At 42.5% G+C, this 125,748-nt stretch overlaps 1 protein-coding gene across 7 annotated transcripts; it reads left to right on the top strand.

Annotated features, from left to right (window-relative positions):
• Positions 1–42,319: 42,319 nt before the first annotated feature.
• On the top strand, positions 42,320–124,281 carry Nmd3 (NMD3 ribosome export adaptor). Of its 7 annotated transcripts, none has more exons than XM_041659119.1 (17): positions 42,320–42,413; positions 42,683–42,736; positions 44,712–44,846; positions 46,449–46,545; positions 49,111–49,191; positions 51,374–51,502; positions 51,981–52,071; positions 56,481–56,559; positions 57,635–57,731; positions 59,206–59,323; positions 61,051–61,196; positions 63,184–63,296; positions 64,781–64,853; positions 66,171–66,277; positions 67,857–67,927; positions 68,291–68,430; positions 124,183–124,281. In XM_041659119.1, the coding sequence occupies exons 2-16, from the start codon at positions 42,693–42,695 to the stop codon at positions 68,419–68,421; spliced, it is 1,512 nt and encodes a 503-aa protein (XP_041515053.1). In that variant the 5' UTR covers positions 42,320–42,413; positions 42,683–42,692; the 3' UTR covers positions 68,422–68,430; positions 124,183–124,281. The 7 variants fall into 7 exon arrangements, with proteins under 7 accessions (XP_041515053.1, XP_041515052.1, XP_041515051.1 ...); XM_041659118.1 differs by lacking the exon at positions 124,183–124,281 and adding an exon at positions 113,796–113,918; XM_041659117.1 differs by lacking the exon at positions 124,183–124,281 and adding an exon at positions 74,457–75,819.
• Positions 124,282–125,748: the final 1,467 nt, after the last annotated feature.

Raw genomic sequence — 125,748 nt, 5'->3', positions numbered from 1 at the left:
AGAAATCGCCTTTATAGAAAACATTATATTTCAACCTTAGGTTTGTCTGCAGGTGAAAAATCAAAATGGAAGAGAGAATTTGAATCTATGCAGTGTGTGTTCCAGCCAGGGTGGGTTCTGGAGAAGGGTTCTAATCTGCAGTGAATGCTGTTGCTAATTGCTCAGCTGAATTAGTCAACATGGGTTTAATTTTGTTTTGTTTTATTTTGAAATCTCATTGTACCCCCATCTTGCTTCATCTGATGGAAAACTTTGACAGTTTATTGTTCTTTGAAGCAGATGGGATGCACCCTTCATTGATGATTTGCTGCCTTCTCTTTCTTCCTTGACTGGCTCCATCTTTCATTCTCCGGAGCAGTTTCCTCCAGTGCCTCCTGTCTTGCTGGACTAATGGATGGTGGTGTTCCACGCACGCACAGGCTGTGTCTTCCATCTCTCCGCATCCCCCTTCTTATATGCAGGAGTGATGCTAGCGCCAGCCTGACGCGGATCCATCTGCAATGTGTATTTATATGTATGGCATCGGTTGATTATTAACGAACCCACCTGATTTGATAGATATTACCCTCAGCTGCATTTGGTAGATGAAGGCCATTTGCCTTCATTACTGGGGCGTCTCCTGGGAAGAGCACAGCGCTCCTGTGTCAGGAAAGGGCATGGAGATAAACCTCTCTATAGACGATTTCAGGTTTATTGAACACAAGCAACCACTCATAGAGCAGAAGCCGATCAGCTGTGATTGGGTAGCACATTACTTCCAATCGGATAGTGAATGCTGATACCCCCAGGGTGACTATGCAGAAGAATCACATTAAGGAGATGGGGAGGGTGTTGATTTGTCTATAGGCAAGCTGCTGCCATTTCAGAATCCACTGTTCTGACTTCTGGGGCACAGTGTGTCATGCTTCTTATTTAGAAGTGCAGCGTACAAGGTAAAGTGACTGCCAGGTTATGCCTGTATTTTCTCCTATGGACGTTTAGCAGGTCGTCTGAAGATATGCATGCAAAAGCCAGTTTCAGTAGTTTCCCATAAACTTTGATGATTCTCCTGGATCCTCATTTGATTAAAGTAGCATCATTTGTCAGGTATCCATATTTATTCTTTGGTTCATCTTTCTCCTTAACCCAGCATGTCAGGTCAGGGATTCGCAGAGTTGGGGCTGTAGCTATAAATGGTAGGATGCTTGCCTAGCCTGCGTGAAACCCTGGTCTCCATCTCCAGTACCATTAAAATCCAGGTCTGGTGGCACATACCTGTAATCCCAGCACACAGAAGGTAGACAGGAGGATCAGGAACGCAAGGTCCTCCTTGGCTATACTGAAAGTTCCAAGCCAGCCTGGACTCCATGAGTCCCTGCCTTAAAAAACATAACAAAATAAGTAAATATATCCTTCCTCCCTGAGAAAACCACGTCTTACATGTTTCCTGGGGAAATACAATCAAACATCTATGCACCTCAGATAGGATACTTCTGATTGTCCCTCCCAAAATGCTTGCACTGAAGTTTAACTTGGTAGACCAGTGAGTTTATTGGGGTTATTTCCAGGGCCTGTTTGAGGGGTGAGAGGAGCATGGGGGGCTCAGCAGCAGCTGTACCCACTGACACCCTCATCATATCACGAGTGAGAGCTCATGGAAGCTAGATCCCTGGAGTTCACTCTCCAGCTGGTATCCAGTCAGTTCCACGGAAGAGTCTCTTCTCCACAGCAAATGTTTCCTGCTTTCATTGCAATGGTGGGAAAACGACCTCCATTTCAAACTGGGTTTCAGGGGCTGGAGAGATGGCTCAGTGGTTAGAGCACTGCCTGCTCTTCCAAAGGTCCTGAGTTCAATTCCCAGCAACCACATGGTGGCTCACAGCCATCTGTAATGGGGTCTGGTGCCCTCTTCTGGCCTGCAGACATACACACAGACAGAATATTGTATACATAATAAATAAATAAATAAATAAATAAACAAAAAAAAAAACAAAAAAAAACTGGGTTTCAAGCGAAGTTACCTCATTAAGTAATAAATAAACAAATACACCCAGAAGTCAGCAGGACCTTAGTCTTAGCAGAAGAAGTGTTAACCACAGGATGTCTGGACCACAACCCTAAAGTCAGCCTGGTCGGCTGTTGATGATTGACAGCCATCTAAAGAGGAGGCTGATCGCAGAGCCACCTGGCTCTTCCCCCTTACTGTGTGATTGTTATCTAAAATACAGATGCTCACTCTGATTCTATAATCTCATCTTGTTGTGGGTCCGGGCTTGCTCAGAGATTCACCAAGATCATCAATATATTTTAATAAGCATTTTATTTAGATGCTGGCACCAGGCACCCTGGCAGGAGGATTGCACCTGAGAGTGTACCCAAGCTGGGTCCATCATCTGGCCGTACCAACACGGGGCGTATAAAGGAGAAAACAACCACAGTTACCATGCTGGGTCTAGTAGTTGTCTTTCTGAGCAGAGTCTAAGTCTGATTACAAAAGCAGAAATAGTAGCTAGTCTTATGACTTACTTTCTTGGAAGAACAACAAATTTGACAAGATCAGTCCGTTCAAGAATAGTCCACACATCTGGGCCAAAGGGGAAGCAAGCTGACAGGGGAGAGCCCATAGAAACTGGGGATTTACATGCTGGAGACAGTTAAGATATGTATCTGACTATGTCCTTTGCTTTACAGAAGCTTCTCAGTTTAAGTAGGTCCCATTTGTTCAATGTTGCCCTTAATGTCTGTGCTTCTGGGGTTATACATAGGAAGCGATCTCCTGTGCCCAGCTCCTGTAGGGTACTTCCCACTTTCTCTTCTATCAGGTTCAGTGTGTTCGGGCTGATATTGAGGTCTTTAATCCATTTGGACTTGAGTTTTGTGCACGGTGATAGATAAGGGTCTATTTTCATTCTTCTACAAGATGACATCCAGTTGTGCCAGCACCATTTGTTGAAGATGCTTTCTTTCTTCCATTTTATACTTTTAGCTCCTTTATCGAAAATCAGGTGTTCATAGGTTTGTGGGATAAAATTCGGGTCTTCTATACGATTCCATTGGTCGACTTCTCTGTTTTTATGCCAGTACCACACTGTTTTCATTACTGTAGCTCTGTAATAGAGTTTGAAGTCAGGGATGGTAATGCCTCCAGAAGATCCTTTATTGTATAGGATTGTTTTGGCTATCCTGGGTTTTTTGTTTTTCCATGTAAAGTTGATTATTGTCCTCTCCAGATCTGTGAAGAATTTTGATGGGATCTTGATGGGGATTGCATTGAATCTATAAATAGCTTTTGGTAGAATTGCCATTTTTACTATGTTGATCCTCCCAATCCAAGAGCAAGGGAGGTCCATCCATTTTTTGGTATCCTCTTCAATTTCTTTCTTCAATGCCTTAAAGTTCTTGTCAAATAGATCTTTCACTTCCTTGGTTAGATGTACCCCAAGATATTTTATGCTGTTTTTGGCTATTGTGAATGGTGAAGCTTCTCTGATTTCCCTCTCTGCTTCCATATCCTTTGTGTATAAGAGGGCGACTGATTTTTTGGAGTTGATCTTGTATCCTGCCACATTACTAAAGCTGTTTATCAGCTGTAGGAGTTCTTTGGTGGAGTTTTTGGGGTCGCTTATGTACACTATCATATCATCTGCAAATAACGAAAGTTTAACTTCTTCCTTTCCAATTCGAATCCCCTTGATTCCATTATGTTGTCTTATTGCTATTGCTAGAACTTCAAGCACTATATTGAAGAGGTATGGGGAGAGTGGACAGCCTTGTCGTGTTCCTGAGTTAAGTGGGATGGCTTTGAGTTTCTCTCCGTTTAATTTGATGTTAGCTGTCGGCTTGCTGTATATAGCTTTTATTATATTTAGGTATGACCCTTGTATCCCTAATCTCTCCAAGACTTTTAACATAAATGGATGTTGAATTTTGTCAAATGCTTTTTCAGCATCTAATGAAATGATCATATGGTTTTTTTCTTTCAGTTTATTTATATGCTGGATTACATTGATAGATTTTCGTATGTTGAACCAGCCCTGCATCTCAGGAATGAAGCCTACTTGATCATAATGGATAATTTTTCGGATGTGTTCTTGGATTCGATTTGCCAGTATTTTGTTGAGGATTTTTGCGTCGATATTCATGAGTGAGATTGGCCTGTAGTTCTCTTTCCTGGTTGAGTCTTTGAGTGGTTTTGGTATCAGAGTAATTGTGGCTTCATAAAAGGAGTTTGGTAATGACCCTTCTGTTTCTATCTTGTGGAATACATTAAGGAGTATAGGTATTAGATCTTCTTGGAAGATCTGGTAGAATTCCGCATTGAAACCATCTGGTCCTGGGCTTTTTTTTTGTAGTAAAGCAAAGGACATAGTCAATAAGACACAAAGGCAACCTACTGATTGGGAGAAGATCTTCACCAACCCCACAACAGACAAAGGTCTGATCTCCAAAATATATAGAGAACTCAAGAAACTAGACTTTAAAATGCTAATTAACCCAATTAAAAAATGGGGCACTGAACTGAACAGAGAATTCTCAGCAGAGGAAGTTCAAATGGCCAAAAGACACTTAAAGTCGTGCTCAACTTCCTTAGCAATCAGGGAAATGCAAATCAAAACAACTTTGAGATATCATCTTACACCTGTCAGAATGGCTAAAGTCAAAAACACCAAGGATAACCTTTGCTGGAGAGGCTGTGGAGGAACGGGTACCCTCATCCATTGCTGGTGGGAATGCCATCTTGTGCAACCACTGTGGAAGTCAGTGTTTCGGTTTCTCAGGAAATTCGGGATCAACTTACCCCTGGACCCAGCAATACCACTCCTGGGAATATACCCAAGAGATGCTCTATCATATGACAAAAGCATTTGTTCAACTATGTTCATAGCAGTATTATTTGTAATAGCCAGAACCTGGAAACAACCTAGATGCCCTTCAATGGAAGAATGGATGAAGAAAGTATGGAATATATACACGCTAGAGTACTACGCTGCGGTAAAAAACAATGACTTCTCGAATTTTGCAGGCAAATGGATGGAAATAGAAAACACTATCCTGAGTGAGGTGTCCCAGACCCAAAAAGATGAACATGGGATGTACTCGCTCATAATTGGTTTCTAGCCATAAATTAGGGCCACGGAGTCTACAATAGGTGAACCTAAAGAAGCTAAGTAAGAAGGTGAACCCAAGGAAAAACATATAGTTATCCTCTTGGCTAAGGGAAGTAGACCCAATTGCCGGGGAGAAAATTAGGATTTTGGGGGTGGGGTGGGATGGGGGTAAGGGGAGATGGGGAGAGAAAAGGTAGAAGGGAAGGAGGGGGGACTTGGGGAATCAGGAGAATTGGGATAAAGGAAAGGTGGATAGGGGAGCACGGAACCACAATTCTTAGTTAAGGGAACCACTTTAGGGTGAGCAAGAGATTTGACCCTAGAGGGGCTCCCAAGTGCCCAACATGAGGTTCCCAGTTAGTTCCTTGGGTAGCTGAGGATTGGGAACCTGAAATGACCCTATCCGAGAGCAATACTGACGAATATCTTGCATATCATCATAGAACCTTCATCTGGTGATGGATGGAGACAGAGACAGAGACCCACACTGGAGCACTGGACTGAGCTCCCAAGGTCCCAATGAGGAGCAGAAGGAGGGAGAACATGAGCAAAGAAGTCGGGACCACGAGGCGTGCACCCACCCACTGAGACAGTGGAGCTGATCTACTGGGAGCTCACCAAGGCCAGCTGGACCGTGACTGAAAAAGCATGGGATAAAGCCAGACTCTCTGAACATGGCGAACAATGAGGGCTGATGAGACGCCAAGGACAATGGCACGGGGTTTTGATCCTACTTAATGTGCTGGCTTTGTGGAAGCCTAGCCAGTTTGGATGTTCACCTTCCTAGATATGGACGGAGGGGGGAGGATCTAGGACTTGCCACAGGGCAGGGAACCTAGACTGCTCTGTGGACTGGAGAGGGAGGGGGAGAGGAGTGGGGGGAGGGGTAGAAGGGTGGGAGGAGGGGGAGAAGGGTGGGAGGAGGGGGAGGGAGATGGGAGGCTGGGAGGAGGTGGAAACTTGTTTTTTGTTTATGTTTTTTTTTCTTCTTTTCTTAATAAAAAAATTATTAAAAAAAAAAAAAAAAAAAGATATGTATCTGAAGCAGAGTATGAAAACCTTAAATGTGGGGGCTGGAGAGATGGCTCAGTGGTTGAGAGCGCTGCCTGCTCTTCCAAAGGTCCTGAGTTCAATTCCCAGCAACCACATGGTGGCTCACAACCATCTGTAATGAGATCTGGTTCCCTCTTCTGTCATGCAGGGATACATACATAATAAATTAATAAATCTTTAAAAAAAAAAAAGAAAGAAAACCTTAAATGTGGTGTTGAGTGTTGACCGTCACAGTTTATGGCTGCTTGCAAGGCCTCAAGTAGCAAAAGCCCCAGAGTCAAGACAGTTGTGGTCTCGTGGTTTGTCCCTTTAAAAGCTCCAGCCACTGCCTTCCCCTTTTGCTACAGCTGACAGATTAGCAAAGGCAGCTGTCATAACATTGCATAAGTAAAACAAACCTAATTTTTTATATTTTTATTTTGTTTGTAAGTCTTTCCCTGGTGATCTCAAACTCTGCAATATTTTGGAGACCCCAGTGAAATTTCTGGAAGATCCCTGACTTGGGGCCTGAGGTCTAAGTCTCCCTGAGACTTAGGATCCCAGGGAGCCCACAATTGGGAGGCCCCAGTGGACTTAGAAGTCCAGGGGGCCTGAGATCATGGCTGGCACAAATTAACAGCCTGAGATAGGCTCCCATTGGAGCAAGTCCACGGTAGCCTTGAGAGACCCTAGGCAGGGGCCCAGACTCAGACGGCCACACATTTACAGATTGAACGTAAGAATTGCTAGCCAATGTGCATCTAAAACTCAGATTGATTGGTGAGTTCTTTTGTTCTGTTTGGAGTCTATACAATCTGGAGAGGTTGTAGGGTGGATCCAATAACCCCTTCTCTGAGCCATGGGCTAGCAATTATTTAAATTGCCTAAAGACTTGCCTTTGACATGTTTCTTCAAAAGCTTACCAGCCCTGGAACTAAAAGGCTCTATTAAGACACAATGCCTCGTTCCTCTGTAATACACTCTGGCCGAAGAACCCCAGCAAACATGTCCACCAGCCGCCCCTAGACCTTATGTTTTAACTTCCAAATTCAAAAGAAACTCCCATTAATGCAAAGGAATGTGACCTGAAGTTTCCTGTACACCGCTTTCACCTGTTTTTGTTTCTACCCTACTCCACGCTCATAAAGTCCCTCCTGGCACCTCCAGAACACAGTTGCTGCCTCAGGCACTTCCTCCCTAGCCAGACCCAGAGGCAGCCACTCCCCGATGGAATCAGATTAGGAGAGGTAGTCAGAATCTCCAGGAGGCCCCTCTGCCTCTGATAGCTTCTCTGACATTTCCCATTTCTGCCTGCTTTCCTCTCAGACCCACTTCCAGGCCCGGACCAACCTACACCGCCAGGCCTGCCTCTGCCTACACTTTACTTCTTCCCAATTGCTGACTTATTGCTAACCTAAACACAGGAATAAAGAAGTTCCTCATTCCACAGATCTCTGCCCCAGCAGACTAGCCTTCCCAGCCCGTTCCTTTTTTTTTTTTTTTTTTGGCCTTTTTTTGGTTTTTTGAGACTATGTTTCTCGTTGTAACAGCCCCGGCTATTCTGGAGCTCACTCCTACAGACCAACAGGGGCTCAGACTCACAGATATATCTGCCTGCCTCTGCTTCCCAAGTGCTGGAATTAATGGTGTGTGCCACCACTGCCCAGTGCCCAGCTATACTTTTTAACAAGTTAGTCTATAGACTTCCAAACTGCTTTGCCAGCGTTCAAAGATCCCTTGAACATCATGGAAAGTATCATCTGAGGAATGAATGTGATACTTTGCAAAAGTCTTCAACAGAGTTTTACAAGGGAATTAAGTCATTAACTCCAACTGACCCTAACTGACTCAGACAGCAAACAGTAGTATAAGCAACCAATTTCCATAAATGATGCGTTTATGGTAGGTATCCATGTATTGTGTATCTTAGTTAGGGTTTTATTGCTGTGAAGAGATACCATGACCAAGGCAACTCTTTTTTTTTATATTTATTTATTTATTTATTATGTATACAATGTTCTGTCTGTGTGTATGTCTGCAGGCCAGAAGAGGGCACCAGACCTCATTACTGGTGGTTGTGAGCCACCATGTGGTTGCTGGGAATTGAACTCAGGACCTTTGGAAGAGCAGGCAATGCTCTTAACCACTGAGCCATCTCTCCAGCCCCCCAAGGCAACTCTTATAAGAAAAAACATTTAATTGGGGCTAGCTTACAGGCTAGCATTACTGCCTATCATGGCAGGAATCATGGCAGGAAGTGGGCAGACATGGTACTGGAGAAAGAGTTAAGTGTTCTACATCTTGATCCACAGGCAGCAGAAGGAGTCACATGTCACACTGGCCAGATTTGAGCTTAGAAAATCACAAAGCCCACCTCATCAGTGATACCCTTCCTCCAACATCACACCTACTCCAACAAGGCCACACCTCCTAATAGTGCCGCCCCCTATGGCCAAACATTCAAACTCAAGAGTCTATGGGCGTCACACCTATTCAAACCACCACATGGTGGCTATCTATTTCAGGAAAGTGCTCTCAGCTTCCGTATTTGCTGATTTCAGCAACTGATGCACATGCGGAGTTCTTGGTCAGGAGCATGGAAGAGCACAAAATTTAAGATTTTAACTATGCATTATCGTAGGTTGTCAAAGCTGACCACATGGGGAATCCTAGGCAAGTAAGGTTGATTGCCGCCTTGTTCCCTTAGAAGCACGTTAAACAAACAGGGTGAGGACACAGTACGATGGCCGTCTTCAGGGACCTCAAAGGGTATTAGTAAATCTGACTGTGCAAAAGTGCCGTCTCTTAAAGTGTAAGACACATTCTTATCATGATGTAATGCCAGAGGGACAGGCTGCTGAACTACATAGTTTACTGCCTGCTATACAAGATGTCCTCATGCCTGTGGTCCTCGGACCTCTTGAGTGACAGGCAACAGTCACTAATAAACTGTAGGCTTTTCATAGTTGGCCTTTGTCACTGCTCTGGTGGCGGTGGGACTTGGGAGAATGGAGTTATTAAATGAGGCACACAAAATTCTCCTGCAGTAGCCTGCTTTATTCAGCAGCCCTAGACAATTTATACCCTAAGGGTTAAGAAAGGTCACCTAGGTAAAGTTCTCCTGAATTCAAGCTGTAAACAATCACAAGGACAAGCCACACATGGTAAAAGCACGTTTTCCATAGAGACATATAAAGGGAAGTTTTTTTTTGTTTTTTTGTTTTTTTGTTTTTTTGGTTTTTCGAGACAGGGTTTCTCTGTGGTTTTGGAGCCTGTCCTGGAACTAGCTCTTGTAGACCAGGCTGGCCTCGAACTCACAGAGATCCGCCTGCCTCTCCTCCCAAGTGCTGGGATTAAAGGCGTGCGTCACCACCGCCCGGCTTTAAAGGGAAGTTTTAAAAATTAACTGGATAAGAACAGCAAGGAATAATGAGTAATCTAAAGTAAACTCACTCCTGTCCTTTAGCTGGAAGCTTGCTATCTTTCTGGTGGCTGCCTTGGTCTTCTTGCCCTCCACCATTATCCTTGATGGTTCAGGGCCAGAGGAGCCAAAATCAGAACCCATAATTGTTTCAGTGGATCCATCTGGAGCGACAGACGCATACCCTTTCCCAAGGTTCTTCGGACAGTTGGGCTTCCAAGTCTCAAATTGTTTAAACCACACAGACCTTTCTAAAGGCAGTTCAGAATGTTCTGAACTCTTGACCATACATCACCTGAAGGCAAAGTTTAAAAATTAAGAGTAAATAAGGAGACTGCAGTAATATTCCTTGGTGCTCCCCCTTTTCTATACTTTTAATATATACTATTTTGATGTTCTATGTGCTCTTTCAGTTTTGCCCTGGCCTCGAAGACTAAAGGTATACCTATGATTAAGATTTCATTCTTTATAGTGTTTCTTAAATGTTTTACTATAATAGGCTGGTCCATTTCCCATTTTTATGGAAGTAGGCACTTTCTTTTGTTTTTTTTGGTTTTTTTCGAGACGGTTTCTCTGTGGTTTTGGAGCCTGTCCTGGAACTAGCTCTTGTAGACCAGGCTGGTCTCGAACCCACAGAGATCCGCCTGCCTCTGCCTCCCAAGTGCTGGGATTAAAGGCATGAGCCACCACCGCCCGGGGAAGTAGGCACTTTCTTAACTGTTGGGACTGCAGACCCTCAGACCCTTGACTTTCTGTGACCCTCTGCCTGCTGCAGCGAACGGGGTGAATGGCTTGTTTTCCTGTGCCTGCAGCTGCTCTGAGCACGAGACCCTCATGAGTTCCTGATGGCAGGGGAATGGTTTCTGGTGGGTTTACAGCTGGAAATCCCAAGAGCTGGGGCGTGGTTATCAGTTAAGGATCCTTATATACGCTTCCCTGGAGCACAATAAAGTTGACATTCTTGTTTCAAGGATGATCTGTTTCCCGCGTCTCTGCCTTGTGTGTGTATGTTTTTAAATCTCCAGACCCTTTCCTGTAATACAGGCGCTACAGTTAACAGCAAAAGTGTGTATAAGAAAAGAGCATATTGCAGAAGCACTCTCTGAGGATGGAGATACAGCCCAGTGAAATTTAGAATATGTATCAATGCAAATGCGCAAGTGCAGCATCTGAGGAAGAGGAGCAAAGTGAGTAATGTCCATGCGCCATAATCCATCAGTGTATTTACCTCCGGGATTAACCCAGCTATATGACTGTGACAACGTCTCGGAGCACAGATGGGACACTGGGGCACTGTATGTCTCACCTGTCTAAGAGGGATGTGGCATTGTACATGGAACCGATTAGCATTAGCGCATAGGTGTTGTTCTTCCTGTTCTGAAGAAGTGAAAAATAGGGAAGGCTAATGCACCAGCTTGCTTGTTTTCTTCTGCAATAAAACCAGGAATGTTAGAGCGTGCATGAGCGTGAGTAATAAAAAGAGGATGTGTGTTAGCTTTAACCAGATGTTGTAGTTCCTGTAGAAATGGGAATGCAACAGAACACAAAGATGAAATTAAAGCAGTTTCTATTGCTGGAAATGCTCCTGAAACATAAGCAGAGTCTGAAACTGTCAAAATATGGTCCATAGACAAAGTCACGTGAGAGCTTATAAGAAAACTCCAAGGAGCCGGGCGATGGTGGCGCACGCCTTTAATCCCAGCACTCGGGAGGCAGAGGCAGGCGGATCTCTGTGAGTTCCAGCCTGGTCTACAGAGCTAGTTCCAGGACAGGCTCCAAAGCCACAGAGAAACCCTGTCTCGAAAAACCAAAAAAAAAAAAAAAAAAAAAAGAAAAGAAAAAGAAAACTCCAAGGAAACAAGACAGGGTCTTGCAATCCCCGCTCCTCCACAACATGGGTTGTTCTTGGGACGTGCTCTCGTGCCCCTTCCAGGTGTAATACGTAGGAGTGGATTACTTTTAGACCACCCAGCATAGCGTCTTACCCGTTCTTATTCAGGATGATGTTTCCTAGTTCGAGTTGTCCCCAGGACTGCAGATGTCTAAGCTCCTGTAACCTTGCCCTAGGGACTGTGTACAGTTTGAACTCAAAAGAACTTTGCTCGTTTGACTTCGCCTAATCCTCAGAACACAAACTGTCGGATGCCCTGAATATAGCTGGCTATTGCATTGGACTTTAGTCTGCCTCATTTTTAGGCTCCTCTGTCCCAGGTCATGCTGCTAACTAGAGTAATAAAAGAAACGATATTTAAGGATTTATGAGTTAACCATAATAGATGAATCAAAACAGCTAGTTCTACCTGTTGGGCTGAGAAAAAAAAGTAATAATATATTATGGATATCTGGACCATGAATCCCTTCTATACCCTTAGATGAGCTATCAATGACATATATCTGCCTGTGGAATGGGAGAAAGTTGGACAATTTTTGTAATCATGAAATCAGTTCTTTTTTTTTTTTAGATTTATTTATTATGTATGCAGCGTTTTCCCTACATATATGCTGCAGACCAGAAGAGGGCACCAGATCTCATTACAGATGGTTGTGAGCCACCATGTGGTTGCTGGGAATTGAAGTCAGGACCTCTGGAAGAGCAGTCAGTGCTCTTAACCTCTGAGGCATCTCTCCAGCCCCATGAAATCAGTTCTTGATTGTGTTAAGGACTACAAGTAAAAACAGGTAAAAGAGGTAAAAATAATACTAAGACACTATTGTAAAACTGTTTAATCAGACCCCCTGCCTGATCATATTAGTCAATGTTCTCTCAGAGGAACTGAAACTGTCAGGATGAATAAATATGAGAATCTATTATATCATCTTATATTACATAGCTGTGGTGGTTGTTCAGTATTTGAGTCTGCAGCCTCAGCAATGGAATAGTCCCACAGTGTTTGTCTCTCACTGAGGAGGCCGACAACTCAGTAGTGCTCAGCCGGTGAGGCTGGGTGCCTTAGCGGTCCCCAGTCTGGTGCAGAAAACCTAGAAGATTCCTGGAGAGTCACTGCTTCTTAGTCCACGATGGAAGGCTGGAAATGCTGGAAATGACAGCATTGGAATCAGCAGCAGCAGCAGCGGTGTGTAAATCAGCTTAGCAGCAAGAGGGAGCCCTGCTGAGCAAAAGGTGAAACACTTCCCTTCTACCCCGCCCCTCTGAAAAACATTTCTAAAAAATAATTATTTATACCTTTGAATGTGTATGAGTGTTTTGCATGTGCAAGTGAGCATGTATGTGCACTGCATGTATACCTGGTGCCTATGGAGGTTAAAGGGGAATCCGATCCCTAGAACTGGGATTATGGATGGTTGTTAAACCACCATGTGGGTGCTGGAAACCAAACCCGTGTCCTCTGCAAGAGCAACCACTGCGCTGTCTCTCCAGCCCCTTTGCTTCTCTCCTTCTCCATCTGTCTTTGCTTCTTAAAAATACACTATACTTTCCATCATCTTAATATTAAATATAATACATCTATGCTACATCTGTAGCTGAGGTCCCTCCAAGCCCAAGTCCTCCATAAAGATATGATCCTCAACTGATTTAAGAGAAAAAAAAAAGTTAATAGTCATCACCTGAGTGGTTTTAAACAACAAGCAAGAAAGTAGAACCAAAGGTTAAAGTAACTGAGATTGAGAGACAGAGACAGAGAGAGAGACACACACAGAGAGATAGAACTACACTTTAATATGAACAAATGAAGACCTTAAAGGCCTTTCCATTAAATAAACCCCAAGTATGTATGGGCTACTGTATGCCAGGTGTAGGAATTATATCTCTCCAGCTGTAATCAGATTATAGAACTCTCATACTTTTTCTAATTATAGACAAAATACTGTTTGTATATTCCTGATAATTCTTCTGATATCTCTCTTACTAAATAGGTTTCCTATAGCCCCTGATAAAAGGTTTCTCTGTCGATGTGGTAAGCCAGATCAAGCTGAATTGGAAAAGTAAAAGAAGAGGTTTATTTGAGCAAGGCAACTCCCAGGTGATTTCTCCAGTCCCAGAAATGGAGGTGAAAGAAGTCCCATGCCCCGAACTAAAGCAGGAAAGCTATAGAACCTGTAGGCGAGGGGTGATGGCTTGCTTGTCTGCTACAAGCTGGGTCTGGGTATGTCAAAAGCTGAGCACATTAGGCGGGGACTTAGGCTGCTGGCAACTTCAGGGGAGGAGCTGCCATAGCTGCCAGGAATGAGGAACTGGGCTTTGGGGCCTCTTTTCTTGTTGGAGATTCTCTGAGAGGGCAGGGTTTGGAGAGAAAGAGATGGGGCTCTTCATCATGCATGAATGCTGGAGGTTCCAACCAAACACGTCCTTTTGCTGATCTTTGCTCAGCTAATCCTGTGACCATCTAATTCCTTATGTCTAGGTCCCTTGATTGCCCTCCGATGCAGACGAGTCAACAAGAGTGGCAAGCTGAGTCTTGCTGTGCTCCCACTGTAACTGAAAACAGCCACAGAGACTTGATGACTGTCTCCTAAATACTTTTAGATGCAGCTGTTGAACTCACTCATTCTGTGAAGCTCCACCACAATCAGCCATGTGACTGCTTGCTGACCTCCACTACTGAACCAGTGTGCTTTCCTGACCCCTGATTTAAAGGGGTCTTTTAACTGCCTAATCCATTTTGTTTTTCTTTTTAAATATTTATTATGTATACAATATTCTGTCTGTATGCCTGCAGGCCAGAAGAGGGCGCCAGACCTCCCTACAGATGGTTGTGAGCCACCATGTGGTTGCCGGGAATTGAACTCAGGACCTTTGGAAGACCAGGCAATGCTCTTAACCACTGAGCCATCTCTCCAGCCCAGCCTAATCCATTTTGTATACCAGCGGCTAAACTGTTTTAGCCAGGACACCAAGCAAGGCATGTCAACAGGATCCTTTTCTTCCAAAATTTCCAGGACCAGAGGTTGCCCCAGGATCCTGCCTGATAAGGATCCCACACTTATCCAGCAGAGAGAACATCAAGATCCACTGTGCCCCTTTCCCCACTTATGTATGACATTGTTAGCCAGGGCCGTCAGTCAGCGCCACACTCTTTTATAGAGCTCTCCATTTGGGTTAAATGGTGATCATTAAAAAAAAAAGCCAGGTGGTGGTGGGCAGACAGATCCCTGAGTTCAAGGCCAGCCTGCTCTACAGAGTAAGTTCCAGGAGAGCCAGGATTACAAAGAGAAACCCTATAAAAAAAAAAAAGAAAGAAAGAAAGAAAAGAAAAAGAAAGAAAGGAAGAAAGAAATAAATTTGCATTTCCAGAACTAAAACAACTTGTTTTTCTACATTTCTGCCTTCCCTGTCCCATGACCCCAGTAGAGGGTCATAGCAGATGTCTATCATCACCTACCATTCTTTAACACGCCACTCCTGAGGTTCCCCTGGAAGAAAAATGAGTCAGAGAGCAGACTTGACTTCAACAGGCTGAGTATGCTTTATCGAAACATTGAGGGACCTTTCCATGGGATGAAGGGTGAGCACATTTTAGAGGGGCTAGGGAACCAGTACACACACACACACACACACACACACACACACACACACGAGTACCTATCGAGAAGATAGAGCTTTTTGGGAGTTCAACTAGAGACAAGGTGGGTTGCTTTTGTTAGACCGGATACCCAGACATACTTTTTCTGCAAGCGAGGCGGATCTGTTGGGCTGGTGCCAAGCAATTCTTTATGGCTGGGGGTATTGTTCCAGATGCCTGGGCCCATGTTCTCACCTTAATACCTGTTGTAACATTATTTTATCTGAGTCAAGTCTTCATATTTAAAAAGATCCAAGATTTCCACCACCTTCGTCAAAGAATTTTCCCATTATTCAGCGTAAGTTGCGTTCCAAAATTCTTGTTTTTAAACGGGTAAATGGTTATCTTAGATCCTCCACGAGGAGCTTCATTTCTGGGTACATCTACTTTAAATCCAAACTCTTAGAGCTTAAAAGCAAACTTATTCCTACTAAGAAAAAATAACAACTGGGTCCAATCAATTGTGTTATTATTTGACTATAATAATTAAAATGTCAAGAGGCGACAAATGAAAGCCTCGGGGAAACATGGGGAAAGGACTGTCTTCTTGCATATACATTGAGTTCAGCAGGAACAACTTGTCAGCTGTCCTACAGGGAACACTGGTATCAGATATCCAGGGACTTGGTCCCAGCTTGACTCAAGCAAATTCTCCTCCATATAACATTGTCTGCTAGTTCGATTTAATAAGCATTTAATGAGCAAAGCACATGCAAAGTGTATTCTTTTTTTCTTTTTTCTTTTTCTTGGTTTTTTGAGACAGGGTTTCTCTGTGGTTTTGGAGCCTGTCCTGGAACTAGCTCTTGTAGACCAGGCTGGTCTCCAACTCCCAGAGATCCGCCTGCCTCTGCCTCCCGAGTGCTGGGATTAAAGGCGTGCGCCACCACCGCCCGGCTTGCAAAGTGTATTCTTCCGTGATCTCTTAGGTGTAGGGGTTGAGTTCTAACTCCGCTTACGTACACGCAGGACAGTGTGATGCACAGAAGTTGCCCAGCGTCTGGCAAGATGACCACCAGGCCTCGCTGGAGCTGGAATGCAGCAGGTATCTTTTGTGTTGCTGTTTTATGCAACGGTCTCACTCTGCAGCCAAGACTGGCCTGGAATTCACTGTGCCACCCAAGCTGGCCTTGAATACGTGGAGCAGAAGGAAGGAAAGAACCAACTCCCCAAATGTGTCCCCTGACCTCAACACATGCACTGTGATGCACATGCTCACAACAGACGCACACACTTTTCTACAAATGGAGGTGAGAGAAGTCGCATGCCCCAAACTAAAGCAGGGAGGCTATAGAACCTGTAGGCGAGGGCTGACGGCTTGTCCACCACAAGCTGGGTCTGTGTGTGTCAAAAGCTGAGCAGATTAGGCGGGGACTTGGGGACATTTTTATTTAAAAAATAGAAAAGTTAACAACAAAACTAGAAAATGTGTTACTCTCAAATCCAGAATTTCAAACAAAACTCCAGGGCAGCACATGGCACTGTCTACTCTCTCAGACCTAGATGCTGTGCATCCTTTTATTTGATTATGCAAATGAGAAAGACGTTTGCATTCATTTCACTCGGTAATTATCAGTTTCCAGTTCACAGATCACAAATCATTTGTGATTACAAACAGGTAATGTAAAGCCTGTGCAGAAAGATGAATCCTTTCAGAGTAAAAGTGGTCGTGGAGAGACTGAAGGGAGCTTTCTCCTGCCACATTGGCTAGTTCAAATCGCAAATAATTTGAGAATAAAGTATAAGCCTCCAGTGGTTTGAATGAGATGCATCCCCCACCTTCTTAGGCTTCTGACTACTTGGTCCCCAGTTGGTGATGCTAGCTGGGTAGGTGTAGGAGGTCTTGGTGGAGGAACTGTGTGGGGTGGGAGCAATTTGAAGTTAGCGCCCTGATTCCTGCCTGTGATTCGCTGTGGAGTTCTGCCTTCATGGACCCTTACCCGCCCCCTGGAACCTTAAGCCAAAGAAGCCCTTTCCTCCGTAAATTGACTTGGTCAAGGTGTTTTATCTCTGCAGTAGAAAAGTAACTAAGACAAAGCCTGTATTGTTCTCACCCCCTCCCACTGGAGCCTGTACAACTTGTTCCCCATTGACCTGAAGGAGAACAAACGCCCAACCCTTTGTTTCCTGCAAGGAGATTTGCCTGAGACCTAGCCCGCAGCTTATTTCAGCATTGCGTCTTGGAAACAGAGTCATGTGACAGAGGAACTGGAACAGTTCATATCATTTTAGCCACTAATTTAAATTAAACTAAATTATGGTTTAACTTATATCACGAACAGCTATATTTTAAATACTCGTGTATTTAGCGGTTTTAGACCAGTTGAACTGCTTGCGCTCTGGAATGCCCTTTGTCTGCTGTCCACAGACTTCTTTTCACAACATGTTATGAAAGTACATTCTTAGGAAAATGGAAACAATGCTGAGAAGCATACATGCGATATGTCACTTCAATATAAAACAACATTGCTTATTCAGGGCAGGCATCCATCTGTGGGCCATGCATGACCGCACAACCTAACTCTGGTCAATGAAGTACAAATTGAAGTCTGCTGGGAGGGGCTCCTGGGAAAGCTACCTCCTGACAAAAAGACACACAAACACCAGACACACACGGTTTCTGCTTTATGTTCCCTTCTGCTTCCCCTCTTCTTCCTTCTTTCCTTTCTGTTCTCCAAGCTAGGAGATGGTAGTGGTTACCCCTTCTGCGGTAAGTCTCTCTTGTCTCTCTTCCCAATAGAACGCCATTGTGGATTTGATGGCAATGAACATAGCTTATAAACCTGGCTTGGTTAAGCTGGAGGGTGACACAGGACATAGCGCTGGACAGGGAGAGATAAATCTGTTCTATGGGATGTTTAAGGACGCACTCAAGAAAACAACAACAGCCGGGCGATGGTGGCGCACGCCTTTAATCCCAGCACTCGGGAGGCAGAGGCAGGCGGATCTCTGTGAGTTCGAGACCAGCCTGGTCTACAAGAGCTAGTTCCAGGACAGGCTCCAAAGCCACAGAGAAACCCTGTCTCGAAAAAAATAAAATAAAATAAAAGAAAAGAAAAGAAAACAACAACAAACAAAAACCTCGCCAAGTTAGTGTATTCCTTTCATCTCTTTTCCATATTGTTATTCTTCCCTGGAATAGCGAAGCAAGGTAGTAGGAGATCTACCTATTTCGGTAGCCTGAAGTGTTTGTTCATAAAGATGAAATATTTACTTCAGTAATGCAAGAACAGAAAGCTAGCTAATCTTTGATTACTTATGGGAGAATCAAGAGAGATAGTAACGTCAGGTTGTTTAAAACATTGCTGTGAGCCGGGCGGTGGTGGCGCACGCCTTTAATCCCAGCACTCGGGAGGCAGAGGCAGGCGGATCTCTGTGAGTTCGAGACCAGCCTGGTCTACAAGAGCTAGTTCCAGGACAGGCTCCAAAACCACAGAGAGACCCTGTCTTAAAAAACAAACAAACAAAACATTGCTGTAGTTTGAATATGGAATGTGTTTGTGGTGGTTTGAAGGAGAATGACCCCACTCTCCATAGGCTCAAATGTTTGGATGCTTGGTCCCTAGTTAGGTTAGTGGAACTATTTGAGAAGAATTAAGCGTGGCCTTGTTGGAGCACTTTGGGTCTCGTTGGAGTAGGAGTGGCCTTGTTGGCGAGAGGTAGGTCACTGGAGATTGGCTTTGAGGTTTCTAAAGCCCACACCAGGCTCAGTCTCTTGTGGATTAGATGTGAGCTCTCAGCTGCCCCTCCAGCCCATTGCCTGCGTCCATACTCACTGGAGTGAGGATAATGGACTCACCTCTGAAACTATAAGCAAGCCTGAAAGTAAGTGCTTTCTTATGGAAGGGTTGTGTGGTCTTCACAGCAAGAGTTACTAGGTAACTAAGACAGTCCTGAATGTGAATGTCTCCCCACAGGCTCACGCATTTGAACACTTGGTCCCAGGTGGTGATGCAGGTTGGGAAGGCTTTAGAACGTTTAGGACATGAGGAACCCTGGTGGAGGAGATGGGTCACTGAGGGTGGCATAGGAGGCTGTGTATCTCAGTTGCCTCTTCAACCTCTGCTTTCTGACTTCGAAGCAATGTGGCCAGGCAGCCTCTCACTTCTGCTACCGAGCCTTGGCCACCGTGATGGGATGAACGCTTTTGAACTGTGAACCAAAGGAAAAAAAAACAAATTCTATCTTCCTTAAATTGCTTTTTGTTAGGTATTTTGTTGCAGAATCTAGAAATTAACCGATACAATGTAAACAATTATATTGATACGCAAACAATTGAAAATTATTTCTACTGCTATATATCATCCCTTTTATTTTTGGCAGTGAAAATTGTGGAATAATTTGATGGTTTTTGTATTATTTTGGGTTTAGGGTGAAGATGCTCCAGCATTTAAGATTCACTCTACTGGCAGTTTTTCTTGCTGCGGCAAACAGATGGCATGAACACATAAAAGAAAAAAAGAGTTATTTCGTCTCGAAAGTTCCTGTTCGTATTTGCTCTAAGCCCCGTGGAAAGGAAATAAGTATACAGGGTTAGAGGAGCAGGGAGGAGAAGTAGAGCAAGGAAGTGACTGGGGACAAGATACACCTTTCAAGTCACACCCCTTAGTGGCACTGATTCCTCTAACAAGGCCCCACCTCCTGGTTTTTATCACTTCCTAGCAATATCATTAAAGTATGAATCCATATCTGCATAACACATTGATTAGCCAAAGGCCTCCTGCCCTGATACACTCGCTTCCCCACATCCTGACCTCTGAGCATCGCTTTGAGAACCAAAGAGTTTTGAGAGCAGATTTCACGTCTAAACTGTAGCAATGTGTGTGCTTTTGGAAGGAGCGGAAAGGAATGTCTTTTCTTTGATAGTGTATCAGAATTATGGTGTATTCAAAATGAGCAAAACCACATGGGCCAAAACACAGCAAATATTGTCACCTCGGTGATAATTACAAGCGTCTGTGTGGAGAACCACAGGAAGGGGAAAGGGTTGGTGGTTGGCTCGACTCCTCACAAGCAATGAGAACTGGCGCTCTAGTTTGCCTTTCTGGCTTTCAAATTTTTGGTGACGAGATGTTTCAAAAAATTACTTGTGTCCTCTCCTTGTGTCCTAGAATCCAGATTTCGAAATGATATTTCAGCTGCCTCGCTATGCTATGCACATGCTGAGATCACATAATCCATAAGGCGTTGATAAGTCACTCAAGGAAACCGAAAACAGTTCAGCTCAAGACAGAGGACTCCCACCGTATTGGCTCTAGATTAAGAACAGCTCTGCACCTTTTGTTGCTTAATTGGATTAGTGTTGTCTGGTGGCTTTATCCAGCTGTTAATTAAGCACCAAGACAACCACAACCATCGACTCCTTCAAATCCCCAGGACACTGATTTAGTTTTTGTTTCAGTTTACTGAACTAAGCTCTCTGATGGGCAGAGCCTTGGAAATACTCCTCATGTTTCCTTCATCACATGTTTCATCCTCTATATGATTGAATGGAAAAAGCAATTCTACTTGAGTTTCTCATTCATTTCCATTTGAATTAGCAGATGTTTTATGTGTACTACAGCCAACTATTTAATTTGTAATATGGAAGAGCCTATCATAGCAATTTATGTTTTGCTCTATTGTGGTCTTAATTTTCTCCAAAATGTTAGCATAAAAATTGAATGCATTTTATTTTCCAAGAACATGATTGAGCTCATAAAATTGAGATATTATTTTTAAATAGGGCTTTTTTTTTTGTCCCCCTGAAGAGGGATTGAGGGAAAGAAAAAAAGGAAGTAAAGAGAAGAAGGAAGTAATGGAGCAATGAAGCTCTTGGCGTGCCAAAAAACAAGACCCACTGTGAGAAAAGATTGTGATGCATGGGAGAATTAGTTCACATGAAAACATTTTTTTTCTAGAATAATGTTATTCATACCATATATATATTATATTATATTTTAATGCATATATTCATATGGTTTTTGCAGAAGATTTGGATAAATGGCAGGACATACATATATTATAGCATACGTTATATTTATGTATTTAAATTTTGTAATTGAGGCAGTGTACCGGATAATTTCATGTCAACTCAATGGGAGCTAAAGTCATCTGAGAGGAGGGAACTTTAATTAGAAAATGTCTCCATAAGACTGGTCTGTAGGCAAGTCTGTGAGGGCATTTTCTTAGTTATTGATGTAGGAGGACCCAGTCCATTATGGGAGGTGACACCCTTGGGCTGGTCCTCCTGGGTTCCAGAAGGAAGCTGACTGAACAAGCGAGGGGAAACAAGCCAGTAAGCAGCGCTCCTAAACGGCCTCTGCATGAACTCCCTTCTCCAGGTTCCTGTCTGAGTTCCTGTCCTGACTTCCTACAGCGATGGACTGTGATTGTGGAGGAGTAAACCAAATAAACCCTTTCCTCCCCAACTTGCTTTTAGTCATTGTGCTTGAATCACAGCAAGAGTTAACCCTGACTAAGGCAGGCACGATGGGAAAGTTATGGAGGCATGAGAACACCAAGCCTCCCACCGGGAAAATCTAGTTGAAATCTTTAATCAAACGAGAAGCAAGAATCCCAGCACGTTTGCCAACCGTTTAAGGTCTTCTCCCTTTCCAGCTGTAAACATACAATTTCCTAGGCGTCTCACCAGCAACCACGTTTGCATCGGAAGCGCACACTAAACCCCCTGTGCAATCCTAGTGGGACAGTCGTCACAGAGACGGCCGTCGTCACAGAGACGGACCCTGTGTTGACTGAACACGTTGGTGACGAACTCCAAGTTGGCAAGAGTGCATCGGTCTCACACGAAGGAAGGAAATCAAAACTCTTCCCCTTGGAGACATTTAACCAAGTGTGAGTACAGACTTGAGTTCTCGGCTTCATGTGCTCCGTGTCTCGTGTCTTCCCTCCTCTCTCTCCCCATTATGTGAGTCTGAATCTGTGCCTGTTTGAAGGCTGTCTGGAGAAGCTGGCCCTGTGTCTGTCCTGTTCTTGTATGTCTTTATGTGTTATGTGACTGTGTGTGTGTGCGCGACCCTCACAAAAGGCTTCTTTCTGCCTCTATTGAGCAGCATAGAGAGCACAAGGAAGGAATGGTACATTCCTTTATAGAAATCTTTAACAGAGTTTTACAGTGGATTAAGTCACTGACTCCAACTGACCTAGACAACAAATAGCACTCCAAACATCATTGTTGATCAACCAATATCCCTAAAGGGATGTTCATTTTAGAAGATTGCTTTTTAACCTCGGTATTCGCTGCTTTCAGTAAATGATACAAATACCATTTTCTGGGTCAGGGGCATCAAAGAATACATAATTTAAGATTATAGCTATGCATAAGCTTAGGCTGTAAATGTGGATGGGATACCCAAGGCGAGTAAGGTTGATTGCTACATTCTTCCCCCAAAGGCAGGTTAGACAAACTGTCTGAGTACACAGTAGAATAGCAGTCTTAAGTGACCTCAAGGTGTTTTATTAACTTTGATTGTGAGGTCCATCCAAAGTTCCAGTCTCTTAGAATATAAGAGATATTTTCATAATATTGTATTGCCACATTCCCCGTGTCTTATTTACAGCTAATCAGACATGATGTTCCTTGCTTTGAACTATTAAATTTGGGGTAACTCCCTATGAAACAAAAGATAGCTAAATTATAATCCACTCGCAGGATTGCTTGGTGATTAAAATGACAGCTAAATAAAACCTTCATTAGCTTTTGTCCACCAGAACTATAGCCAAAAAGTATATAAATTATTCTGTTACTGCATTACATTTTTGATGTTTTGATCATTTTTGGCTCTTGTTTTTTTTTTCTCTAATTTTCCCCATTATTCCTCACTTGAGAGTTTACATTTCAACTTTCAATTCATGACAGAAGCATCATCAAGAAACGCATGCCTTTAATCCCAGCACTCGGGAGGCAGAGGCAGGAGGATCTGTGTGAGTTCGAGGCCAGTCTGGTCTACAAGAGCTAGTTCCAGGACAGGAACCAAAAGCTATGGAGAAACCCTGTCTCTGGAGTGGGAGCAGGGGAGAAAGAATGGTTTCCTTTATAAGAGTTACCATGATCGTTGTGTCTCCTCACAGTAATAGGAATTCTAACTACGACACTGGGAAATGACAGCTATTCTAATGAGAGAGTCTATCTGTGAGTCTGTGATTCTCACTTCATCAAAAGAAGGCCATCAAGCCTAAACAGTAGGGGTTACAGGTAGCACATCCAGCGTAACAGACATATATATAACCAAAGGACTGAAATGCCCTCTTGCTACAACCCAGGAATATGAGAGCAACGGGCTACTCACGAAGCACCTTGCAAGGGACTTCTCTCCCTGCCTCGGAAACTGAAAAGACCCTCACTCTGCCTAATAGCCCTAAACTCTCTCAGAGGCCCTGCGTTCTACTATCTATGGTGTCAATAATTCTAGTAAACTGCTTACACAAAAGGTAATCTGCAGGGCTGGAGAGATGGCTCAGCGGTTAAGAGCATTGCCTGCTCTTCCAAAGGTCCTGAGTTCAATTCCCAGCAATCACATGGTGGCTCACAACCATCTGAAATGAGGTCTGATGCCCTCTTCTGGCCTTCAGGCATACACACAGAAAGAATATTGTATACATAATAAATAAATAAATATTAAAAAAAAAAGGTAATCTGCATCAGTGTCCCCTTGAACTCTTAACATGAGACCTCAGAGAGCCAGCTGGTTTCCTCAGGAATAGGCGAGTCTACCCCATGAGTCTGGCTGCATAAGCATGCAGCCTAGGCCCTTTCTACTTTACTGCGCTGTGATGCAGCCAGAGGCCCTAACCCGAAGGATGACGTCATTTCCTTAAATCTTAGGAAATAGGAACTAAACCAATCTTATTTCTTTATTAAGCACCCAACCTCAGATAGTTTGCTCCAGCAACAACGAAACAACAATGGCCTGCAAACAGGTAGCTGCAGACAGCTTATCAAGGAAATAATTCTGTTTCTTATTTCTTATTCTGTGGGTTTTATTGCATTCCTGAACAAAATTCCATTTTGCAGCAAGATGAAAGGCTTCTCTTAAAATCATCTGGTGATGGATGGAGATAGAGACAGAGACCCACACTGGAGCACTGGACTGAGCTCCCAAGGTCCCAATGAGGAGCAGAAGGAGGGAGAACATGAGCAAAGAAGTCGGGACCACGAGGGGTGCACCCACCCACTGAGACAGTGGAGCTGATCTATTGGGAGCTCACCAAGGCCAGCTGGACTGTGACTGAAAAAGCATGGGATAAAACTGGACTCTCTGAGCATGGCGAACAATGAGGACTGATGAGAAGCCAAGGACAATGGCACGGGGTTTTGAACCTACGTAATGTGCTGGCTTTGTGGGAGCCTAGCCAGTTTGGATGTTCACCTTCCTAGAAATGGACGGAGAGGGGAGGACCTAGGACTTACCACAGGGCAGGGAACCCTGACTGCTCTTTGGACTGGAGAGGGAGAGGGAGAGGAGTGGGGGGGGAGGGGGAGAAGGGTGGGAGGAGGGGGAGAAGGGTGGGAAGAGGGGGAGGGAAATGGGAGGCTGGGAGGAGGTGGAAACTTGTTTTTTTTTTTTTTCTCCTTTTCTCAATAAAAAAATGGGAAAAAAAATCAACAAGAAGCCTGTGGCAGATGAATTGTTGACGGGCAGTGATAGGGTTCCAGGAGCCATGCGTGAGTCAGAAGCAACCTCTCCTGGCCTTGAACGTTCTATAATCTATTTTTCCAGAGAAGGAAAAAAATCTGATAATTCTGTAGTATTTTGGCAGCATTTCCTGGTAGGTGACAGGCATTCATTTTGTACTTGTCATAACGACAACAAGAAAGACAGCTTTATATATGTGTTTATGTTTGCTGGGGTTAATATTTACTTCATGAAGTACACATGGGCTTTCTCTGCAGTCCTTGGGTACATAACTTTTGGTGATAATGAGGAAATTAGAACCCCATGTTCGGGTTAAAACTCAATCTTGGATGTGCTTATCAACGCCCATTTAAAATGCAGCTAGCTACAGATGGTGTATCTTAAATTCCTCTGGCTACATAGTGCTCAATCCCATGTCAACCTCTAGTGAAACAGTATTCTCACTACTTACTCAAGTCCCAGTTTTTAGGTAAAATAGAAACAAAAATAGATATCCGAGGAAAAGGTTTAAGAAAGGAGAAGAAAAACTCCAAGATAATCCCTACACTGACTGCACCCCATTCAGCTTCCTAAGGGGGAGGTGCAGAAGGGAGGATGGTACAATTCCCATTAGTGACACGGCTGTGTCTCTCTTCCCTCTCCACATACAGTGCTGGGAAGAGAGAGGGGACATTTGGGACTCCGATTCCAAAGCCTCTGCCCATTTTTTTTTTTTTCTTTTTGGGGAAAGAGTGGGATTTGGAATCATGCCAGTATCTCTAGAACAGCTCCGAAAAGTGCCGGGGGATGGCACTGTGTCTTCTGCCCCAGAGCCTGGGGACTGAAACTGCCCTGAACAGTAAGCAGTTCACCAAGCAGTTCACCGGAGGAAGAGTGGGGAGTCTGGAGTCAGAAGCCATAGCAGAGGGGCTGGAGAGATGGCTCAGAGGTTAAGAGCACTGACTGCTCTTCCAGAGGTCCTGAGTTCAATTCCCAGCAACCACATGGTGGCTCACAACCATCTGTAATGAGATCTGGTGCCCTCTTCTGGCCGGCAGGCATGGAGGCTGAACACTGTGTACATAATAAATAAATCTTTAAAAAAAAAAAAAAAGCCATAGCAGAGGACGGAGCCTGAGCGGAGAGCGGTGTCCTGTGGGAAATCCATCCCACGAGTCACAGCTGGACTTTAGCAGCAAGGTTATTGAAGGCTCAGGCTTTGGTTGTTTCAGGCTTTGGTTGTTTGCCAGGTAATGTTATTGGGTAGTCCTGTTCCCCCCTCCCCCGGCTTCATGTACATCACCCCTAAAGCTAGGAAAGTTGGGGCACAAGCTGCCAATGGAGAAAGATTGTTGCAGAGATAGAAAACACCAAGAGACAGCTGGAACTCTATCAAGTCGTGACTTTTATTTTTAGCTGCTACTGTCCTGAGTTCCCAGGGTCTAGTTTGGAACTGAGGCCCAGCTAAAAAGCGAGGGCCACTCTTAAAGGCAAAGGCCACAATTTATTCTTGCTTAAGTGTACTTCTGAAGGTGGGAGAGAACATTCAGATCTTTTGCATTTCTGGGATTCCTGGTATTGTCTTAGCCCTCTCAGGTTGGTCACAGGGCTGGCACCACACCTAAGATGAAGTCCTCAGCTGCTACCAAATGTCTATCCCTTTCCTTCTGAAAGGCCCTTTGAGTCTCCTTTGGATACAGAAGAGCTGACTCCCTGCTCTAGATTCCTGGGATCTAAGTGAATCTCACCAGACACTAGATAAGACCCATTTTCTTCTTCAATTGTTTTCCTTAAAATGCCACAAACATCTTCTACATTGGGCTGTGAGTCTAGTTATGCACCACCATAATGATGGTTCAGTCTACATTGTACATACACCGCTGTGTGTCTAACAGTGGTCCCATAAGATATAATCACCTAACAATGTAGCCATCTTAATCAGATAAGTACAGCCTGCAACTTTCACAACAATGATGAAATAACCTACTTGTTACATGTTTGGGGCCAGAGAAGAAAAGGAGAATTGTAGCCATTTCTCCACCTATAATACACTCAGCTTAACCTAAGTGATTCAGCCTGGGGTAGAGCTGACAGATAATTAATAGAAGCAAAGACAAGGTTTATCTACATGCCTGAAAATGAGCAGTAGACAGTTGAAAGCAAGGCTGACATTTACAGGGCTTCAGAAAGCAAGTCTGGCAAGTTCTAATGGGTTCTTGCAGTGTGATTCAGATGTGTGGTTTCCCATTCTGTCTGGAAACTCCCCTAGAGGTCTACAGCCACTGAATTTGTGCTTCCCTGAAGAAATCAGGAAACACCCTTCAAGGAAGTTGAAAAGAAGCTGCATCATGGGACATTTGGCTTTAGTGACTTAGCTAGTTGCAGTCAGCTGAGGGTCAGATTTGATTTCCTTCTGCATCTCTGTAACTCAGAGCTTGCAGTTTAAAGTACCCCAGTCCCTGAAGTTCTAGTGACTTGAGCCTATAAAAAAAAGAGTACAACACACTGCTTCCCAGGGGAAAAGGCACACAGATTTCGTCCTGTGCAATTGTACAATAGTCGAACAGTGTGAATCTCAAAGATGGCCCAGGCGGCTGAAACTTAAACATACAGGGAAGAGAGAGGTGAGCTTTGTAGGCAATTGGGGAGAATGGCTGATTTTTAAAGGCCGTAAATGGAACTGAAGAATAGGTGATGATCTTAGACCAAGTTCACCTAGGTTCCAGGTAGTGTGTTGTCAACTCCAGTCTCCTTGTAAATTAATCTTGTAGAAAATACATCATTTAAGTAGCTGGGGTGGGCGGGGCAGGGGGGGCGGATCAGAAAATGCACCTTCTAGTGCTTGGGGAAAGGAAAAGAGGCAAGAGATGTGGTCCGGAGAGGAGAAGGTCATGGCAAGCAATTATAGCTCAGGATTCATCCTCTGAGCCCCTCTGTCAGTTTCTTCTGCTGCTTCTCTCCCCCTTCCTCCCTCCCTTTCTCCCTCCCTCCCTCTTTCCCTTTCCCCTTTCTCTCTCTCTCTCTCTCTCTCTCCTCCCTTTCTCCCTCCCTCTCTCTTTCCCCTTCCTCTCTCTCTCTCTCTCTCTCCCTCCCTCCCTCCCTCCCTCTCTCCCTCCCTCCATCTCATGATCTCATGCACCTTTCTTTAATTCAGACCCAACTCTGCTTAGCTTTCAAGATCAGATGAGACAGGATATGGTCTGGGGGGTATATCTAGGCTCTTTATATACCTGGAGAACACACATGTATTTTGTGAGCTGTTTTCTATCCCCACCATATTTATTCCTAATAATTTTAGTTTTATTAAGAACAGGGGTGAGTCTTTCACACAAACACTGTGCTGGTCAACATGAGTAGACTTCCCATTGCTCCCATTCTTTTTTCTCCTCTACCATCCACTTCCAACTTGGTTAATTAGTCCAATAATGTATTCTATTGTTTTGCTCTCCTCCCCTTTCCAGAAGAAGATCCCCACTATGAACAAGTAATATACCATCTTTAGTTATCATGGCTTTTTGTGTCTGAATATGAATTTTTTCCTTGACTTTTATTGACTTCCATGACATAAATTTTTGAGAAATTAACCTTTTTTTTTAAAAAAAAAAGTTAGAACAGCCTTTATTTGTTTGATATCTTCTCAGGATTGCTTTCTGATCATTCATCCTGACCAGAGCAGTCCATGCAGAATGTTGTAGCCCTACAGAATCTCAGCCAGAGGCATGCAACCTGTATGCTGTCTGTTTCTCATTTGTCACTCTGATTGGTTCCCATGGTCAAGGTGATGTCTGGATTGCTCACTCTGTGGTTGCTAGGGTTTTCTTGTTGTTTGTTTCTAATTAGATATCTAGTAATAAGCTTTCTTGTGGAATTTTCATATATCTTTATTTTGTTTGACCCCACCCCCATCTCCCTGCCCTTGGTCCCTGTTTAAGTTCTTCTCCCTTTGTATCCCCTCGCATGTTAATATCGTGTGCATTCTGTTACACTCCTGCTTTACACCTTAAAACTCTTTCCTTTCCTCTCATGGGCCCCTTTCTTGTTTCATGACCTCACTCCTTCCCAATAAACACACACGCACACCTGCACACACACACACACACACACAATACACACATGCACACACGCACACCTGCACACACACACAATACACACATGCACACACACGCGCACATGCACACACATGCACACACACACACGCACACACGCGCACACCCACATACACATGCATGCACACGCATGCAAACGCACACACACACACATACACACACACGAAACCAGGATGTGCATGTGCGAGAGAATATGTGATATTTGTTTTTCTGAGCCCGGGTTACGTCACTGCCTATATTTCTGAGTTCCATCCAGGTGTAGTTAAAAGGTAAAATAACGTTAAAGAAAAAACTGTTTCTCCCGGTGACCAAATGGTGTAAAGATGCCCCCTTGTGGACAGTTCGGTTCTCTTTATAATCGAATTTTTTTTTTTTTTTTTTTTTTTTTTTTTTGGTTTTTCGAGACAGGGTTTCTCTGCGGCTTTGGAGCCAGTCCTGGAACTAGCTCTGTAGACCAGGCTGGTCTCGAACTCACAGAGATCCGCCTGCCTCTGCCTCCCGAGTGCTGGGATTAAAGGCGTGCGCCACCAACGCCCGGCTTTATAATCGAATTTAAAGACGGAATCTGCTGTCTTTAAATTGTTTAATACAGCACTACACATACGCAACTGGGATGTGACGCTGTTGCCCTTGCTGTGAACAACGGAGCCAACAACACAATTAGAAATTAAGTTCCTTACAGATTATTCTCGAAATATCATTTTAGACATATTTATTATTTTATGTGTATAGGTGTTTTGGTTGCATGTATGCAGGTGCTCCACAAGTGTGCCTGGTACTGAGGAAGTCAAAAATGGGTGTCACAATTCCCTGGTACTGGAGTTACAAAGGTTATGAGCCTCAATATGGGTACTGGCTATGAACCTCAGTTATCTGCAGAAGTAACAAGGGCTCTTACCTGCTGAGCCAACTCTCCAGGCCCCCATATTATCTATTCTTAAAAGGACTGTATTGATTTTAATAGCTTCACAGCGTATCTCTAATGTAAAAGTCACAGAAGTGGTCACCTCCTGAGGTCGGGAATGTAGTATCTTGACCACATGTCTTTATTGCTTGAATGGGGCTTGTGGTGTTCCACTTAGAGAAAATTCATCAAAATTCACAAGATCTGTGTGCTCTTTGGTGGGCGTTGAATTTTAATAATTTGCTTTACAACACTCATTCCTTAGGTTTTAAAAGCAATTTGACCCAAATGATGACGCTAAACTAATAACACATTCGTTTCTTTAACTGTTTCTGAAGGGGCTGGGACATAGAAGCCAATAGTTTGGGTAGTACAGGCCCATTACCTCAACCACGGGATCTTGTGTAAGGACTTTTATTTCTTTTGTGAGTCAGTCCTTTCCACTACAGAAGTGCTTTGGGGCTACATAAGTCAGCAGAGTTGAAAGGAAAACCTTATCAAATACCTGTACCAGTCTGAAGAAGCTAAATCTTTCACGAAACTAAATTATGTCAATAGGGTTAGGTCCAAATAGAATTCTATATTGTCCCCATATGACTTAGGAAGAAAGAAGAGGCCCTTTTAAAAGTTTTAAATGGAGAGGGGATAAAGAGAAGGGACAGGGACAGAGGTGAAGGGCACCTGCTGCTCTTACAGAGGACCTGTTTAATTTCCAGCACTCACATGGTGACTTCCCATCCCCTGTGATTCGAATTCAGGGTATCTGGAACCCTCTATTGACCTCCAAGGGTACTGAGCACACATGCAGCGCACTTACGTATGGGTAATGCACTCATGCATGCCAAATGAAAATAGGGTAAAGCAAATTTAAACGTTTCCAAAGACAAAACAACCTTGTCCATTTTGATCTTTTGACCTGGAGCCCTAGGGAAAGGTGCAATCAGTTGCAAGCTAATCGCATGGAGAGGAAAGGAGAGCATCTCAGTAGAAAGAGCTGGATAAATGGAGGAGCGAGTGGCTGAAAGAGTGGGGGACCCGTCACCCGTGCTTGTGTCCGCTGGACGGAAAGGGCAGCGTTTCTGCTGAGTAAACGTTAATTGGACATTATGTGCCGCAGATAAAAATGTTTCCCAGGGATTATTAATTCCCATGCATCTATTCCCACGCCTTCAAATTAGCATGGCATTAGTTTCAAAGGGATTCTCCCTCCACATACAGCATATTAAACTACTTCATCCAAAGGACATTAGATGTTACGGGTACATCGTGAGCCCCCCTTCCCCGAAGCTTTAGTCCTCCAGCACATTCCACATTTCATAAATTTTAATGCCTATTTTGTCCTATCCTTTCCTTCCCTGTGAGTTGCTTCACAGAACTTAAAGAACGTGTGAAAATGGGGCTGAAGAGATGGCTCAGCAGCTAAGATATAATATTACTCTTCCAAAGGACTGAGTTCGATTCCTAACACCCATGCCAGCTGGTACACGACTCCCTGTTTTCCTGTATGTGCATGTGCTGTGGGTGCGTGTGTGTGTGTGTGTGTGTGTGTGTGTGTGTGTGTGTGTGTATGTGTGTGTGTGTGCGTGTGCCTATGTGCCTATGCACGTATGGAGACTAGAAGTCAATGTCAGGTGTCTTTGTCAGTCACTCCACTTCATTTTCTGAGACAGAGTCACTCACTCAATCAGCTCACAAATTAGGATAGACTGATGGGTTAGGAAGCTTCGGTGATCCTCCTAGACAGAACATCAGGAGTGCGTGTATCTATCTAGCTTTTACACGGGTGCTGGGAATGGATCTCAGGTCTTCATGCTTGAACATCAATCACTTTATAGATGGAGCCAGCTTCTCACCATTGGTTACTCACTCTTTTGAAGTTTTTATTATACACTTGTATGTACAATGTATGTATGCTTGTATATATGTATATGTATGGCATGTGTGTTCCGTGGTGTGGGTGTGGAGGAGGTCAGAGGAAACCTGTAAGAATCAGCTCTCTCTTTCTGTCATGCGGGCCCTGGGGACTGAACACAGGGCACCAGGCTAGTGACAAGTGTTTTTACCCACGGAGTCGGTCCTTTGTTTCTTACTCTTAACCACTCGGAGCTAACAGAGCTTGGACCAGACATCATCTTGAATTTTATGTTGTGGAACTAGAGCAAGGATCCATTAGCTCTGAAGGTCACCCTTGGGATAGCTGTAAATTTAATTCTCTATAATTTGGGGATAATCCAGTCCCCATATGAGACTATAATTAAAGATCAAAAAAAGAAAGAAAGAAAGAAAAGAAAAGAAAAAAAAGAAAAGAAAAGAAAAAGAAAAGAGAGAAAAAGGAAAGGGAAGGAAAAGCAGAATCCAGTATGCCACAGTGCAATTTACTGGAGGGAGGGGTCTTGACAGTTGTAAAACAGCTGGATTACCACAATTTGAGTCAGAAGGTAGAAGCTATTATATAATGGTTTCACCTAAACCTCTTGGTTGATCTCAATCTAACATCAAGGATGAAGGTAAAGTTACCAAAGCTGATGATGAAAGTCTATTTATACAGCTCTGTACCACTGGAAGGGCTTTTCATCTGTCTAATGTGATGGGGTCACTATATGGGGGAAACAGACCAAGGTTTCCCCAGAGACTGTTATGAGGCATTGGTAAGTCAAGATGACAGCGCACTAATTAACTCGAATCCCTGTATCCTTAAGCTGGCAAGGGGTGCATGTAGACAGAACAAAAAATGTCTTCCCTAGTCATTGTTTATCCAACTGTACAGTAACAAGGCGACCATTCTCCATGCTGTATTTCAAAAGATGAAGGCTGTCACATTTAAGTGGAGTTGTTACTGATTGAACAGTGACCTGTTTTAAGCACTGTTACATTATCTTAGCCGTTACAGCTACATTATTTTCTTAGCTGCCCTTACCAATGTTACAAATGTTATCTGTGCTGTGCCATTTTATTGATGAGGAAGGCAAAGCTCAGAGTGGATGGGACTTCACAGAGAGAACAGATTTGTGTTCTCAGTGTCTAAAGTATGTTAATGTTCAATAAACATCAGCAGAGTATAAATTTGGAAGATTTAATCTTTTGGAATATAGTATGGGCAAAAATTATTTATGATCTGCAATCCTCCCATCTAAAGCAATGGGTCTTATTTTAGAAGAAGCAGAATACTGAATCTTGGTGATAAATGAATTGCTAAGATTCCGGAATAAGTCAAGCCCGTTCTGCCATGAATAGAGGAAAACAATTCTTGCAGCTAAAAGCATTTCTTTGTATGTGAAATCAAAGCTATGACTGCATGCCAAGCCACTGACAAATACACCTCAAATTCTAGGCTGCCTCTTATCCTCTTAGAAGCTTTCAGAGAAAATTAATGAGTTTATCCGAGAATTGGTTGAGGGAAGTCAATTTTCCCTGAGCTGTTTGATTGCTCACTGCTGCATGGATTAGGGTTACGGGAGAGGGTCACAGTAGGCAGTGTAGCTCTAGGGCCGGCAAACACGGGGACCTCATCATAAAGCAGGGGAGGAAAATCACTCCACACGAGGGATTAAAGTTTTAATTGGCTTTCTCAGGGCACTCGCAGACTCTATTCAGGAGCTAATTTTGAATTTTAAAGAAATATTTGATGAGTGTAGTCATGGTCATTTAGGGTCTATTTTACAGTCATAAATATTTATTAGACACATTACCAGGATCTAAAAGGCAGACTAATAAATATTTACCGAGAACAGCCGGCTATTGGACTTCTTAACTTAGTGCTTCCGACTGTGTTAATTTTGGCTGTGAATGAGGCAATTACTCTGCTTGCTTAGGGACTCTAAACTTGAAAGAGGAAGAATTGCCAGAGTAGTAGGAGTTATTTAAAAACCAACAAGAAAAGGACAGGAAGAAAAGGCAGCCGAGTAGGAACTGGTGACTCAGCCCTCCCTCTTCTGGCTAACATCCTTCCTCCACTCAGATAGTCTCCCCTCGGCAGAATAGATTTGTTTCCCCTGAACTATGGGGAAAAATGATTCAAAGAAGCAGGGGCTGCGGAGAACCTTGGAATAGCTCCATAGCTGAGCAGTAAGGGAAATGAGCGGGTTGCAGCACTGGCTGTTGTCCATAGGAAGCCTCATCACCCACGTATTACACAAGCGTAGTATCTCAGCCGGGTTTCTATTGCTGTGAAGGGACATCAGGAACACAGCAACTGGGGCTCGCTTACAGTTTCCGAGGTTTAGACCATTATCGTCTGGCGTGCCATGGCAGCATTCAGGCACGTGGTGCTGGAGAAGGAACTGAGAGTTCTACATCTTGATCTGCAAGCAGCAGAAGAGACTTGTGTCCCATACTGGGCACAGCTTGAGCATATGAGACCTCAAAGCCCACCCCCACAGTGACATACTTTCTCCAACAAGGCCACACCTCCTAATAGTGCCACTCTCTATGGGTCAAGCATTCAAACACATGAGTCCATGGGGCAATACCCATTCAAACCACCACACATGGTAACTGTGTGAGCTGGGTGTGGTGAGTCACCTAGCTGCATGATTTTGGCTAGAGTTGCTGGTTGCAGGACCCTAAGTCTGGCCTACCACCCCCATTCTTTCTTTGGATTCTGGGATCTACTAAAATTATATTGACAATTTGTTTTTGTTTTGTTTATTTTTCCTACTAAATAAATCAGGGTCCATTTCTATTGCTTGTAAATAAGAGCATTAAGTGATGGAATAACTAATTGAGGTTTTAAGGAGCTTGTTATTTTCATTGGCACGGTGGCTGAACCTTCATCTCCTGCTGTCTAAACCAGCAAGCCCAGCTCCACAGTCACCAGCCTGCTTCTCTAGCAGTGACCTGGCTGTTCAGTCTGCAGCCTGGTGTGAATTCCGTTCCCACAGGCACTGGCCCTATTGTTCCTGCTAAAGGCAGCTTTAACCAAATCTCTATCATTCTATTTATGAATAAGACTTGAGATTCAAAGTTTGGGGTGAAAACCTGAAAGTACAGAGAGGCTTTCTAGGGGCTGAGTAGCAACTATCTAGCTCTCCTTGCTGGCATCCATGGAAAAAGCTATTGAGTAAGTGGGGCTTCCTGCAACACTGTAAACCCCGCCTTACTGCTTCCTGTGTCTCTCTGTCTCTCTTGAACGTCCTCTGATGCTCTATGACTACTTTCTGTCAACTTGCCACGAACACAGCCTCCTGACCCAAGGTTAATTTTATTTAATTAACACATGCAAACTTGGGGTTCATAGTGTGATTGAATATCCCCCAACAAACTGTATTTAGGTCCAACAACAACAAAAAAACCTCACGAACTAGATTTGGTGTGCTGTACACCAATTTGAGAGCTCCGTGATAAATTCATAAAGCTGGAGAAGAGAAATTACAAATGGAGCCCATTAGGGGTAGATCCCTAACCCCTGCTAGTTATTGAAGCAATGTCTTTTTGAAATATCATGTTATTTTTGTCATTATGTTTTACAAAATGCTATATAGTTCAGGGGGGAAAGCAGGGTTAGGGTGGAAAAAACTATTCCATAGATCATATTTAGTTTAAAGTCTTTTCCCTGACTTTAGTTTTAGAACAGGTTGGTGCCAACCTCATTCATTATGTAGCCAAGAATGCCCCTGAATTTCTGATTTCTGGTTCTTTTAACTCATCAAATGCCTTTCTTTTCTTGTTTCCCTTCCTTCCTTCCTTCCTTCCTTCCCTTCCCTTCCCCTTTTCTCTCTTTTCCTTCCTTCCCTCCTTCCTTCCTTCCTTCCTTCTTTTCTTCCTTTTGTTTTGTTTTGCTTTTTGAGACAGGGTTTCTCCATGTAACAGCTCTGGCTGTCCTGGAACTAGCTCTATAGACCAGGCTCCCTTTGAACTCACAGAGATCCACCTGCCTCTACCTCCTGAGTGTTGGGATTAAAGGTGTGTGCCACCACCCAACTCAAGTGCCTTTCTTATATTAAACTCCATTTGTAGTGTGAAATCTGATGCTTGAAGAAGGACAGAGAGTGTCTGACATAAGTACAATTATAACATAAATTTATTCTTTTTAATTAAAAAAGTTGAAATTGTACGTTTTCTTGCATTTGTTTCCTTCTCTCCTTGAGTGTTTTGAATTTTTGTTATATAATCTGAAGAGATGATTCAGTGATTAAGAGCATTGGCTATTTCTGCGGATGGTGTGGGTTTGATTCCCAGCACCCACATGAAGGTTCACAGCTATCAGTAACTCCAGTTCCAGGGCATCTGATCTCTTCCTCTGACGGCTGAGAGCCATAGGTATGTACATAGTACACATAACGTACATACAGACAAAACACATATCTACATCAATAAAATAAAAGCAAGGACATATTTAAGAAGGGAAGGGAAACACAAAATGCTGACTTGAGAGGACCTAAAGGAGAAAGTAGTATTTGAAATCTTGTTTCTGAAAGACACAAAGAATATTGGGCAGTTATAAAGTGATTGATCCCTATTAGGCACAACAGCTCGTCTGAGAGACTCTCATGAGAGTCAGGATCTGTTAGGAATAATTTGGAGGGGGTGGAGTAGAAAAGCTGGCCACAGCGGCTTAAGGCAATGAAATCTTTTATCCCTTAACAGAGAGATGATGTAAATGTGGGGAGCCCCGGATCTATGCCTCGGAACAGTGCCACTGCTGAGACCCCAGTTCTCAGGCCGTGTGCCTTCGCATGCAGGCACTCACCCTCACTACTTCCTGCCTTATCCACATCTCCTGGCTGCCCTTCCTCTGGACATCACATCTGTATTTCAGACTTCAAAAGAGCCAGAAGGACAAGGAGCAGTCTAGGCAAAACTCAGTGATTCTAAGCCTTTTTAATGAGACCGGTAAAGCTACCCTGGAGACCGGCACGATGATTTTCCTCTAGCCATTTTCTGCTGATCACCATGTCTCGATGAGAAAAAGCATCTCAGATTTGTCTTTCTATAACCGGCTCAGTGAGTTTAATACAATTGCCTTCAGGTGCATCCATTTTGTTACAAACGGCTTCATTCTTTATGGCTGAAAAGCATCTCCATTGTACCCATAAATGACCCTTTCATTATGCACTTCTCTGCTGTTGAACATTTGGATCGATTCCATAGCTTAACTACTGTGGCTGGACCTGCACAAAACAGGGGTATGCTATGCAGTGTGGTGTGTTGACTCCAAGCGAATACCAAGGGGTGGCACAGCTCAGTCACGTGACAGATCTAGGTAGCTTAGAACACTGCGTCGCGTAGAAGCTGGAAGGGTTCACATGCTCCCCAGCAGTGTACTTAGGACCCCTTTTGTCTAGGTCCTAGCTAGCATTCGTTGTCTATTTTCTTAATGACTGACATTCTGACTAGGGTGAGATGGAATCTTAATGTAGTTTTGATTCACCTTTCTCTGATTGCTAGTGAGATTGAACTTTTTTTTTTTGCATTGGCCATTTGTATCTCATCTTTTGTGAACTATTTGCTCATCTCATTAGACTATTTCTTGTTTTTATTTCTTGTGTGTTCTAGCTATTAATCTTCTGTCAGATTCATAGCTGGCAAAGATTTTCTCCTATTCTGTAGGCTGCGTGTTGACATGATCAACTGTCTTCTTTGACTATGGAAACTTGACTATTTTGGGGTCCTCCCATTCGTTGACTGCTCACCTTATATTCTGAGCAGTTGGACCCTTACTCCTGAACTCTTTACCCATGCCTGTACCTCCTCATGTACCTGCTATGTTTTCCTCTGTCTCACATTTTACAATAAGGTCTTTGAACCACTTGGAATTGATTTTTGTGCTGGATGCAAAATGGAAATCTCGCTTCATTTTTCTACACATGATAATCAATTTTCTCTAGCACCGTGGTCAAAGAGTTTGTCTTTTTATGGGTGGGTATTTTGGGCATCTCTGTAAAAATATTCGGGCTGCATTTGTGTAGGCTTACATCTGGATCTTCGTGTGAAAGGTCAGGGCTGAGACCATGGACCCTGAAAATGAGGACCAGCAAAGGAATCAGCTTATTCGGAACTCAGAGTGCAGAGCCTTTGTTCTTACCCATATTGTATGGTTGCAGGTCTGGTTACAAAATGCTGAGAGCATAAGAAACCAATCTGTTATGTGGGCATTTTTCTTACTGGACGAAGAGCAGCTTTTTAAATGTTACTAATTGAATCATTTTTCCAGAAGATAAATGTGAAGAACTTGAGGCCCGGCCAAGGGAATACTTGTTGGAGTGTAAAGGCGGTATACTGCCAAAACCATGCGAGCATCCTCTTGTTTTCCAGGGACGCCTGGCAAGTGCATTATTCTGGCCTGACTTCAGTTCAACAAATCTCCTTCATTTCCCCCTTTTTGTTTAGTCATATTTTGTAACGTAATGTTGAATACAGCTCCTCAATGTTGAGTCTTTTCTTGATATTGGGAGGCTTTCTTCCCCAGACCATTAAAAATAGCAATACCAAACAAACAATCAATGTAAACATTACAGCATAGGAGAAGCTTGCCATCTTAGCTTGATTAAATGAATTGAACTTTCCCAAGCCATCAGCAATACCTTCCAATAATCTGTCACCAGATAGTCCATGCAATTGTTCTGCAAATGTATGATTACTATCAGAGAGTAATTTCAATGTTTCTTGAGTCACATTACCATGACTTAATAATTGTTTTCCAACCTTATCCCAAGGGAACAAGGTCTGATTCAAATGTGCTGAGCTGGGTCACATTCTAATTACATCTTAATGATAACTGTGAGATAACAACTTGATCACCTAACATAACCACAGCTGATTCTAAATTTGTGATTCCAATACGCAGCCTTTATCTTTGAGTGTTCGAGTTGTGTCAAGTCTTTGAAAGGAAATAAGTATTGCTGTGCAGAGAACAGGAGGACGAGTAGGAGAGAAGAGAAACACTTCTAATAGTGCCTCCCTTGGGAGGTGTTGTGCAGACCTTGTATATGAAGAGCTATGCGGAATGAGTGACATACATTTTTCTGAATCAGAATTCCATTTTTAAATATTATGTACATGTTGAATGTTTTGATGAAGGGCTACTCCGGGAGTTGCAGCAGTGGCAGTAATAGCAATATTTCCCAACACATTGGCAATAATTAGTCCAATATATATGATAGAACATAGACATGGAAGGAGATTCTGTCCATGCTTAATCCATCTGTCCAGGCATCAAAACACCAATTTGGGCTCAAAGTACATCAGTGCTCTGAGAGTTCAAACAAACAGGCATGACGAACAATTGGAACAAGATACATATCCTTCAGATTGATTCCAAGTAGTTTTTCCAGTCATAAAGAAATAAGGAAGATGAACACATACCATAATATTCTGAGATACTTATTATATAAAAACAGAACAAAGTCTCATTATTAGAAGTATTTTTCTATATATTCCCTCTCCAGGCCCACATATTACCCAATGGTGACAAGAGGAGATGGATGTTGCGGGGTATTTGTCAGCACTGTCCCTCCAAGACTGGCAATCAAGTGAAATCTTGAATAAGAAGGTGGAGTCCATGTTCAGCTGGCCAGAATAAACCACAGAGTTTCAGATGGATCCAGATTTGAATGGGGAGACACCGGGAGGAATAAGAAGGAGCTTAGAAAGATTTTCAGGCCTTTTTGATCTGGGAAGGTGGAGCGGCAGGGTCAGCTGATCGTTTCCCCATCACTCTGTGGATAAGAGAATAATTAATACAAATGTTGCATCTAGCACCCAACACTTGGCATTATTAGACCACACTAAGGTGCTCCTGAAAAGAATACAAAGAGGAGATTCTATTAATTACCTAGGATATAAGATAGATTTACAAAAAAATTCAACCACAGAAGGCAAAAAATCAAGAGAGATCCATTACAAACTTTTTTTTAAATATTTATTTATTATGTATACAATATTCTTTCTATGTGTCTGCCTTCAGTCCAGAAGAGGGCACCAGACCTCATTACAGATGGTTGTGAGCCACCATGTGGTTGCCAGGAATTGAACTCAGGACCTTTGGAAGAGCAGGCAATGCTCTTAACCGCTGAGCCATCTCTCCAGCCCCCATTACAAACTCTTAATCATTTTCAAAACTTGCTGGGAGATATTAACTGGCTACAGCCCACAATTGGATTAACAACTCACAAGTTAAGCAATTTATTTCAAACCTTACAAGGTGATAAGAATTTAAATAGTCCAAGAAGATTATCAGTTGAGGCCGAGCAAGAAGTGGCTTTGGTAGAATAGAAACGGCAGGATGCCCATGTGGATCGCTTGGGTCTGGAGCTGGTTTGTATTCGGGTTATCTGACCTTCTATGCATTCTCCCACAGGAATTCTTATGCAGAGAAAAGATATCTTAGAATGGAAATTTTGCCACACAAACAGAGTAAAAAAAATTAAAGACACAGGAAGGAATATGGAGGGGCTTAGATTCAAGAGCCTCTTCAATCTGGGGAGACAGAGAGGCAGGGCCAGCTGACTGTTTCTCGGTTGCTCTGTGGGACCCCAGTATCTGACTCCTGTGTTTTAACTGATGAAAGAATCACTTATGTAAATGCTTCAGCTGGAGAGGACATTCATCCTACCCCTATGTACTGCTAACCCCTCAGACTCACTATTTAAGGGTGGTGACCCTGTAATTACAGAACTGTCTTAATTCTTTGCCTTTCCATTTGGTGCATGCAGAACCTACAGAGCTCTAATTTATGACCCCACCTTTGAAGAATTATTAAGAACTCGCACCTCTGCTCCTCTACATTTCCCCCAAAGTACCCTTCCACTTAACTCTGAGAAAACGGAGTGTGGCAAGGGGGAAAATGAAGTGGAATGAAAGGCTCATTCGTAATATTTCCTTCAACCCCCTTAGCTATTAAAATAAACAGGTTCTTCTTACCTTCATTTTTGGTTCTATTATGAATAACTGTCCACTAGACACAACTTTAAAACAATGAACTTCACGCCCAATACAAGTAGGAAGTCCTTCTACTCCTATTTAAAAAGTTTAAACCCTCTTCTTTGGGAACTGTCATGGGGTCCTTTAGTATAAAATGGAATAGTGGGATCCCCAGTGCACTACTTCCTTAAGGAATGGTTGGGAATATAAGCCCAGTAAGAAAAACACCTTGCTTCACTTATTTGGCTAACATGGCCAAGAACAAGGTTTCAGGTGCTTTATTTTGCCCCAGACGAAGAACTATCTCTTCTCCTTTGTTGGCTAATATTTGCAGCTGCCCCCAGGTAGGAAAGGAACAATTCACTGTGGAAGGTAATGCTTTCACAAGACTTCTGTTGGAGTCCTTAGGTCTGTTATGTATAGGAGCTTATCATTGCAAATAAGACTGCTTGGATTTCTTTCTTTCTTCTTTGTATTCCTTATATTATGTCTCTTGTTTTTACCATTCTAGCTAAAACTTCCAGTACTATACTGAGAATGGAGAAAATAGACACTTTTGTCTGCTTTAGTAGAAATTAAGCATATCTTTTAAAAAGTAACTATAATTTATGTTGCAGTAAATTTCAGTATTTATTATGAGTATATAAAACATACATAACTTATGGAGCTGAAGAAATGGCCCAGCCATTAAGATCATTACTACTCTTTCAGAGGACCAGAGTTCGATTCTCAGCTCCCATGTTGGGCAGCTTAAAGCCACCTGTAACTCTGGCTCCAGGGGATCTGACACTTTCTTCTGACTTCTTCTTTCATATACATAGACTACACACTTACACAGATGCACATACATACACATACATATACATCTCAGTAATTTTTGTATGTTCCTCTTGTATCTTAGCAGATATCTTGTTGAGTTCACTTACTCGTTCTAGGAACTTTTCTTGGGATTTCCTCTCTCCTGGCAGAGAGTGCACAGAATTTGTGCCTGCTGTTTTTTAAACATGTGGTATTGTTCTCCAGTGAAATGATTTGGACCTGGTGGTTTGGAGGTGGGAATGGGAAGATTTTTCAAGTTTCACATTCCAGGTCCTTCGTAGTGAATGAATGACTCACGTACGTTTACATTAAGAGAGTATTGCTGGTTGGTGGACTTAAGGAAATGGTCTATTGCATCCAAGTTGTTGAATTTATATGTGTAGATTCATTATAGATTTCCCTCATTAGTATGAAATTTTGCCAGTTCCTTATGTATCTCCTTCTGAAGCCGTTCCAAAGCATTACAGATGTTATTTTTGTTTCTTTGTCTCAGCGCCTATGGACTGCTACAAATGGACTGGTGAACTGCTTTTCCTGAACTCTACTGATAATTCCTGGAAACTGTTTCTGGTTTCCCTTTTCTTAGTTTATTTCCTTCTGTAACATCTTCAGAAGGACATGACTTTGAGTCTCTCCTCAGATCCTACAGAACTGGAACCGTAGATGACTGAGCCGTGGGTGCTGGAAACGGAACCCAGGCCTCTGGAAGAACAGCTGCTTTTAAACTGTGAGCCAGCCTTCCAGGCCCTAGATGGAGCATTTTAAGGCTATGTGACGGGGTGAAAGCCTCAGTGACTACATCACCCAAGCTGCACCATTTCCTGCCAGCTCGCCCCGCCTCCCATACCCTCCCCCTCCACAGGCCCCGCCCTTTGCTCACGTGTATTTTTGACCCGCCCACTCGCTCCTTTCACCGGCGTCCTTCTGCACACGGGATTTCCGGTCCTCCTCTCGCGACATCTTCCCAGTGGCGTGGCCAGCTGAGGCAACTGTGAGGGATTCCGGGGCGGGCGGAGCTGACGGCTGACCTTGTGCCTCCGCTCGTCAGGCAGGAGCCGGTTCCTTCTGGGGTCGCGGTGCGGCTCCTGCCGCCGGCCGTGGGCAGAGGAGGGAGCGGGCCGGGAGGTGCAGGCCAGCCGCGAGCGGACCGCGTGGGTGCTGCGGGGCGGGGAGGGGCGGCGGCCGGACCCACGCGCGCGTGGCCGCGGCGGGAGGCCTGGGGTCGTGGGTGCCGGGCCCCTTGGGGTCCTCGGAGCTGCCCGGCCCGGGAGACGCCCCGGGGTGCAAAGCTCACCGGTCCTCCCCTTCCTTTGATAGATCCGGAGCGATGGAGTATATGACAGAACCCGCTGACCGCAGCCCGGGACACATGTGAGTTGCGAGCCCCGGGAAACTTCCTGAGGAAACTTTCAGTGGCAGGAGCCCTTTTCTCAATTGGGGGAAAAAAAAATAAGTTTTAATTTCTTAAGAAATCTAGTTAAGGGGGCTGGAGAGATGGCTCAGGGGTTAAGAGCATTGCCTGCTCTTTCAAAGGTCCTGAGTTCAATTCCCGGCAACCACATGGTGGCTCACAACCATCTGTAATGAGATCTGGTGCCCTCTTCTGGCCTGCAGACATACACACAGGCAGAATATTGTATACATAATAAATAAATAAATATTTAAAAAAAAAAAAAAAAAAAAAAAAAAAGAAATCTAGTTAAGTTATTCAGTTCATTTTAAGTTCGGTCTAGAGAATGCATGCTTCGGGAAGGGCTTTACTAGACGTCTGCCGGAGAGACAGTGCACTGCGCAGTCATTCTCCACACGTGGATATTTTCATTTATAACTCGGAACCTCCGACATACGAGCCGCACGCTAAGTGCTCACATATGGAAGTTCATTATACTTTTTAAAATATATTTTACCCCTGGAAGTTAATTATATTTTTCTTTTGGGCAACAATGTCAGTGGTTAACAACCTTTATTTTTTTTTAATTTTTAATTGCTTCAGATAGAGCCCTACTGTATAGCCCCAGTTGGCAGGAAATTCGCGCTGTAGCCAGGACAGACTTTGAGGACCTGTCCTTCCCGCCTTAGCCTCCCAAATGCTGAAATTACATCGAGCCCAGTTCACAAAATTTTTCTGCGTCCAGTCCACTAGAGTTATACTCCTGTCTAGAGCTTCAGTAGACGTAGGTGCTCTTCCTGTCCTGTAGTTTAGTGTAGTTTTCTTTTTAAAATTAATTTTTAACATAAAAAGTAATGGTTTCATTATGACATTTTGATGTATAGTGTGTGTATATGAGTACACATATATTTAACATTGTTCAGGGCTCATATTTCCCTTACCACTGTGCTTCACCGCCCCCCTCCCTTCCTGTAATAATCTCCTTTCTGTTTTCATGTTATATGTACGTTCTCCTTTACTGTGAGTCCCAGTAACTGAACTGTTTCTAATGTGGAGATCGTGCTCAGAATAAAAACATCTGTGTAGTCCGATGTGTCCTAAACTGGTCAGTGTTTACAAGATTAAAGAGAAACTGCTCTTCCGTGCTCTGTTTGTCTTGTTTCTTTGTTTGCTGTTGAGACTGTCACCACGTTAAGTCCTGGCTGTCCTGGAACTCGGAGATCTGCCTGTTTCTGCCTCCTAGGTGCTGTGACTAAGGTGCTCACCACCACACTGGGATATTGTTCACATGGAATGTGCCTCGGTGTTTGCCACTGATGTTATGCTATTTGCATTGTTAATCTTTTTTATTCTTTTCTGGCTTTGAAGAAGGAATGATGAAGGACAGCATTTCTATCACTGCCTGAAGTTCTATCGCACAGTGCCATGCTTTTGGCATTCTCAGAATTGTAGCTCTCCTTGGTCCAGGGCTCTTCTTCACTCTGTCTTTAAGGTTGCTTTATTTCTGCCTTAGGGTGCCAGCCTTCCATGCCCCACCCCCATTTGAAACAGCGCCTCATTATAGAGTTCTGACTGGCCTGGGACTCACAGATTAGTGTTCCCTGATTCTTGATTGTTAAGATTAAAGGGGGTTCCCACCATGCTCAGTTTGTCTTTTTTGTTTGTTTGTTTTTTAAGTTGTGTTAATGTGCATGAGTGTGTGTATGTGTGTGTACCACGTGCGTGCAGGAGCCCACAGAGATCAGAAGAGGGGTTGAATCTCCTGGAGCTGGAGTTACAGATGGTTGTGAACTACTACTTGGGTGCTAGAAATCGATCTTGGGTCTCTGGTTTGGTAGGGTTTTATACATACATACATACATACATACATATACATATGTGTATATATATATAATTTTATTTAACTGGTGAATTTATAAGATCTAATTGGAAATTTTTTTGCTTTATTTTCTCAAGCTTGTGCTGTGAGTGTGGTGTTCCAATTAGTCCAAATCCTGCCAATGTTTGTGTGGCCTGTTTACGAAGTAAAGTTGACATCAGCCAAGGTGTTCCAAAGCAGGTCTCCATTTCTTTCTGCAAACAGTGCCAAAGGTATAGTATAGTACATTAGTTGTTTAGCTTTCTTAAGTTTTAACTCATGCAGAGAGAGAGAGAGCCCCTGTGCTGAGAATACACCAAAGTACACAGAAGGAAGCATGTGCAATTGGGATTTAACTTCTACTTAGGTTGATGGTACTAAGGATTTAATAATTTGCAACTTTATAGTGTGTGTTCTACGGTCCTACTCATCTGGTAAAGATGATAAAGGTATTTGTATAAATAGCATTTTGAAGTTGACAGTAGAAGATGACTTCTGAGAGCTGATATTTCATTCGTCTTTGGTTTCATTCTCTTAGTTGTTGGTGTAAGCTATTTACATCTGGTGGTCCATTGAGAGACACAAAACTTGCTGGTGAATATGAAAATTATATGCCTGTATTTTCCCAAATAGCAATTGGCTTTGTTTATATGGAGATTGTCTGGACCTTCCCAAGAATTCAAAAATGTGTCTCCCCAGAATAATATCTCTGTGTGCACATATATAAGTCCATGTACTTAGTGTATTATCTCAGGCAGTTTACAGTGTTTAAGCCTGATATGAGGCTGCTGATTTGTTATAAATGTTTAGTATTAGACAAAGAATTGGGACACCTAGTTTATCTTGGATTTCTTACCAACTAGTTTTCTGTACGGCTTAGATATAGTCTCTCTAAGTCTGAACTTCTCATGAGAATGAAGGGATTTTATTAGATGATAGGTAATATTTGAAAGTATTATAAACATGGTTTTTATTGAACCTTGAAATGTGTGCCCCAAGCTTGGCTAACTAAGGCTTATTATGAAAATTTGTTTTTCAGCTTAAAAATTGAAATAGAATTTGGTGTCGAAATGTTGTTGATACACAGTACTATGCTGTACTGTTGCTATTTTTTTGTCTGTGAGAAATTAACATTTCTTAAACATTTTTGAAGTAGAAAATAAACAATTTTAGTGTAGTTTTCTGTTGATTTTTATGTGTCAGTATAGCTTCTAGGAAATTTTGGGCTTTTTGCCGTCCTTATTGGAACTTGTAAAAATTTTATTTTTATTTTATTGGTGTATGTGTGGGCATGTGCATAGGAGTGCAATGCCCTGAAAGCCAGGGGCATCGAATCTCCTTAGAGCTAGACTTGCAGGCATTTGTGAGCTGCCAGTATTGAATGCTGGAAACCCAGCTTGAGTCTTCTTAACTGCTGAGCCATCTCTCCAGCCCTCCTCACTGGAATTTTGTATTTTTTTTTTAACATTTTTGGATTTGTTTTGTATGTATGTGCACTTTGTTGTCAAAGGACAACTTGGACTTGGTTCTCTTCTTCCACTGTGTGAACTCAGATTGTCAGGCCTGGCAGCACGCACTTTGATCTCTGAGCTATCTTCGGTGCCTCCTAACTGCGATTTTACTAATTGAGGTGATAAAACAGATAGTAGATATCTCATATTGGCTTTCTCAGAATTTCAGTTTTGAGCTAAAGACAGTGGTCTTTCATGAGGTTTTTAATCTTTTGGATTAAGGTTTCAGAGTAGCTTTGAGTATTGGTTCTGGTTAATAATCAGTGTAAGTTATGCAGGGCCTAAAGAAATGAATGGCAGACTTAGTGTGTTATCTTCTTTCAGATACTTTCAGCCGCCAGCATCATGGATACAGTGTGCTTTAGAATCCAGGGAGCTTCTTGCTTTGTGCTTGAAAAAAATTAAAGCACCTCTAAGTAAGGTAGGTGGGATGATTAAAACACTCAATTTCAGAAAATCCTTCCGTGTGGAATTTGCTTTGTTTTGGTGACTGCTGTTTTGTTTTGCTCCTATTTTTCTTTTCCTTTCATCTACTTTTTGGTGCTGGAGATTAAACCAAGGACTTTGCCCATATTTGCCAGGTACTCTACCTCTGAGCCATTTTGCTAGTCCCATTACAAATGTTTTGATCACACACACTTAATTTTTATATTGCCCTTTATTCAGCAGTAATATTTTTATTTATTAGAAAAATTTGGGGACTTGTTTGTTTTTATTTTGTGCGTATGGGTGTTTTGCCCGCATGTATGTCTGTGCATTATGTGTGTGCAGTGCTTTTGGAAGCCAGAAGATGTTGTTGGGATCCCCTGGACTGGAGTTCCAGATGCATGGGAGCTGGGAATTGAACTCGGGTCCTCTGGAAGAACACTAAGTGCTCTTAACCACTGAGCCATTGCTTCAGCTCTAGCAGTAATACTTTTAAGGTCTGGAATCTTTCAAGCTCTTGATTTATTTGTCTAGGTTTTTTTTTTAATTGTCTGGAGGGAGACAGTGTAGTTATGAGAACTAGAAGGGAAAGGAAAGAGATGCTCCATTGACTAGAGAACATAGTAAAATGATTTTAGGGTTGGGTAGATGGGGGCAGAAGAGACTGAAGAACCATATGGAAAGGTGACTGACCGTTAGGGTAAAGGACAAAGGACGCGATACCATTGGCAGTGGCCTGTCTAAGGAGAAGTGTGGTGAGCCTTCAGAGTCTCCCCACTCTGCAGGTGGAGGTTAGAGCCTTTCGACAGAGCACAGGCCTCTTTAGTGCTGTGTACATTTCCTCCTCCTAACTTCCACAGAGAGAAATGGGGGGTGGTGGCAGCGGTGGTGTGGAGGACTATAAGATTGCGGGGTGTTGGTTAGGAAGCTGCTCATTTTCTGTTTGACTTGGTTTCTTGACTACTGGGATTTGCTGTAGCCTCCTCAGTCACATTGGGTGGGTTTTCCGCTTTAGTACTGCATCTGCCGTGGCTAGTCTTTTCTCACCAGGCAATATTTGATACAATTTTAATCTGCTTGCTCACACTTTTTAGTCTGTTATTTAACAGATTTCTCCCTGCACCTCCAGACCAGTATCATACTGTGTGTGTCATAGATGTCATGACGCGATCTTTCTCTATTAAACCTGTTGCTTATTTGTGTCAAAAAAAAAATGGTATTATCTAGCTGTCTAAGCAGGATACTTGGACTCTGTGCTGGTGTATGTTCTCTTCTTTCTAATCTATAGATATTAAATCTATAGAATTATCTCCTAAGTAGCTGCTCTTGCTTCTCTTATTTCTGGTTCCTCTTAGTTCAGGTTTCTACTCAGATTATTACAAAGGCTCCATCTTGTTCTCTCAGTCTTTTTGTTCAAAGTTCTCATTCTAGCCTGTTTTATATTCAGTTCATCAAGATTAGCAAACTGTTTTTAGTTCCTTATCTGTCAGTGAGTGTTACAGTTATGTAGTCTATAGTAATACGGGCAGCGGGGCTGCGTCCCCAGCACCCCAGCAGTCCGCACAGCTATCTTTACCCGAAATAACAACACACAAACTGTATTCATTTAATCACTGCTTGGCCCTTTAGCTCTAGCCCTTACAGGCTAATTCTCACATCCCGATCAACCCATCTCTAATAATCTGTGAGCACCGGTCTTACCGGGAAAGATTCAGCATGTCTAACCTGGCGGCTTGCTTCATCGTGTGTGTCTGCCCAGGAGAGGAGAGGATGGCGTCTCTCTGAGGCGTCTGCTCCTGAGGGGAGAGCTGTGGAGTCTGAGCTCACTTCCTCTTCCTCCCAGCGTTCTGTTCTGTTTACTCCTCCCACCTATCTCTAACCAATGAGAGCCAAGCAGTTTCTTTTTATTTAACCAATGACCTTCCTCCATCAGTAGTCAGTACATGAATACTTCTCAAATGAATGTCCATTTTTTTCTTTCTTAACTTATTTTATGTACCTTGGTGTTTTGCCTGCATGTATATCTGTGTGAGGGTGTCAGAAGCCCCAGAACTGGGGTTATAGACAAGTGTGAGCTGCTGTATGGGTGCTGGGAATTGAACCTGGGTCCTCTGGAAGAGCAGCCAGTGCTCTCAACCACTTTCTCTCCAGCAAATGTCCATTCTTAGAAGGGGAGGAGGGAAATCTATAGTCCAACATAGAAAGATACTAACTTGAATAGACGCTTTTATTTACGGAATAATTGTGTTTCTTTTGCATAATGAAGTCATCAGTTTGTTATTTAAAAAAATTTATATTTATATATTTTAAGAGTAGTAGCTTTTTTTATATAGTTCTTTCTTGGCTCACTGTGCAGCCAATGGGTTGCCCTTTCATGTGCTGCTTTTGTTGCCATGGCTTTAGTGATAGACCTTTTATTTGTTTGTACTGAGTGTTGTAATGATGTTAACCCCATGTTCCTTCAAAGATCTGAGTTGTTTATGAATGAGGTATTCATTCATCTTTCCATCTCTCAGATGGGGACTTAAGTTTCCGTTCTTTTCTTCAATATTTTATGAAGGTTCGCCTTGTTGATGCATGCTTTGTTTGGACTGAGCCCCATTCCAAGAGGCTTAAAGTTAAATTGACAATTCAGAAAGAGGTAAGCTATTCATTTTTCCTTTAATATGGTTAAAATAAAAGTCATGAGAATGAGGGACTAATGTTAAATTATTTTATGGACTAAACGCTTTAAAAGGAAGAATATAATTTAAATCTTAGTCTTTTATTATCTTTTAATCATCTGACTTATAATTGGGTCAATTAGTGGATTCAGTAGTCTCGTTAAAGGTTTTTTTTTTTTTTTAAAGATTTATTTATTATGTACACAGTGTTCAGCCTCCATGCCTGCAGGCCAGAAGAGGGCACCAGATCTCATTACAGATGGTTGTGAGCCACCATGTGGTTGCTGGGAATTGAACTCAGGACCTCTGGAAGAGCAGTCAGTGCTCTTAACCTCTGAGCCATCTCTCCAGCCCCTCGTTAAAGGTTTTGTTTTTGTTTTAAGTTAGGCTCTCACTAGGTAGCCCTTGCTGGTCTAGCGCTTACTAAGTAGAAATCCTCCTGCCTTTGCCCCTGAGTGCTGGCATTAAAGACAGTGTGCACCACCATGCCCAGCCCTCAGTTATTTTTAGCAGCTGTATGTTGTTGGTGCCTGTAATCCCAGGGTTGTGAGGACTAAAATTCAGTTCCTGGCACCAACATTGGGCACCTTTCAGCCACCTGTAATTCCAGTTCCAAGGGATCTAGCACTTATTTCTGGCCTCCATGGCTGCCTGCACTCATGTGCACATCTATACACAGTTAAAAGTTAAAACTTTTTAGAAAGCAAAAATAATTAATTTTAAAAAGATTGAAGGCCGGGCGGTGGTGGCGCACGCCTGTAATCCCAGCACTTGGGAGGCAGAGACAGGCGGACAGGCGGATCTCTGTGAGTTCGAGGCCAGCCTGGTCTACCAAGGGAGTTCCAGGACAGGCTCCAAAGCTACAGAGAAACCCTGTCTCGAAAAACCAAAAAAAAAAAAAAAGATTGAAGTTAAAACATTAGGTAAGACTGATTCTCAAGTTTGACTTATTATCTTATATCACAGTAGCAGAATCAGAATCTCTGGATTTGTTTGTTTATTATTATTTTCCTGAAGTACTAAAGATCAAGCCTAAGGTCTCAAGTGTGCCAGGTGAGCTCAGTACCATTAAGCTTTGTATACTCCTAGACTGTATTTAGAAAGCTTCCCAGGCAACTGTTTGTGGAGAATTTCCTTCTTACTAGTCTTCTAAAAGTGAATTCTTTGTGCGTCACACACATAGGCACACATGCATATATACACAGCATGTCCACATATATATAACTTTAAAAAAAATTTAGGTTGAGTTTGCAAACTCAGTATATAGCCACAAATCCTGCTCTTCTTCCCAAATGCTGAAATTTTAGGTGTGTGCCAGCATGCCAGGCTTATACGGCAGTGGGAATATAGTGTGACAGACAGGCGCTCTCCCAGTCAAGCCACATCCCTACCCCCAAGTTTTTAAAAAAATATGTTCACAACCACTTTTTCTAGAGGTAAACTTAAAATGGTAATCTAATACTTGGAATTCATGTGTACCTTTCTTAAAACAGTATAACTTACCACTGGGGTGAGTGTTATAGGAAGGCTGTGTGTTTGTTCCTGGTTGCCCAAACCCGAAATAATGTGTGAACATTATATTTATTAATTATAAAATATTTATATTTTTAAAATTTCTATTTATGAAATATTATTTACAACACTGCTTGGTCTATTAGCTTATGCATATTTCTGGCTAACTCATATCTTAAATTAACCCATCTTCATTAATCTGTATTCCCACAAGACTGTGGCTTATCAGTTCTGACGTCTGTCTCCAGCGGGGCTACACAGCTTTTCCCTGATTTCGTCTTCTTTCAGCATTCAGTTTAGTTTTCCCCACATAGCTCTACTCTTTTGCCCTATCACAAGCCAAGACAGTTTATTAACCAATGGCATTCCCAGCATATGGAGGGAAATCCCACATCAGGGAAGTAGCTCAGTGGTAGAATGCTTGGCCAGCGTGCATCAGGCCCCATGTTCAATCCTTGTATGTTCCCTCTCTCCTCCCAAAATAGGTAGTATAGCCTAATTTTATAATTTTAACTTTAGCTTACTGGTGTCCTTAATGCATTCAGAGAAAAAAGTTTCAAATTACTTATTTTTCTTCTTGAATAAAGAAAGCGGTCCCTATTGGACAGAGCTGTAAGAGTAAAGGAGTGCAATTGCTTTCTTTTCCAGGTGATGAATGGTGCTATCCTTCAGCAAGTGTTTGTGGTCGACTATGTTGTTCAGTCCCAAATGTGTGGAGACTGCCATAGAGTGGAAGCTAAGGATTTCTGGAAGGCTGTGATTCAAGTCAGGCAGAAGGTACTGAAGACACATAACGAGTGAATTCTGCAACATGAACTTAGCATTGCCCATTATAAATAGCTGATAAACCCTTCTTTGTTCCCTTGATGTATGACCAGAATCTAGGTTTCTGGAACATTCAACTTTGGAAATACATCACTATTTTATGTTTTAGTTAATTTTTTTAAAAAAGATTTATTTATTTATTTATTATGTATACAACATGTGTGCCTGCAGGCCAGAAGAGGGCACCAGGTCTCTTTACAGATGGTTGTGAGCCACCATGTGGTTGCTGGGAATTGAACTCAGGACCTCTAGAAGAACAATCAGTGCTCTTAACCTCTGAGCCATCTCTCCAGTCCCGTTTTAGTTAATTTTTAAAAGATGTTTTTGTTTGAAAAATCAGTGTGCTATATCTGTAGATGATATATGTGTACTATACTTATTAATGTTTTTTGGCATATAATGTACTGATTGTTAATGCATGGATGTTTAGACTCTTCACAAGAAAACGTTCTACTATCTGGAGCAATTGATTCTGAAATATGGAATGCATCAGAATACACTGCGTATCAAAGAGATTCATGGTGAGTTCAAATTGAAAAGAATTGGAAACTATCTAAATTTTCTTTCAGTTATCCCAAATAACATTGTCTTTCTCAGCTTTTGAAGCAATTGCAAATTCTTTTAAAAAAATCATGTGCATATATGTACACGTGTAAAAAGAAATTCTTTTTTTTTTTTTTTTTTTTTATTTTTATTTTTTGAGACAGGGTTTCTCCATAGCTTTTGGTTCCTGTCCTGGAACTAGCTCTTGTAGACCAGGCTGGCCTCGAACTCACAGAGATCCGCCTGCCTCTGCCTCCCGAGTGCTGGGATTAAAGGCGTGCGCCACCACCGCCCGGCTTAAAAAGAAATTCTTAATTTAATATCTGCATTATGCATGTTGCTTAATTTAGGAATTGAGTTTTCTTCTGTTAGCTGATACTAAACACACATGTTAGTGGCTATTGTGGATAACACGTATCTAGAACTGTTTTTTTTTCTATGGTGATGTACCTCTGTCCCAGTTCATTTATTAAGCATTTAGTTTATGATAGATGCCATTCTTTGTCCTTGGAATATAATGCTATATTAATATTAGTTCTTGCCCTCTATGTGTTGTTCATCTTGAAGAATAAGCCAGTGACTCCATTAATGCAGTGTAAAGAAATAAGAAACTCATCAAGAACTTGTTTCATATGGGAAAGATTGCTCTGATTGGAAGATCTCTTAAGTTCTACTTTTTCTCTGTATTTTATGTGCTGAGAGGTAATGTGTGATAGATAGAATTCAGTATAAACTCAGTAAATAAAGAGGGATAAATACATAGTGAAGTATCTGAATGGAGTTCTGAAACAAAAAATTTCATGGTAGTTTCTAAGTTCTGCCTCAGAATATGCTGGGTTTTGTTTGGCATGGTTTCTTTGATGGTGGCTGGGATGGCCATCTGGGTTTCATGTGACTGCCCTGAATGACACTGTAGGCTTATAGCATTCACTGTAGATGCAGCATACTTTTATATATATTTGATGGCAATGCCATAGTTCTGAAATTGATAATTTAAAATTTAAATATTTTGAAGCAAACGCAAGATTCCTGCTACTAATAGGTTTTGGTTGGTGTTATTGTTAGACAAGAGTTGTTTTTCTAAGTCACTTTTTAAAATACAGGATTTCTGATGGTGACTGTTCTTGAAGAAATGACCAAAGTCCTTAAAAGAGAAAGCAGTATCAGTTATGTGAAAACGTAATCTGTGCCTCTACGTTGAGAGTATTACTGGTAGGCATAGGGTTGTCTGCATCATGAAACAATTTAGTGATACCTTGTCTTAGTTAGGGGTTTCTGTTGCTGTGAGGAGACTCTATGGCCACGACAACTCTTACAAAGCCTTTAATTGGGGCTAGTCAATGGTTCAGAGGTTGTTAATGGTGGGAAACTGGCTTGCTGGCAGACATGGTACTGGAGGGGTACCTGGGATTTCTATATCTGGATTGGCAGGCAGCAGGAGGAAGAGACATTTGGCCTGGCTTGGGCATCTGAAATCTCAAAGACCTCCCCCAGTAACACACTTCTTCCATCAAGGGTATGCCTCCTAAAAGTGCCATTCCCTATGAGCCTGTGGGGGCCATTTCCATTCAAACCACCACACTTGTGTACACGATTCCTTTATTGATTGCCTAATCCCTTGGGAAAAGTGTGCTGAGTAATGCCTGATGAAGAAACTCAAAGCTGGGTGTGGTGTTGCATGTCTGTTGTCTTGGTACTTGGGAGTTGGAGGCAGGAGGAGTGAGCGTTTGAAGGTTGTCCCCTGTATAAGCCTGCCTGGGCAACATGAGAGTCTGTTGGATTGCTTGTTTGCCTTCAGTTCATTCATATTCTAGCAAAGGACCATAGTAGAAATTATTCTCACAGAATGTTTCGTTGGCAAAAGACTAAATTCATTTTTAAAATTACTGCCAAAGCCCCAGTGCTGCAGGTTTAACAACCCTTCTTCTAGCTAAAGTCTTTTTTCGTCACTAATTTTTGACTTAAATGAGTGTTTTCCTTAACTTGTATATTAGTAACTTAAACGACATTGTAGTTGGAGTTGGAGAGATGACTCCTCAGGGAAGAGTGCTAGCTGTTCTTTTAGAGGACTGGAGTCTGGTCCAAGCACCCATTTTCACTGGTTTAAAATCCACCTTCAATTCTAACTCCAGGCAATCTAATGCCTTCTTCATCGTGTAGGCACCTTGCACACGTGTGTACACAAACATACACATTAATAGAAACAAAGTATGTATTTAAAAATAATTCTAAACATTCAAATCGTATAGAAATTATCCTTATTTGTCCATCTCTAGAGATAATGTAGTTCCTTAAAACAGTGTACTCTGTAACTTGTCGGTAGTTGCTCTCATGAAGTGCTCTGTGACTCTGAATGCTTTGAACTGTTTGGAAGACTTTCAGGAACACTGCATTTACTTCCATTTAATTATTTTTAATTGTTCTCTGATAGTCCTTAGTTAGTGGACTAACTGAGTTAGTTAAATAAATAAATTGATTTATTAGTAGACTTATATTTTACTTTTTGCTGCTGGAAATAGCAGTGAATAACTATCCTTTTGTTCATCTTTGTGTATATGTGGTGGTTTTTCTTGGGAATTGATTTAAGAATTGCTGGGGCTGGAGAGATGGCTCAGTGGTTAAGAGCACTGCCTGCTCTTCCAAAGGTCCTGAGTTCAATTCCCAGCAACCACATGGTGGCTCACAACCATCTGTAATGAAGTCTGGTGCCCTCTTCTGGCCTGCAGGCATACACACAGACAGAATATTGTATAGATAAATAAATATTAAAAAAAAAAGAATTGGAATTGCTGGACAGGAGAATCCAAATATAAACTTTGATGTCCCATAACAGTGCTAGTATACTACTTTCCCAGCACCAGTGAGCTTTTCATTTTTCCTGACACTTGCTGGTAATGCTTAGAACTGGGTTGGCCTTTCTAAATTTTGCACACATGATGGCATATTGTTTTAATCTGTACTTCTTGATTAGTAATAAGGGATAAAAGTTTTCTTATGCATTTAATTGTTTTGTTTCTAGTGTGAGTCATCTGTTGTTAGTTACCTTCACTCATGTATCTAATTTGTCTTGTTTTGTATGTGTTTTTAGGGTGTTGGTTACCTTCGGCACTAAGAATAATACTTGTTGAAGTCAATTTTCTTTTTTTCCTTTTCTCATATTTTTAAAAATTTTAAAACATTTTCATACATTACATTTTATTTGTATTCTTCCCTCCCAACTTCTTTCAGATGCTGCCTTCCAACTTCATGTTCTTTCTCTCTCAGCTGCTCTGATCTCAGAGTCTCGTTTGTAGCTTAGCCCTGCCTACTGTGGCATACAGGGTGCTAGTGAACGTGGCTAGTTTTAGGGGTGAAGCTATTTTGAGTTGTTTACCTTCCTGTTTACTATGCATCCCTGCAGGATGGAATGTTTTAATCTTGGGAAACTGTATGCAACACCATCTAATCAAATTCTTTCAATTTTTAGTCATGCTTTTTTTATACTTGAGGATTGTTAGTCAGTTTAATTAAGGTAACAGAAATATCCCATTTTTTAGATGCTTTACTTTTGCGGGGAGGAGGATTTTCGAGACAGGGCTTCTCTGTGTAACAGCTCTGGCTGTTCTGGAACTCGCTTCATAGTTCTGATCTTGAACTCACAGATATCTGCCTGCCTCTGCTGCTTCCCTAATGTTGGGATTAAAGTTGTGCACTACCACCCCCCAGTTTATGCTTTATAATTTTAATTCGTAGTTGGGTCCTAACTCTTTAATTGATGCAAAGTATCTAAATTCGTCATTTATCAGTTAAATGCCGTTGATCCTCTTTTAAGGTCTTTTGATTAAATAAGGTCTTTTTCTGCAATCTCAAGTTTGCATGAACTTTTATAATAGCCTCATGCTGTCTTAATTTCATATAAGTCCTGTGAATTTGCTCTTTTCCCTCAATATTGTCCTGGCTATTGTGAGTAAATTTAATTCTTATTTCAGTATCTCATAAATATTCCTTAGCAGTAGACTTCCTTTTGGCTGTCCCTTTGTTGGTAGTGTAAAATGACACTTCACTGGCTAGATAATGCCATCTGGGGCCTACTTTGTTCACTTTCCTTGTGGGTTAGCTAGGACGCTTGTCATCATATTGGTAGACTGTTCCAGTTATTACGTAAAATATTCTTTTCCTTTTGTCTCATGGTCTTGAATTTTGTTCTTGTGACTTAATGTGAATCTTTTCATTTTTTAGCTTCTTATCTGATTTTTTGTCTGCCTTTTTGACAACAGTTCTTAATATCCCCAACATGTTTTGGCTATACAATTTTCTAATAATATATTTTACTTATGGGTTTCATTTGTGATGTGGCCATGTTAGAGGAAGGCCTTATTTTATAGAACCATTTTTATTATATTTTTAGATGGTTTGGATTTCTACTATTCTTCAAAACAACATGCTCAGAAGATGGTGGAGTTTCTTCAGGGTGCAGTTCCCTGCAGGTACGTTGTGAACCTAAATGTCTAAATAAGTCCCTGGATCAGGGAATAGGACATATATAGGTCACATCTTTTCCTCAGGCTTAGATAACTTACTTTGTTAAAATTAAAATTTTGCACGACTATTTAAACAGTCGTGAAACATTGAGTTATCCATTTTATATTAGCCAAATAGTGCTGAAGAATCTTTTGGTAGCTAAACCTAACTTCATAATAATGAGCAATGTAAGGCTGGGCTATAGAAGAACGAGAGAAGAGCTAGGACTTCAAGATGAGGGAAATTTTCACAAGCTGAGTTTATATTGAAAAATGAGATTAGGAGGAACATTAGTGTGGATTAGAGTGTAGTCATTCTGATGGAAGTTTGAGATGTTGTGGATAAAATTAAGCTTTGCCCTGTGTTCTAGTTTCATGTCTGTTGCTGTGATAAATCCCCCTGACAGAAAGCAGCTTAGAAGAAAGGGTTTATTAAGCTTCCAGTTGTTACAGTTCATATCATGGATAAATCAAATCAGTGAGTCATATCTTATCCAAGAGCAGAGAAATAAATATGGACATGCTTGCCCACTTGCTTGATTATTTCTTCTCAGCTCGATTTCTCTGTGCTCAAACAGTTCAGGGCCCTCTGCCTTGGACAGTGGTTCTCAATATTCTCAGTGCTGTGACTCTTTAATATAGTCCCCCATGCTGTGGTGACCCCAACCGTAAAGTTACTTCACTGTTACTTCTTAACTGTAATTTTGCTATTGTTATGAATTATAATGTAAATATATGATATGCGGGACCCACAGACTGAGACCTGCTGACCTAGGGAATGTGCCACTGTGGGGCCAGGTCTTCCCATATCAATTTACTCAATAAAGACAGCTCCCCAGAGGCAAATTTACATGTTCATAGACCAGCCCAGTTCTTCTCTGTACTTGATTCTAGGTTATGTCAGGTTGACAGTTAAAGCCAACCACACCATTAGAAAGCCGTGTGAAGACATTAGACTTTGATTTGATGAAAATTGATGTCCCTTACTTTATACAAGGAAGGATCTGTCCCTTTCTATTAATACTATTTTTTTTCTTAATAGATACAAAGCATCACAAAGATTGATCTCCCAAGATATCCATAGTAACACATACAATTACAAGAGCACTTTTTCTGTTGAAATTGTTCCAATATGCAAGGTACCTCTTTTTATGTAATTAATTCATATCTGTAAGAGAATAGTAATTAATTGGTTATATATAATTTATTGCCCCTGGTTTCCTACTGGCTAAAAATTAAGAATAGCTTCCTTCAATTATTTTTGACATGCTCAGCTTTGTTTAAAAAAAAAATCCAAAATCTGTGTTTATAACTATGGGTTGGAATGCTCTTCATTTTGGTGTATTATGATGAAAAGATTGGACTGGGGAGATGGTTCATCCTTTTTAAAGTGCTTGCCGTGCAAACTTGATGACTTGAGTTGGATCCCTGGAGCCCAGATAAAGAGAACCAGTTCCACATAGTTGTCCTCTGATGTCAGCATGTATACTTGAATATGTGTGCATGTGTGCACACACAAATTGATTGTAAAATTTTATAATCCAGTCTTATTAAAAGTTGGAATCTTGGGCTGGGCGGTGGTGGCGCACTCCTTTAATCCCAGCACTTGGGAGGCAGAGGCAGGCGGATCTTTGTGAGTTCGAGGCCAGCCTGGTCTACAAGAGCTAGTTCCAGGACAGGCTCCAAAGCTACACAGAGAAATACTGTTTCAAAAAAATAAAAAGGGAATCTCAGTGGACATACAATAATTTCATGAAACGTTCATCTATAAGAAATGGTAGTTAAAAAGATCAGTGAGCCACTTTGGATTATGTGTGGGTAAGATTTTTGTATATACACATTAGTGTTTGTATACATAGATGTGTACAGGTGGAGGCCAGAAGTCAGTTTTAGGTGTCTCCATAAATTGCTGTCCATTGTATTTCTTAAGATAGTTTCTCAGTGTACCTGGAGCCAACTAATTAGTCTGGATTAGCTGGCTAATGAGCCGCTGCAATCTGCGTGTCTCTACTTCGCCACTTCCAGGCTTACAACTTTTTTTTTTTACCTGAGTGCTGAGAATCTGTATTTGGCTTCTGCTGTCTTTCTAGCTTGGCCAACAGGATTTTGACTACAGTATTAATGGAAATGAGATCATAGAATCGTCTTTACTTGTAAACATTTCAATAAAACATTTAAAACATACATTATCATTTCATTTAAATGTACTAAGATAAAGCACTTTTAAAAAATAAATGAGTAAAATCCAACAAATAACTTGGTCTGCTGGCGCTTGCCTTTAATCTCTGTATTTGGGAGGCAAAGGCAAGCAGATCTCTATGAGTTTAAGGTGGCTAGTCTACATAGTGACAAATGGGCTCAACTTAAGAATGTACAGAGTGTTTCCATTTCTCTAAGGTGTAACTTTTATCTGCAGGTCCTTTATTGGCCCAAGATGAAAAATAATGTTGTGGAGCCAGGCATGGTAGTGTCCTCTAGGCAGAATCAGACTTGATAATTCTTGTCTGGTCCATCCACAAATTCAGACAGTTTTGTCAGGTTTACTAATGAGTGTTTCTCAAAGGCAGCTAACTGAGAATTGCCTTGTTTTAGATGTTACTTCTTTTTGTCTAGGATAATGTTGTCTGCCTATCTCCAAAACTGGCACAGAGTCTTGGAAATATGAGCCAGATATGTATTTGTATTCGAGTAACTAGTGCCATCCATCTCATAGACCCCAACACCATGCAAGGTAAGCTTTGTCCTCTGTGGTAACAGCAATCACTCACGGCCTTTATATTGATATCCCCCATACTCATTTTTTTTCTTTTCTTCTTTTTTTATGAGACAAGGTCTCATGTAGCCTAGACTAGCCTTAAACTCTACATGTATTCAAAGATGACCTTCAGTGCCTGAGCCTCTTCCCTCCACCTCCCCAGTGCTAGGATCACAGAGGTGTGCCCTGAAACCAGGTTACATGCTATTGGAGATATGCCAGCCAAGCATCTGCTAAGTGAGCTGCATCTCCAGTCCCAAATGTTACTCTTGATAATATTATTTTGAAAGACTTATAGTTGAGTTTAGTACTTTTAAATACTGCAATTAGCTGGGGTGGAGGTGGTGGTGCACACCTTTAATCCCAGCACTTGGGGGGCAGAGGCAGGTTGATATCTGTGAGTTCAAGGACAGCCTGGTCTACAGAGTGAGTGCCAGGACAAACTCCAAAGCTACACAGAGAAACCCTGTCTCACAAAAACAAAACAATACAGGAATTATAGAGCTTTTTGTTATTCTTCTTTTTTAAAGAAAATTTACTATGAACTTGTAGATAGTTCAGTTTTATTCATTTTCTGAAAATTTTCTGACTCATAATTTTGGTGACTAAGTCTTTTTGCCACATGTGTGTTTGCTCACATATTTGTGCCTGTTAGGCAGAGATTCTGCTGCTAAACTCTATGTCTAGCCTGCAAGTTTTAGTTTTTGAACAAGTATTTTAAATTTTGGGATATTTGAGCTGTGATCCAGTGAGGTACCTAGTTTAAGTAGGAATTTTAACTTTTCACCATTATTATGGGTCATTTTTAGTATATCTTTATAGAAATCTTTTTTTTAAGAAAGGAAGACTGCATAGTGATAGTCTTGATATTTGTCTCCTCAATCTTTTTCTTAAGTTTCTTATAAGCTTTTTGTATTTTGATACTTTTCAGAAACTCATTGATTATATTATCAGCTAAGGTCTGTTTGCAATAATAGGGTAGGGTGGGCATTCTTCCCTGTCACATAAAAGTAGGCTTTATGGCTTTTAACTTGAGCAGCTATGGTGACCAGTAGTTTTCTGTAATGAAACATCAGCACATGAAATCACCATAAAACTGATTGAATTTATTGTGTGGCATTCTGCTTACATAACCAAGATGTAAATAACTTTTTTTTTTTGAAAATTTTTTTCTATTTAAAAATTTATACTTCCTTCCCTCCTCCCATTCCCCCCGCCCCCCTCTCACCTCCCTCCCTCCCCCTCCCTGCTTAAAAGAGGACAGGGAACCCTGCCCTGTGGGAAGTCCAAGGCCCTCCCCCTTACATCCAGGCCTAGGAAGCTGTGCATCCAAATAGACTAGGGTCCCAAAAAGCCAGTACATGTAGTGGAAACAAGTCCCAGTGCCTTTATCAATGGCTTCTCAGTCAGCCCCCATTGTCAGCCACATTCAGAGAGTCCGGTTTATCACATGCTCGTTCAGTCCCGGTCCAGCTGGCTTTGGTGAGCTCCCCTTAGAATAGGCACACGATATAAATAACTTTTGACACCCGATATTTGTCTTGTGCTGTGGGAGGTTTGGAGCTCATATATGGAAATGAGCGATGACTTAGACTTCTGTTCCTGTTGGCCTGATTCTTCCTGTTGTTATAAACATCCTTCTGGTTAACACGTTTGATGACTTAGACATTTATCAGTAATCTTGTTTTTATGCTTGTTCTTAGTTGCCGATATTGATGGAAACATGTTCTGGAGCCACCCTTTCAATAGTTTATGCCACCCTAAACAGCTCGAAGAGTTTATTGTGATGGAATGCAGCATAGTCCGAGATCTGAAACGAAGTGCTGGGGCTGGAGTCCTATCAAAAAAAGTAAGCAGCATCTACCCATTCTTACTCTTAAAAGTTTTTGGTTTTCGATTGTTAGTAGTTATAAAATGTGGAGTCTAGATAAAGAAATATACCGTGAGGTTAGCTGTGAGGGCCAGAGGTGAGGCATCACTCAGCAGGTAAAAGTGAAGTCTCATGACCTGAGTCGGGTCCCTGGAATCGACTCTACAAAGTTTTCCTCTGGTCTCCAGGTGCTGTGGCATATGCCAGCACCCTGTCTTATACACACAGACACACAAATAAGAAATACAATTCCTTTAAAACGGAGTTGTCATCACTGGGTTTGGTAGAGCATCCCTTTAATCTCAACACTCAGAAGGCGGAAGAATTCAGATCTCTGAGTTTGAGCCAGCCTGGTTTGTATGTCAGTTACCAGGGCTACATACTGAGACACATGCTGACATACTGTCTCACAAAAAATGAAATTGAATGGATCATTGTGGTGAAAGTTGCTGAACTATAGTCTAAGTCATTTTCTTCTTTTTGTATTGGGAAAAAGGCTTTTTTTCTGTTTTTATTTTAAAAAATTCATTGTTCACATTTATTTTGGTGAGAGAGAACCAAGTGGACAATTAAATTTCTGAATCGTTACTGAATATGAAATCTTTTTTTATACAACATAGAATGCCTTTGAGGCAGTTTATCACTATGAGAACGTTTGGTCCACATTCAGATTCCTTCCTTTGTCTCAGAAGTTTGCTCAGACTAGCATCTAGGTGGGGAACACACATTAAACTGTGTGAATATTGTAATTCTTAAATCTTTTCTTCAGTGATAATACTTTTCTGTCTTGTTATGATACCAACTTCTTAAACAGAAAGAGTACATACCTTGTAGAATATACTACCTTCTGGGTCTCTATTCCTGTTTGATTATAGTGCCAATATAACTTGATTTTATTGTCTTTCTCTAAATTAGAAGAGCACCTGCGTTTTGACAAACATGTTTTTATGGGACTATTTCAGAGATGAGTGTACTTTTAGATTGTATTTGGGGAGGAGAGAGGCTGTTCATGTGCACATGTGTACCTGTAGAAGTCAGGACAACTTGAAGGAGCTGCATCTGAGCATCAGACTCATATCATTAGACTTGGTGGCGATCCTTGTTGTCCACTGAGCTCTCTCTCTAGCCCAGTGTGTGTGTGTGGGGGGGGGGGGGGTGGCTCACTGTTAGTGTGCTGGTGTCATTTGTAGGTTTTCTGAACTCTTGGTTAATTTGTTTGTTTTTAAGTCTTGGGTCTCACAGGCATTTGCTTGAACTGTTTTGTAGTGGGGAGCTGTGGGTCTGCTTTTCGTCCCGCCTGGCTCCCGCACAGCTAGCTTTACACCAGAAATAACAACGCACAAATTGTATTCTTTAATAAAACACTGCTTGGCCCATTAGCTCTAGCCCTTACCGGCTAATTCTCATATCCCAATCAACCCATCTCTAATAATCTGTGTAGCAACAGTCTTAACGGGAAAGATTCAGCATGTCTGACCTGGCGGCTTGCTTCATTGCATCTGCCTGAGAGAGGGGAGCATGGCCTCTGAGCTCACTTCCTCTTCCAGCATTCTGTTCTGCCTACTCCACCCACCTAAGGGATGGCCTATCAAAATGGGCCAAGGCAGTTTATTACCAGTGACCTTCCTCCATCACTATTTTCTGGCTTCATGATCCTTTTACCCTTCCAGTTACTTTTGTGCTCACTCTGAGTTAACCAGTCTCTCTCTGAAGCCATTTCCTTTGAAAGTGCTGTATATGTATGTTGCATGTTTGTTTTTTCAGGGGGTAATGGTAATTCCCAGTTTTGCATTGTTTATATGGTTTCGTTTGAAGACATTTTATATACAGGATTTTAGAATTCTGGAAAGTAGAAGGCAGTTCTAAGTGCATATTGAATAAGAAAAAAGTCAATTTTATATTTAATCTTTTCATGAAATGAGTCTTGAATTGTTCTGTTACTGACTCTTTTTCCTTTTCTGCTAAGCACACCCTTGGGGAGGTCTGGATCCAGAAGACATCTGAAATGGACACAGATAAGCAGTATTTTTGTCGGACTCACTTGGGACATCTTTTAAATCCTGGAGACCTGGTGCTGGGGTTTGTTTTATTTTGTTGTGTTTTAACTTGCCAGGTAGCATTGCAAGTTTTCTTCATAAGTCAATAAGATACTAAACTTGTTAATTTCAAAAAAAGATTTAAGAGGTCCTAAGAACCTTCTAGCTTATTTTATTATTGATAATTATAAAACCATGTATTGGACAAAAGCCAATAGTAGTTTCATTTGGGCCATCTTCTGAGTCAGTTATTTAAATACTGAATTTATATAGTTTGAATATTTATAGCTTTTTAATGGAAGTGGGTTGTTTAGGTGACTGTGGAAATGCTTCACTTTTTGGAAATAACCAGGGCTGAAGAGATGGCCCAGAGGTTGTGTGTACTGCTCTTACAGAGGACCCAGGTTCAATTCCCAGTCCTGCTATCAGGTAGGTCACAACTATTAGTTGCTCCAATTTTAAGGGAGCTGATGCTTCTGACTTCTAGGCACTTGCATGTATATAGTGTACATAAATGCATGCAGGCACATACACATAATAAATAAATTAATAAAACAACAGTCCTTTATGTCAGACAGCACCCATAAAAGTAAGTAACTGTCTGCATCTGAGCTTGTTAGTGTCCTCTAGACATGGACTTTGTTCTAGCAGTTTGAGCTCTGTTTAAAAGAAAATGAGAGGTTGTTGCTTGTTTTATAAACTTGCAGACTCAGTTGCATTAAGGCTGAAATTAGGGCTGCTGTGTTACTCCATCTTGTCCTTAACAAGTATATGGAAAGAGGGCACAAGGGACAGTGACAGTCTTAGTGTACAGTGTGTACCTGTCTGCAGAGAAGTATATGGAAAGAGGACACAAGGGACAGTGACAGGCACAAGGGACAGTGACAGTCTTAGTGTACAGTGTGTACCTGTCTGCAGAGAAGTATATGGAAAGAGGACACAAGGGACAGTGACAGACTTAGTGTACAGTGTGTACCTGTCTGCAGAGAAGTATATGGAAAGAGGACACAAGGGAGAGTGGCAGACTTAGTGTACAGTGTGTACCTGTCTGCAGAGAAGTATATGGAAAGAGGGCACAAGGGACAGTGACAGACTTAGTGTACAGTGTGTACCTGTCTGCAGAGAAGCATGTTCACCACATAGCATATTTCAGAACTGTTATTTACTATTTAAAAATTTTAAATTTTATGTGTATCTTTTTCTTGTATGAGTGTATGTGCCTGGTGCTGGGAGAGGATGTTGGATCCCCTGGAACTGGAGTTAAAATGGTTGTAAGCTGCCATGTGGTGCTGAGAATTGAACCTAAGTCTTCTGAAAGAGCAGCCAGTGCTCTTAACCACTGAGCCATCACTCCAGCCCAAAATTTCAAAACTTAAAATGAGGAGCATTCAAAAATTTTCTACTTAGAAAGATAGGTGTGTGTGTGTGTGTGTGTGTGTCCATGTGTCCATATATAGAGATGATATATATATAAAACAGAATTGCACACAAGTATACTTATTAAACTCTTCACTGTTTACATTTCAGATTTGATTTGGCCAACTGTAACTTAAACGATGAGCATGTCAACAAAATGAAGTCAGATAGAGTTCCAGATGTGGTAAGGCTTTAGGGTTTTGTGGGTTTTTTTTGTTTTGTTTTGTTCTTTTTCCTTTCCTTTTTTTTTTTTTTGTTTGTTTGTTTTTCCTGTGCTAAAGAGGATTGATAAGATTCTGAGGATTTATTCAGGGTACCCCTACCTCCAATAATCAGATTTTCATTTTCTTAGCAAAACACTTGATCCTGCCTGACCTGGTGGCACAGGCTTACAATCTCAGGTGTGCAGGAGGCTGATCTGAGAGGATCACAAGTTCAAGACCTATCTGGGCTAGAGAGTGAGTCTGAGTGAATTTAAGACTGGATTGGGAAACTTAATGAGACCCTGTCTTAATAGAACAGAAATGAACCAGAGGACTGGGGACATTACTCAGTGACAAAGGGCTTGCCTGTCATGCAGAATGCCCTCGCTTCAGTCTGCCAGTACTGCTGATAGAGGGAAAGTCAGTTTGCACCTGGAAATGGAGACTGAGTTTAGAGTTCATAAACAGCAGTAGATGAAGGATAGGACCCTGCTCCACTTGGTTAGTCTTTTCAGAATAAACATGAATTTCTTTAACTTTGAGCAAAAATGGAGTCCTAGTGATAGGAGGTCCCTATCTCATCTGGCTGTTCTTCAGTTGGTGACAGAAAAGAATTGGGTATGGGTCAGAGTGGGTATTTATTGTTTAGATTTATTGTTTGATCTGACATGTGTGAGTGTCTTGTTGGCATGTGTCAGTATCCACCATGTGTGAACAGTGCTGGTGGATGTCAGAGGGGGTGTCAGATCCCCTGGAACTGGAGTTACACATGGTTGTGAGCTACCATGTGGATGCTGGGAACTGAATCCAAGTCTTCCTCAAGAGCAGCAAGTGCTCTTAACTACTCAGCCATCTCTCCAGCTGCAGGATGGGCTCACGAGGAGATCACTTGTCATCTCAAAATTTTCTGTTTTCTAAAATTTTCACTATATAATTATTAAATGTTATAAAATTCATGTAAATTTTGTAAGTGCTTATTACTGTGAAAAAATGGAGTATCTGTCTGTAAATGTTTCAAAATGTGCTATATGAATGGTGACTGAAAAAATATAATAAAAACAATGCAAGTTTTTGGCATTAAAAATTTAGCATTTAGTCATTTGAAATTTTCACAGTTAGATAAATAATACTCAAATGCATTCTCATGAATACATAGTAAGAGTTTTAGACATCCTCTTGACACCTTTCTCCTGAAGTGTAACAACGGCCAACAGTTGGACTCCCTGGCATCCTGAAGTGTTGAATGTTTTCCCCTACTGTGTGTCTCTTTGCTGTAACTGCAGATATTTCTGTTACAGGTGTTAATTAAGAAGAGCTATGACCGTACCAAACGCCAGCGCCGTAGAAACTGGAAGCTGAAAGAGCTTGCGAGGGACAGAGAAGACATGGACACAGATGATGAGAGGTACTGCTTTCCTTAAGCTTGGGACTGTTCCAAGGGAGACCCTTGGAAGGTAGGCTTACGTTGTAAAGAAGTTGCTGTTACCTAATAGATTTTTCTTTTTTTTCTTGATATTTATTGAGCTCTACATTTTTTTCTGCTCCCCTCCCTGCCTCTCCCTTATCCCCTTTAACCCTCCCCCAAAGTCCCCATGCTCCCAATATACTCAGGACATCTTGTCTTTTTCTACTTCCCATGTAGATTAGATCTATGTAAGTCTCTCTTAGTGTCCTCATTGTTGTCTAAGTTCTCTGGGATTGTGGTTTGTAGGCTGATTTTCTTTGCTTTATGTTTAAAAACCACCCATGAGTGAGTACATGTGATAATTGTCTTTTTGTGTCTGAGTTCCCTCACTCAAAATAATGTTTCTAGCTTTATTTTCTTGCAAAATTCAAGATGTCGTTATTTTTTTCTGCTGTGTAGTACTCCATTGTGTAAATGTACCACATTTTCTTTATCCATTCTTCGGTTGAGGGGCATTTTAGATTCCTCTGTTGAGAGTTCTCTGTTTAGGTCTGTACTTCATTTTTTTAAATTGGATTATGTGTTCTTTTGGTATCCAATTTCTTGTTCTTTGTATATTTTGGAGATCAGACCTCTGTCTGATGTGGGGTTAGCGAAAATCTGTAGGCTGTCATTTTGTCTTGTTGACTGTGTCCTTTGCTTTACAGAAGATTTTCAGTTTCTCAAGCCAATAGATCTTTGTACTCAAATTAACTTAGGAAGAGAAAGTTATGAATGGAATCTCCTTAGGAGAATCCATAAAGGAATAAAATGACATTATACAACTTCAATAATCATTTCCTGGGTTATTGTCTTTTATAATTGCAGTGTTAATGAAAATAATTTAGTTTAAAAAGTTCAAGTATAAGCCGGGCGGTGGTGTCGCACACCTTTAATTCTTGATGATGATAAAAAACATTGCAAAAAAAGAAGAATTTATATTACTGGGAATCAATAACATTTCATGATGTAATTTAAAAATAACATACATATGTAGCATGTTATACTGTTTAGTAGTACACACTTGACTGTTTCAGCTGTAGTCTTAGCCTGGTGATATGACTCAGCAGCTAAAGACTCAAGCCGCTAGAACCAACATAAAAACTGAAGAGCAGGAAAGTTGACTGCTGTAGTTGAGAGTGCTTCCTGCTCTGTCAGAGAACTCAAGTTCAGTGCCCAGCACCCACATGGGGTGGCCATGGCTCCGTAGCTTCCAGTGCTCTACGGGTACCCTCACACTTCTGGCATAGACACATATACATGCACATGCACGCATAAATAAAAATAAATTGTTAAATCACAAAACAGAACACCCCAAATTAACTGTAGTCACTTGTCCCTGGGAATTGATTTGTGTGGTAGAATGGAGGTGAGAGGTATCTTTTCGTTGTCTTGAATTTAACACACTTTAATATTCAGCAGTTATATAATATTGTAAGGAAATTTGTTTCCCAGCCTACCTACTTAATTAGCAGCCATATTTCAATTTTGCAAATACTATAATACTTGAGACAGTGCTCAAAGTTTCTTTTTCTTGTAGGCAATATCAAGATTTCCTTGAAGATCTTGAAGAAGATGAGGCAATTAGAAAAAATGTCAACATTTACAGAGGTTAGTGTTTTAGGTGCATTGAAGTCGTGTTGTAGATAGTATCTGTGAGGATATTTTAAACTTACTTTTTATAAGTGACTTTTATTTGTCTTATAAACTGCTGTAGTTGGGCTTTAACCTACAGATAATTAAGGAACAGTAAAATTTCCTAAATATTGTTTGTTGTATACATAATGAAGCAATTGTTATCTGAGCCTGTTCCTTAAGTTGCTAGCTCTTGCATATTTAGTTTGTTCATTTATTTAGTATTTGAAAGCCTGCTGTAGTTAAGAGCTGAGAGCCTTAGTTAGTGCTGATGATGGTAGGGATAGTGGTTTGTGCGTGTCCATACTTGTACATGTGAAATATCCCCTCTTTCCTTAGACTCCACCATCCCTGTGGAGAGTGACACGGACGATGAAGGAGCCCCTCGAATTAGTCTGGCTGAGATGATTGAAGACCTTCATATTTCCCAAGATGCCACTGGTGAAGAAGGTGCATCAATGATGTCATGATGAGCCATGGTATATGCTGTTTGCGTGTCTGTGACCTCAGAAGTCAGCAAAATGATCATCATTGCATAGTACATGCATTCCTTTGAATTTTGAGAGGAGAATTTGGTCTTAAAATTGAATATATGACTATTTTGATTGTTCACTTACAGTATTGAAAGGTTTCATAGTTTGATGGTTAGAAAAAGCGCTGAGATGGAATGTAGTTGTTACTGATACTGAGGCATCTAATGCAGTTTTACCAGAGGAGCCGTAGTAGTTTTACCACTTTAGTGCTGGATTCAAAGACCAAGTTAGGATTCTTTGGATATTAGCCAAATATTAGAATATAAGCCAACCTCTTATATTTGTTTTATGTTAATTGCTTTGGCCCACTTTAAATAACTTTCATATCCTTGGGGTAGGGAAATGAAAGTAGTTTATCATAGGATAACAGGGAAGTTAATCATTTTATTTCTACATAGAATTAGTATCCTTACCCCTTTTCTCTCCCTTCCTGGGTTTAAACTCAAGGCTTGTACTTGCATAGTTGCTGTCCAGTCATTAGGCTATAACTTTAGCTTTATAAAAAAACTTAACTGAGGGTTATTTTAATTTTTATTTCAGTAGACTAAAATGTATTTAAATGTGTGTAGGTTTGTAGGGAGCACAGATCAGTTTTACAGGTTAAATAACAATTTGATATGTATTCTACTTTGGACAGCAGCTTAGGATGATAGCTTGCTTTTATTATAAAAAGTCTGTCCCTTGTATCAATGATATAATTTTTAAATTCGGGGTTTCAAGTTGAGAATAAAGACTATTTTTTCTCTCCACTTCTGCCATTGAACATAATGTACCACCGTCAGCAAGAATGATTGTAGATGATGGAAAACTACTTCTTAGTCAAGTAATTTGCTAAGGAAAATGTTCTATTAAACCAAGAGTAATGCCTTCCATATTCCGAAAGAAGAGTGTTGCTCGGGTTTAAGCATTTTGAAAATGAATTTTTATAACTTTGTTCCTACAAGATTTGGTAAATGCACCTCACTGAATGTTCTTTACTTAGTTTGTATGTACCATTAAGAATGAACTGTTTTTTAAGACTTGACTGCCTTGTTTTTGAAGTTAGGAGTAAAGGCCCAAACATCCTCCAGTCCTTCATTTCTGGATGTGTATTCATCTAAAAAGCATGTTCTGTCCTGGTGGTAGACTGATGGGGACGGCAGTTTGAGCATGACCATAGCAAGTTCTCACTTGTTCTACCACTGGTTGATTTATCAAGATTTTAAGGCAGTATTCATGCCCTTTTCTAAAGTGAAGTTGTTATATACCTAATGTGATTTTCCCACTTAAAAAATTTAGTTTCCCTCTAACCTTAGTCTTTCTGGAATAAAGATATCCAAAAGCTTGCAGAGTCAAGTAGCTTGCTAAATCTACCATTTCCATGAGTCCCATGGTACTCTGACTGTTCAGGTTGAAGTTGTTTATAGTCAGCTTTGTAAATTCTGTGATTATCATTGTATATAATGGAACACACACTTGAAAGCTGTTCCTTTCTTGTCAGAAGTCTGATGAGCAAGGAAGAAGATGAGGGAGAGTTGCTTTTGCAATTGAGATGTTTAGCAGAGTCAAGCTCATACCTTGCCAGAGTCTGGGGACTCCAGGGTGTGCTTCCTTAGTTGGTGTGAGTCAAGGTTCTTAATTTTAATAAATGTATTCATGATGACTTCTATCCTTAGATTGCTTGGTATTTAGTTGTTGTTGTTGTTGTTGTTTTTACCTAGCTTTCTAGTTCTGTTACTTCTAGCCCAAGAGATATTTTTAAAAATAACATTTACCCATAATTTCAGACTTACAGAACGGTACGAGAATAGTTTAGAGATTTCGTGGTTAACCTTAACCCAGATTTGGCAAGTGAAAAATTTATCTTGCTGGCTTTCTCTTTCCTTTCCTTCTCACTAGTTTTTAATTCCACCATTTCAGAGAATGGCTGGCCTTGGAGAGAGTGCTGGCTTAGCATGGCCAAACCCTGGCTTGAATGCCCAGCACCTCTACTCCTCTCTACCACCACCCTCCGCCCCACCAAAAAAAGAGAAGGGTGATGCTTTTTTTAGCGTTTGGCATGCCCAGCCAGCACTCAGGTGCTATGTGTGTCCCAGGATAGCTGTGTGGCCCAACATTGTGTCATGTGTTTAAAGGTTGGACAGCCCTGTCAGAGATGAGGGTTTTTCATTCTAAAAGCAAGAAATTATTTAATAATAATTAGTTTGTCATTCATAAATTAATAAAATTCTAAACTTTTACCCAATCGGTGGAATGCTGAGGTCTTGCCATTTGTCTCAGTAAAGTCCTTCGCAGATGTGTCCATGTAAGAGTCTGTGTTACATTAGCATCTCATGCCTCTCTGAGCTGGACCAGTCCTTAAGAGTATGTTTTATTTAAAGAGTACAAGGCAGTTATTTGTAGAATAACTGCAGGTTGGCTTTGTCTTCTTTTCCTGTGCCTAGATTTAGGTTATGTCATTTTGGGGTTGCTCGAAAGGGATGTCAAACCTGGTGCATTATCCTAGCATGAATATGCTGCCCATGAGTTCAGATGCTCCCAAACCTGGTGCATTATCCTAGCATGCATGTGCTGCCCATGAGTCCAGATGCTCCCAAACCTGGCATTGTGTTTTTGGCTTCCTGTTCTGAGAATGAGCTCTCACTCCATGTATTTCTTTATTCATTTTTAATATATATATATATATATATCTTTGTAGACTATATATTTTTTCTCCTCTTTGAATCTAGTATGATTTAATTGTGTACAATCTACCACCGAGCTATAACCACAGGTTCCCATTACTCCCAATTTACAGTTCTTTATTAAGGTAAAAATTTTACTTGTTCTTTAAAAGTTCATTTTCTACATGTAGACAGAATCACTCTTTGATGTGTAGTTCTGAATTTTTATATCTGTAGATTATGTAATCACAAAGTACATACAAAGTCAGCATACACACACATACACACGCATGCATGCACGTGCTAAAAATCCCCTCACTCTGTTTTTAAACCGTACCTGTATTCCCTCGATAATATCTAATCTGAACTCTGAACTTATTTTATTTCTCTTAAAGTAAATGAGTGTTTGTCTGTGTGTGTATATATTCATTTTAGTTTCTCAGGTTATTTATGTCCAGAGTTTCCTTTTATTTCTGCTATTGCACTGTATGGATGTATTTTTATCTATTCCTTTGTCGAGGCACATTTGGTTTTAGCTTTAGATTCTTAAATGAAACTGCTGTGAACATTTCAGGGTTTTTTTTTTGTTGTTTATTTTTTCATTTTGTCTTAATAAAGAACTAGGAGTTGGGAGTAAGGGGAATTTGGTTATAGTTCAGTGGTAGAGTACTTGCTTAGCATGTGTGAGGACCTGGCTTTGATTCCCAGCACTAGGAAAAAAACAAAAATAATAGCAAGTAAGAATGGGATTATTACAGTGTATAGTGAATGTATGTTTAATTTTATAAAAGTCTGCCAAGCTTTACCAAAGTGGCTGCGCCATTGACATCTCAGACCAGCAGTGGATGAGACCTTCATTACCCTGATACTTGTCAATGTTTTTAACATGGCAGGTGATGTTGGTATCTTTTGTGACTTTTTTTTTTTGAGTGTATAACTGATCCAGGCCTGTGTACTTTAGGCAAGTAGTCCAGCATTGAGCTGTATCTCCAGCCCTCTTTTTGTGATTTTTATAGGCATTTTTCATAGTATCTTTTCATGTGCTAGTTAATTTGTGTGTCTTCCTGGATTAAATGGCTATTTCAAATCTTTGCAGCCTTTCTTCTTTCTTTTTTTGAGATAGAACATTTCTCCCTTGTTTTTCCTCTCTTCAAATCTTCTCATATACTCTCCCTTCTCTCCTTCAAATACATAACTTTGTTTTCTGTTAATTGTTATTGTATTATTCCTAAGTTCAGCCGGCTCTGTCCATATAATGTTGCCTGTATGTATGTTTTCAGGGTGGGTTGGTGTGTTTTCCCTGGGGAATACCACGTCTCCGGCTCCCAGTTTTACTCAGTTACCTGTAGTTTCTTTTGTCTTTTTTTAAAAACTGTTTTCTTATCTTAGTGAAAAGTACTATGAAGAGTATTATAGACTGGGCTACATCAACTCTATAACCTTGATGCTTCTGGAGGCTAGAAAGTCAAATTTAGGGTTCCATTATGGTCAGGCTCTGGGGAAGTCCTTTTAGTTTTGCAAACACCATGAGTCCTCACGGGTACAGAGCAGCCCTCTCTGGGTCACCTCCTTGGAGCACTAACCCCTTAGTAAGGGTGCTACTCTCACTATCTAATTACTTCCCTAAGGCCTCACGTAATCATTAACATTAGGATTAGATTTTATTATGTAAATTTGGGGAACATATATTCAGCCCATAGCAGGTTTGTTGCTCTTATTCCTGAGCAGTTAATTTTTAAAGTTAATACTGAGATACCAGAGCCCACCAGCTGATGTCTCTTCAAGTTAGATTCTGACTTTGACATCTTTTGGTCTTCTGAAACTAAGTGTCTGAAGCTGCGATAATGAAGTATGTCTCCAAACGATGGAAATGTTTTCCTACCTTTTGTTTTTAAGTGATGTTTTAAGTGATTAGGCAGTAGTTGTAGTGTTAGTTCAAATGTCCACCAGGTGGCACTAATGCCTGACTAATACTGAAAGGCCTGAGCCCAGTCTTCAGGAAACACCAGCTGAGGCTCTGGAGGTGGGGTGGAGACTTTGCAGTGGTAGCAGCACTCACTGTGTCTCTCTGAGGTGGGGATCAGTACATATTCAGTTTGCTAGGCTGAGCTTTGAACGGTGAGGCGTTTTAGATTGTTTTTTTTTCTTAGTGATGTATGGGTTATGATTTAAAGCTAGGCTTGGAAGAATAAATTTAATGTGTAGGTTTTCCCATTTAACCTTGTGTTTGAATGCACATAAATCCTACAGGTTCATAGAAAAATTAGAAATACACATTTTATTAATTTCATATGTGGAATTGATGATGATCAGTATTGCTTACCTTATTTACTAGACTGACCTATAAGGCCTCTTTCATCATGGGAAAGGATCATAAAGACGGGTCTTGAAAAGATAAGTTCATTATGAAAAATATTCAAGGATCATAACCTTCAACCTCCTGGATGCCAAATAATAGTCAAAATGCCTTGGAGCCTGGCTGTCTGTGTGGTTGCCCTAGAAAGGTTTCCCACCAACTCCCACAGCCTCCTAACTAGTTCGTCGTCTTTATTACCGGTGCACTGAGACAGGCACTCATGGGAAATAAATCTCCAGATTCTTCCGGCTGCTGTTTGCCTGCAGTTGGTACTCTGTATAATTTCATTGTTGACTACACTTTCAAAAATTATACCCACATTTTCCAAGTCTGCTCAGTGAAGCAGTAGTCCTCCAAGAAGTTGCTTTGAATTGGGCTTAAAGAAAGAAAAGGTAGTTTTGTCTTTGCCTCTGTTCAGCTTACTTTATCATATTAAAGGCATTCTGAATCCCTAAGCAGTAGCTCCCAAAAGCCTAGCACTGTTCCCTGAGGAACATTTTTATGGGAATTGTCACAGTGGTTGGCCTGGAAACCACAGGTAGATGCTGGGTGGCATATAATCCCCATAAGAGGCTCATAAAAGCAACTGTTGTTTCCTGCCCCCCCCCCCCCCCGGATTTTAGCTCTTCTTGACAAGTCTTGTGGCAGTATATAATTAAGATTGCTTTCTAAGTCTGTTTACGTTTAAATATGGAGTAATTGAGATTTTATATAGACACTGAGTATCTTAGGAATGCAATGATTATGTAAATCAAGTAAAGACTTTTATTTTGCTTGGATCTTTACCCAAAATTGCTCACCGCTGTCAGTGCTGCTGCTGGCATTTGAGTGACTGGTGGAGCATGGCCGTGCAGCTTAGCTTACATTCGTAGCTTTCTCCTTCACAGTGATAATGCAGATGAAATGATCTAACTAAAATGTTGTTGCTTCTTTTGGAAGTTATGCTGATATAGAGTTTATTTGTTTTTTTTCAGGGTAGTAATTAAGGTGTGAGGAACAGCTTACTGCAAGGATGCTTCGGTACATCTGGGAGCTGCTATATTTAAAGGTCTAGAGAATTCTCCCCTAGCTAAATTTGTTTCCTAATAGAACATTTTTATTTGATGAAAGCTGCCAAGTTTTGTTAAGCTATTTGCTGGGTTTTCATTTGTCTTTGACTGTAGCATAAATTTATTACCCATCAACATGGGGGCCTACCCGTATTTTCAAAGTTGGACTAAAGAATAGTCTCTACTATTCTTTCCTATTGTAGATGGACTAGTGGAGAGTAGGTGGGATTTGAACAAAGCAGAGCTCCAGCTGAAGCACCTGGTGGGGAAGGGTGGCACATGCTCTGTCTCGACGTACAGTGTGAGTGCTTAGAATAGCTGGGGACTGGTGGACACTCGCTGACAAGCATGGCCTTTTGCCCTCCTCTCTTCCTCATCCTCTTTTCCCTCTCCCCTCTCACATTGTCTTACTGTATAGCCCTGGCTGGCCCCAAACTTGCAATGCACCTAGCTCCGTCTTCTTCAGCTTTGCATAACTAATACACTGTTTAGGGAAGTAGATACCTTTCCCTACAAGTTGGCCTTTTACTAGCTTTCTGATGTCCCCACAACGTCTTCCTGGTCATATATAGATTCTCATAAGGACTTTTCTCAGTCTGTTAATTTGTAGATTCCTTAGATTCTCTACAGGTTAGAGAATCAATCCCCTGGTTTATGTCTACCACCCGTGTGTGCAAACCAGCCTGAGTATCCATAGAACCTTTGTTCTCTGGTCACCTACAGAACTGGGAAATACTGCAGGAGACTCTTGTCACTCAAGAGCCTCAGGGAATTCTGGGCCCTCCCTGATGTTCCAGACTCCTCAGGATTCTAAATCACAAAGCCAGACTAGGTCCCTAACGTTCACTCAACAGTGTGGGAATCCCTGGAAGAGCCCTGAGAATAAGGAGGTAAATTTCGGCTGAGCTATGTGTCATTTGCAGACCCTGGACTACTTGCTTCCCTTGGCTTCTGCTGGGGCTTTTCTCTGGTGGATTTTGGACCTTTTGTGATAGAAGATTGCAGTGAGCAATTGTATCATACTGAGCTGAATCTAGGCTCTCTCGCTGAATCTAGGGCTGGCCCTCAGTCCTGGTAATGAGGTCAGTTTTTGAAACACTGCCTGTTTAAAGTCCCAGCTCAACTGTCAGGTTTTTTCTATAGGTTCTCAATAGAATAAATTACTCTGTTGTCTGTGTGTCATAGCTTTTATACATATTGCTGATCAAACAACCCACAAGCATCTAAATGTGTTTGCCTATGTGCTCAAACTATATGTATGCTTATCGAGAATAAAAGCTGCTTCTCTCTCTCTCTCTCTCTCTCTCTCTCTCTCTCTCTCTCTCTCTCTCTGTGTGTGTGTGTGTGTGTGGAGGACAGAAGTCAGCTTTCAGGTACCATCTTGTTTTTTGAGACAGGGTCTCATTGACCTGGAGCCTGCCAAATAGGCTAAACTGGCCGGCCAGCAAGCCCCAAGGGTCTGTCTGTCTAGCACTGGGATTACAAGTAAGTATCACCATGCCGGGCTTTTTAAATTTTTGGTTCTGTGGATGGAATGCAGGTATTTGTGCTTAAGTGGCAAGCACTTTATGGACTGAACTCTCTCCTCAGTCCCTGTGTACCCTGTTCACCTGTCCCCATGTTTGCAAGCTTTCCATTCTGAGTAGAATAATGAGCTTATTCATTTAACTTCCCTCAGAGGTCACTTTTTCAACAAGCATTTCAAGGGCCACCTGTCAAGACACTAGTATGCCCGAAGTATGAAGCATGAATCAGACACACGTTTCTTACCTTCAGGGAGCTTACAACCCTCTCCACTTTTCTATTCTCAGTTCATTTCGCTGTCCCTGATCAAACAAAATGTCACCTCAGGTGATAGTGAGCTGAGCTGGAACCTTCATCCATGCTTGTCTGCCAGGTGCTATTGCTGGGCTCCAGCAGAGAGCTCCAGTGCCTGCTGCTGACTCTCAACACGACTATAGTGCGTCTAGCTGTCTCTCCCTGATGGCTTGGAACTGTGATGAGCCCAGCGGGGGCCTTGTGTACCTACCTAATGTCAGCTTGGGTACCGGGGTACTGGCTGGATCTGGAGTAAGTGCCCAGCATGGATAGACCAAGGGTGAAGGGGATCATAAAGCTATGTTTATTTCTAATCCAGTGGGGGATGAGGGGCAGTTTCCAAAGCTCAGACAGGGATAGAGTTTCTAGTTGTAGGGGTGGAGCAGAAGCTTGGATAGATGAGGGAGAGGAACAGAGAGAGAAGGGAGGCAGACACACATGAAGGATGGTGGGATCTAGACTAAGATGGGGTTTTACTATGGAGCCACACTGGCCTCTAACTGGTAATCCTCCTGCCGGAAATGTATGCTGTGCCGTCATGGCCGTCTTAGAACTCTTTGTGAGTTGTTCAGCTTGCTAATTAAAGACACAATGGTGTCTGTTTCTGTGGATACTACCCCCCACCCCAAAGAAACAAACAATAGAACCAAAACCCTTAGCCTAGCTATGAGAGAGAAATCCCAATGTTTAAAAGAGCAGAGCAGGGTGAACTTGAATTTAAATAGGAACTAGAAAGCTAGAATGGCGGCTTCTGTGGGGAAGGGTTTAGTCAGTGGGAGCTAAAAGGGTGTGAAGGTCTTGGAGGCTTTGCAGCAGCAGAGTTCAAAAATCCCTGCTGATTCTCAGCCAGCGATGCATAGTACACAAGAACCGCAGTGACCCCTGGGTTCTGGCCACAGTTCACACAGAGGTGACAGCGCTAGACTGTTCAGTTGAGTACAGCTTCATAATTACATTTTCTCCTTCTGAACATCTGGAAATCGTATTTATTTATTTCTTGGGGAAATATTCCAGGCTTGAATACTTGCACATGGGAAAGTGCACAGCTCCTCAGACCCTGCTCTTTGGCGAGGGAGGGGTAGGCACAAATGGCTGCCCCATCCGAGAGGTGCACCTTTCATCCCACGGGTTGGCCTTGGGACTGACAGGGTGAGTTTCTCAGCTCCACCTGCAGTCTGACTCACTCTGCTGCCTTTGATGCCCCTTCTGGAACCTGTTTTCTGTTCTGCTAGATTGCCTCTTGCTGGCTGAAAAGACGACCTCTCAGCAGTGGCCTGTGTGGGCATGTACCTCTCGTTAATAAACAGGAGCCCTACCTATCCGGGGACCTCTCCGGAACACGCACCTTTCTGAGTGCCTGCATCTCGCACTAGGGAGCCTGGCATTCTGAGTGTCTCCAAGGTGCGTAGTACCTGCTGCCCTGCCCTTGTCTGGTGTCGTGACAGCTGCAAACCAAATCTGTGATCTGCTCAGACCAGCTGCTTAGAGAATTGTCAGCTCTTCATGAACACACACAATCTTCTTGCTTTTCTGTATTTATTTAAAAACCAAAATGATACATTTAAACCCACTATGGTGGCATATGCCTTTAACTCCAGCACTCAGGAATTTCAGACAGGTGGATCTCTGAGTTGGAGGCCAGCCTGGTCTGTATAGTGAGTTCCAGGAAGCCAGAGACACACACAAACACAAACACAGATGAAAATTTAAATTTAAAAACATTAATTGGCATAATTGACGGCAGTGGTTTGGTTCTGATAATGACTCCTCTGCATTCTGAGTAATTCTTCTAGCCACGCCCTTGCAGGAAGTGACGGTTAATTACCGATTTCCAGCTCGCCGGAAGACAGTAAAATGGTGTCTATCGCCAGAAATAGACGTCATTTCTTTGTCACCACCACACTCTCTGAGTCTCCCAAAGTCTCTCGGAGTTGTTTCTAAAGGACGGAAAGGTTGAAAAATTGGCTGGATCATCTTTTGAGTGACTGGTTTCTGTAAATATGTGAAGGGACCCTGTAATCAGCTCCAGAGTGGCGAGTTTGTTGATTGACTACCTAATTCACTCACTCGTCCATGATGCTTCCGCTCTGTCCTGCTGTTTTAGCTGTGAGAAATAGAGTAGTAGATAAGATAGAAATATCTGTCGAAGGAAGGCAGATGATGTGGGGTAGTCACCAGAGAAGGCCAAACGGACGTGGGTGTAAGCCAATAGAAAGTCTTTTATTTGCTAGACTACTTCTACATTGGGTGTTTAGGATCCCCGTGTAGCTCTGAGCCTTTCTCGGGGTGAACTTTTAAGCACAAAACTCACCCCGTGGGTTGACATGCTTCAGTTAACAAGAACAGTTAACTAGAAGTGGAACTTCAGAAGCCAAAAAAAGTTTAGAGATTTTCTCCTAACTGTGGACTCTGATAGACTAGGTCTTTGTTTTCTCTTGGCACATGGTGCTGTCTGTGTGCTGAGTTTTATGGCCTGAATGGTACTTGCATCGTGGAGTTTTAGTTACCCTAAGTTCTGGGGGCCTACTCAGGTCTGGGCCTTGTTTGACAAAGAAAGTAGAGCAGTTGGTTCTTGGGGTACGAAAAGTGCTATAGAGAAAAGTGAGTCAGGGCGGGGAGGTTGGCTGCCTATTGTACTTAGATCTTTTTGCCAGTACTAAGGATTGAACTGAGAGCTTCGTATGTGCTAGATCAGGACTCTAGTACTGACCCATCCATCACCCCATCCCCAAAGCATTTTGGTTTTAAATGTCCTGTAGGAAAACCATGGTGCGGTGAGAAAGGAGAGGGGATGGTAGATACAGAGCCCTGAGGCAGGAGGTACTGGCATGCCGAGAAGCAGGCCAGCGACAGCATCAGCACCTGTGTGTGCAGTGTCCTCCTGCAGGCCAGACACCGTGAGAAAGGTCCTCCATTATCTTATAAAACCCTCCAGGGTTGCGCATTTCCCAAGCATGGAAGAAGAAACTGAGACCAGACGGGTTGTGTAAGGTGTGGAGGCAGTTTGGCTCCAGGGTCTGCTGCCATCTCACCTGATGAAGACATGGCTGGCATTGCTCATCCTGCTACCGGCTGCTACTTTGCTTTCAGGGGAAAATGCTCTTCTGATCCTCAGGGTGCACAGCACTTGATGTCTTGAGCAGCTAGTTCCTTTCAACCCGATGAACTTTGTGTTGTGGACAGTGATGGCAGATCTTGACTTTATGTTGGTCATTGGGTGATGGAGGAAGGTCATTGGCTAATAAAGGAACTGCCCTGGCCCATTTTATTGGTTAGAGGATAGGTGGGAGGAGTAAACAGAACAGAACGCTGGGAGGAAGAGGAAGTGAGGTCAGACTCCACAGCTCTGCTCTCCAGAGCAGACGCCTCAGCAGAGACGCCATGCCCTGCTCCCGGGATGAAGCTCCGACCCAGGATGGACATAGGCTAGAATCTCCCCGGTAAGCGCACCTTGGGGTGCTACACACAGATGATTAAAAATGGGCTAAATTAATATGTGAGAATTAGCCTAGAAGAGAATGGGCCAAGCAGTAATTAAATGAATACAGTGTCCGTGTAATTATTTCGGGGCATAAGCTAGCCAAGCAGGCGGCCAGGGTGCTGGGAACGCAGCGCCGCCGCCCTTATCGCTTCATATTGGGTATTCAAAGACTCATTTCTTTTCTTAAACTTTATTTTATGTGTATGGGTATTTTGCCTGTGTGTATGTCTGTGTACTGCATGAGTGTCTGGTTGTAACCTCAGAGGCCAGAGGGGATACCAGGTCCTCTGGAACTGAAATTATAGACCATTGTGAGCTGCCCCATAGGTGCTGGAATTGAACCCATGTCTTCTAGAAGACCGTCCAGTGCTCTTAACTGCTGTGTATCTCTCCAGCTCCTCTTTTTTTTTTTTAATATATATATATATATGATTGTGGTTTGTAGTCCTGGACAACTCCCTCATATTCTTCTAGGACCAGGGAGAGATGAATGAATAGTAATATACTTTTTTTTCAGACAGACTCTCATTACATATTTCTGGTTGATTTAGAGCTCACTGTGTAGACCAGGTTGGCCTTGAACTCACAGATTTGCAGGCCTCTGCCTCCTGAGTGCTGGGATTGCAAGTCCATGTCCCCACACCTAGCCAGAAATATACTTTAAAAGAAAATGCAGAGTATATAGCACTTGAGAACTAAGAAGCTATCTGTCTTGGTTCTAGAAAAAGCTACTGTTCAGCCCCAGCGGGCTGGTCAAGGATTCCTGTTTCTCTGTTCTCTCAGCCACAGCATAGCACAGCCCTGCTTTTGATCAGGTGTGCTGCTGCATCCTGGAAGTGGGTTTCCGCATCAGAAGTCCGGCCTGCCTCAGGAGCTTCCTCCTGCATCCTCAGGACTGTTTGCTGTGTACTCGTCTCCCCCCTCACGTCTTTTGCCTCCCTGCTCAAATATTTACTCGCTTCTTATTTTCCAATGCTGTTCATTTATTGACTGAACCAATCCTGGCTAAAGAGAAAGATAGGTTTTGGGGCAGATGCCTGGGAGCATGCAAGGTTGTGTATGTGAGCGGGCCACTCGTGAGATGCTTGTTCCTGCTCATCCTTCAGAGCTGACTTCGGATCTTTGGCCAGAACACTGCAGTGGTTCTCTGGGATGCTCAGCTTTCCACTCCTCTGAAAGATGGAGTTGAAATCAGCTCCTAAAATCTTATAGGATAACCACATGGTCTTCTAGACCAACCTTCTCAGGGAGCTTCATCTTGCTGCACTGGTGGAGGAAATCAGCGTCTTCTAGAAATGGCCAGGGAGGTAGGAGAATGGTCCTTTTTTATTTTTGCTAATTCTTTCCTGAGTAGTTACAGCATGAACAACTAACTTCCGGCTTTTCACATATGCAAGAGTTTCTCTCCCCTCTCTTGTTTTATTCTCCCACAGGTTGCCTATTGACCCTCTGACATAGTATATATTCCTGTGCTAACACTGGCAGGCACACTCCACAAGGATGGATTTCCTTTTCTGACCTTGCTGTGTCCTAGACATGCAGCATTGAAATGGATCTATAAACCCTTTATGGATTATGTGTTATTAAGTAAATCTGTGTGTAGTGTGTGTGTGTGTGTGTGTGTGTGTGTGTGTGTATGTAAGTATGTGTGTGTGTGTACCAGGGACTTGATGGACGCTAAGCAAGCACACTACCACTGAAATACACTCACAACCCTTGGCCTGTTTTTAATTTTGAAACCTGGTCTTACTATGTTTCCCAGGAGGAACTTGCATTTACTTTGTAGCCCTAGCAAGTCTTGAACCTGTGATCTTCCTGCTTCAACCTTTTGAGTATCTGGGATCACGGGCCTGAGTCACCAGTGTGTGACTTTGTAGCAGCTCAGCGGGCTTCTGCAGCATGGGCTGAGCTACTTGATTTTGAGCTCTTGAGTTCATTCATTCATTGATTTGCTTTTATTTTCTTTGCATCCTTTAGTACCACTTGAAAACACACACACACGCACACACACGATCATTGCCTTTCCATTTTCTTGCTCTATTATAAGCTCCAAGAGGGCAGAGACTTTGCCTTATAGAGTGATTGCTGGGCCTTCAATGTGAGACACCGAGCGCAGGATCTGGTGGCGTAAAATAAAGGTTCAACAAATCTCTTAGAGAATAAAGAATTAATAATTGTGTTGCTTTGAAAAGCATCTGGAGCATCTACTCTATTCCTGACACAGTCTTTGCCTTTAGTCTTATGTGAAAGGAAGACGAGTCAACAGCACGTGTGAGATGCACCATGCAAAGGGCTGGAGTGGGGCTGGTGTTGGGAAGGTAAGTTTGCTGCAGTGATGGAGACCAGGATTTGGGGCTGAGAAGGAGGCAGAAGAAGCTGCAAGCCGAGGGCCTCATATGACACCGGCTCTGGGGCTGTGTTCTGAGGCCACTGGAGGAGGGCTTTAAGCAGGCATTTGACATGAGCGGATTTTTTCTTACTGTTCCACAGTCAGTGTTACAGTGGAAGGACAAGGCCTTGTCTCTCTGTGCAAATTTATTCAAATCATTATTAAAAAAGTCAAATGTCTCAGATTGAACAATTCAGTGTCACTCATTGCTCTCACAGTGCCGTAAGCTGTTCCAGTTCCAAATTCTCGTCATCCAAAAGGAAATCTGGAGGCTGCTTCTGGCCCCACTTGACCACCAATCTTAGTTCTGCCTCCACGGAGCCATCTCTCATGGGTAGTCCCTCTAAATGGAAGTGTACAGCCTGTCACCTTTCACTCAAGATAGACCGCTGGATCAGTACTTTCTTCCTTCTGTGGTCAAGTGACATTGCGTCATTTCACTTCTTCCTTCCCATGCCTCCTCGGAGTGCACAGGATTGTTCTGGCTGATGCTTTCAAGAGCATCAGTACTGAGAAGAGAGGCAAAGGCCGCATCCCTAGGTATGAGGCTTGTTCCAGAGTGAGTGTCCAGCTTCTCCCTATGTTGGCGAAGCATGGCTCCATTGGTGGATTTGAACCGGGGAACTGCTGTAAAGCACAGAATCATGAGGCATAGATTAGATGAGTGTCTCAGAGACCTAGACAAATGGGAAAGTGGTATGTTCCCATCCCATCAGTTTAGTTTCATTTTGCAGATGATGTCAGCTGATGCCATAGACTGTGAAGAAAGACAAAAATACACAGATGGGTACCCTGGATCTGCTTTTCTCCAGTTATAAAATGTACACTTAAATAACATACCTCGATAGACAAAACGAAACACTCAATTGCATGCATACAACGTAGTTTGTTTAGTTATTCGTTTGTTGTTGGACATTTTGGCTATTCTCACCTTTTGGCTACTGTGAACGTACGCGCACACGTGCCCTTTGGAGTGTCTGCTTCAACAGTGCCAGTATAACTGCCCACCTGACATCAGACAAAGGGGCAAAGTTGTTCAATGGCAGAAAAGCATCGTTTCCAACAGCTGCCTTGGAGCAAAAGCACCCATAGTCAAGCGCTTGATCGAGCCAACCTCTCATGATCTGACCCTGAAATCTCAAGTCACCAAAAATGGATCATGGACTTCCAGGTAAACCTGTAAAATTTTTAAGGGCTGGAAAGATGGCTCAGTGGATAAAGGCACTTGCTGCCAAGTCTGAGGACCCAAGTTTGATTCCTAGGACCCATGTGATAGAAGGAGAGAAGCAACTCCCTCAAGTCGTCCTCTTCATTCCCCATCCCCACCGTCCTCATGAATGGAAGAAAAACATCTTCGGATGGGGTGGGAGGAAGGGCAGGCTTGTTTGCACTCAGGGCTCTGTGAAGTTTTCAGAGATGACACCAATGATGTCATTCATAACAAAGATGACAAGTGAGTTTTGCATCAAACTTCAAACCTGTGCTGCGCAGACCTTCTTAAGACTATGAAAGACCAGCCTCAGACAGAGCAAGCATTTGTAAACTACACAATTGACAAAGACCTTTCAAAGTCAATAGTAAAAAAACTAGGCTGCTCAATTTGAAAATGGGCAAAAGGCATGGAAGCCTATTTCACCAGAGAGGACTACAGATGGCAAAGAAGCACATAAAAGATGCTTATTAGCAGCCATTAAGAATGTGCTAATTAAAGTCATGCTACAAGTCTACTTCCCCATCGGATGAGCTACGGTGGTGATGGTGATACCAAATGCTGGGGAGAATGCAGAGAAACTGGATTGCTCAGGTCCTGGGAAAGTAGGAGCATAGCCACTTTAGGGAGACAGCTAGGAAAGTTCTTATGTAACTCGATTTGTACTTCCCAGAGAGGCAACAGTTTTATTGCCTCAGCATTTCTTCCAGAAAAATAAAAACAGGCTCTCACAAACACATGAAAATGGATATTGAAATCAGCTTCGCTGTTTTAGCCCCAAACCAGAAAAGGCAGAACTCCGGCACATCGATACCACAAACTACTTACTATTCAGCAGTAAAAAGGAATGAGTTGTTGACATACGTGACAGCCCAGGAGGACCTCCAGGGCATTATACTGTGGGGGGAAACATCTCGAAAGGTGATACGTTGTTTAATTCAACTATGTGGTGTTCTTGAAATGAAAATGGAGGCATTGCTGGTTCCCAAGAGGCAGAGGCAATCAAGGAGAGTGCGAATACAGAAAGACACCACACGGAGGTTCCCCTGTGGTCCGGCAGCGTGATTGTGCCAATGGGAACATAAGTATACATGTGGTGCTACTGTGTGGATCTTGAATGCCCCTCGTTTCAAGGGTTTAGTCCCTAATGTGCCACTATTGAAGGGTAGTAGACACTTGAAGTGACAAACTCTAAGGGAGGCTTCCAACCGCAGGGAGACCTGAAAGGCCCAGATTCCTTTCCCGCTCCATGGGTGTGTGCCTTTATTCACGCATGCTCTTCCTACAGGGTCCAAAGCAGCAGGTCCAACTAGGCAGGGGCTGAGCCCCTGAGTCCAAAGAAACCTCAAATTGTTAGCTGATTGTTTCAGCTGCTTTGTGGTGGTAACGAGAAGCACAACTGTACACAGGAGATAAAACCACGCAGAACTGCAGATACACAAATACATGAGTGCCTGTGAAAACCCCCAAACCGAGTAAGGTCAGGGGTCATGGTAATGGCATCATTCAATGCCGCTTTCCTATTTTGATATTGTGATATTACCATGGGGGGGGGCTGTGTGACGTGTATAATAATTTTGAATATTTTGCAACTTCCTGTGAATCTATTTCAAAATGAAAAATGTTATTTTTTTATTTAAAAAAATCAATGTGTGGACTAAAACTGTTCATTCAGAATATTTAGAAGTTTGGAAGGCTAAAACAGCAGGATTGCAAAGATCAGGGCCAGCAAGGGCTGCCCTATGATCCATATTCTTTCTCAAAACAAAGACGTAGTATCTATCATTTGTTTGCATGGCGCTATAATGACTTTGAAAAAAAGTGCGATATTAGACTTTATTGAGGTTTTTTTGTTGTTGTTTATTTGTTTTTGTTTTTTTTTTTTTTCCAGACAGGGTTTCTCTGTGTAGCCTTGGCTGCCCTGGAAATTTGCTCTGTAGACCAGACTGGCTTCGAACTCAGAGATCTGTTTGCCTCTGCCATTGCTGGGATTAAAGGAGTGTGCCACCACTGCCCAGCTTTTATTGAGTATTCTAATCAGTAGGAAGGATTCATTTTCCCTGTATTTGGGGTTTGGGGGAAAGGTGGCTGACCCTCTAGGAGGTAAGCATACCTAAATAGCAACCTCCACGTTCTAGGGGGTGCATGTATTTAGAAGGGAATTTTAAAGTGCCTGGGGTAGCTAGACTGTGCAAGTCCAGGGGAGAGTCAGCGAAATTTCCACAAATGCTTTGGGGTTCATTTTATTTAGTATCTTCTTAATCATAGCTCTACATTTTCCCAAGGTTTATTGTTTCATGCCTTTTGGCTCTGAAGCTAGTGTGTCTATGTACAGTAAAATGGACCCCAGGCCTGGTTTGGAACAAGCTTCTTATGGATCTCAAAGAGAGCTGGCGTCCCTTCATTTTCCAGATCTTCACAAAGTCTCTCACTGGAGGAGGAGGGTTTTTCTGTACCGTCACTGTCCTACAGCCATTTGCTGGGACCCAGTGAGCTGAATTCATGTGGCTGCAAGCTCTGCCAAAATCAGAGTATTTCTTCCCTTCTAGTTTGGGAAGAATTGGGGAAAATGAACGGAAGTTGAAAATCGTGTACTGCTGACAATAAAGAATTACCTCGAGTAGGAACACAGCAAACCATCTGAAGTTAACTGTCTCCATCCCGGGTTCGCCTGCATTTACTTGAGGGGCTCCAACTCAGAAGAGACAAATAAAAGAAAATCTAAAGGCCTGATATAAATAAACCCTGCACGCAGGCAATCTAGGCCAGGCTTTGCTGTGGCGAGTGACTTCTAGCTTTTCCTTTATTCTGAGTTCCTTTATTGGCAAGGTTTGACTGTGACTAATGAAGTTTCACCCTTTGCAGACACTAATTGACACTTGAGGTTCACATAGCCCTTCAGTACCTGTGTGGAAATGATTCTCTGACCCAGCCAGCTATTAGAGGGCTTATTCGGTCTCAGACGAAAAGGAGCCCTGGAGATCGCTTATGCTGTGGCCTCATTTCACACGTGAGGAAACTGAGCCCGGGAGAAAGTGTTCCTTTCAGGAAACAAGTGGGTTCCGTGGTGTTCATTTATTTATCTGGTGGTTGTGTGTCTGGTCCTTCGGCCGGGAGCTGGGTGTTGTTCTGAGTGCTGAGTGCATGCGTCTGCTGTCAGGGATGTTACCTAAGTACACACGTGTAGGTGGCACTGGGTAATAGAAAGACAACAGATGGACTGCTGTTTCATCAAAGAGATAAACGAAGGAAAGAAAACCAGGGAAGGAAACCAGCTGGGAGGGAAGGAAACAACTATGTTAAGATTTGCGGGAAGGCCATCTCAAGCAGGCCGACTGTCAAAGCCGTCAGGAAGACAGCAGGCAGGTCTCACATGTAGCGAAGGAGTGGTCAGCTAAATAACACTGATGGTCCTGAGGATGGGGGCCTGGGGAAGATCTCTGAGTCTGTTGGGGGCTTAAAGGGAGGAGTTGAAAGGTCTGGTTTATATTTCAAAATGTATTTGTTGAATATGATATGGAATGGCATGTAGAAAGATTAGAGCAGAAATGGAGGCTGGCAATGGGACCACTGACTCCTGGCCAGAAGGATAGAACTCAGGATAGGGCAAAGGTGAGTGGCAGAAGGGATGGATTTAGGATGTTTTGGAGGCAGAATCATCAGGATTATGGTTGGATGAGAGGGTAACTAGACAGAAGCTTTTGGCTTGAGAAAGTTAGTGAGACCATGTCCTGAGGAAGGTAGACTACAGGAGTCAGAAAACAAACAGGAGTGGAACCATTTTGATGGGCGGTAAATGGTGGTCTCCCCTTGAAGCTGGTGGTGTCTGTAAAACCAACCAGCCACAGGTTGTAGAAAAAAAAAATGATTTTTTTTTCTCCACATATAACTGACCTGAGTATTCTAATAGTAGCTGAGAGAGAAGGAACCAGTCTTTAAATTTGCCAATTAATTAGTAGACTTCCCATAATTCCAACATTTTTGTAACCAGGGTTTCTTCTATTTACCTAGAATATCCCTTACACCTCTTTTTTTTTAATTATTATTATTTTAATGGTATTTTGAGACAGGTTCTTACTGTGCAGCTCAAGTTAGGCTCAAAGCCATAGCAACCCTCCTGCATTATCTTCCCCAGTACAGGGATTAGAGTGTGCAGCACCACGCCCCGCTCAGAGATTATTTTAAATGCCAACTCTGATAAAGGCATTTCCTATTTTATTAAATTGGCTTCACTCCTGTATTTTTACTAGTCTCAAGGTCATTTATTTCTTTGATGAATATCCTTTTTTTGCCTGCTCAACCTTCTGTAGATTTTCGTGGTTGGAGACTTTCCTGGTTAGAATATGTTCTGCCTCGTTTTTTAGGTTCCTCTCCTTTGTCTTCTGTTCCTTAGAGCATATTTAGATTTATTTCTCTTCTCCTCCTCTCTGCAAGCGTACTGGGGAGCTCACCTGACCTCAGGGTGGCAGGGGGAATAGACACTTAGCTGTCTCTGACTGCTTCCTAGCTCCGTGGTGATGCTCCCCAGTCCAGCAGCCTTTGGGGCTCTGGGCACTTGGCCATCCTGCCTTTGGGGGTCACTTGTCCTGTTCTCAGGGTTCAGCTGGTCTATAGGTCCCTCCTAGAGACTCAGCCTCTCTCCATTTCCTATGTTGTCATTGTTCTTTCTTCCTGAGTCTGGGAGTTTCTGATACCTTCATCTTCAGGTTCTTCAGGATGACCTCACCAATGCTATATGGGTTTTGTTTGTTTGTTTGTTTGTTTTCCCTGGAAAAACACTAGCTCCTCATATATTTCTTGATGGACCTGCTACATCCATTCTGTGCCTCCCAATAATCAGGCACAGTGGTAGGTAGAGAGGCCCTCTGACTATGCACCACTCGGTGCCGCCCACTTTCTTCTGATAACCAGACACAGTGGTAGGTAAAGATGCCCTCTAACTACCCACCACTCGGTGCCGCCCGCTTCCAGTTTCCTGTGGTCATGCATTAGTCACGTCAACATCATAGGCCTGCAGCCATTTTGATTGTAATTACCATCTTAGCTACCAGGTGACCCGATACCCATTGCAGACCCTATAGATAAATAAAGTGTTTAAGATAGTCAGCAGAGCCCCTCTTGCTGGTCACCGGTGTCCAGACTGTGTCTTAGTGATGTTTGTTATGTTAATAGTGTGTGTGTGTGTGTGTGTGTGCGCGCAGTTGCATGTCACAGTTCACATGTGGAAGTCAGAGGAGGAGTCAGTTCTCTCTTGCTACTTTCTCAAGGATTAAACTCAGGTCAGAAGTTCTGGAATGTCTGTGCATGCTGAACTCTCTCTTCTAACCATATTAAATCTTTTAAAAAATTATTTCTTTTTATTTGTGTGTGTGCGTGTGCTCATGTGAGCATGTGTGTATGTGCATTAACACATGGACTACATTTATGGGTGTCTGAGGAGACCACAGTGGGTGTTAGATTACTTGCTGCTGGAGTCACAGGTAGTTTTAAGCTGTCTGGCGTGGGTGCTGGGAGCCGAACTTGGTCCTCAGGAAGAGCAGCCAGTGCTCCTAACTTTGGAGCCCTCTCACCCGCCTATATTAACAGTTCTGGGGAGAGCCCAGCTACACTCTGGTTAGCTTAGTATCTCCTCCTGCGCCACTGGGTGTGGGATCCACATGTCCTGTTGCCAATCTATGCCGCAGTCTGGAGGCTAGTATTAAATTGTGCACGGTTCAGTTTTGGATCCGTCTCTCCCTTTGGCCTGTTGACACCCTCTGCCTTTGGCACCCAGTTCTTATACAGAGGTTTTTATGAACTATCACCCTAAGTTATGACATTTTCCCACAAGGGACAACAGCTTCTTGCCCTTTGAAGCCTGCCCTATCTGCTGCCAGCCCCCAGAGATCTTATTGGCCCGGAGAGGTTTGGCGGTAATCATTGATTTCACATTTTCATCGAAAAATTCCCTATCCTTTCTCCTCTTCTTTTTCTCTGAAACCCCTTGAGCTTCACCTCCAGGGTGGCTTTCAGATAAGTCTGTTGCCCTGTTTTCATTTCCCCTGACCGTCAGCAAACCTCTGTGGTTCCTCTGTGGAAGCTGTGTGGCGAGGGGATGCTGTGTGAGGAAAACTGGGCCAGGAAAGCCTGGGCGGCTTTTAGAAAGGCGCCACGTTTCAAGAACCATCTTCGTGGCAGGCAAATCAGGGTGTTGGTCACACTGCTGCTGTGTCTGGGTGTCACGACGGTTGAGGAATACGGTGGTCAGTCTCACTCCCGGTGTCTCCAGAGGCTGCAGTCAGGCAACGGCCGAAGCCACCCTTGTTCTGGAAGTTTCGTTGTTAGTGTTGCCATTTTGGCTAAGCACCCTTGAGCAGCTCACAACACACGCAACTGGGAAAGCTGTGGGCAAATTGTGTTTGCTATAAAAAGGTAGTTGAAATACTTTTCACTCCAATCTTATTGCTTTAGTGTGAAATCATTTTTTTCTTTTTTAAAAATTATTTTTATTTTATGTTTGTTGGTGTTTCGCCTGCATGTATGTCTGTGTGAGGATGTCAGATTTCCTAGAACTGGAGCTATAAACAGATGTGAGCTGCCATGTGGGTGCTGGGAATTGAACCCGGGTCCTCTGGAAGAGCAGCCAGTGCCCTAAACTGCTGAGCCCTTCTTAGCCGCTGAGCGCTCCCTCCAGCTAGTGTGAAGTTTTAAAAAGGCACCGTTGGCTAGGGATGTAGCTCCATTGGCAGAGGGCTTGTCTCACATGCATGAGATTATAACACCACAGACTGGATGAAAGGGCAAAGCCCATGGTTGTTTTTCTATTTGTCCAGTATCATGGAATCTGAAAATAGAAATTAAGTTAAAATAAAGGAATAGAGACCACAAGCCAGGGAGATGGGTTAATTAGTAATCTGCTTGCGGCTCAAACATGAGGATCAAACCTAGATCCCCAGTGCTCTTGGAAACAGCCAACACAGATAGTAATATATATCTGTGTCTTCGTTCCTTTTTGATTGCTGAGACAAAGCACTTGTTACGGAAGAAAGAATTTACTGGAGACTTCCAGTTCCAGAGGGTAAATACATGACGGGCCCCGGCAGAGAGTACAGTAGCAGGCAGGCATGGTGCTGGAGCAGCGCTGAGAGCTTCTGCCCTTATCCACAAGTAGGAGGCCGAGCAAGAGGGGAACACGGGGGAATGGCGTAGGCTGTTGAAACCTCAAAGCCCACCCTCATGACGTGACACCTCCAACAAGGCCACAGTGCCTATCCTTCCCTCACAGATGTATCTATTAGGGACCAGGTATTCAAATATCTGCACCTCTGGGGCCGTTTTCACACCACCGCAGTGTGTACTTCCAGGGCTAGAGAGATGGATACTGATGGATCCCTAGGGCTTGCGGGCCAACCCATCTAGCCAAATGGGCAAGCTCCAGGTTCAGAGATACCTTATCTTGAAAAATTATATGGAGAGTAAGTGAGTCGTCTAGCTTGGTTTCTGTTGCTGTGATAACACATTCTGACCACAAGCCACTTGGGGAGGAATGGCTGTCTGACTTATAGGTTACCATGCGTTGTCAAGGGAAATCAAGGCAGGAACTGAAGGAAGGCCGCTCACTGGCTCGCTATCCCTGGTTTCCTCAGATAGCTTTCTTATACCAGCCAGGCCTATTTGCCCATGGGTGGCACCGCCTACAGTGGGCTGGGTTCTCCCACCTCAGTCATTAATCAAGCAGACGCTTGACAGACTTGCCGCAGGCCAATCTGATGGACACAATTGATGGGCTGAGGCTCCCTCTTCTCAGGTACGTCTAGGTTTGTTTCAAGTGAACAAAAACACCGAGGAAGACACATGAATGTGTACACACACATACACACACACACAAAAGATGTAACATGAAAAGTATTTAAAAACATACAGAGATGAACTATTTGATGCAGCTGAGCTGTGGGCTCATCTCTAGCTGGACACTCAGGGAAGTGTGGCTAGAAAGAACTCTATATGACTGGTGGCCAAGGTGAAAGCCCCAGTTGTCACCTTACATTTCTGCCCCTAGTTTTAGAGCAATGTAAGAGAAGAACCTCAGAAGTTGAGGCTGCTAAGGATGGAGCCTTGGACAGAGCAAAATGCTCTTCCATTTTTGTATAGAAGCAAGCTGCTGTAACTCTGTGTGAATATGGAGAGATGCATGGTTACAATGCATCATTTTAGAAATTAATAAATGATATGAAAATATAATTACTCTCTGATTAATGCAAACATACCAGAAAACCCAGTCCCCTCACTAAACATATATATATATATATGCATATATGTTTACTAAACATATATAAACATACATAGTAGTGGTATCTACTATAGAGTGTAAATTCTGTAAAGTGAAATTTGAACTGCCGGGAGACTTCAAACCTCTCAGTTATGATCTAGAGACTTGCTACTTAGTGGTTACAAATGCAGACACAATAGGGTGTTGTGATGCATACTGCTAACCTTAGTGTCAAGGTGGAGTCAGGAGGATTGCCTTAAGCCGAGTCTGGGCTACAGAGAGATACTCGGTCACACAAACACTAAACTATATGCCCACTGCAAGATGTTGCTACTAATCAATGGCTTTTAAAGTCAGCTTTGCTCTTTTCAGCTTTTTTTTTTATTGAAAAATTTTATACAAGCTGTAAATATATATTTGTATGCCCGTCCTTCTCTTCCCTTAGAGACCTTTGTTCCTCTTGGAAGTTTCACACTGCTTCCCTCAAACATAACCACACTTTATTTTATGTGGTCTTTGTCTTTGTGTGCGTGTGCGCGTGTGTGTCGTGACTTTGTGTTCAGGTAGGCCAGAGGACAGCTTTGGCTGCCATTTCGTCGGCATTGTCTACTTTTACTTGAGAAAGGCTCCCTCACTAGCCTGGAGCTGGGTTACCAGCCAGCAAGCGCCAGGGAAAGCACTTATGTCTGCCTCCCAGGGACTGGGATTGCAAGGGAACACCGCCCTTCCTGGGCTTTCACATGGGTTCTGAGGGAAAAAGACAAAACTCACGACCTTGTGCATATAAGGCAAGCACTTTCTGACTGAGCTATCTCCAAAGAATGGCATTTATCATTCTGAGACATAAAACCACTTTTTCTTAAGATATGAGTATGGAGTCTGTGAATCAGTTTTGGTATTTCATTCAGGCTCTATAAATTTTTTGATTAAGTTGGATTAGCACAGATAATACATTCTGGATCAGCTTGCTTTGCTCTTACATAAGGGGGCTCTCTGCGGGCTGTGATGAAATAATACAGCCGCCTCTTTCCTTGGGGTTTGAGGAGCATCTCTGAGCCTGCAACTCTTTGAAAGCATCCCCGCTGTTCTGACTCTCCCATAGGAGGGGAATCCAATCGCTTTGTTTCCTCTAGAGTTAAGGGCAGACTAATTGATTAGCTCTGGAAACAAGCAGGGCGAGTTTATGGTCGACACTCAGGTGCTGTCTGATGCCTTCTCTAGTAGAGGAGGCCCTGGAAATGAAGCTCTCTGTCTGCTCTGAGCACTGATGCTGCTCAGGGACGCAGCACCCTTCAGCCTAAATTCCTGGCTCAGCTCTTATCACAGGTGCAGGAGAGCTGTTTTGTTTCCGGGCAGAAACCGGTACCCACTGGCTTGCCAGGTGGTATACGCTCTGCTCTTTACTCTGGCTGTAACAAATCTCCACAAACACAGCAGCTTAAAACAATACGAATTTATCTTATGGTCAAAATCCCAAGGAGGATTCTTGGAGCTAAAGTCAGGAGCTAAAGCACTGGCTTTCCCTGGGGTCCCCGGGGAGGGACTTTATATTCTGTCGTCTGGTCCCTTCTGGCATCTTTAAAGCAAAGCACTCCGCTCTCTGATTCTGACCTTCTGCTCGCTCTTCACCTTTATCTCCTCCGTGTCCCTCTTTGAGCTCTCGGTAAGATCATACTGTCCATCCCTGGGTAATTTAGAATTATTCCTTATTGCAACACCCATGATTTATGGGAGGATTAGGTGCCTTATTCCCAGGGATTAGAAATTGAAGAGTGAGTTAGAAAACTACAGATTCCTCTGGCTCTCAGCACATTCAAAGCTATTATCCCAGATAGGTCGTCTTGCTACAACAGGATACCTTGAAATGGACGATCTACACACAACAGAAATGCGTCGCTGACAATTTTGGAGGCGGGGAATTTAAGATCATTGTGCCGACAGTTTTGGTATCATCCTACTGTGACCTTATATGGTAGAAGAGACCACCAGGATCTTTTTAATTGTCTCTATTAATTATGGATTTCACCCTTGTCAGCAGAACCCTTATGCAATCATGTTCGTGGGTCCTCACCTTTTAACCAACACTGTAATGATTAGACTTCAATGCATGAATTTTAGAGGGAGAAATATTCAGAACACTATGGCCAGAGCTGTTTGACAGGCTTCCCTTGAAGAGAGTACCAGTCAGTGTCCAGGAATGCTCAGTAGTTTCTGGCCACCATAGAGCAACAAACACACATTTGGCTATCTTGGTTCCCCTTGAAAATTCGTGGCTGTGGATGGTGGCTCACACCAGCAATCCCAGTACCCAGAAGGTTGGGGCAGGGTTGCTGAGAGGTCAGCCTGAGCTATTGAGCGAGACCCTGTTTCAAAACTCAGCAAAAGGACCGGAGACATGGGTCAGAGTTCAAGAGCCTCCACTGCTCCTGCAGAGGACCCAAGTTTGGTTTCCAGCCCTGGACTGGGTGGCTTTTAACCACCTCTAACTTCAGCCCCAGAAAGTGGATGGGACACGTAACCTCTTCTGACCTCTGTGGGAAACTGCCCTCACGTGCATTTTACTCCTACACAGACAGACTTAAAAATAGAAATGAAGCTTTTAAAAACTTCATCAAAACAAAACAAAGCAAATATCTCCACCCAAAGGGACCAAAACAAAAACAAAATCCCAAACAGGATTGGGCAAAGCGCTTCCTGCTATATTTTCTGTGTGGATTAACAGTTACCCTTGTCAAGGGGGAGGCTGGCATTGACTGGTACTGTCTAAGGGGCTCCTTCCTCGGCTTGCTGAGTTCTCCTGGTTAACGTCCCCCACGTGTGAGATCAACACAAACATCAAGCCGTGATGCAGTTTGAAAACCACAGTTCTCATGAGCTGTGCAGCAGAGCAGAGTGGGGCCTCCGAAGTAGTCATGCTTCTTGTGGCAGTGAGGGAAGGGCTTCTTTAGGTTGGAAGTTCGAGGACGCAATCCATCACGGTGGGTCAGGCATGTCCACAGGAGCGTGAGTGGCTGGTCACGTTGTATGTATTCACAGTTAGGGAGCACAGAGGAATGCTGACTGCGGCTCAGCTTGCTTTCTGCTTTTTACTCCATCTGGGATTCCTGGCACTGGTCACATTTAGGGTGTGCGTTCCAACCTCAGTTCAAGCCACGAAGAAACTCCCAGAGACACCAGAGGTTTGCCTCCTGAGTGATGCTAGACCTGCCAAGGTGACAATAAGAATTAACTATCACATTTATGATATTTTAAAAATATTCTTTAGTTTTAATTATGTCTATATGTGTTTGGGGCACGTGCACACAATTGAAGGGCCGGTAGAGGACAGAAGAGAAGATTGGGTCCCTAGAGCTGGAATTACAGGTGATTGTGAGCTGCCTGAAATGGATGCTAGAAGAACATCAAGCGATCATTACTGCTGAGTCATCTCTCTGGCTCCACATCCGTAAGATGTGACATCACCTAGAATATATTTTTATGCTAGGTATATGTCATCTGTTTTGAGTTCAGAAGATTCTAGCACATGGTATCTTCCAAATAGAATGTCACTTCCCGAATTGGAAATAATTATCATTTTATACACACAGAAGTTGTTTAGTTCTGATATACACCCAAATCCGCAAGTATCCTGGATATGTGGTGTGCTCTCGCTGGAGCATCTGGTGCGTGGGGAACTCATGGGTGAGTTCAGCCTGTACAGCCATCCCTTCTAGAGAGGTCCCTTCTAGAGAGGTCCCTGCTCCTCCTGACTCCTGTCAAGGTTCCCAGAGGGCATTGCGCAGATTGTTATTGTTAAACAAAACCCAGGTCATAATCATCGCTTTAAAAGTGGTTTATTAGTTATTTGCTTCTAAGGCTTTTAAAAACACTGAGATTTTATTAGCATAATAGGTTTCGTTATGACTTCACATGTGTGAATAATGTAGTTTGAGTGTATTCGCCCACTGTTCTCTTCTTCCTTCTCCCCCACCCCATCCCTGATGTCCCTCCTCTTCATGGCCACTATTGAATCACCTTCCTGCTCCTTCCTGCTCTGCTGGTCACTCTGCATTTCAGGTCATTTCCATAGCTGCCGTCTTTGTGTCTCCATCTGCACACGGATGTGTTTCTGAGGCATTGTGAGGCCTTCACAGTTAAGTAGATTCAATTGCTCATTTACTGAAAGGGAAACTCAAATGTCTTTTTTTTTCTTGTACAAACACATCATAAGAGCTTTGTCCTGTTCTTCACCCCCATCCAGCATGTCAGAAGACATCAGAGCCGAGTATGATGCTCTGTGACTGTTACTGCCTGGTTCCATCCTAAGTATCGGTTCTGTTTTATTTCTTTTTGAATTAACCTGAATATGTATTCTCACTGTAAATGATCTCAAATGCTTTTTGGACGTGCCATGGGGGTAAACTACAAATACAATTGTCAGCATTTAGCTTATCTCTGATTCATGCAGAAGAAAGACCCAATCAGTGTCTTTCACCATGGTGAACCTGAGAACCTCAGGATAAGAAAAACCAAGGCACGATAGCGTTAGAAGAAGCAATATGCATGTGATTGTGAGCAATGGCAACAACAAAAAGGCAAATAAGAACTAATCGGAATTAATCCTGTAACCTGTAGATGGATAACTTCATAAGTGAGGACAGTGGATGCTGTTGGTATTTACTAATGAATATTATGTAGTGGGGAAGCTGAGTGTGGGAAAAACTCATTTTACATCTGGTATTTCATTGGCTGTTTGATACACTGGAGAAAGGCAAAAAAGGAGACAAGAAAATCCAAAAGCTTCTTGGAGCGGGGTGGTGGTGGGAAGTATTACAAACCTGGTGATAGAGCTGCGCAATGACCCAACAAAAAGAAAGATGAAAGAACTGGGTAGCGGCAGGGTTTTATAGCTGAGTCCGAAGGGCGTGCCTCTGTCACCATGGCAGAAGGCACTGGTTTGAGTGTGGTGATTAAGGCTTTGGGGAGTTGCAGTGACACAGACCTTTGGGAACACTGTTCTACAAAGCAAGGTTTTCTTTACCAAATTATGTATTGGCGTAGAAAGAGATTGCTTGTTCATTTCCCGGCTGCCAGACCTAAATAATCACACAGAAACTATATTAATTACAACACTGCTTGGCCAACGACTCAGGCATATTCCTATAGCTCTTATATCTTGAATTCATCCATTTCTGTTAATCTGTGTATCACCACGAGGCTATGGCTTACTGGTAAGATTTTGGCATCTGCCTCCTTCGGCAGTTACATTGGCATCTCTCTGACTCCATCTATTCTCTCTCAATATATCTCTGTTTAGACTTCCCACCTGGCTTTATTCTGCCCCTTCCATAGGCAGAAACAACTTCTTTATTTACCAGTGGTAATAAAATATATTCACAGCATACAGAGGGGAACCCCACATCCTATTGACTTTGCCCTGGACTTACCAAAAGGCCAAAAGCTAGAGAGAAACGAGAAAGGGGGAGGCAAGAGAAGAGAAAGCAAGAATCCAATGCTTGGCAGCAGCACGGAGCACTGTGTGTTGAGGTTTTACTGAGCAAGTAACAAGTTCAGCTTGTTGAGCTGAAAAGACCGTGTGAAGCAAGCCATCCTTTGCAGATGAAAGCACACAACGCAAGGGTGAATAAAGAAATGGGTGTGCCTGAACTCAGCAACTGCCCTTATGTAAACCGGCAGTGCCTGCTTCTGTTTATTCCCATCTCAGTGGTGTATGCTTTAGTGATGAAACATTATTTAACCCTTAGGCTGAAAAATAAAAAAGATTGGAAAGAAACTCCAAACAGAAGCTTGCGCTTCTTTAGAATGAAAAATGTCCTCATTTCAAGCTTTCTTAAAAATTCTTTTGTTTGCCAAGGTTGATCAAAGTATATAGGATTTTAGAAAGTAGGACAGGGACACGGGGTGAAAGACGCTGTGATCTGCACAGGGGACATTGCTTGGTTCGTGATGAAAGCTTTTAGACTTGATAGTGACAGTCAGAGGGAAAGGAACTCAGACACTCTGGCCCTTAGGTGGAGCGTGGAGAACATTGTGTGTGTAGGTCCCTGTCTGCTCCTTCTATCGTGTGCATATAAGGATTTCAGATCATCCGGCAAGTGCTTTTATTTAGCAATCCACATTGTCCTTCCTTCTTCAGCACCCTGACAGTCCCAAACCGACTACAGACATCTAGTGATGAGGTGTCACAGAAAAAGATTCTTATTTCTGGTATTTCTTGACAAATCTGTTAGCATCCCACCACAGCAAGTTGTAGCAGGAACTAAATAGAAGCTTCTCATTCTTGACAAAGCTAATTTAGCGCTGTCCCTGCCCACACCCCACGGTCCCATTTTCTTCAGACAGATGCTGGGTGACAAAGTCTATTATAGTCTTCAAATACATTGGAAGATTTCTTATTCCTGTTTTATGTATGTCAACAATATAGCAAATAGAGTGGAAGATGCTCTGTTGTGAGCAGGGGCGTTGGCTCAGAACTTAGGAGCGCTTGCTCTTGCAGAGGACTTGGTGCAATTCCCAGCACATGACAGCTTGCAGACATCTGTAACTCCGGTTCCAAGGGATCCAAAGTCTTCTGATCTTGACCAGCGCCAGGACTTATCTCAGGCACACACTAGACATACGTGCAGTCCAAACATCCATACATGTAAGATAATAAAGTACCTTTTAGAGCAGATGCTCCCTCATATAGGAACAGTGGAAGAAGGTGTATTTCTCCATGGGAGTCAAGAGTATTCAGATCTTTATACCCATATCAAACATATTGGTACAGAATTCACCTGCCTGTTTTATTCATTTATTCCTTGCAGGTTTTGTACTTTAGATCTCTAGCTTATGTAGACGGAGACTGCTTGTTCGTTCCCGGCCGCCCAGGCCCAAAATAATCACACAGACTCTTGTGTGCTTGGCCTATTAGCTTAGGTGTATTCCTGAGACTAACTTTTAAATTAACCCATTTCGATTGTTTTATATTTTACCACGAGGTTCGTGGTTTACCAGTACCAGCACACGGGTGTCTTTTTCTCTTCATACCTTGAAGTGAACAAGTTACCCAGAAGTGCAAAAGTCTTTTGGTGTCACTAAGAGACAGCCATAAGGGTGAGAGTCAACTTGTATAATTCACCAAACAGAAACACATTAAGAGACTGGACCCTTAGGTGTGGTTGGGAGGCTAAATCAGTTGCTGGAAATGACTAGGTTTGTGTGTGAGAGAAAGAAAACCTTTATTGTATTAATATAAGCCACGGCTGCTCAGCTTTTCTGTCGCTTGAAGCTAAAAGCAACTCTGAGACATTTCCCTTCCCGAAATGCCACTCATATGAAAGCAATGATTCCTTCTATTTCTGGATTCACATCTGCCGAATTATGCCATGAATCTAATTCAGTTCGTGTTGGGCAACATTTGCAAGCATTTTGCTAACATTGCACTGGGAATCCCACAAAGATGAATAAGACACATTTTAAAAATCTTCAAGTTTCTGGCTGGGCGATGGTGGTGCATTCCTTTAATCTTAGCACTTGAGAGACCATGGCAAGCTGATCTCTGTGAGTTCGAGGCAGATCTGCAGAGCTAGTTTCAGAACAAGTCAAGGCCACACAGAAAAACCCTGTCTTGAAAAACAAAACAAAAATAACACCCAAAAATCTTTAAGCTCTTGTTACTGATGGGAGGATTAGCTATGTGTGTGGATGATCTCAATTCAAAGTGGAATAAAGGTAATGTCACATAAGAAGTGAGGTCACTTGGGGAGCTTTGTATGGGCACAAAGTTAGAGTAAACACTATTGTGCCTAACTTCTGGCTGGAGTCCACAAAAGAGTTTCCTTAAGGGGATGCCAACTTGAGATGAGGTTTGAGGCTGGGTGTACTTTTAAAGGCTTACCTTCTAGAAAGAGGGTCTGGTAGGAAGAAAGACACAGGGCCAGGAATGAGTAGAACATTTTGGAGAGCGTGGATTCTTGGTCTCCCTGTTCCCATGTTCCAAACCTCTTTTTCAGTGAGCCAAGTCCATCCCAGTTCCATGCAGCTTTCCCACCAGCACCTTCCAGATAGCGTGGCTCTCCTGCTCACAACCAGTTGGCCAATCACCCTGAAAGTATTGTTTCCTTAGAGAGGATGTGTCTGAGCATCCAGTTCAAGCCTGTTTTGCCTGCGATTGTCTTGCTCCTACTAGATTCATTGTCTTTATAAAGCCTGCGTTTGTGTTACATTCAGTAACTGTGAAAACCTACTAAATGATGTGGGAGTGATTTCTTATTAATAAAGAAACTGCCTAGACCCATTTGATAGGCCAACCCTTAGGTAGGCAGAGTAAACAGAATGGAATGCTGGGAGAAAGAAGCTGAGTCGGGGAGTCGCCATGGTTCTCCCACTCCAGACAGAAGCAGGTTAAGATCATTCCTGGTAAGCCAGCTCGTGGGCTACACAGATTAATAGAAATGGGTTAGATCAATATGTAAAAGCTAGCCAATAAGAACCTGAAACTAATGGGTCAGGCAGTGTTTAAAAGAATACAGTTTCCGTGTAATTATTTCGGGTAAAGCTAGCTGGGTGGCGGGACACAGCCCGCCGATCCGTACTTCAACAGAGTGGCTCCCAACGTGCTAATGAACTCCACGTAAAACCTGAGAGGGCTTAAAAAGGAGAGAAAGAGAATTTAAGACAGCTTTTTGCTGTTTGTGGGTTGCGTGCCGCAAAGAAATTGTCCTGACTCAGCAGCAGGAAAAAACTGGCTGTTTTAAAATGCCGGCTTTCTGGGCTGTGCCGCCATTGCGATCTCTGTCTGGCTCCTGTGGGAGACAGAGCTTTTAAATGGAGCATTTGGAATAAAGCTCTACGGCTTGCTTAATGGCAATGTGGACTGCTGTGTGCCTGGAACTGTGTGTGGCTCAGGGGCACCAAATGGCTCTGAGGCAGGAGCGGCTTGGCTCAGCTCTGCCATGCTGAACTGTGCTGGTCTCAGGCAGAGACTACCGTAATTACCATAAAAACAGCGCATTTAGGGTTTCAACTGGGCAGGACACAGGCGGTACCGTATTACCTGTACATGGTGCAACTTAAGTTTTTAAGAACTGCTTAACATTTTAAGAAATGCTCCTGGATAGTAAAAAAATGTTAGAGATTCACAATAAAACAGATTCAGACATAAAATACCACACTGTTGGATAAATGTACGTAGGCTTGAGAGAGAGAAGAAAAAGAATATAGAAAATAAAGTTAATGGTTTAAAAAAATGGTAAAGTCTTTAAAGAGACAGAGTATAGATAGTTAAGAGATTAAAAGAAATAAAAAAAAATAAGCCACGTAAAAATGGAAAATTCACAGAGAGTCTGGATTATGTACATTGTGCTTTCTTTAAAATTTTTGACTGTAAAGGAGCTAAATACAGACAGACATTTCATTACATGGGCTGCCAAGCTAAACCAGAATGGATATAAAGGTATTACGATTTCAAAATTTGGGTCTAAGGATATGATACTTTGGAAAGGGTCTTCTTTTGTTTTCACAGAGGACCAGACCCTGTGGATTTCTTCTATCCCAATTTGGTATGATAGACCACGACCTCCCAAAAAGTTGCTGTGAACATCTTCACAAAATTACTTCACTCAACTGCCAACTGAGATGAACCTGACACACAGGTTACACCCTAAACGATCTGATTAACAGCGCCCCCAATCAGCAGGAAGCAGTTTGGAGAGAAAAAACTGCGCCCATGTTCCCAAAATATTGTTTATAAATGTTCTTTTACATTTAAAGGGGGAAATGATATAGGTATGAATAATTTGCATTGGTATGGATTTTAAGGTCAATTTTGTTATATGTATATGTATTTCTGATCTTGATTAAGGTATTGTGATTGTGTAGTTCATTTTTAAAATGTAATGTATAATTAGGAAATATAGGTTGTTGATGGATAATCAAAAATAATAGTCAAGTTTGTAGTCATGTTACTTAGATTTTCTAGATATATAGAGATATATTTCAGATAGGCATTCTTCATCTCTCTCAAAGACTGCAGAATATGGCATTTAATGTTTTAATAACTTAGGACTTTTCATGACAATGAGACATATCTGCTCCTGGTGGCATCAATCTACCTCGAGAGGAAGATGGGCATCGAAGAGGATCCTGATGGAGTTGGATAGCCATTTGGGCAAGAAACTGCTCTTGCCTGGACTGTTGCATAAAATGGACACAGAGAACCCGCAGAGAGAGGACTGCTAAACTTGCCTAAAGGTGAGACGGTCTTTTGGGGTTCATGACTCATGAAAGAGTCTGCGAGACATTCTGCAGGACACAGCAGATAGTGACTGAACTGTCTTTGAAATTTCCTGCTTCATGGAAATGTCTGCTGGATACTATGGGCCTGAAGGCTGAAGATGGATGCCCCAACCATACAAAAGAACTTTGGGTGACTGTCCAGGCAGCAAGATGTCTCTGTCATTTCTAGAGTTTTCTTATTTCTTGTTTACTTAGGTAGTATTATATCCTTCTGGAGTCTTTGATGGAGTTGAAAAATGAATAGATAGTTATAGTTTTCCTTAGTTATGACAAAAGATAAAATAGATATAAATATTGTAACTGTAATTCTTGCTTGATAACTGTTTTGCTATATGTAATTTTACTATGTTAAAGTTAAAGCCTTTCTTTTTTGTTTAAACAGAAAAAGGGGAAATGATGTGGGAGTGATTTCTTATTAATAAAGAAACTGCCTAGACCCATTTGATAGGCCAACCCTTAGGTAGGCAGAGTAAACAGAATGGAATGCTGGGAGAAAGAAGCTGAGTCGGGGAGTCGCCATGGTTCTCCCACTCCAGACAGAAGCAGGTTAAGATCATTCCTGGTAAGCCAGCTCGTGGGCTACACAGATTAATAGAAATGGGTTAGATCAATATGTAAAAGCTAGCCAATAAGAAACTGAAACTAATGGGTCAGGCAGTGTTTAAAAGAATACAGTTTCCGTGTAATTATTTCGGGTAAAGCTAGCTGGGTGGCGGGACACAGCCCGCCGATCCGTACTTCAACAACTAAATACTTCTCATATTCTAGGCAGTGGATTGGCACAAGGAGCTGACTGAGCGAGTAAAAAAACTGTGAAATTTCCAAAGATCAAATGTAATACAATTTATACTTTGTGAGATTTTTATCTTCTTTTTAAAAGTATGTGTGCCTGTGTGTGGATTTGTGTACAGAAGTGGTACTGTGCCAATGGAGGCCAGGAGGTGTCAGTTCCCTTGGAGTTAGGATTGCATGTGGTTGTGAGTGGTCTGACCTGCTATCTGGAAACCGAACCCCACTCCCTTGCAAGAGCAGTATGTGTGTTTAACACCCCAAAGTCACCTCTCCAGCCGCTAAATAAGAACTACAATAAAAACGGTCAAGTCACCTGCTCATAAAGGACAGAAAATCATCAAGTACAGTTGTTTCCTATTGTGTCGAGTCCTGGAAATAAGTATTGCTGTGCAGAGAACCTTTAGTGAGAAGTGAGCAAGAATCAGTCAGACAGAGAGACGTTAGAGTGGAGGGGCAAAAGCTATGTGACTTTCAGCTGGTGCTTCCACTTGCTAGCTGGGTATGATTCACCCAATTCTCTGATCAATATCTAATCAATATTTGCAAATGTCTTAGACCAGCACACAGTCAGCTCTCCAGTAGCAATTATTAAGTACCGTGGGTGTCCATGATAGGATTTTGAACAGGAAAATAGTATTTGGTGGAGAGACTGGAATGAGGCCAGGGCTGGTGGTTAGTCTGGCAGCCAGATGCTCCCTGAGCCAAGCCAGGTGCTGCCTTGATAGCAGCTGTACAACCCACAGAAACACCTGTGACAAACGGACACCTTTGGAGACTACACAGGCCTGAATGGCCTCCTTGGAATTATTCCCTGCCATTAGGAAACTGCTATCTTTAGAAGTGTGGGTGAATCAGTCATAGGTGTATCAGGCCAGCAGGAGAAAGCCTTTTTCCCATGTCCCTCAAAGGACACAACCTTACGTTCTCACCATGTTGCCAAACCATGAGGTGGGTCTGTTGAACTCTGCTGGAGTTTCCTGCATTGGGTTATCTCTGTAGAGCTGGTCTTCACTGGCTTGGTGCTAGTGGGCAGTGGGCGCTGGTTAGGGGGAGCAGTGGAGGGGTGAAGGTGTGTGGGAGGAACACAGATGAGAACACCACTTGGGGGAGTCAAGAGAGTTTACGAAAGGAATATTCCCGAGGGAGGAAAAATTAGTGGCACTATAGAACCTACAAACTAACTCTGGAGACCGTGCGTCTGAAAGGGCAATGGGAGGAAGGGCTTCCTGAGCCCGGACTGGCCCAGGACCCAGGCTATGAGTTTATACCAGGATCATCCGAGCAATGGCTTGCTGGTGAGGAGGGAGCTATGAGAATGCGTACCAGCATCGCTGTTACCCCACTCCTCTCCTCCTTCCTGCCATCTCACTGACTCGGGTAAGAGCAATCTCAAATCCAGGAGACCTAGGAGCCACTGATACAGGTCATTAATGCCCCATTCCCAAGGCAGAGATGTAGAGGAGGCTTGGAGCTAAGGGACAAAACAGTTTATGTTATGAAGAGTCACATGGCAGTGAACAGTTGCAATCCCAGGACTTCAGAGATCAAGGCTGCATAGCAAGGTCTTTTTTCAAAAAATAAAACAAAACCAAAATAGAAACAGAAACAGTAGGTTTCTGCACCAGCTAATATCATGACTGTCTTTTGTTTGAAAACCTGTTGTGTGAGAATGTGATGTTTCCATGGTTCCATAGCTCCTAAGAAGCCCTGGAATGAGAGTCTAGTCTCAAGTTTCCAGAAGCCAAAATGTCATATTCAACACTTGAGCAATCTACTGATTTTCCTTCCTTCCTTCCTTCCTTCCTTCCTCCCTCCCTCCCTCCCTCCCTCCATCCCTCCCTCCCCTCTTTCTTTTTGTAGCCCTGGGGATTGAACCCGGGACCTTCCAAGCCCTAGAAGACTGCTCTACAACTGAGTCACACACACAGCCCCACCTCCACGATCTTTTTATTTACACAAGCTCCTTCATATTTTACTATATTAGGTGATTTTATTTGCATAAAGAGTCATGTTATGGAGTGTAAGTCCCAGTCAGTCCTTTCTTCCTTTGTCTCCCAACACTTCCTCAGGGCTGGGCTGTGGAATCATCTGGCAGCCTAACTTGAGTGGAGGACTCGGCACTCTGCAGTGGCATGAGCCTTCCAGCCTGTGCTCCTCTCTGCATCTGCTAACTTAGGTGGCGCACGCCTTTAATCCCAGCACTTGGGAGGCAGAGGCAGGCGGATCTCTGTGAGTTTGAGGCCAGCCTGGTCTACAAGAACTAGTTCCAGGACAGGCTCCAAAGCCACAGAAAAACCCTGTCTCGAAAAACCAAAAAAAAAAAAAAAAAAAAAATGTAGAGATGCCCACAGCTCCATCTCCTTACAGAGGAGTAAAACCAAGGCTCTCAGAAGTCACATGATTCATGGGGTCTGTTTCTGCTGGGCATTCATTGACAGTAGGGTCATTTAGTTTATGATTTTTCTTTAACTTCCTTTTCCTTATACTTTTTCTTTCACTCTGAACCACTACTTTTGTAAAAGTTTGCATCATTTTATGATACACTGGTTTGAGCACCTGCAAACATGTATACTACTTCCCTGTTCCTTCAATGGAATACAACCCTAAAGCCAAAGTAAGTTATGGGCCGTAAAGTATCAGAATAAAAGCTTAAACTGCTGGTCCTAATGAAATACAGTTAAGTGTTAGTGAAATAAATTATGGAACGTTTCATTTAGTGATAAGAAAACATTGTATTTTTAAGTTGGAGCACATCAGACCCTCTTTAAAAGAGTATTATTTTTCTTTAATAGTATGCTCTTTTGTATATGCTTTTTTGCATAAGGTCAACTAATGTAATATGACATCATATGACTAAATCATACTGAAAAACCCCCAAGCCCCCAAAACAATAAAAACCCCACCTTGTTTCCATATACCTTTATAATTATAGTAATATTCTAGTAATGAATTTTTACAGGATGGTGAGTACATAGGTTGATACATGCCATACGTCCACATTTTTCCTGATGGTACTATTATATCATTATGTCTGAATTACCATATAGTATAATGACTCATGTCTCTCAGTCATTTCCTGTTCCCAGCCACTGCTGAACTTTTGTTTGAATAGTACAAGATGAATTAATTTGCCCTCCAGGTGACTTTGCTGCCTACTTGCTGTCTGAAGCCTGCCCCAATCTTTTCTTCTTCCCCTGTTTGAGTTAGAGTTTATTATCACATACTGGCAATATCGCACTTCCATTTCTAAATTTCTCGGTTCATACAACAAATTAAGACACCGCAGATTTAGTCCATGAAAATGCTTTTCAATCCTATCGCTGCAAATCGTTATATTTAGTATCACGGTTGGCTAAAATAAAACACTTAAACCCAGTAGCACACCCAGAGAGCTGTCTGTCATTTGGATAGTAAATAGCTCAAGCAGATTTAGTTAGGCTCGTTAACATGTGGACACTAAATCCCATTCCTTCAAACATTTCAGTGAATTACTAGCAACACTGCAAAAATGCAGACCCCAGAATTAACAACTGTTGGGACTGGAGAGATGGCTCAGAGGTTAAGAGCCCTGACTGTTCTTCTGGAGGACCCGGGTTCAAAATCCAGCACCCACATGGTAGTTCTCAACTGTCTGTAACTCCATGACCTGACACCCTCACATAGACACACATGCAGACAAAACACAAATGCACATAAAATTAATATATATATATAAATAAATTTAAAAAGAATTAGTGGTTATTTGTCAATTTTAGGTGATTATACAGATTAAGAACATGTCTTCTATTTCTTTAAAAATATTAGACATGCTTAAATTATTTATTAAAATAAATAGTTAAAATTTATTTATTAAAATACTTAAAATAATTTCTCAGTGCTTTCAGGGTCTTCACGACATCAGCCCCCTCATCCACATCCACACCCAGCAGACATCCACACCCACCAGACAACCACACCCACCAGACATCCACACCCACCAGACAAAACTCCGGGTTCTAGCCTTTCCAAACACAAAGATCTGAGAGCACTGTTCCTGCTCAGGATTGGGAGCAGGGAGGAGTGGCCGCTGCTGCCAAGCCTCAGATACTGTGCTTTGTACATGTTTTTAATCTCAAGCCCAAGTCAGGGAAAGAGTTTTCCTCTGTCAGACAGGATTACACTAAATTATTCCTGTGGCTATCCAGGCCCTGTCAGATTGATGCCAACCTTCCAAACCAGTCTTTCCCTTGTGTGTATGAGGCCCCTTTCCTGTTGGGAGGTGTGATCCCCAGAAAATGTGAGGTGCTCACACCCATGATTGAATAATCCTTCTCAGTCAGTAGACTACAGAGTTCCTTCCGTTAGACTGAGCTTCTGTGCAAGTCGCTTGCTCAGTCTTAGACCACTGTCCAAACCTGGGAGTGAACACAGGCTCACTACAGACTGTCGCTTCTCAGTCTAGTCCTGGTACCCCTCAAGGGCATCTCGGCCCTCCCTATTCCTTGTACCCGCAGATGGATCTCACTCATAAGGCCACAAACAATGGAGCTACCTGGCCACTCTTGACCTTTTCAGTGTTGCTGGGACCTTTCCAAAGGAAAGCCATCAGTACCCTTGCTTCTCTCCAAAGTGATAATGGTCCAGCTTTTGTCTCTCAAATAACTCAAACCTCAAATGTCACCTCTAAATTCTACTCTGCCTATTGTGAGTCTCCAGAAAAGAACAACAACAACAAAAAAGTTTATTCTACTGTAAAACAGAGAGCTATCCTTAGAGTTTTGGCAAGGCTGGTCCAAACTTGAGCCTCTAAGAAGCCCTCCCTAGATAGCTTTGTATCATGCTCTTTGGAAGGAATGTGCGATAGACCGGCTCTCCTCCATCCTGTATCCCCAGTGAAGCCTCATCTTTGAGAAATTATCTTCCCTCTTTAGAGCTTTCTAGAAACCCAGACAGAGAGTGTGCCAGTCAGCAAATTCCACTAATGTTCCCATACCTAGCATAGATCTCTGCGCTTCTCCATTGGGTAGCCATCCTGAAACAGGTCAGAGAGTCTATAAATGGGATGTTTTGTCAGAACTCACCAAGACACAGTATCTTCTCCCTCAGGTTCTCATTGCTTTTGATGTTGAGTGACAGGAAACTTTCCCTCTCACCCTCTCTTGCCCTGAAACACTGTTCCTTTCCTAAACGAGAAGCTCCAGGCCACAGCTGTAGCTCAGTGGTAGAGCATAGGCTCCTCAGGCCCTGGGCCCTGTTTCTAGGCCACTGATATTCATCTTAGAAAACTTCTACTTGACTTGATAGTAAACTATTTCTTGTGTGTGTTATCTTGTGAGGTAAATAGATGCAGAGTAGGGCCTGGGGTGTAGCAGGAACCACATAAATCTTAGTGATGCATCGCCTGATGGAGGAAGGAGGATTCAAGTTGAGGATGATGTGGTAGTTTGACTGGGTGGGTGGAAACAAGCTGAGGGTAGACCCAGGAGGTGTTTTCCGTGGCTGTGAAGAGAATCTGGAGCCCAGAGAAGTGAAGTGAAGTGACTGTGTCCCAGGACACACAGCAAGCCAGGAGAGGTTGGTCACTCCACTCTCTGTTCTTTTGTTTCTTTGAGATAGGGTTTCTCTATAGTTTTGGAGCTTGTCCTCTGTAGACTAGGCTGGCCTCGAACTCAGATATCTGCCTGTTTCTACCTCCCAAGTGCTGGAATTAACGGTGTAGGGCACCACCACCCAACCTCCTTTTTTTTTCTTTTCACTCTCTGGTTCTTATCTTTTCCATCAGACATGTTACTTGCCTGTCTATTAAAATGCGTTTGTCACAAATTGCGTTGATACATCCCAACCTGGTTAAAATGGATACTATAGTATACTGTACTAATATGTGTTCATACGTATCATGTCAAAGATATCTCGTTACAAGGATATAAAAGCAGAAAGGAAGCAAGATGAAGTCATTCATCCCCAAGGTGCCTATGACACAGCTTCCTAAACTGTGTGTCAGGACCTCATTGGGAGTCATGTAACTGGATATGAAGGTCATGAAAAATTTGGCAAGAGTAACGTACAACAGCCAAAATGTATTTCAGAATCAAATTCATAATGAGCCTAAGGTGTTGTTGGTATGCAGCCCGAGGTGCATCTTTGACCCTACTGAGGCCTTCATTCTGAGTCAGCAGTGGGGAGAGGTTGCAGTGTGCATGCTGGCTCCCTCAAAGCTCTACCGAGAGCCCTGCCTGAATACCCGGGCTCACACTTGAGACGACCACATCGTGAACTGCAGAGCTTTTTACTTTCTCCACACACAGAGTTTCTACTCTTACTGACACATAACAGTTTAATAATGAAGACAAAGATTTTTAATGACTTCCTATGGTCAGTCTTTAGTGTGTGAGTATCAAATTGATATATTTTTGGATTCTATTGTGGTAGAATGCTTAATTTCAAAAAATTGCTTTTTGAGACACCAGTGAGTTTCATTGAAAATACTGTTAAATGAATTTTAGCTTGAGATTAGGATAGAATTTTTCAGTGATTTCTGAAGTGGCCCCAAACATACTTCTGTCATTTTGTGCTACATTGTTATGCAGAGTGGCACTGTTGGCATTAAAAGTTGCAGAATCAAGATACCCATCAACCCTGAAAAGTGTTGAAGATGCTGAATGCCCTGTGGCACTGAATGCTGAACCAGCATTTAATTCTTTGTATAAAATAAATAATTTTATGATTTATGGTTAGTAGATACTTGGTTTACAGCCCTATTATATATTTGAGGTAGAGCAGAGATTAATTGGCCGCAGGTGGAAAAGGTTCAGGAACCCAAGCCCTTGCTGTGTGATGCACGGCATCCCTCATTCTCGCAGCCCTAATGGCTCCATATATCTACTTAACTGAATTCCTGTGTCATGATCATGTGCTCACACTGCGAGTGAGAAGCCCCACGGAGCCCAGCAGGCGCAGGCTGAGTGTGTGCTGCTGCCTCAGGCCTGAAGCATGAGCTGTGATGTTTCAATATTATCAAATGACCTGCGAGGCAATGGTCGAAGACAGCATTATGCAGAACATAAATAACCCAATACGAGTGTGATGAGTGTGATGCCCACAATGCGGGCTGCAGTGTCTGGGGAGGGTTAAGAGCACCCGACCAATAGCAGCTGGCACCAGGCTTTTCATTTGGCAGCTCACGGTTCTGGGGAAGCTTCATTCCCAGTGCAGGGAAACTCCAATTAAAATTTTAAGTAAACATTATATATATATGGCTTATAAAATAGTCGTTTTCCTATGGCTTTCAAACAGCCTTAGTGTTAGTTTTTCCTTCCCCCATCTCTTCACTTTCAAAAGAAAAAAATGCATTATTTTAAAACACAAAGCATAGAATCTCAAATGAATCTCCAATTAGTAGGCTTTCTGGCAAAATATTAGTGTCAAAAAAGTAAAGATCAAGTTGTTGGTACATATTGGGGTGTGGTGAAATATTTCTAGGTTGTTCATATTGAGTGCATATTTATCTCTGATATATATGCCATTTCTGCTCTCCCCCAGTTTTTGATGAGTATGTGACAGGGACCTCAGAAGGCAAAGAGCAGATAAACTCTTGGGCCTGATTCCGCAGCCTGTTACCTACTAAAAACACGATACCTGTCTTTCCCTCCACCCTACTCTTTCAGAAATGAGTGGTGTCTTCCCTTTCTCTCACAATATATGTATTTTCCTTATTTTCTACTCTTATAACAGGAACTAGATCAACTATAGAGACCAGATCAGCTGTAAAAACCAGGTTTACTAGCATTCCTTGAGAACCACAGTGGCACCGCGAATGATAAACTGCCCGCTGATCTGCATCTTACGCAAGGCCATGGCTTCTTACAAAGTGCCATATTTATGACCAGTGGGAAATTACCATTCCCTGTTCTACCCAGCAATCCCCATACAACTTCCTCTTCCATACACATTTACAACTGTATGATGTGTGTGTGTCTTAGTAGGGGTGGACTATTGCTGTGAGGAAACACCATGACCGTGACTCTTGGAAAGGAAACATTTAATTGGGGTGACTTGCTTACACCTTCAGGGGTTCAGTCCATTATCGTGATGGTGAGCGGGGCAGTATGCAAGCAGATGTGGTGGTGGACCTGAGAGGGCTACATCTTGCAGATGACAGGAAGTCGACTAACTGTCACACTGAGGGAAGCTTGAGAAAAAGAGACCTCTCCACATACACATGCACAGTGACACACTTCCTCCAACAAGGTCACACCTCCTAATAGTGCCACTCCTTTTGGGGACCATTTTCTTTCAAACTACTACAGTGTGGTACCCCAGCAATCTCAGTGTAGCTTCATTTTCCATACACACTTATAACTATATCTATCTATCTGTCTGTCTGTCTGTCTGTCTATTTAGATCTATAAATCTGTCTATATGTAGATAAATAGATAAAGATAGAAATAGGTAGGTAGGTAGGTAGATAGAGATGGACAGGTATGTGTAGGTGCCCATAAAGTCAAGAAGGGGGTGTCTGAGACCCAGTGAACTGGCCTGGATGCTGGGAACCAAACTTGGGTGTAGAAGGAGGCTGCTCTCTAGTTTCCCAACTGCTCCAAATCCGAATAAGCACACAGAAACTGTATTAATTGCAACACTGCTTGGCCAATAGCTTAGACATATTCCTGGCTAACTTATATCTTAAATTAACCCATCTCTATTAATCTGTATAGCCATGAGGCTGTGGCCTTCTGGGTAAGATTCTGGCATGTCCTTCTCCTTCAGCTACATGGCATATCTCTGATTCAGCCTACTCTCTCTCTAGATCTCTGTTCAAATTTCCCACCTGACTTTACTCTGCTAAGCCATTGGCCAAAACAGCTTCTTTATTAACCAATGATAATAAAACATATTCACAGCATATAGAGGGAAATCTCACATCATCTCCCATTTTCTGTCTAAATAAAAAGGAAGGTTTTAACTTTAACATAGTAAAATTACATATACAAAAGAGTTATCAAGCAAGAATTATAGTTGCAATATTTAGTCAAATATTTGGCAAATTAAGGAAAATATTCTATCATCTATCCTATCTTTATGAACCTAAAGTTTTATATCTAATTTATTTTTATCATAACTATGGAAAACTATCAGTCTTCAACTCTTCAAAGACTCCAGAAGGATATATTATTACCTAAGTAATCAGGAAGTGCATTGTAAGCAACTTCCAAAACTTTAGAATTGACACAGATACCTTGCTGCCTGGACAGTCACCTAAAGTTCTTCTGTAACATTGGGTCATCTATCTTCAGACTATAGGCCCATAGTATCTGGCAGACTTTTTCATGAAGCAGGAAATTTGAAAGGCTGTTTCACCTATCTTGGCAGTTTGTCAGTCACTTTCTTCTGTATCTTGCAGAATATCTGGCAGTTTCTTCTGTGAAGCAGGAATTCTGAAGAACCATTCCATCTTTTGCAATGTTTAGCAGTCACTTTTCTGTGGGTTCTGCATGTCCAGTTTATACAGCATACCATAAGGCAGTCCATGCAAGAACAATTTCTTGCCCAAATGGCTAGCCTTGTCACATTGAAGGCAAATTCCATAACGAGTTTCTTTAATGCTTATCAACCTCTCTGAAGTAATTGGTGCTGCCAGAAGCAGATGTGTCTCACTGTCATGGAAAGAATAAGTTCTACAAACATTTTAAATGCCATATTCTGTAAGTCTTTGAAGGGTTTGAAGAATCCCTATCCATCTGAAATATAATTCTGAATATCTAGAAAACCTAACATGACTACAAGTTTGATTATTATAAATGACTATTAATCTGTATTTCTTAATTACACATTACATTTTTAAATGAGCCGTCTAAATATATTACCTTAAACAAGAACAGAAATACATATAACAAACTTGACCCTAAATTTGTATCAATAGACCAAGATCCATACCAATGCAAAGTATTCATTTCTTTTTATTTTTTATGGCTTATTTAACTTTACTTTTTTATGTGCATTGGTGTGAAGGTGTCAGATCCCCTGCAACTGGATCTTCATACAGTTGTGAGCTGCCATGTGGGTGCTGGGAATTGAACCCGGGTCCTCTGGAAGAGCATTCAGTGCTCTTAACCACCGAGCCATCCTTCCAGCCCCCAAAGTATTCATTTCTATATCATATCTCTCCCCCACCTTTTTTCCAAAGAAAGTATTTTTAGGGTTCACAGAGACTTTTCAGGGGGTCTTGTCCATCGAGCCACATTTGCCTGGAAGGAATCCACAGGTTCTCATCCTCTGTGGAAACAAAAGCAGAACCTCTTTTCCAAAGTAACATATCCTTAAAAGTAACAAATCCCAAATTTTGAAGTCAAGATACCTTTAAAATATGTATATTGGTTTAACTTAGCAGCCCCCAGAATCAAATGTCTCTTTGCAGTAAAAAAAAAAAAATACAAAGAAAACACATTAATACACATAATACAGACTCTGTGTATTTTCCATCTTTATGTGCCTTATTTTTTCTTTATTCCTTTAACCTATGGCTGTCTAATACTCTTTTGTATTTCTTTTACTGTCTCTTTAAAGACTTTGTATATTTTTTAAAACTATTCACTTCTTTTTATAACTGTCTATATTTTTTTCCTCTCTCTCCAAAGCCTACATGCATTTATCCAACTCTATAATTAAATTAACCCAAGCCTATTAATCTGTATAATCACACAGAAACTATACTAATTACAACACTGCTTGGCCAATAGCTTAGGCATATTCCTGGCTAACTCTTGTATCTTAAATTAACCCATACCTATTAATCTGTATCACCACAGGGCTGTGGCCTACTGGGTAAGGTTTTGGCATGTCCTTCTCCTTCAGCAGCTACATGGCATCTCTCTGGTTCCGCCTATTCTCTCTCTAGATCTCTGTTCAGATTTCCTGCCTGCCTGGCTTTACTCTGTTAAGTCATTGGCCAGAACAGCTTCTTTATTACCAATGGTAATAAAACATCACTTGGGTCCTCTGCAAGAGTGCTATGTACTCTTAACCACTGAGCCATCATCTCATCAGCTCCTCTCTTTCTCTTTTTGTTCCAGGTCTGCCTAATAGCTATCAGTGCAGTGATCCTGCTGCTACCCGCCCCCCTGGAAAAGTTCCTCCCCATTAAATTCTCCCATCTGCTCAGACTCCTTGGTTTAGATTCATTTCTCTTGTAATTATCAGAACTTCTGAGTGTTCAGCATCACCTTAAACATTTTTTTTAAAAAAAAATATTCATGGTTTGGGAGATTTAATTTTCATCCCCCAAGTAAAGAGAAGAGTTTGAGGTGGGGTCTCTTATATCAGTGAGAAAAGGGTATACCAGGAGCCACCAGTACAGACAAAAAGCATGTTTAAAACTGTTAGTGCAGTACTGCTCCCAAGAATATGTGATACATTGGGACAGTGAGATGACTTAGTGGACAGAGGCACTGATTGCACAAGTCTGACAGCCTGAATGTGATCCCTAAAACCCACATAAAGATGGAAAGAGAGGAAGGACTCCAAAAGTTCTCCTCTGACATCCACACACTCTGGATACTCACATGCCCCCAAACCATTATACATATTCAATTTAAAAAGTGTCATACTTGGGTTCAATCAGTAGTGAGAGCAGAGAATGCAACCCAGAAACCCCAGAGACCCCCTGAGTTGCTGCTGCAGGCCCTAGTCACCAGTGCCACAACCATGAGCAGTGAGGTCCAGATCCAGCCTTTGAAGCTCCCCATCCCTCCCCCGCCCCTTTCTGTTGCTGTCCTCAGCTCCTGTGTCACCAAGCCTGGCTCCCACTCCAAGGCAGCAGCAAGGCCGCTGGCTACCCGGGCAGCCTCACAGATGCAGTAACCCAGCACCACCCCACTGCAGAGACAAGAAGGTCATAGCAAAGAAAAAGTGGGGAACATTAAAATGGTTCAATGTAAGGGATGCCACAGAGTCAGCTTCATCAACAGCAATGGTAAGGAAGACATATTTGTACATCAGGAAGTATCTTTGTGGTATAGTGGTTAGAGAGACCAAGATGGGGTTTGATGTCAAAGGAGAAGAGGGTGCAGAGGCAGCAGACGTTACAGGCTCTGGTGGAATTCCAGTAAAAGACAGTAAATAATGCAGCAGACCGCAGCCATCGTGAGCACTACCCAAGCAGTAGGGGTCCTCCAAGCAATTGCCAGTAAATTACCAGAGTAGTGAGAGTAGAGGAAAGAATGAGGTATCAGAGAGTGTGTCTGAAGGCAGGCCTAGCTACAGAACTGGCCCACGGCAGGTGAAGGGACCCTTACTATGGAGTCCCTAAAGGCATTAACCGTAGTATTTAACCCACCTATGCAAGTGATGAAGGGTGCTGACAACCAGGGTGCAAGAGAGTAAGGCCGGCCAGAGAGACAATATATATGGGGGTGACAGTCAATGGCTCAGCAGGGGATCCTCCTCCTAGGGAGAACTGCAATGAAGAGAACAAGGAAAGTCAAAAAAAAAAAAAAAAGAGCGAGAGAGAGACTCCCATGTCAGCATCCTCCTCAACACATCTGTATTGCCCCAACTTCAGTTACCAGTGCAGATGCTCAGAGAACCCGAAACCATAAGATGGCAAAGAGACAGATGCAGCTGATCCGCCAGTTGAGAATCTATCTACTACCAAGGCTGAGCAGGGCAGAACTGTGGAAATGCCGACTTATCCATCTCTACCACCATCTGAGCTGGTCATCCAACAAGAAGAAATACAGAATTTCAGTCATAAGAAATGAACAAAGATTGAAGCAGAAGACCTTGCCTTTTGCCTGCTGACCAGATACAATAGAAAGAACTAGCTGCGTTGTCTATACAGCATGGGGAATTTTATGATTTTGTTATTTTTACCTAAAGATGCCTCTTTCGATAATGACAAGTTAAAAAAAAAACTTTAAATGTTTTAAAATTGTGCCATAGCTGGTCAAATTGAGATTCAAGAACTTCATTTTTAATTTGAAATAAACATTTACAACTTGATATTTTCAAAAATGCCAACAAACCACAAGCACCTATTAATCAAGTCTTAAATCTTAAAAAAAAAAAAGGTGTCATATGCTATGTGGTGGTTTGAATAAGAACGACCTCCATAGACTCTAGGTTGAGTACATTTGAGCAGTTGGCCCCCAGTTGGTAGGGCGTTTGGGAAGGATGGTTGGAGGTGCAGCCTTGTTGGAGGTGTCACTGGGGATGGGCTTTGAGGTTTCAGAAGCACAAGTCATTTTCACTTAGCTCCTTCTGCCTTGGGGTGGTTTCTCGGGATAATGGGAGCTCTCAGCCCCATGCCTGCTTGCTGCCATGCTCCCTGCCATGATGGCTATGGTCTCGCCCTCTGAAAATGTAAGCCTCAAATAAACACCTTTCTTTAGAAATTGCCTTGGTCATGATACCTTACCGTAGCAATAGACAAGGAACTAATATGTTATAAAAATATACAGTAGTCTGGTTGTGGGGTTATATTTCAGAGCTAAAGGGGGGGGGGGCAGGACTGACCCAGTTACAGAGGTGCTGTGGTAACCAAGGTTACACAGTGTGAGATCCTGTCTTATATCCACCACCTTCAAAAACCTCTAAAAAACAAACAAACAAAGAGTAGACCCTTATAAGAAAACGGAACAGGTCAAAATGGGGCCATACTTTGTAGTGAACAGAGCGCAATAAAATAGCAGCGACTGGCTAGTCACTAATTGTGTTTCGTGAGTTTTGATTTTTTTCTTCCTGATCTCTTAGGTTCCTTGCAGATTCTCTAACCACTCCACTGTCCTGGTGAGGAGTTGCTTACTTCCTGCTCCTGCCTCAAATCCTTCTGAACCAAAGCATCCTGAGAGAGAGCTTACTTCCTGTTTTAGTTAGGGTTCCTGTTGCTCTGATGAAACACCGTGGCCAAAGCAACTTAGGGAGGAAAGAGTTGATTTCGCTTTCACTTCATCGTCTTAATCATCGGAGGGTGTGGGTACAGGAGTTCAAGCAGGGGCAGGAGCCTGGAGGCAGGAGGTGATGCAGTGCCCATGGAGGGCTGCTGCTCATGGCTTGCTCCTCGTGGCTTGGCTAGCCTGCTTATATAGCATCCAGGACCACCAACTCAGGGGTAGTATCACTCACAAGGGGTTGGGTGGGCCCTCTCACATCCATCACGAATTAAGAAAGTGCCCCAAAGGCTTGCCTATAGTTCAGTCTTATGGAGACGCTTTTCTCAGCCGAGGCTCTCTCCTCAGATGGCTCTAGCTTGCCTCAAATTGACATAAAACTAGCCAACACACTTTCTTTAGCTTGAGAGCATTGAGCATGTTCACAGGTGAGTTTGAAAGGTCATCTGATATGAGACATGTCCTCTTCAAAACCAGCTCTAACAAAGGTCCTGTCTCTGCCAGCTCAGCTGTGGCATTCTGTGAGCAGAGCTCTTCCACAGCAGCTTAGAGTTCAGAAAGTAAGCATTTCCACTCAGTGCAGTGGGGGGAGGCTACATGCTAACCCAGTCAGCTAGACCTGTGCTACTGTGTGTGGCCTCTGAAGACACCAACAAGAAGAATTTTTAGTCTTTTCTACTCTTCTGTGACATCAAAATCACCTCTAGTAAATACTTAACAAAGGGTTTCATTCCCCTACGGCATTTACCGTTCTTACTACCTTTTAGAGATGCGAGTTTCTCCATGGTCAGTTCAGCCATAGCCAACACATAGTAGTCATAAACAGCTTCTTATTATGAAACCCTAACGTGAATAAAGAAGAATTTGACTTCTTTGCAAAGCACTGTGGTGGCACCCGATCCTCGAATGCTCTTGTAGTGTTTTCTTTGGAATCCATGCACGGGCTTTTCCGGGTGCTCCCGCGTCCGTTGTCTCCGCAGCCCTACTTAGGAAACAGGACATTGTTAATGCTTTAATCTTTAGTTCTCTCTTCTCCATCTCTTGGCACTTGCTGTTTGAGGCTCTAGGACTTGAACCACAGAGTCTATTGATACAGAAACCCCAGGTGAATGCTTGTGAGCCTTGCTCTTAATAGCCAAGTGCATCTTTTTAAAACTTTGACAACAATGCAAACACATGCACACACACACACACACACACACACATCTTGTGCCTATCTACCCCCATCCTGCCCATATAATCTATCAGCACACCCCTTTCTCACCTTTATATTTCTCTCTCTCTCTCTCTCTCTCTCTCTCTCTCTCTCTCTCTCTCTCCCTGCCTCCCACACCGAATCCAGCTGGTGCTGGCTGATCTTATTGTCCTGATTATGAGCAGGTAGCCACAGCTACAGTGCGCTCACTACTACAATGGCCGTGGTGGTCTGAAGACAACATTTCACCATACTCTTCCCCACCCTCCAGCTCTCACAGGAAGGGGTTGATTAAAAAAAAAAAAAAAGGCCTCTTCAGGTGTACCACTTAGGAATTCCATATTCTCAGCACTTAGGCCAGTTATAAGCCTCTGCCTTAAGTTACTCGCTGCAGAAAAAGACGCAGTCTGGGAGCAACAAGATTCCCTGTCTTTTCAGAGACCCCTCTTTAACTCCTAGTCTGTCAGGGTCCTGCTCGTTGATTGGGGGAGCTAAGGCCCCAGGGAAAGAGAGCAAACGACCCTGGAGGGTGATGCAGGAGCAGACTAAGCAATGACAAAAACAGCAGAGGTTAGAAGGACTGGGAGCGTGCAGGATACAGGAGTCACGGGGGGGGGGGGGGGGTCTCACTCCAGATACCACTCCCAGCTGCCGTCTGTTTTCTTGCACCTGACTACTATATTAGGACTGGAATTTTGTGTGTTTATCTGTTGCCATCTGTGACCATTCTTCATCCCTAGAACAATAGGGTCATGAGATGCTCTAGCATTTCAGGGAAAGGCCAGTGTCCTGCCAACAACTAGGGAAACTGACTGCAGAAAACTAAAAGTTAAGAATCACTGTAATTTAAAATAATATAGATTCTTTAAACTGGAAGAGTATCTGAAATGAGATACCCCACAAACAGACCCCTTTTTGCACCTGAGGGTGTTGAGTTGTTGAGCCTCTTGAAGATAGTGAGGTGGGGGGAAACTTACTAGAAGCCCCTCGAGAGTGGAGGCATCAGCTGTCTGCTTATTCAGATTTATTGAAATTTTTTGGGAACGTGAATTATTTTAACAAAAGGAATTGAAGTATTAATACGAACAAGGAAGTAAGACATTCAGTTATGGCTTTTGTTCGGGAGAAATCCATGTGGTCAGGGGTGTTCCTGGGGAGATGAGATCAGAGAGCTGAAGTCTGTTTAGGTTAATAAGTTTGTGGGAAGTTACTGTTTTGGGCCAAGCTCCCTCTGAAGATACCTGCAGACCAACCAAACCAGTATGGAATCGCTTCTGCCAGGTGCCATTAATCAAAAGGAACTTTAAAACAGGCCACTTTAGGGGTGAGAGTGAAAGACCAAACCCAAAATTCCCAGCGACCAATTGGAATGGGTCCAGCTCTCCTGACCTGGCCGAGCAGAGAAGTCGTTTCTGTGTTGCCCTTTAAGGAAAATTACCTTCAGACAGTCTCTCTGCTTTCTGTTCTTAGTTCTGCTTTTCTTTTCTTCAGTCCTTTTCTGCCCATAAAGCTGACTCCCTCTTTTCAATTCAGGGTTACAGAGTGAGGTGGTGCACAATTCTGGATTCCCTAATAAATACCAGTTAGAACTCTCAGCTGAATCTGTTGGGATGCTTGTCTTTTGAAACTCACTAGACCTTCCCATTTTGGACACAGATGAAAAAGAAAGGGTGCCTTTCTCTTTTCTGCACTCTTCTTTCTTGTGTTTCCCCACCTTCTTCTCTTGCCTGCCCCTCTCCCCACCTTGCCCATTCCTCTCCTGCCCCAGGCCTCTTACTCAGAGTTTAAACAATTCGAGCATGGATGCATGGGATGTGTGAGCACTATGGGACAGGTAGCTCTTTCCAACGGCTGAATCCTTAACCACCAGGATCACGGGCTCTGGGAAATCTACCTGCCTCAGCTGCGGTTGGGAGTTCCAGACTGAGTGCGCGCCTGCGCGTGCGCACGCGTGGTGGGTGGGTGGGGGGCATATGTCTGGTCCTATGTTTTTTAGTCTACGCTGATGCTCCTTCAGATTCCTGGGTCAAAGTGTCACCTCAGTCAGCACTTTTCACTAGCAAGACACAGAAAGTAATGTTGAAACAAGCAATTTGAATATTGAATTCCCATCAAAGGGATTAGAAGGGGGACTGTTGTCAACGGGAGACGTCTGGATTGCATACAAAGGCTCGCAAGAAAGCTCTGGAAATAAGTTCTGTCATTGCAATAAGGTGAGAGGCTGCTTCCTGTTTTCTTGTTATTTCTGGGCAATGATGAGATTTAGAGAGTGGGCGGCCCTGCTTGCCTGTGAGCTGACCCACAGCTGAGGCTTCCGCTATCTGCCCAATAAAGCGGGAAGGAGTCGAAGGGAGGCCCAGCCCTGAAATTCGATCTCCCGGCCTGTTAAACTCTCCATAGAGTGCGAACATAATTAAAAATATTCCTCTTACGTTCCCTTGCTCGAGTGCACATGCGCCCACTTGTGCAGCGGCTAGGGACAATTTGTTGGGGTTGGTTGTCTTCTTTGCTGCGGTCTGCAGGGATGAACCGCAAGTCGTCAGATCTGAACTGTCTCATGGGCTCTAAGGTCAGAACGCCTTAAGTGCTGGAGCAATCATGCTATTGATATGTTAGTCAGTTTGATAATGCAAAGTGTCTAGACAATGATTCCATTTCATGCTGGAAAATCGGCATTTCCTCTTCCAACCAGACAAAGCTTTAAAAACTAAAAAAGTAGGGAAGAAAAGTCTGATTCCTCCCCTCCTTCAATCTTTAGAAAAGATCTTATCCTCTTTTCATAGCCAGGTTTAGAAAGTAATGTCCCAGAATGAAGAAGAACTTTCCTTTGGGTTGACTAGAAATTTTACATTTCGTTTGTGTCTTAGGATATTTTATAATTAAAGACAAAAATCTCAAAATTTTATTTACAATTTGAGTTTGCAATAATAAGATTCTTGCTTTGCATCCTCGGTTTTCTTCAGACCCTCAATCCTCCTGCTTCCTTCTCTTTAAATTTTTTTTTTTTTTTTGGTTTTTCGAGACAGGGTTTCTCTGTGGATTTGGAGCCTGTCCTGGAACTAGCTCTGTAGACCAGGCTGGTCTCGAACTCACAGAGATCTGCCTGCCTCTGCCTCCCGAGTGCTGGGATTAAAGGCGTGCACCACCACCGCCCGGCTCCTCTTTAAATTTTTTAAAAATTATTTTATATGTATGGATCTTTTTCCTGCATGAATGTTTGTCATATATAACTACTGAGCTGTCTCCACAGTCCCTGCTGGGATTACAGGCCTGTGACACAGTGCCTTGCTGATCTATCTGTGTGTCTATAATTACACACACACACACACACACACACACACACACACACGGATTAGTCAGGGTTTTATTGCCATGAGGAGACACCATGACCACGACAACACTTATAAGGAAAACATTTAGTTGGGGTGGCTGGCTTACAGTTTCAGAGGTCCAGTCCATTGTCGTCATGATGAGGAGCATGGCGGTGGGCAGGCAGATGTGGTGCTGGAGCTGAGAGTCCTACACCTTGCAGGCAACAGGAAGTCAACTGATGGTAACACTGAGGGATGCTTGAGCAAAAGAGACCTCAAAGCCTGCCCCTACAGTGACACACTTTCTCCCACAAGGCCACACCTCCTAATAGTGCCATTCCTCTGGGGACCCTTTTCTGTCAAACCACCACAGGGGGTAATATTTAATGGAGTCATGGCATCAGCAAACTGCCTCAACTTCCTAGCTTTATCTGTACACCATCATACCAGACCATCCGCTGTTCTGACTCAACCACCGCCTCCACCCAGCTCCTCTGTGCAAAGGCTGTGTACTGTGCCTGCTCTGACCCACCAGCCCCCACTTCTCTGTCTGCTGCCATCTGCTAAGTCTCACTGTCCTCCCAGATGGGTGCCTGGCTCTGCGTCTCAGTCACAAGAGCTGCGCTGGCTACCTTCACCCTGTGCTCTGCCCATCTCCAGCTTTCTGTTGCTTCCTCCTCAGAACCCTGCTGGTTTTTCACCAGCTCCGATCAAAATTTGTGATATTGGTTCAATACTTGTTCAGTATTTTGGTTGTTTCTTAGTTGCTCTCTTGCCAAACATCTAATTTATTTGTGCATAAATTCAGATGGTTTTTATATTTTATGAGAGAAAAATATTCTTGGAAAGAAGCAGTGTGCACAGAGGCTAATGGGCCGGCTACAGCATTCGCAACTGTGAAGAGGTTGGAGTGTTGCCATTTCAGAGCCCAGTTGCTGTATCTTGAGTGATATTCAGCCTACCAAATAGCCATTTTTTGGCCATCTCTAAGTCAGACCTAACATCCGCATAAACAGATTAAAACCCCCATAATGTATTAGGTTCAAACCATATTCTCCACCAATTTAAGGACTAAGAATCTGATCAGGTAATGTCTGAGGCTCATCTGCCTGACTGAACCCACTCTTCTGATGTCCTCACCAGTGTGTTTTCAAATTGCTTTGATTTATGACTTTCTTTGTTCTAATATTACAAAACCACTTCCTCTTTGGAAGACAAGGAAGTGGGGTGACCTAAATCTGTGCTTTTTCAGGCCATAGTCACTCAAACTTGGCTGCAGGATCAGCTATCTTTTATTCCCTTTTTGCTGGGAGCTGTGGCATTTTGTGTGTGTGTGTGTTCACAATTTTCAATTTTTGTCTCATTGGTTTAGTTTTTCCTTATCTAATTCAACAGCTGGCATACAGTAGGCTAAGATTTTTTTAAATTTTCAAAGATAACAGGATTTTCTTACGAACTCTGGAATGCATGTCACCTCATCTGTTGTGATTTTTTTTTTATCAGTTATTTATTTTGCCCCTCAACTCCTTTTATCTATGCACCAATGCCTGGTTAACTTTTAATGAATCTGTCATGTGAATGGAGGTTACTCTTAGGTCCATAATTGGAAGCTGTTCATGCAGAGGGGCCCGATACACGAGCTGAGCTTTCTTGTACAGACTTTGGGGAGCTGAATCACGCTCTCGGTAGTGGGCACCTGCTGATCCCTGTACCAACCACCTGGCATTCACAAACAAGCTGACTCTGTTCTCTGGGAGCGCACGAGTTACAGGACCCTAATTAGTTAGTGGCAGAAAAGGAGCAAGTAAAAAAAAATGTTAGTGATTTTTTTTTACATGTAATGTAGACTAATCAACAATGTTATATTAAAAGTGGTTTCTTGGCATTTTTCATATTGTAGGTTTGTTGTTGTTGTTGTTATATAAGTAGGTAGAACAGGTTTGGGTATTAATTTATAGCCTTGGTCAATATTGAGGAAAGAACAGCTTATGGGTCTTGGTCCCATGAAAGACAAACACTAGCCCTTTGGAATCTTAAACCTCTGGAATCTTGTTTTAAATTCTAAGCATACCATTGAAATCTCTGAATAGCGGAAGCAAAGGGAAAGCATGCAGTGTTTCCAGTCCGGGCTGATGGCAAAGTAAAAACAAACAAACAAACAAACAAAAAACCAAGGACATCTTGAAATTTGCAGGCAAATGGATGGATCTAGAAAACATCATATTGAGTGGTGTAACCCAGACACAGAAAGACAAATATAATATATACTATATATAATATATACTCATTCATAAGTGGTTTTTAAACATAAACCAAAGAAAACCAGCCTACAAATCACAATCCCAGAGAACCTAGACATCAAAGAGGACTCTAAGAGAGATGTAAGTGGATCTAATCTAAATGGGAAGTAGAAAAAGATAAGATCTCCTGAATAAATTGGGAGCCAGGGGACCAAGGGAGAGAGTTGAAGGGGAGGGGAGAGATAGGGAGGGAAGAGAGAAAAATGTAGAGCTCAATAATGTAGAGACCAAACTGTGCATTTATTTATCAAAGTAAACTTTACTTTGGAAAAATCAACAAGCGAGGGGCTGGAGAGATGGCTCAGAGGTTAAGGCCATTGCCTGCTCTTCCAAAGGTCCTGAGTTCAATTCCCAGCAACCACATGGTGGCTCACAACCATCTGTAATGGGGCCTGGTGCCCTCTTCTGGTCTGCTAGCATACACACAAACAGAATATTGTATTCATAATAAATAAATAAATAAAAAATCAACAAGCGTATATTCATATCTGGTCTCTCTTAAAAAAAAAAAAAAGCTCTGCCAAGCATAGAGCAGCAGCAGGCAGGCAGATGTGGCTTTCTTCCCCGCCATATTCTGTAGCTTTAAAACAAACAAATAAACAAAAAATCTGTATGAGTATGCTTTTTGTACCCTGTATTGACTACCTGTGATTGTTCAGAGACAGTGGTTGCTTTGAAGTGATATCCCAGGCTGGCATTCTGTAATAATCCTTTAAATCCTTTATTAACTTCTCCTCTCTCTATTGGCGTTTAACTCTTATTTTTAGAAGATAGCATTGAAGGTCAAAGCGGTATCTTTGTGACTGAACTCTACAAGTACTCAGCAGGAAGCCACCTACAGAAGGGTGCTGAATCACTGCAACTGGGAATGCATTCAAGTTCATCCTTCAACCGTTAACTAAAAGTAAAAGCGATCTCTCTCTAAGCTGGCAAGAGAGCTGGGCGAACAGGTCCCCCAAGTACAATAGCAAAGACAGTGGCTAGGACTCCAGACATGGCTGTCTGTCCATGCTCTTGCCTTTGTCACAAGATGGTCGTTTGCTTTCTAACTTGTCAGCGATGCCCATAGCTCACGTCATTATCCCATGGCCTTCCTTGTGGTCCTCACCTTGCTGTGCTGCTGGTACCCAACTGCCTTCAAACAAGACATTTGAGTTTTCTAAGCTCCAGGCTCCTTTCCTGCAACTGGGAGACCTGGATACCGACTTCAGCGTGCAGCTGAAGTCATGCAACCTGTAAAAGGCATGTCAAGCACTGAGAAGTTCATTAGGATGAGGGCTAATCTTCATTGTCAACCCAATTTGATTTAGAATCACCATGGAAACATGCCTGATGTGTCTATGAGGATGTTTCTAGAAAGGTTGAACCAAATTTGAAAGCTCCATCTTGAAATGGGCAACACCATTTCTCGGACTAAGGTCTTGGATTGAATTAAAAGGAGAGAACAGACTGTGCACCTGCGCTCATTGCTCTCTGTCTTCTGACTGTGGCTGCAGTGTGACCAGCTGCCTCATATTCCTGTGGCTATGTCTTCTCCTCCGCCATGTGCTGTGCCTCCAACAATGATCCTGAAGACCCTTCCTCTTGAAGCTGCTCCTTCTGGAGGTCCATCACGGCAATAGGGAAAGTAACCAGCTGGTTGGCCAAGGATAGCTTTATTCTACCATTGAGATCAGTATCCGGGTAAGGTCAGTAGAGGTTATTTGGAGAGTGCACTATAGCATACGGTGAAGAAAGGGAAAATGAGACCAAACTGTGCATTTATTTATCAAAGTAAACTTTACTTTAGAAAAAATCAACAAGTGTATATTCATATCTGGTCTCTCTTCAAAAAGTATGCTTTGTTTATTTTTAAACAGACGTGCAAGTTGATTTTGCATGCCAAATATCTTTCTCCTTAGCTCCCCTTGGAATATTTCCCCTCGAAAACAAAGGTGCCAGTGTTGTCCAAAACCTGGTTATTTTTTTTACCCTCCAGAAGTACTATTGTTGATATTTATCGGGAGGAAAGAAAAGCTGCAGGGCTCGGTCTTTGACTTTCATGTTTGTTTCAGCACTATAATTAAAATCTTAGATTTGTTTTGAAGATAAACATTTTGGGAGAAATTTAATAAATCTTGCTCTGCTGTGCAATGGAGCCACTATATCAAAGCGTTTAACTGGAGCTGTCGACTTCCTGCTGGTAGACTATTACTTCCAGCCTATTTATTAGCTTCTTCCTGTAGCCCAGGACATGCAATTTTCCTTCCACTCAGTGAAGGCACAGGAAAACAACCCTTTCTCTCCACTCGCCTCCAGCATCATGCAAGACAGGGCATGGTCAAAAGTCACAA

Source organism: Microtus oregoni, unplaced genomic scaffold (genome assembly GCF_018167655.1).
Source record: "Microtus oregoni isolate MIOR12 unplaced genomic scaffold, Mior012 000010F_ref0000083, whole genome shotgun sequence".
NCBI lineage: Eukaryota > Metazoa > Chordata > Mammalia > Rodentia > Cricetidae > Microtus > Microtus oregoni.
The sequence above is the reverse complement of the archived record's forward strand: the minus strand, read 5'-3'. Positions and strand labels throughout refer to the sequence as shown.

Excerpts from the sequence above, each read along its gene's own strand:
- Nmd3 (XM_041659119.1), top strand. The coding sequence starts at position 42,693 with ATGGAGTATATGACAGAACCCGCTGACCGCAGCCCGGGACACAT. Across the intron at positions 52,072-56,480 it reads GCGTATCAAAGAGATTCATG|ATGGTTTGGATTTCTACTAT; the intron begins GTGAGTTCAAAT and ends TTATATTTTTAG. Across the intron at positions 59,324-61,050 it reads AGACCCCAACACCATGCAAG|TTGCCGATATTGATGGAAAC; the intron begins GTAAGCTTTGTC and ends GCTTGTTCTTAG.